At 41.0% G+C, this 144179-nt stretch overlaps 2 protein-coding genes across 2 annotated transcripts in view; both read right to left on the reverse strand.

The window, feature by feature from the left end:
• LOC149302829 (prosaposin receptor GPR37-like) overlaps positions 1-4029 on the reverse strand; it is a 19248-nt gene extending 15219 nt beyond the window's left edge. Inside the window, exon 1 of the mRNA XM_089482004.1 lies at positions 3877-4029. Within this exon, the coding sequence (XP_089338130.1) occupies positions 3877-4029 (153 nt within the window). The remainder of the gene's footprint in view (positions 1-3876) is intronic.
• Positions 4030-18231: 14202 nt separating this feature from the next.
• LOC149302830 (protection of telomeres protein 1-like) lies at positions 18232-93122 on the reverse strand. Its single transcript, XM_089482006.1, has 17 exons — positions 92915-93122; positions 91538-91760; positions 79448-79521; positions 78094-78254; positions 73248-73362; positions 65231-65361; positions 61986-62276; positions 57770-57925; positions 49567-49736; positions 48502-48590; positions 41143-41299; positions 35497-35705; positions 34782-34914; positions 32681-32769; positions 29583-29677; positions 23219-23324; positions 18232-18341 (listed from the first exon to the last, which is right to left on the reverse strand). The coding sequence occupies exons 1-17, from the start codon at positions 93120-93122 to the stop codon at positions 18232-18234; spliced, it is 2517 nt and encodes an 838-aa protein (XP_089338132.1).
• Positions 93123-144179: the final 51057 nt, after the last annotated feature.

Genomic DNA, 144179 nt, shown 5'->3' on the forward strand with positions numbered 1-144179 from the left:
AGTGATTCGGACACAGACAGTGGTACAGCTTGACTCCAACTTAAAAAAAAAATAAGCCAGACATAGTCAGTAGCACAGTATAACTCCCATCACTATATACTGAGCCAGACATTGAAGTTGGTTCAGGATAACTCCCATCATCCATTATATTTGTTTGCATTTCGTTGCTTTTTCATTGCTCTTTCTTCTACTCTCTTTTACACTTTCATTCACTCTTACTCTAGCCGTTTCACACACTCACTATCTCTCCCTACCTTCTCCACCAACCACATCCCTGTCCTCTTTTGAGCAGCTCTGCATCTTCTCTTGACTCTTCTTGTTCTTCTGTCTGTAAATCAGGCCTCCCAGAGCACCTCCACAAAAATAGAGAGCCTCTAGGAACACCCTCTAGAGACTCTGAAAATTAAAACAGGAGGATTTCCTGTGTTGAGATGATGCATTTGACATCACACCCTGTTTCCAGTGTATTCATGCATCACTTCCTTTAACACCTTGACTGCTAACGACGGCATGGTGCCATCGCTAGCAGTCCCAGTCAGGTGCTAACGACGGCACCATGCCGTCGCTAGCACTACCCTACCTTGATGGAGGTCTGTGGACCCCCATCACCACCTACCCCGGCGATCTGCCCCTAATATTGAAGGGCATCACTGGGACCACCCGATCCGGCGCAACTTTATTAATAACTGACAATTGTCAGTTAAAGCGGTATGGGGGCAAGGTATAATGCTTGTGAAAAAAAGAATAAAAAATATTAAGTTAAAAAAATGATATGGGGGTCTCTAAAGGCAGATAAATAAAGATCAAAATTGCCTAGAGACCCCCTAATTAAATTATCTAAACATAAACTAGTTTAACTTTAAAAAAAAATAATAAAGTCTAAGTATTCTAGCTAAATGATCACTGTGGTAGCCAATGCTACCACAGTGATCATATAGCTATGAAAAAGTCTCATTCCCTTTTTAAAAATGGCTGATACTAAATTTTAACCCCATGATACCTTTGATCATGGGGTTAAATTTAGACACTGTTAGAGGAAGGCAATTTTTGAAATCCTGATGAACTGCAAATATTATTAAAATCAGCCATTTAGCCTGTGCGGTACGTGAGTAACCATCTCATCACTGGAGCGCCTTGCATTTTTACTGCAAAACTTATTTTTGCTGTAAAAGGGATTTTTTTTTCTCCCTTTACCATCATTTCTTTGGGATTGTAAGGGGAAAGAATGGTGTGTGCTTCTGTGAGTGAATGTATGGAAAGTATGGTGTGTGCTTCTGCGAGTGAATGCAGATATGAAAGGCGTGTAAATGGTCAGTAATTAGGGTTGAAGCCTTGACGTGGCATTACTGCTCACGTAAGAAGTTAAATTATGGCACAAAAAGTACACATTTGCAAAAACTACACCCCTTGGCGCATCAAATGAGCGGCTGCATGTGTTTCTAGTACAAACCTGGAGTGCGCAAGACACAAATGAACATGTCGCTATGGTTAGAAAGAACATATTTTCTAGCCAAAGCGACATATTCAATCATTATTTGTGCACTCAATTTTTGCCCTAGAAATACATATAACCCCTAATTTGAAGCTCCAAGGGGTGTAGTTTCTTGAAATGTGTACCCTAATTTAACTCCCCAGATGTCTAGACCACTTTAACTTCAGATATGGCAGATTGGAGATTTAGGGGTGATGCCTGCATTTAGACAGCTCTAGACAGCTGGAAAGTTAAATTATGGTACATAAAGTATATATTTTCAGAAACTACACCCCTTGGCGCATCAAATGAGGGGCTGCATGTATTCGTAGCACAAGACTGGAGTGCGCAAGACATAGATGAACTTGTCGCTTTTAATTACTTTTTATTTTTAGAAGTGTGATATTCACTTATTTGTTGTGCACGTCAGATTTGTGATACAAATACAACTAAGACCTCATTTGCTGAAGCTGGGGGTGTAGTTTCTAAAAATATATAATTTTGTTGGCATATTTTAACATCCCGGGCAGCTAGAGCTGTTTAATTGACGCCAGCCATGCATTAAATGTAAAGATGTCTTTTGTGATAGTCTAATAAATTTAACTTTTAGCTATAAAATATTAGAAAAACACAGTCTACTGTTCTCAATTTCTGTTTATTTTATACCGGTTACCTACTACAAATATTTAGAAACAGCTTTTGATATTAGAGTTTAGAAAAATAACATTACAAACTAGTTTTTATTGAGTCGGAAGTGAAAAATTACACTTTTTTCCCATTTTTGGCTTTATTTTGCAAACCTAATGAGACATACACATATAAAAATGGTATATTTGGAGTCTGCTGGGTGTTCTGAAAAAAACAATATATGGTTTGTATAGTTTATTCCCAAGAAATGTACTTCTAAACGCGTTTAAACGTGAGATGCACCAAAATGCCGAAAACCAGCTTAGCACCAGGGTGGGAAATGGCTTAGCAGCCAAAGGGTTAAGCAATGTCTTGAACTGTGGAAGGAAGGATTCTAAGCCCACCCACCTAAACCTGTTTACCTTGTTTATGGAGATCATGAAGACAAGCCATGACAAGTTACCACAAGCAGAAAGCCAAGTTGGCCCTTGTCAGGCTCCACTCAGGCTGCGGAGCTGCTTCTCTCTTGTTCCCCCCATCTCGCTAGTTTCCCCCGTCTCGCTAGAGGTTCCCCTTTGCTGTAATCCATTTTTGGATTTCCATATGCTCTGTTCTGTGCTTCTGATTCCTTGATTCTAGCTCTGCTCTTTGCTTCAGCTCTGTTTCCTTTATAAGGTGTGCCCCACCCATTTGTTATATTTGTCTCAGTCTGCCATCTAAAGGTATGCCATTCTTGATTCTGTGTTTAGGCTCAATGTTTAGTTTTAGCTTATTCTTAATTCAGTAGACAGGGTTTAGTGCTAGAACTAACCGAATATTGGAGTACTTTGGGGTAGTGGTAGGCTAAGCATATTATGGCCATACGATGTGACGGAATCTCCAATTGTTATCACATAGTCCTAGGCTAGTCCTGTTTTTATGTGTGTCTGTCTTTTATGTGCCTTTGCCCTCTTTTGTCTGAATCATCTGAGGATTTTTGGAGAAGCGTCTGAGGATCTCGGCTCCTCACTCCATCCCTTCTATTCCTTGTTCCCTGTCCCTTGTTGAGGCCTGTACCATGTATGTCTTGTCTGCCTGTGTTTCTTGCTCAGTCTCCCTGTTCCTTGTTCTGTCCCCCTTGCTTGCTATGTTTCAGCTGTTACTCTGCTAAGCTTCCCTACTCCCAGCTTGCAGCATCCTGCTTATTTCTCTGTAGAGCTATGTCTCATGCTTGCTCCAGGTTGCATGCAGGATATCACGGTTTTGTTCTGGACAACATGAGCTGCTATGTCAGGGTACTGGTATGTGGCCGCGCAAGCCTAGATGCCCACCCGGGAGAGTGCAGTCGCCTTGCACCAGGCCCTGTCCGACTTGAATTCCATCGATTGGGCGCTCTGGGTCTTTATAGTCGTCTGTATGGACCCAGTCCCTCACAACCCTCCAGTGGTTACAGCAGAACAAGGTGAAGATTCTGGAGTGGCTATCACAGTCTGCAGACCTTAATATCATTGAACATTATGCCATGTTTTGTTCATAACCTACAGTTGAATATGAATCCCATAAAAAAAGAAATATGTTTTGCCTGCTTACTCATGTTTTCTTTAACAATGGTACATATACTCACTGGCCACTTTATTAGGTACACCTTCCTAGTACCGGGTTGGACCCTCTATTGCCTTCAGAACTGCCTTCATTCTTTGTAGCATAATTTCTACAAGGTGCTGGAAACATTCCTCAGAGATTTTGGTCCATATGGGCATGGTGGCATCATGCAGTCACTGCAGATTTGTCAGCCTCACATCCATGATGCGAATCTCCCGTTTCACCACATCCCAAATGTGCGCTATTGGATTAAGATTTGGTGACTGTGGAGGCCTATTGGAGTACAGTGAACTCATTATCATGTTTAAGAAACGAGTTTGAGATGATGTGAGCTTTGTGACATGGTGCATTATCACGATGATTTTACACTGTGGTCATAAAGGGATGGACATGGTCAGCAGCAATACTCAGGTAGGCTGTCGCATTAAACGATGCTCAATTGGTACTAAGAGGCCCAAAGTGTGGCCCCCACACCATTACACCACCACCATCACCAGCCTGAACTGTTGATACAGGGCAGGATGGATCCATGCTTTCGTGTTGTTTACGCCAAAGTCTCACCCTGTCATATGAAAGTTGCAGCTGGAATTGAAACTCATCAGATCAGGCAATGTTCTTCCAGTCTTTCATTGTCCAATTTTGGGGAGCCTGTACAAATCGCAGCCTGCTCTTAGCTGACAGGAGTGGCACCCGGTGTGGTCTTCTGGTGCTGTAGCCCATCTGCCTCAAGGTTCGATGTTTTGTGCACTCAGAGATGGTATTCTGCATACTTTGGTTGTAACATTTGGTTATTTGAGTTACTGTTGCCTTTCTGTCATCTCGAACCAGTCTGCCCATTCTCCTCTGACATGAACAAGGCGTTTTCGTCCACACAACTGCCGCTCACTGGATATTTTTTCTTTTTTGGACCATTCTCTGTAAACTCTAGAGGTGGTTGTGCGTGAAATTCCCAGTAGATCAGCAGTTTCTGAAATACTGAGACCAGCCCGTCTGGCATCAACAACCATGTCACGTTTAAAGTCACTTAAAACCCCTTTCTTTCCCATTCTGATGCTTGGTTTGAACTTCAGCAAGTAGTCTTGATCAGGTCTACATGCCTAAATCCATTCAGTTTCTGACAAGTGATTGGCTGATTAGCTATTTGCGTTAACAAGCAATTAAACAGGTGTAACTAATCAAGTGCCCAGTGAGTGTATATTACCAATTCTTCATGGGTATGCAAACTTTTGAACACAACTGTATGTAGTTGTATATACATGTAGATGTTGCATGTTACCCATGCAAGTGACAGTTCTGAACTTATTGCAGGGTAAGCACTTTTAAGAAGGGGCTAAATTCCATACCTCTGCAAAATAAAGAAAATATAGGTTGTTAATACATTCACTGATCAGTCATAACATGACAACCTTCCTAATATTGTGTAGGTCCCACTTTGTCACCAAAACAGCCCTGACCCGTCAAAGCATGGACTCCACTAGACCTATGAGGGTATGCTGTGGTATCTGGCACCAAGACCTTAGCAGCAGGTTCAGTAAGATGTTAGGTGTGGTCTCCATGGATGCATCCTGGTGCCATGTGTTCTCCAGGTATGCGGTGCAAAACCACCCGTGCGTTGAGTTCTTATGCTCACATGCCCATTGTAGGCTCTTTCAGCAGTGGACAGGGGTCAGCATGGGCACCTTGACTGGCCATCAACTTTGAGGACAAAATGTTCACTTGCTGCCTAATACAGTATCTCACAAAAGTGAGTACACCCTCACATTTTTGTAAATATTGTATTATATCTCTGATACAATGTAAAGTAGTGAGTGTACAGCCTGTATAACAGTGTAAATTTGCTGTTAAAAATAACACAGCCATTACTGTCTAAACCTTGGCAACAAAAGAGGGTACACCCCTAAGTGGAAATGTCAGCAGGCTTACAACTCTGGGGCGACTCACTCATTAGGTCACAGGTTTATATTTTCTCCTCTTCACTCATCTTGTGTCTCTCAGCCTGGGAGCAGGGTCCTCTATCCTCATGTTTTAGTCTAGATATGTTTCTCTAATTTTGTCTGTTACTTCCCTTCTTATGCTCTGCACCAAATTACCTCATCTCAAGATTGTAAGCTTACGAGCAGGGCTCTCTCCACCTAAGATTTGTCTTAGTCTGTCAACTCTCGTCTTGTCATACCCCTTGAATATATGTATTGTATTAAAAGCTGTGTAGATTGTGGCACTTTATGAATAAAAGATAATAATAATCTTATAATTAAGGTAGTCTTTTATTCAGACTTCAGATCTGCGGCACAACTGCACGGTCGACTAAGTCTAGGGCCTTCTCACTCACCAAATAGCCTTAAATAGTGTGACCTGGACTTTACTAGTTGCCTTTTATTGCATATTGCAACCACCATAAAAATACATATGTATTTGTATGTGCTCACACCGTATAAAATCTATTTGGTACTATATGTGTATACTACTACTACTACTGTCTTGTAAAAAAGATTATACATCCCTCTAAGAAATCTATGGTTTTACATACCAGGACACAATAACAACCATTCTTTTCCTTAGCAGGTCTGAAATTTAAGTAAATAAGCCTCAGATCATATTTCATCATGTCATGATTGATTCAACAAAAATAAAGCCAAAATAGAGAAGCCATGTATGAAAAACTAAGAACACCTTATGATTCATGACCTTATGTTTGTGCAAATATACAGTGTTTGGTTTTTGCCAAATGTGGCACTGTAAATTATGGACAAAAGTCTCCACCTTGGTCTTGTCTATCCAAAGGCGTACTTTATTTTTCACACGACTGTATGAGAAACCCAAATTCAATTTCCTGGGTCAGCAAATCCCCCAAAATGGTATTTACTATGATAGCTATGAAACCCTTTCCAGACTGATAGATGTCATGACCTTGTTTATCAACTGTTCTTGAATTTAGATTGCAGTATGACATGCTGCTTTATGAGGCATTTAGCCTACTTCACTTTGCAAGTTTAAAAGTTGGTTAATTGGTTGTTTTTAAGGGGGCAATTACTTTTAACATAGGGCCAGTTAGTTTGATGATCTGAAACATTTATGCAAAAATAGAAGAAATTAGGAAGGTGGCACTGTAGTAAAACAAGTGCATATTGTAGGTATAACATTATTGAAATGTAGCCAAAACCTTGAAACCAGATGAAAACAAAAATAGCACAAATCAGAATTACTTAAGGGATGTATAAAAACAGTTCTTTAATTGCCATTTTATAAACTGTAAACTCTGAAACAGCCAAACATTTGCTGCTCACAATGCCTTCAAAAGATCACCAAGCAAATATGGATTATCTCTTTAATATACTGACTCTTGGTACAAAATAAGTAACTTTGATGTAAGCCCCATGGCAGTTTTATTTTGCAATTTCTTCAGGCTGTAGAGCAAAAGTGACAGATGAGTTCAGAAAGCAGAGTTCCGAGATGATTGAAGTGGACATTGAAGACACCAGATTACGTAGGACGTCTCAGAGAAAAGGATATACACCTACAGCAATAAAGAAAACAGTGAGTGAAACAGAAAGAGATCAAATATGTTTTGCCTAATGCAACCAGTCACAGAGTGAATGCTGTAAGGCTTATAAGATTCATGCATAATAAAAAGGATCATGGGAAATATTCTTAGCTGATGATGGAGAAAGGTGTACGGTAAAAAGAAAAAGACAAAGCAGCATATTTATACACACTTTATGCTTCAGTTAAAATGCTTCTACTGCCTTAAATGTTACAAATGCTTTTTTTTTTTTTTTTAATACAATCATCCACCAGAAATGTTCTATTTCATGTGTTAAAGGAGTGGAAAAGACGATATGTTCTTTTTCCCTATTGTTTGCTTATTATTATTTTCCCTATTATTTCTCATTTTGAGACATTAGTTACAGATTTTAACATTTTTATGACATAAATATCAAGTGTGGATTTTTCCCCATTTGACGTCACCATACAATTGCTGTTCTTTATCTAGGTAAACTTTTGTTATTCCACCAACATAAATTTGGTAATTTTAAAAATAAATTTATATGGCTCATTTCACAAGAGGAAAGTCTGCATATTTCAAACACAATGTTGTTATAGAAAGTAATAGAACAAGCCAAAATTAACCTTATAAAAGCTGGAATGCCCAGTAGACCTTACAGTCAAAGAAGTAATAAGCTATGTGCAGATATGCAGATACAATCCTGTTTACATAATGTATTCTGTAAAGCAATTGTGGCGCCATTATTAAAAAGTGAATTTGTGGATAGTTGCAGATATATACTTTGGATATAGGAAGGCATTTTAGGTTTTAGAGATGTGGGGAGAATGAGTTTTAGAGGTTCTGAAGGAAAGAGTATTCATTGTAGAGGAGAGATATGTCAGGAAGACCATTGAAGTTACAGTAGTCTAGACAGGAAAATATTATTGCATGTATTAGTGTTTTGGTTATTGTCAGAAAGGGTGTGAAGGAAGAAGGGTCATGTTTTAGCTATTTTCTTAATTTGGGTAGTAAAAAGGGAACACAAAAAATCCAGAGGCAAAAAAGCAAAGTGGAGCCATCAGCAGTAAGGTGTTGGGAGAAATATGGGTTGCAAAATAAGTAGCTCAGCCATCTAGAAAAAGACAATCATAAGGTAAGCGTATGCTGATTGGATAAAGTAATGGCCTGGACAGATAGATTTCAGTTACCTTCAGAAAGTAGTTGAAGCCAAATGATTTTAAAAGTTGTCTTAGAAGGAGAACACAATGAGAACAGAACATGGGATAGACCCCTGTGTACTCCTACTGAAAGGAAAATGTAGTTGATACAGAGGACACAGAAAAAGCTTGTGGGAAAAATCAGAAACCATGAATGAGCCGACCGCAAATGCAGAACTTGAAGGAAAAGAAGAACGGTGAGGTAAAGAGTAATTTGAAAATGTAAGATTCTAAAATCGTGAAAAAAATTAAACAAATTAAGGTTAACACTAACGGCAATGAACATTATGTCCTCTGGTATGTTGCATCATGAGAGATCTCTCTGCTGAAGCACTGGAGAACAAGCTATCCAATGTCATTCTGATCTTTCCTTTATCATAAGGAGGATGATGCAAGAAAGTGCTATTAGACTGAAAATATTTTTTTCTTTTAATCTTTCAATTTTTTTTTTTAAAGAGATTTTCCATATCCAGAAGAATCCAGCAAGAATATCAAACACATGGGTCATAAAGCATTACACAAGCTTCAGGTTTTGCAATATAATCTGAAGAGCAAAAGGAGAAGATCATATGCCATAATTGCCAATTATTCTATCCATTATTAGACGGTAAATGAGCAATTAACACTGGAAGAAAATAAAGTGGTTAGCAGATGATTACCCGGAGGTCTGAGAGGGGTTTTAGGTAATACATTACAAACACATTTGTTTAAAGTCCATATAAAGGGTTTACTACAGTTTATTAAATAGAAAGGAAAGAACTTCAAAAACCTCTGGTCAGGTCATTTAAGACCATGTCCCATACCTAATGGAGAAATGCATTATTTAAACCTGACTCCCATTTAAGCATGTTTTGGTGTTTGGTCTGTCGGGCAATTCCAGAAGGTGATTGTAACATATGGATATGGCTCCACACCAAGAGCTTCCAACGCAGTGGATGAGCAGGTCAGGTGACACACTGGCTCAGTGTGATGATAAACTGTGTCATATCCGTAAAACTAAGCTGAGCAGAAAAGATAATAAAATGTAACCTTTATCCTGCCAGACTGGGTCCTAGGAAATTTAGAAATGCATCACATTTTTCCATGCAATGCAGAGATTGAAAATCATTGACACACAACTACATTTGTAATAATGACCTTAGTTAATTACATTTAACCCCTTAACGACCTTTGCCAGTTCAGGACCGTCACGGAAAAACGGTCACCTAACGACCTTTGACGGTCCTGAACAGTCAAAAAATTAAATAAGCTTAGAAAGTGATCAACGATCACTTTCTTAGCTTAAACGGCGTTACTGTAATGCCTCGACGTTGAGGCATTCAGTAAAGCCGAGATCGGCATCAGGGGCCATGTCTGGCCCCTCCCCGGGGCGTCAACATCTGCCATACATTGTATGGCGGCGGACACCCATTTTAAAAGCGTTTAGGAGGCGATCAACGATCACCTCCTAAACTTCAATGGTGTCGCTGGAATGCCTCGGTCAGGAGGCATTCAGCGACACCAGACACTTACCCCCGGACGGGCTGTGACCGCTCCGGAGAGCGGTCACAGCCGCCACTGCCGGTGATCTTCACCATCCGCAAGATGGTGGCCGCCCGGTAAAAAAAATAATAAAGTTGAAAAACTTCGCTAGATGGTCTCCAGACCCTCTAGAGAACTCTGGCTCCACTTGCAGGTTGAATAAAGGTACTGCATTCAACCATGCAAGTCAATGGAGCCCAGCTTTCTAATCACAATGTGATTAGTAAAATATTTAAAAAAATGCTTAAAAAAAAATGCTTAAAAAAAATGTGCTAACATTTAAAAATAATTATGCAGTGATGTCACCAGAGAAACCATCCAGTACCAGCAAAATGTGTAAAAATAAATAAATAAATAAATTTTTTTTTAAAAAAATAAAGTTTTTGCTAAAATTTCTAAAAAAAATCTCAACATACAAAGAGTTAAATTAGACACCCCTTGGTTATTTGAAGTGCTTTTATTTTAATAAAAAATGGCTTAATGGGGTAAACTGGAGTGGCCGGGCTCAAAGATAGGGCATTGGTACAGACTGACCAAAATCGAGAAAAAAGCGCACTTCCCAAATGTGGGATTTTAAATCTCAAACAACCCGACAAACCCATGCATGTGGGGTATCACTGCACTCGGGAGATGTTGCTGAACACACATCGGGGGGTTGTTTGATAGTGACGCATACCAGGAGCTATGAATTCATTCCTAAAGTACAATTTGTGTGGAAAAAAAATACAAAATTAAATTTTGGGAAAGGCAGGTGGTAGAATCTCATGCAAAAAAGGGTTAAAATACCAGCATTTGGAGTCACTGGGGGGTGAAGCGATGACGTAACACGCCACCGTGTCACGCTCGCGGCGATGGAGTTTAGGGCGCAAAAGGCCCTGTAAAACTTAGCGGTGTACCGGTGTACCGGGAGTAAGTCGTACCCGGGAGAGAATCTGTTCACGAAGCCGCAGTCATAACCGCAGCCGCGTAGCTGCAGCCGCGTCTGTACCTATAGGGCAGCTAATATCAAGTCGTAACGGAAAATGCACTTTGATTGCGTAAAAGGCACACGGATATATTTTAAATCGCACTTGGATTGGTAAAGATATGATTAATTGTTGAAGCACCAACCTATTTGTTTACACGAATGTAGGTTTCTTAATCACAGATGATTTTTTTTATTTTACTATGATGGGCTATATGTACTCTACAGGGTAACTAATAATTAATGGAAAATGCATTGATTTTCCTTGAAACACGAAGAAAATTATACATATGAATGTCTATAGTGCATGAAAATAGTTGTAACACGTAAAATAGAACATAATATACATACGCTTAGGCATAGGATTTAAACATATTTATGTTTTTTATGGAACAATACTAATCCGTATGTAGAATTGAATTTTATTAATTTTATAAGCCCTTAATATATAAAATCTACCCTATTTAATTAAGGTATGGTTAATGAAACATTAAGCTGCTTGCTCACATACATGGGAATTTTAATTTTTTTTTTCTTCGCACTGATAATAGGAATTTATTTAACACAAATAAGAATAGTGTCCCTAGACTCCGAACTGCCATCGTGTTGATGGTAATAATTATTCGCGGTGAAAATAGGGGGAGATATTGCGAATACAAGTGGGGGCATCAGGGGATGTCTTTATTTAAGTGTTATATGTTTATTGTGTGGATTCATATTAATGTTTTGGAAGATATTGTCAGTATGGGACTCATTTGGGGTCACTTAAGACCTTAGCGTTTATAGATATGATAAGATTTGCTACTCAAGGCCTTAACTCTGTTCATAAAAAAGCTATAGTCTTGCAGAGACTTTGGAAAGAAAAGATAAACGTCTGTTTTCTCCAGGAAACCCATTGGCGGCTCTTAGATAAAACTGATATTTCTAATCAAAGATTTCCCTTTATTATAAAAGCATCATTGAAAACAAATAAAAAAAGAGGCGTGGCCATTTTATTCTCTAAGAGATTAGACTTGAAACTCAAACATGTAGAAATCGATCCGGAGGGAAGATTCATAATAGCAATAGTAGAAATAAATAATCTGCTTTTTACTCTACTTAATGTATATGCTCCAAATTGTTCTCCAGTTAGGTATCTGACGAAGTTATTAGATAAAGTCCTAAAAGTAAAACAAGTTTTTTTTTATGGATGGGTGATTTTAATTGCGTTTTAGATCCCCACCTAGATAAAATGTCTCCGAAGGGCCTTACTAAAGACCAAAGCCTTCTCTCACAAGCTTTAAGATTACAATCTATACTAAAAAAACATGCTCTATATGATATCTGGCGAATTTTCCACGCGACTGATAGAGATTTCACATGCTTTTCTAAATCACACTGCGCGTACTCCCGTATTGATCTAATAGTGGGGGACAGTAATTTAGCTATTAAAGCAAAAAATATAAAAATCCATGAAATAACGTGGTCAGACCACAATATGGTATCAATGGACCTAGATGAAAGTAGGGAAAAATTTAGAGCAGAATGGAGATTAAACCCTAATCTAATGAAAAAAGAGACCGATACTGATTATATAAAGAAGATAACGGAATATTTTTTCCTGGAAAATGACTTAGAAGGAATATCAGCTCTGAATGTATGGTGCGCTTATAAGGCGGTCATTAGGGGGCATTTCATTAAACTTGGTGCTTATGCAAAAAAAAACCCAGATGTTAAATTATCCGACCTATATATAACTTTGTTTCAGTTAAATACGACAAACAAACAGAACCCTACTAAATATAATGCAGACAGAATTAAAGAAATAAAAGATAAGATAAACTCCCAATTACTATAAAATACTAATAAAGCTCTGATGAGCTTGAATTCAAGGAGATATTACAAAGGGAACAGGGCAGACAAAATGCTGACTAATCAATTAAAGAAATGAAGGGAGGACAAAATGATATCTAAAATTATATTCAAAGGGAACACTTTATTAGCACCTAACGATATAGGACAGGCCTTCAATCAATTCTACACAGATTTATATAATCTACCTAATACAGCTACAGAAATTGAATTAAATAAATACTTTCAGGAAAGATCATTTCCTAAACTCCCCAATCACTCTATAGATAGTCTAAATGGAAGAATCACTTTAGAAGAAGTACAAAGGGAAATTCGAAGATTAAAAGAAAAAAAAGCCCCAGGCCCAGACGGTTTCGATGCCTCTTTCTATAAAGTTTTCATAAAGGAGATTTCTCCACATTTAGTTCAAGCATTCAACGAGGGTATGGAGACAGGGATACTTCCGGAAGAACTATTGCGGGGGAATATTATTCCAATCTTAAAAACTGGGAAGGACCCAGAGAATATAAATAGCTATAGACCCATATCTCTCTTAAATACAGACATAAAAATATATGCAGGAGTCCTAGCCCAAAGATTAAGTGTGGTTTTACCTCAGCTGATCCATAAGGATCAAGTTGGATTTATAAAAGGTAGGCTGGTGGCTAATCATATAAGGGCCCTAGTGGGCATATTTGAAGAAAACGCACGCGATGGAGTTCCCCAGCTGACCCTGTCATTGGACGCTGAGAAAGCTTTTGACAGGGTCAGCTGGAGATTCATTGCTGAGTCTTTGAATGCCTTTGGAATAAAGGGGAAATTTCAGCAAGCCACTATGGCCCTGTATAGTAATCCCACGGGTAGAGTGGTGGGTTCCGGCATAAAATAAAATTGGTTCCCCATTTCAAATGGCACAAGGCAGGGGTGCCCACTTTCTCCCTTGCTTTATGTGCTTTCGCTAGAATCGTTGGCGAGGGACATTAGATCCAATCCAGATATCGTGGGCTGTGGAAAGGGGAAGCAACAAAAAATACAATTATATGCGGATGACGTACTACTTACAGTCAGAGATCCTTTAAATTCTTTAATCAAGACAATGGATTTAATACATCAATATAGTTTGGTCTCTAACTATAAATTAAACTTAAAGAAATCCATTGCGCTCCCTTTTTGCTTATAGGTAAAACAAAAGAAAGATATGGAGAGAATGGGACTAAGTTGGGCTAACCATTCACTTTGCTATTTGGGAGTTAAAATTTCTACCACCCCAAATAATTGGATGGAGATTAATCTCCTATCCTTGATAAAAGAAACTAATCTCTATTTTAAAAAATGGCGTAGTCTGTATATATCTTGGTGGGGGAGGATTAATGTGGTCAAGGCATATATCTTACCAAAATTTTTTTATATTTTTAGAATGATTCCCTTGAGTATACCCTATAGCTGGATGGAGCTAATCCAACAATCCTTTAATAGATTCATTTGGGCAGCTAGAAAACCAAGACTGAAACAGCAATTGATTTCAATGAATAAATCACAAGGAGGTTTAAGCGTGCCACTTATTCAAGATTATTCACAAGCGGCCATATTTTTACAAGCATGTTTAACACAGAGAATTGAAGCAACTCAAGAACCGTGGTATAGATCAGAGATCCCAAGAAACTACCCATATAATAATTTACGAACTCTTTTTTGGTTATCGACCAAAAAAGTCATCCATATAATGGAAACGGCAAATAGTATGGTCCTGAGACAGCTCCTTAAAAATTGGAATTGGGTAAAAAGGCAGGCAGGATTAAAAAATAAGATTATAACGGGACTCCCACTCCATATTTTAGGAAACTGTATGGACAACATAAATTTGAAACCTTGGAGCCAAAGAGGTATACTCTTAATAAAAAAATTGCTATTAAATCTTTTTCGCAACTCCAAACTGAATACCAGCTTCCAACCGAAGAATGTTATAATTATTTAAGAGTAAAAAGTTTCCTACTAAAGTCATTAAAGTGGAACTTGAACCCCAAAATACAGGAACTTTTAGGCCATTTGACTGAAGGAGACACCCAGCGAAAAGCACTTTCAAAAGCGCTTCAACTTATAGCATTATTGAAAAAAGATCATACCCCTTTGGCTCTAAAAAAATGGGAGAAAGATTTGGGAAGTAGAATTACTATAGAAGATTGGAATAAATTGCTGAATCTAACCTATAAAAATATACACTGCTTAAACTTGAATGAGTTACAATATAAATTAATGAATCGTTGGTATTTAGTCCCCACAACTTTAGTAAAAATGTACTCAAATAATATACCGAATTGCTGGAGATGTGGATACTTTAAGGGAGATTTTCTCCACATATGGTGGAATTGTTCCCTATTAAATAGACTGTGGATGAAGGTATCGGAAAAACTTACAGATATATTTGGCTCGCAATGGACATTAACTCCAGATAGAGCGTTATTACATCTGAATTTACCTAAAGCCACAAGTCAAGAAATACAACTATTATTACACCTATTGACAGCTATTAAGATAGTAATAGCTAGAAAGTGGAGATCTCCAGAGCCAATATTATGGATAACAGTAAGATCACAAATCCTACACCAATGCTATATGGAGAAATTGATCCTAACACAAGATAGAGATACTATTAAAAATCAGGAAACATGGGAAAAGTGGATCAATCTCATTTTAGATGGCAAATTAGATTAGAAATAAGACTGATGAAACACTATCTATTTTTCCTTGGTCCTTGATTAAAATATGGGCCAATATTCTTTAACAACGATAATGAAATATACATATATACTATTATGTAAACGCGCAAACCCCAATTGAGTCCATACCTATATATTCAGTATATTTAATACATGAAAGTACGGAATCCACCATAAATGTTGTCTTAGTATTGTCAGCTTTTCTTTGTTTTTTTTTCTTTTCGTATTTTGCCTGTAATTTGTCCAATATTGTATTGTATTTCGTTTTTATGTTGTATTTTATATCTAAAAAAAAATAATTTAAAAAAAAATAAAATAAAAAATACCAGCATTTGAAATACTTTGTGGTGTCTAGTTTTCAAAAATATATGGTTTGATGGGGTAAATTGAAGTAATCGGCTTCAAAGATGTTCCAAAGAGGATATAGAGGCAGAATGACCGAATGACTACCTGAATTACGCATGTCCCAAAAGTTGCCTTTTACCAGCCAAACAATCTGACAAACCTATGCATGTGGGGTATCACCATACTCAGGAGATGTTGCTGAACACATATTGGAGTGTTGTTTGACAGTGACATATACCAGGACCTTTATATTTATAACTAAATTACAATTCGTGTGAAAAAAATAAAATAAAAAAAATTACTATTACAAAGTTTGACAAAGTGTGGTTGTATAATTAGTGCATGGAAAGGGTTAAAATACCAGCATTTGAAATACCCTGGGGTGTCTGTTTTTCAAAAATATATGGTTTGATGGGGATTAATTGAGTTAACCGGCTTCAAAGATGTTCCAAAGGGGAGATGGAGGCAGAATTACCAGATTTGGAAAAAAAGGTTTGGAAATCATAAAACGCTACTTGTACTTATTGCCCAATAACTTAGAAAAAACAGCAAAAAAACATAAAAACATTGAGTATTTCTAAACTCAGGACAAATAGTAGAATCTATTTAGCTAGTTTTTTTACTTCCTTTTGTAGGTGAGTAAAAGATTTTTCAAAGAAAAGTCATAAAAGGTGTTTTTTTTTTCTAATTTTCACCATGTTTTATTTTTATAGTAAATAAGGTGATATGATCAAAACATATGGTATCTGAAGAAAGCCCATCTTGCCCTGAAAAAAAACAATATATAACATGTGTGGGTACACTAAATGGGTGAGGAGAAAATTACAGCTGAACACAAGCACCGCAAAAGTGTTAAAACAGCCTCGGTCCCACAGGGTACAAAAAGAAAAAATGAGCCCGGTCCTTAAGGGGTTAAATGTGAACAAGCACATATACATAAAACAATTCCCTCAACTTGTTTGCTTGGGTTACAGTATTTGAAGCAAAAAGTATACTTCAGCTTATCCAGCAGCCAACAAATATCTTGATAACGGCATTATTGTCTTGTGTTCGGCTACTGACGAAAAGTTTATATGTTTAACTTTGCTAATTTGTTAAAATGTTACACATTTTTGTGTTTACAGTGGCAAGAAAAAAGTAAATGAACCCTTTGGAAGTACCAGCATTTATGTATAAATTTGTCCTAAAACAATCTTTTTTAACTAATTGTATTGGTCTTGTAAATATTTAAAACATACACAGTGTGTGTTGGAAAAAGTATGTGAACCCCTAGGCTAATCACTTCTATAAAAGCTAACTGGAGTAAGGAATATTCAAACCTGGAGTCCAAGCAATGAAACGGGATTGGAAGTGTGTTTACAACCATATGCTATTCCTAAGAGGCATCTGTTGATGTGAATCAAGAATTGTTAATTTGCAAAAAGCTGGAAAGGATTGGCACACTCAGGAAACAAAGTCAGGAAAGTGAGAGGGGAGGAGTGGAGAGAGAGAGCCATCTGGAAGCACCACCATATCTTTCAGTATCAAACAGGGTCAGGGTTGCTGTCCACTAGCTGACACGCAGTAGATGTTATCTAATGCAGCAGGACAATGTGACCCTAAACATCAAAATAACTCTAGTATAGAATGTTTTTTTTTTTTTTAATGAATTTTTTTTTTAAATGGCCCAGTCAGACCCATTAGAGATGCTGTGGAATGACCTCAACATTCACACCCAACATCCTAGAAATAAGCAGTTCTGTAAAGAAGGATGGTCTGAAATTCCTACTAAACATTGAGCAGGTCTCATTAGCAGCTACTAGAAGAGCTTGTTTGAGGTTATTGCTGCCAAAGGTTTGAGTAATTATTAAGTTTAAGGGTTCACTCACTTTTTCCAACATAACTGTTGAATGTTTAATAGGTGTGTTCAATAAAGACACCAACATTATGATTGTGTGTTATTAGCTTAAGCACATTATCCCCTTAAGGACAATGGGCGGTCCCTAAACCGATTGAACACAATGCATTTTGAGCCCGTACATGTACGGGCTTTGTCATTAAGGGGTTATATTTGTCTGTACCTTAAGGACAGAGCTTTTTTTTTTTTTTTTTGTTATATAATTTTGTACCTTTTGGGACCGGGACTGTTTTAACACTTCTGTGGTGTTTACAAATCTGGTCAGCCTGCACCCTTGTCCTATTTGGTACATCTTTAATGCCAGCCATTTCAACCCCTGCCCCCTGCAACCAAGGTACTTCAAATAGTGTTTTTTCTCTAACCATTTTCCATGCTAGGATTTTTGGGAGGATATAGTGCCAACTTTAGGACTTGCTCATAGAAATAACCATTAAAAAAACAAACATTTTTTGGTGTTGCTGAATGCCTCAATATCAAAGAATGGCAACAACTACATTTGAGTGAAGAAAGAGATAGTATATTGGTTTCTACGTTAACGTACCATAATTTTATTTACACACATGACAAATCAACAATTTCAAATCCTTTTGGTGACTATAGTGTCAAATATCTCATAGCACACTTGCTGCTTGCCTTCATTTGTTGCATTGTAGGATCTGATACAACATTCCAACCAAGGATATTCACCTGAAAAAACCAACACTGATTGTTAAAACAATTAGTCTAGGATTACATGTTAATATATACACAATTATTTACATTTTAGGTTTAAAGTGCATAAACTACTCCCACATTGTCTTTGCACCAGAGGATGCCAGTGATTTGATGGAAAAAACTATACTACTAAAATTCAAGGTACACTTTAGTTTTCCATACAGACCAAGCAATGAAAATAATAATGTCTTCATTCTCAAATTTCAACAAAATTAAGGAACTTACTTTAAGTAGAAGCTGCAAGCTCTATAGCTTGTCTGTACACATCTCAAGCAAGCGTAGACGCTAAAGGCAGGGAAGAGGCAAATGTATTGGGGATCCTCCATGGTTTGTACAGGGAATCATATGCATGCAAGTGTATATGACGGCTAGAGTGTCTACTTAAATAAAAATGTTCTGTTAAACCTACTCTGGAAAGCATAACACTTTTAAACTAAATACTCCACTAGAAACATCAAATGGCAGCCCTCATTTGGAGTTGCCAGATAAACTAAGAGAAAATTAACAGTTTGTGTTGTTTTCAGGTGATTAAATCAGTAATAAAATTACAGACCTGGTAAGGTTTTATCCTTACCATGTTTTGTCTTAGTGGAATGGCAATCTTTACTTTGGATAATATAGCATTTAGAATTATTTTTAATAACTTGGCACAACAGCTGAATCTTTTCATAAACTGATGAGTATTTAATCATGTTTCGCAATTAAAGAAAAAGTTGGAAAGCTGCCATGGAGCATTTGCACTATTTAGTCTACCCGTTACAAAGTAAACACACAATTCAAGCTATGGAGTTCTTAGTTGATTTATACTACCTTAGAATAATGGCAAATTAACTACTGGTGCACTAAATTGCAATGCACCTGCACTGACGATTCACGTTTTAGCAACTTAATGCAAGTTAATTACATTGAAATATATTTCTACTTACATTCAATAAAAATTAACACACATTACATTGATACATATATCATAATACAGGGCTTGACAAATTTGTTGTAAATCTAGGCGCCAGCTAAAAAAGTTAGGAGCCAGGATTTTTTTTAAAACTAACAGTTGGTCAGGAGTGATCTGATCATCATCAGCCCACTTACTAAACTCAGCATTTGACCTGGAAGCACCCTGGACTTTCAGGTCAGTGCTGTTTTTTTTTTTTATTATTATTTTTTGGATAATTTTTTTGACTGATATTTAGTCCCCACAAGCAATGCCATGAATGTGTCATACACAATTGTGGCATTGAAGGGGTTAACGCTGCACTGTCGCTCTCATGTGGAGACCGAAGAACCCTCTCCCCCTGTCCCTGAAGTTGCCTCTGGGCTTGTGGGGGCTCGTTTTTGCAGAGCAGAGCCCCGTACAAAACGGGAATTAACCCCTAAAATGACGCGATTGTGGCATTGAAGGGGTTAACGCTGCACTGTCGCTTTCATGGAGCAATCAGGCAGCAGGGGGGTGTTGTGTCAAGTCCCCACACTTGTGTGGGGACCCAATCAACACTCAACCCCCTTCCCTGAAGCTGCCTGTGGCAGCTGAAAACGCGATTGCAGGTTTTCCTGCAATCGCGGTTTCAGCCTACAGAATCACTCCGTGGGAATGATCGCAGGCTCGGAGAGGCTGTGCTGTCTGCCCAGACTCCTGGGCAGACAGCAGCAGCGCCCCCGCGATCATTTTTTAGGGATTTAACAGGCTGACAAACACCTAGGCGCCAGGGCAAAATGCTCAGTCGCCATGGCGCGTGGGATTTGTCGAGCCCTGTCATAATGCACACACAAATAAGTGTATTTAATGTTTTTCTTATTATGCTATATTGGAGTGTATACTTACACATTTCTGCAACATATACCTTATCTGTTCGATTATAAGACGACCCCCCAAAATCTGAATATTAATTTAGGAAAAAAAGAAAAAGCCTGAATATAAGACAACCTTATAGGAAAAAAGTTTTAGTAGTAAATATTAATTAATGTAAACTATTTTTTCATATTTAATAAAAGCTATGTTTGCCAACCTGCCCCCCAGATATGTCTTATACCCCCATATATTCCACTCTGCCTCCCTGATATGCCTTGTACCCTGCTATATCCCACTCTGCCTCCAGACATGCCTTATACCCTCAATATGCCACTGTGCCCCATGATATGCCTTTTAACCCTCTATATGCCACTGTGCCCCATGATATGCCTTTTAACCCCCTATGTACCATTCTGCCCCATGATATGGCTTCTAATCCCCTATGTGCCACTCTGCCTCCAGAAATGCCTTGTAGTGGCATATAGGGGGTTAAAATGCATATAATGGGGCAGAGTGGCATATAGGGGGGGGGTATAAGGCATTTCAGGAGGCAGAGTGGGATATGGAGGGTTAAAAGGCATTCTGGAGGTAGAGTGGCATTAAGCATGTTAAAAGGCATATCATGGGGCACTCTGCCTACAGAAATGCCTTATGCCCCCCATTTAACACCCCCCCAACTTACCAGTGCTTCTGACTCCCTGGTGTCTAGTTGGGACAGCGGGTGGACGTCTCTGCGATTCGCACAGGCAACTTCCGCTGCAGCTTCTATGATCCAGAAGGTCATGTGACACTGGTCCTCTATCACAGAAGCACCGGCGAAAGTGCCGGTAGCAGCTGGAGTTGTCTATACGCATCGTGCAGACCTTCCCCGACTGCCAGAAAGAAGAATTCCCCGCAGCAGCGGAGGTTACCAGACAGGAGGATCCGGGTCCCCTGCAGCGCTGCGGGGGATCTGGATCTTAGTCTCATAGTCAGACCTCTGATTATAAGACGACCTCGATTATAAGTCGAGGGGTATTTTTCAGAGCATTTGCTCTGAAAAAACCTTGTCTTATAATCAAGCAAATACGGTAGATTATAATGTTGGCAATTTGGACCCACATTTAACCAACCAACCAAATATTCCTCCTTTTTTACAGTCGTTATACATATTTAACATGGACTGCCACAAAGGAAAACATGCACATATTGATAAATACCGTATTCTTACTGCAGATGACTGGTAAAAATAAAAAGACCCAACTAAAAAAGAAACCTGTTGAATTCTTGCCCTTTAACTAACCAGAGCTACAGAGGAAGCCACTAGAACACAAATATCTATTAAGAACATTTTGCTTAACCAAGCTCATTTTGTTTTGCAGAAAATAAGGTTCTAATTAGATTTGCAAAGAGATGAATGGTTCAATGCAAATCTGATGCCTGATTATACCCTACATCATAATACAGTTCATAAAATATTATTATGATTGGTATTGATATTCAATATTCTAAGAGAGAACCAGCGGGAGAGGTTGGGGACATAAGCCAAGTTAATACTGGGAGGGTAAAGCTGAAATCTTACTTGCTACTGTTATGGCTGTTTCCAAAACATATACCAGTGTCTTATGAGTACTGCTAGCCCCATGCAAACAATGGTAATTTGGGGGCTCCCAACATACCTCATTACGACTGGGGCATAAAACTATTTCACAAACACCCTGGTAGCTTCTGAATCTATTTCATCATATGTGAACATACCACATATTTGGGGTAATTCTAGTTTGTTGCATTTTGCTTCATAGAACACAGGCAATTGCAATCTTCCACTGATGATGACAGTTGTTTTCCCTCTCTCTCATTTAGAGTAGTCATGAAAATTAAAAATATATACTATAAAATTACATTTAGAAATAATGTTTTTAAAAACCCAACTTGTCCCACCTCCAATGATTACCACTTGGGACAAGTAGGGTGTTTTAAACCATTTTTATAAAATGTATTATTATTAAAAATGTAAGATCATTTATAAAAAAACTCACAAAAAATAATCCTATATCATATTCATTTAATTTTTAGTTTTATATTTTTCAAAGTGTTTTTAAACACCCACTTAACCCAAAACCTAATTCTATATAACTCCCCACCACAATAACTACTCTATTTAAACAAAAAATCAAATCAAATAAAAAAATGTAATTATCTCCCTAGGGTAGTGATAAAAAATAAGGCTTAGGACCCAGGGGAACACTTTTACTTACTGTTCTCTGTCTCTCTCTAGCTCATGACTACAGTGAGAAGGAGAGAGAGGCAGAAATAAAGGCAGTGCTTTCAATCCAGTCAGATTGCATTTGTCATCTGATTGGATCTGTGCATCTGATTAGCTCTATAAGCAAATATGTGCATGGAATTGTGGATGGATCTGCTGTAGACAGCTCGGGTTGTGGAGTTATCAGTAGTAGAGTTGGCCCCTGTGATCTCAAAGAGGTGGGAGCAATTTGAAATATTGATGTACCAGGTACCTGTTTGCCCCAGACCTGCCCCTATGTAGAGATTCCTTCCCTGAAATAATTTGCGTTATCTATGTGAATGCACTTTGATCCCTCTGCTAACAAACTATTTCTCCTCGTCCCTTTTTAGCCATATCTCATCTGGTTAGTGGGGAGAATTCCTTTTCTATTGTGCTTTTACACAATAGGAAACAACGCACATGCCACTTGCTGCACTATTGCAGTGTGCAACCGTGTGTTTCAAGCTTGCAGCTGCACACTAACGGTACTGAAACTGCCACATGAGCAGCAAAAAAAGGTAAGTGGTCATTCTGAGCCTCTCAACAAATAATGTCTCTACTAATAACTTGGGTCTGGGTAATTTAATTCTGGAACACAAAAACCTTACCTAACATCTGTACAAATATGAGCCAGTTTTAGTCACTTGGGTGATACCTTTTTATTTAAATATTCACGTGTCATATAAATACTTTTTAGGAGGTTTTGTTTAATTTAAGTTGCAACGTGTTATGTATTATACTAAATGTCTGTTGTGTTTCTGTTCCTCAAAGACCGACACAATGACAATACAAACTTACTGTGTTGTTTTCTTGGAGGGCACAATGCATTCATAATGCTCTGAAGCTGTTCTTGAAGTTTGTCATCCACAAATATCTCTGAAGCAGGAATTTGAAAAAATTGTTCCTAAATTTGGGAAGAGCAAATAATACACAAGATAAACCTTAAAGGTGTATATATAACGAGTATCAAAAATTGGTTACATTCCATTATCAACTAGCTGTACACAGTTATGCTGTGTAACTTCGCTACATTGTGAAACCTTCGTAAGGGGTAACGTGCAGGTACCCAACAAGCCCACTCCCAGTTGGGTGACCCATGAATCACAACTGAGATACAATTGACTGGTTTATTTTCCTAGTGAATAGTCCAAGTATTAAGAAACAGCATACTCAATGGGGGTGATCTTTCATGGATTCACAAACTTAAACATCCATCAAAGTAAAGGGTGTATTTCTGCTTTCGACTGGTTATAGCAAGAAACAGGTAACCAACACATGCAGCAATTTACTACACCTGTTAAATTTATGTGCATTAAGGTGTTTTAACACAATGCCAAGGAGGAATGACATCAACACTGATCTTAGAGAAGTAATTGTTGCTACCCATCAATCTGGGAAGCGTTAAAACGCAATTTCCAAACAATTTAAAGTCCATCACTCTACAGTGATAAAAATTATTCAAAACAGTTGCCAATCTTCCCAGGAGAGAGTGTCTCTGCAAATTCACACCAAGGTCAGATCGTGCAATGCTCTGAGAAATTGAAAAAACCCAAGAGTTACATTTTAGACACGTTAGATGAGTTTGGTGTGGAAGAACGTGACTAACCCACACAGAGCCCTGATCTCAACCCCATCCAAGACCTTTAGAATGAACCGGAATGGAGATTGCGAGCCAGGCCTTCTTTGTCCTACATCAGTGCATGACCTCACAAATGATCTATTGGATGAATTAATGTCTATGTATTTAGAATGCAATGTCATAAAAGTCCCTGTTGGTGTAACGGTCTGGTGTTCTAATGCTTTTGTCCATATATAGTGTGACAATTATAGCAATTAAAGCAAGCAATATATTAAAGTACCAATAACATAATATTAAAGTAACAAAGATCAATAGCAGTCAAGATTTCATCATGTTGGTAACAACTGATATGCCTGGCACGACATGACTTTAAAAGAGTGTAACGTTGCAGCGGGTGCAACATAGAGGCATTACAGCAACACCGAGATGTCGTCTTTAAAAATAAATAAATAATAAATGGTAACATGTAAAAATAATTCCCCAGTGATGTCACCAACAGGGGAATCATCCAGTTCCAACAAAATGTACAAAAGAAATTTCATTTTTGTGAACAAATCCTAAAATTTTTAAAAATGTACGCATGCAAAGAGTTAAAATACTGGCATTTTAAATGCCCATGGGGTGTCAAGTTATTAAAAATGTATGATTTCATGGGGTAAATCAAATTGGCAGAGTTCAATGCTGTCCCAAAAAAAAGGACATGGGCATAGACCTACTAGATGTCAAAATTCAAAAAAATGCACACCTCGCAAAGCTCCCAAATAACCTGACAAACTCATGCATGGGTGATACTCAGGAGCTTAACACATATTGGGGGGTTGTTTGACACTGACAGATACCAAAAGCAATACATTCATAAGTGAAGTAAAATGTGTGTGTGCGGGGAAAAAAAAAAAAGAATACTACCGCAAAAAAGAATACTACCGCAAACTTTGACAAAGGCTGGTGGTAGAACTAGTGCATGGGAAAAGTTAAAATACTAGCATTTGAAATCCCCTGGGGTGTCTAGTTTTCAAAAATATATGGTTTGATTGAGTAAATTGAACTCACTTCAAAAATAGGACGTGGGGCAGTATGACCTTATTTAGGCGTTGAAATAGGAATATGCTACTTGTACAGCCATTGTCACGAAGGGGGTAATAGCGTGGGACCAGGTGAAAATGAGGAAGTGTCAAAACTTCAAAAGATCCAAGGTATGGTAAAACAAAGACCATAAAGCAGGAGTATACTGTCGCTAAGCAACCAAACTACAGAAAACAAAAGGACTAAGAACACTGGTGTACTGTTGTTAGGCAACCAAATGTCTAAAGCAGCAAGTGAATAGAAAAGTGGCAAAAAAGGTAAAATAGGTTAAAAGATGCTGAATCAAACTCCACAAAAAAAATTTCCTAGTGTATAGGTGAGAAAAATGGGTAGCAGGGATCATGTTGCTACATGCCACACATCCTAAACAATAGAAAATAACAGTAAAAATTGAGAAAAACGACAAAAAGACACTTAGTACAGTAGTTGGTGGATGGTAGCTGTAGATTTATGCTAAAGGGTGTAGCCTAATGTGCCATGTAATTCAAAAACGTGCCATGTAATTCAAAAATTGATGCTATTGAAATCACACTGCATAGTTAGACATACTAATGGAAGAGAAGAGATGGAAGAGAATTAAATGTGTACCAATGTGATCCATCGAAGATGAAGATATTGACACTCAAATCTGAAATAACTTAAAGATAAAGTAACTTGAAAAATATCCAACACAAAATGAATGATTGGACCATTACAGGTGGGATAATTAGAAAGTATATCTTTTAAAGTTTATGCTAGTAAGTCTCCCACAAAAAAGGGGGTGGGTCGCAAATACAAGCAGGTCATGTCATGACAGATTCTTTGAAAACTGATCCAATCAGATCCTAAGCAGTTCAAGTAATTTGCCTTTAGGGAACATATTGGGATGTCCTGATGGAGAATGTACATTTCACAGAATCTCGTATGTAATAATGGACATCTAGGATGTTTCTGATAGAGATACTGGAAGGTGTTATTGGTAATATGAACATGCTCAACAGCTTTAGATAGTTTGTGATGTATATACTAATAAGAAGCAGCTGGATCTGTAAGTAACAAAGTAACGCAGATTTGAGAGTTGCTGACTTATGATGGTAATATTTGTAATTCAACAAAACAATGCTCCCCCTACCTTTGTCAGCAAGGCGGATAACAGGTATAGGGCCAGATGAAAGTCGAATAATGGCTTTCCTCTCATCAGGTTGAAATATTAGACACCTGATAAGGTCTTACTTTTTGATAAGACTTTTTAGACTCACCTGCAAGAAAACAATTTAATTGTTTGATATGAATGAGGGGATCCAAATTAGCTTTTTTTAAGTCAAAATTTGGGCACACCAGATTTCTATTTAAAAAAATAAATAATTGTGAGGTGCATCCTTCAGTTGAATCTGTAAATTGAATCTCCCAATCAAAATCATTACATTTAACAGATGGAGCAAAGGATAATCCCCTGCTTAAATTTGACTGCTTACAAATTGTGTTGGGATTCAATCTAGGTGGCTTGCCTAGTAGCCCAGTGTAGTTTCCCTTTCCGGGATATTGTTTTGGAAACTATAAATGTCAGGGTACTTCCAGTGCTAGTAATTTAACTCTTTTCATGCACTAATTCTATCACCAGCCTTTTCCAAACTTCGTGGCAGTAACTGTTTTGCGTCCCCCCCAACACACATTGTACTTTAGGTATGAAATTACAGCTCCTTGTATGTGTCACTGCAAAACAACACCCCAATATGTGTTCAGCAACATCTTCCGAGTACAGTGATACCAGCCATGCACGGGTTTGTCAGGTTTGCCACGCGCGTTTGTTGTCGTTAAGGCGATGCATTTCCGTGACGTCCCTGGCACGTCAATTGTCATCAAGGGGTTAAAACACAAGTGATAAACAAAACCATGTACCTATCATATACACAGCATGAATGGGCCAACAAGAAAAAAATCATAGTACTAGAGAAATTATCTTTGGGTGCCACCTGGTATAAGTGAGTATACAAATTAAATTGCCCTGTCATTTGTGCAGTAACATTAGGTTACCTAAAATTAATAGAAACAGAGAAAGCGGCGTCAGATAAGAACCATTCGGCCCATCCTGTCTGCCCAACCTCTGAATACTTCCCTTAGTCCCTGGCCTTATCTTATATCTAGCTTAGTTTTATGCCATGCTTGCTGAAACAAACTCACTGTATTAACATCTACCACTTCGGCTGAAAGGCTATTCCATGCATCCGCTACCTTTTCAGTAAAGTCATATTTCCTGATGTTACTTTGAAACCTTTTCTTCTCTAGCTTAAGACAGGGCTTGACAAATTTGTTGTGAATCTAGGCGCCAGGTAAAAAAGTTAGGAGCAAGGATTTTTTTAAACTAACAGTTGGTCAGGAGTGATCTGATCATCATCAGCCCACTTACTAAAATCACAGCGTTTGACCTGGAAGTCCCTGGACTTTCAGGTCAGTGCTGTTTTGTTTTTTTTTGTTTTGTTTTTAACTCTTTCGATGCTGATGTTCCATTGGAGCACAGCATTGACTGATATTTAGTCCCCACAAGCTTGTGGGGACAAATGTTAACCCCTGCAATGCCACGAATGTGTCATACACAATTGTAGCATTGAAGGGGTTAATGCTGCACTGTCGCTCTCATGGAGCGATCAGGCAGCAGGGGGTTGTTGGGGCTGGTCTCCACACTCATGGGGAGACCAAAGAACCCTCTCCCCTGTCCCTGAAGCTGCCTCTGGCAGCTGGGAAGCAATTGCTGGTCTATAGACCAGCCACTGCAGTGGGGAGTCTCTTTGATGACGACTGTAGGCTTCCATGCCTACAGGAATCATCAAAGGGCTTGTGGGGGCTCGTTTTTGCTGTTGCTGGTCTGCCTGGGCTTCCAGGCAGACCACCAGCAGCAGAGTCCCGTACAAAACGGGAATTAACCCCTAAATGCCGCGATCGCGGCATTGAAGGGGTTAACGCTGCACTGTCGCTCTCATGGAGCGATCAGGCAGCAGGGGGGTGTTGGGTCAGGTCCCCACACTTGTGTGGGGGCCCAATCAACACACAACCCCCTTCCCTGAAGCTGCCTGTGGCAGCTGAAAACACGATTGCTGGTTTTCCAGCAACCGTGTTTCCAGCCTACAGGATCACTCCGTGGGAGTGATCTCAGGCTCGGGGGCGGGCTCTGTGTGGCTGTGCTGTCTGCCCAGACTCCTGGGCAGACAGCAGCAGCGCCCCTGTGTGGTGACTCAGCCTCTTACATCCACAATTTTTTCTGGATCTAAGAGGCTGACAAAACCTAGGCGCCAGGACAAAATTCTCTGTCGCCATGGCGCCTGGGATTTGTCGAGCCCTGGCTTAAGACTATGTCCTCTTGTTGTGGTAGTGTTTGTCCTTTTAAAAAACTATCTTCCTTTATCATGTTGACTCCCCTTAAGTATTTACATGTTTCTATCATATCCCCCCCATCACGTCTTTCTTCCAGGCTATATATGTTAAGATGGTAAATTTTATCCTGTAATCCATGAACCATTTTAGTAGCCCTTCTCTGAACTTTCGCCATTATATCTATATCCTTCTGGAGATACAGTCTCCGGTACTGTACCACAATAGGGAGGTCTTACCAGTGCTCTGTACAACGGCATAAGCACTTCCCTCTTTCTACTGCTAATACCTCTCGCTATACAACCAAGCATTCTGCTGGCATTACCTGCTGCTCTACGGCATTGTCTACCTACCTTTAAATCCTCATACATTGAGGTTAGGACAGTATCAAATATTCTATACTCTGCCCTAGGTGCATTACTTTGCATTTATCCACATTAAATGCCAGTTGCCAAAGCTCTGACTATTTTTCCAGTTTGCCTAAAACACTTGCCATTTGGCTTATCCCTCCAGGAACATCAACTCTGTTGCATTTATATCTATTTTTATCTAAAAAACGTTTTATCTCCCTTTTTTTACTGACTGAGCTATTTTCTCTTCTGTGTGTGATTCGGCTTTGTCTCTTTCTGCCTAATCTTATAGTGTTGTCTATCTTCTGCACTTTGGGTTCTTTTGTATTTACTACATGCTAACACATTTGATGATCACCAGACCCAAACTTTCACCTACAGTAATATCTGTTAACTAATCTCCATTTGTGAACATTAAATGTGAAATGGCCTCCTTACGAGTTGGTTCATAAACTACTTGTTTTAAAGATAATCCCAGTAGTGAGTTTAGAATATCTGCACTCTGGGCACAACCGGCTACTTTGGTTTTCAAGTTCACATTAAGAAGATTAATGACACCCATGATTATAATTGTCATTTTAACTATTTCCTCAATTTGTAGATTATCTAGCTCTTCTACTTGTCCAAGGGGTCTATAAATTACACCTACACGAGTTACTAAATTAAACAGTGATTTAAATTTTTTACTATTCGTTCATTTGTCTTTTTGTTGCTAGCTGCGCCCACTTACATTACACACACCTAGTATAAATTGCAGATCTTATTGTCCTGTTACCACCTACAACATTTGTATGGGGTTACTCACTGAGTAATTCCAGAGGTAGGCATTCAGGAATCCAGTTTCATCCTCTAGTTTAAAACACATAACAAATGTGTGTTTTAGTGGCTCAACACCCAATGCTGTATAAAGAAAGAAAAAAAAAAGTTATATATATATATATATATATATATATATATTTATACTCTTCTGACATACATGATCATCTAAAAGCATTTTATTTTTAGCTACATTTAGAGGTGTTTCTAGGTCTCCAAAAGATCCGGGTCTGGAGCCCACAACACTTTGACAGGAGTGGAGTCTGCTTTGTGAGTGGTCGCTATAAAATTACAGCTCCTCTATAGAGCCCCCAAGGGTATATTAATGTAATCCGATTATGTAATATGTTTTTAATCCAGGAACACTGACAGAGCAGATACCTAGACTTTTAACGTGGCAGAAATTCCTGTCGGAGCAAGACAAAAAAACCTCATGTAGTACAGTCGTGGTCAAAAGTTCATATTTGCAGTGTTGACCCTTCTTTTTTTAGACCTTTGCAATCCGCCCTGGCATGCTATCAATTAACTTTTGGGCCACATAGTGACTGATGGCAGCCCATTCTTGCATAATCAATGCTTAGAGTTTGTCAGAATTTGCAGCTTTTTGTTTGTCCATCCGCCACTTGAGGATTGACCACAAGTTCTTAATGGGATTAAAGGTCTGGGGAGTTTCCTGGCCATGGACCCAACATTTTATTTTGTTCCCCGAGTTTAGTTATCACTTTTGCCTTATGGCAAGGTGCTCTATCATGCTGGAAAAGGCATTGTTTGTCACCCAAATGTTCTTGGATGGTGGAAGAAGTTGATCTTGAAGGATGTGTTGGTACCGTTCTTTATTCATGGCTGTGTTTTTAGGCAAAACTGTGAGTGAGCCCACTCCCTTGGTTGAGAAGCAATCCCACAAATGCTTTACTGTTGGCATGACAAAGGACTGATGGTGGTGCTTCTCTAGATAAGCTTTTTTCCAGATGCCCCAAACAATCAGAAAGGGGATTCATCAGAGAAAATGACTTTACTCCAGTCCTCAGCAGTCCAATCCCTGTACCTTTTGCAGAATATCAGTCTGTCCCTGATGTTTTTCCCAGAGAGGTGGCTTCTTTGCTGCCCTTCTTGATATCAGGCCATCCTCCAAAACCTTCGCCTCACTGTGGTTGCAGATGCACTTACACCTGACATTCCTGAGCAAGCTCTGCACTGGTGGCGCCCCGATCCTGCAGCTGAATCTTTAGGAGACTGTCTTGGCTCTTGCTGGACTTTCTTGGGTGTCCTGATGCATTTTTTTTTTACAACAATTGAACCTCTCTACTTGAGGCACTTGATGATCCAATAAATAGTTGATTTAGGTGCAATCTTACTAGCAGAAAATCCTTGTCTGGGAAGCCCTTTTTGTGCAAAGCAACGATGACAACACCTTGCATGTAACCACGGTTAACAGAGGAAGAACAATGATTTCAAGCACCACTCTCTCCTTTCAAAGCTTCAGTCTGTTATTCTAAGTCAATCAGCATTACAGAGTAATCTCCAGCCTTGTCCACGTCAACACCTGTGTTAACAAGAGAATCACTGACATGATGTCAGCTGGTCCTTTTGGGGGAGGGCTGAAATGCAGTGGAAATGTTTTATTGGGATTAGGTTCCTTCTCATGGCAAAGTGGGACTTTGCAATTGATTGCAATTCATCTGATCACTCTTCGTAACATTCTGTAGTATATACAAATTGCCATCATCTAAACTGAGGCAGCAGACTTTGTGAAAATTTATATTTGCGTAATTCTCAAAACTTTTGGCCATGACTGAACACCAGGACAACAACGGTCTCCAAATCTTACCACACTAAAAGGTCCCATTTAAATGCCTTGTTTTCAACTTCAAAATGTGGCGATCAATTTAGGGGCAGCTATGGTTGATGGGGTCTTTTTAAATTAATTAAATTAACCCTAAAGTTAACTTAAGATGCAGTTAGAGGCAAACTAAGGGGGATCTAAATCCTGGGCGCAGTGAAGATTAACCCTGTATTCATTTCTAAAAGTATTCTGTCAGTGTGCTGTGAGCGAGTATGACTCTATGAGGGCACTATGGGATATCTGGGGGGTACAAGGCATATCAGGGTGCACAGTGGCATATAAGGGGGTATAAGGCATATCTGGGGAGGACGGAGTGGCATATCTGGGGGTATAAGGCATACTGGGGTATAAGGCATATCTGGGGAGGACGGAGTGGCATATCTGGGGTATAAGGCATACTGGGGTATAAGGCATATCAGGGGGCACAGTGGAATATATGGGGGTATAAGGCATATAAGGCATATGTGGGGGAGACAGCGTGGCATGTCTGGGAGGCAGCGTGGCATGTCTGGGAGGCAGCGTGGCATGTCTGGGAGGCAGCGTGGCAAGCCTGGGCTCAAATGTGCATAACTGGGGGGGCAGGTTGGGAACTGAAAGGAAGAAATGCACATTATGTACATTAATTTTTTTATCCGATTAATCGAAAAAATTATCGGCCAACTAATTGATTATGGAAATAATCGTTAGTTGCAGCCCTAATTCAAATATACCAACTCCTGGATAAAGATAGTAGCCAAATCCAGGGTCAGGTTAATTTGGTAAAACGTATCAGATGAACCATCTTAGAAAATCAGTCAACGATAGTATGGTGATATGGCGGTTGGTCAAGCGAACAGGACCAGGATACCAGAGTAGCAGTATGATCAAACAAGCCAACTCAACACACCAGAGCAGCAGCTTGGACAAACAAGCCAGACTAGGATACCAGAATAGCAGTGTGGTCAAAAAAACCCAAAAAAACGGGTAAGGATACTAGATAGAGCTTCAGTTAATTACTGTTTAACAATAAGATAAAATCAAAGAAGGGGGGGGGGAATCAAGGAAGGGTGAAGGCATCAGATAAAAAAAAAACACCACTTTGCATACACGCGCAGCATCATTACAAAGTTTGATGTCACTGTGCAAGTACTCCTACATCTGGTTTTATGATGTAAACAGTGCTCTGTTTACTTGGTTTTCACAATCATTTGCTGTGTGTTATGAATATATAAGACACTGTTTTGGTGTGCTAGAAGAAGCCTTACCTTTTGCTATTGCAGAGACGCTCCAGGAAACATCACTGCATAACGAACTAAGCGCCTCTGGGTTTCTAAGTTTTGAACAGCTGCTGCACCTATTGAAGTATGTACATATAATTAAAAAGACAACATGTTCATGATCCTTTTTAAGCAAGGAAGAAATAACAAATAATAACCTAATATCTATGTTATAATGTACTATATTGTTCAATATTTAAAATGGACACCTTTATCTTGAGGGAATGGTTAGAGATGTGGCTAGGAGGTAGGGCTTTACCAATACATAAATATTTATGTAACCGAGTAGAAGACTAACGTAATTTATTTACACACATTTTCTGCTATTTCTACAAAACATTTTATGACTTATATGGCTGTGATACACTCAACAAATATTTTTAACCCCAAAAAGTTGAGAAGAGGGCATCACAGAAGGAAAGAGGAACTGTTCCACCTCTAGAGGAGCACTTGGAAAATATGCCGTACTAAATTAACTGATCATCAAACAAATACATTTCTGCAATAAGCCTAAACCATCTTAAGATACAGAAATAGCAATGACACCTAGGACAAAAGTCAGAAAGCTCTGCTTTCCTGCTACATACAATATAATCAAACCAAACCATGAGGCAATGGTGAGCCATATTTCTACATCAACATCACTATTTGGTGCTATACTACAGTGTTACATACATTTTGACTTACATGAACTTACAAATAAATAACGTATTTGCTCAATTATAAGACGACCCCCCAAAATCTGAATATTAATTTAGGAAAAAAAGAAAAAGCCTGAACATAAGATGACCCTATAGGAAAAAAGTTTTACCAGTAAATGTTAATTCATGTAAACTATTTTTTTTAATAAAAGCTATGATTGAGAAAAAATATTTTGTTTTTAATTCCTTTTATTTTCCAACCTGCCCCCCAGTTATGCACATCTGCCCACAGGCTTGTCACTCTGCCCCATAAATGCCTTAAACCCCCTATATGCCACTGTGCCCCATGATATGCCTTTTAACCCTCTAAATCCCACTGTGCCCCATGATATGCCTTTTAATCCTCTATATGCCATTGTGCCCCATGATATGCCTTTTGACCCCTATGTGCCATTCTGCCTCCCCCTATATGCCAATCTGGCATTTAGGGGGTTAAAAGGAATATTATGGGGCAGAGTGGCTTATAGGGAGGTATAAGGCATTTCAGGAGGCAGAGTGGCATAAAGATGGTTAAAAGGCATTTCTGGAGGCAGAATGGCATTAAGGGGGTTAAAAGGCATTTCATAGAGCACTCTGCCTACAGAAATGCCCTATGCCGCCCATTTAACCCCCCCCCCCAAAAAAAAACGCACCGGTGCTTCTGACTCCCGGTGTGTTGTCCGGGCAGCGCGTAGACAACTTCCACTGCAGCCGGAAGGGGGTGCGGTTAGCAGCGGGGGTTGTCTGCGTCCATCGCGCAGACCTTCCCCGGCCGTCAGAGAGAATTCCCCGATGAGGGGAACTCTGATCTCTGACAGCAGGGGAAGGACTGCACGATGGACGCAGACAACCCCCGCTGCTAACCGCACCTCCTTCCGTCTACACGCTGCCCTGGCTACACACTGGGGACTCAGAATCAGAAGCACCGGTAAGTTGGGGGGGGCGGGACAGGAGGATCCAGCGTTGCGGAGGATCTGGATCTTAGTCTCATAGTCAGACCTATTTGAGGTCTGATTATAAGACAACCCCGATTATAAGACGAGGGGTATTTTTCAGAGCAAATACGGTAGTCTAAAAGTCTGTATTGGTTAATTTATCATGATGTAAATAATAATATTGTAAAACATTAGAAATAGCTTACTATACATCTGACTGCATATTTGGAGATTATAGTTACTAAAACACTCAGGGGAGCATTAAAGGTATTGATATGTTGGTTAGTAAGTCTGCACCAAAATTATTTAGTTATTTAGTTCCACTGCTAATTACATTATATTTTTCTCGGCAACTTTCTTGAATGTTGAGGGGTTTTTTTTTATAACTGTATTTTAAAATATAAATGCATATAATGTACTATTAAGCAATTACAATTAATGCTAGTAATGAAGAGAAACATGGTCTAAACATACCCATAATGCCATCTGTTGCCTTGGATGAGAAATGGGCCAGAAAGATCTAACTTTAGCTCTCCTTGGTTACATTTTACAGGAATTATGCTGTCAAAATGTCTAGAGAGTCTGAAAATATCCTGGAAGGTTCCACCTAATATGCAAACAGATACCAAAATTAAAGCATTAACGTGTGTTCAAAACAAGTTTTTTCACATTAGTTTTACAAAATTAAATACCTTACAAGAGCAAAAATATTTATGGCAATTCATCCGCAAACCTACCTCTTTTTGTTCTCAGGGCAGTAAGCATTTTTTTTTTTATGGAAAGGTATTACCATATTCCACTTTTGAAACTGTAAACTTAAAGGTTACTAAAAAACAAAACTCAATTAACTACTTCCTCTTCGCAATAAACATTCTGGGAATTGGAGATGCACCCATCACTGACAGGTGTCTATTAATATACTCAATATTTTCAAAGATTTAGAAAAGTAACACAACACAAATAGTTACTACTGTATATTTAAATGAACAAAACACAGCCATAGCATAGGTTTTAACTCACATGCAGTCACACTGACACCAAGTGGTGTTTAATAAGAAGTACATCTTACAATTTATCCATTCAGATACAGAACACGAGAAAAAGATAACCATATAATCAATAAGATAACACAAATTTTGCATTCCAATGAGAACATCAGAACTAAAATACCCTACACTTAATACTTTACCTTCTATCATAATTAATGTGTCTTCTGGATTTTGCTGTATGTCATTTTTTTTTACAAAATGAAGAACAATGTGTGTGTTTTTCTGATTGTTAGTCTCCCAAACCACAGATTGATACCAAGATGTATTCAGGACATTTGGATTTGGACTGGCATTTTGTTCATGGCCTTGAAAAATAATGTTTACTTCATCCTCATCTGGAACGTCTTCCCTATACATAACAAAAAAAGTCAGAGATTATGTCTATTAGTGTAAGGAACTGATAATAAGATGTATGAAAAATAAAAGCATAGTAACAGCAATTCTTATGACACAATATCCGTGAGTTTTGGTCAATTGATAAAATAATCAGGGATACAACTGCAGATGAAACAGGTTGGCAAAAAAGTGTAAATGCATAAAACAAGAATGCATTAAGAAAGCAACTAAAGCCCATGGCTAAGAGGATGTTTAAAGAGGCATCCTGCTGCTAGCTAATGTTTTGTGAGATCAGCTGGATGACATTAGTACCAAAAAAGCCTGATCCCTGCTACCAAGGAGCACCACCACCGAAGCCTCCTTGAAAATAGCTAAAAAGAATTCCCTAAATAAAAAAAAACAGACTTCCATAGACTACAAATCCTATCACCCACACCCAGAATGACACATGACGACTTCAAATGCAGAGGCACTAGAGGTACAAACATTTTTGCATGCTCTCAGATATATGCAAGTTCTATTAAGGGCCTGTGGTGTTTACCATTATAACAGATTTTAACCCCTTCCTTTACTGTATGACCCTGTTAATATAACCTAAATCAAACTATAGCAAAACACCAGAAAATCATTCTCAAAAATGGAAAACCATGCACTGGCACTCAAAAATTTTAATAGGGAACCCCACCAATTTATTTTATTAACCATTTGCATGCATTACAGTGTTATTATCTTAGATAATCTAAGAGAAATTTAATTTTTAAAAGGAATACTCATCATACTGCTTGTAGTAAGAAGTAGAATCACTCAGTGTTAATCACCCAGCTCCACACTTAGACTAACGACAGTCTATGGATTAACCCCTTCGTGACAAAGGCTGATTTTACTTTTTGTACCCTTCGTGACAATGGCCGTTTTAACATTTCTGCGCTGCTCGTGTTTAGTTGTAATTTTCTTCTTTCCCGTTTACTGAACCCACACACATTAGATATTGTTTTTTTCAGGACAAGAAGGGCTTTCTTTAGATGACATTGTTTTGATTGTATCATATTATTTACTATTAAAAAAAGTATAAAATATGGTGAAAAATTTAGAAAAAAATGACTGTTTCTAACGTTTAGTTGAAAAATCTTTTACTCATCTATAAAAGGTAATGAAAAAACCTGCTAAATAGATTCTACTATTTGTCCTGAGTTTAGAAATACCCAATGTTTTTATGTTTTTTTGCTTTTTTCTACACAATATGGGGCAAAAAGTACAGGTAGCGTTTTGCTATTTCAAAGCCATTTTTTCCAAATCTGGTAATTCTTCTCCCCATGTGCCATTTCGGGTATCTTTGAAGCCGGCCAATACAATTTACCCCATCAAGTCATATATTTTTGAAAACTAGACAGCCCAGGGTATTCCAAATGCTAGTATTTTAACCCTTTCCAAGCACTAATTCTACCATCAGCCTTTGTCAAACTTTATGGTAGTAATTTTTTTTGCATTTGTTTTTTCACACACATTTTACTTTAGGTATGAATAAACAGGTTCTGGTATATGTCACTATCATAAAACACCCCAATATGTGTTTAGCAACATATCCTGAGTACAGCGATACCTCACATGAATGATTTTGCCTGGCTGTTTGGGGGCAAAAGGGCCACATTTGGGGCATGCGCATTTTCAATGTTGAACTTTGGCATTTGGGGATCCACTGCCCATGCCCTATTTGGTACATCTTTGAGCCGGGCCATTTCAGTATGCCCAATAAAGCCATATATTTTTGAAAACTAGACACCCCAGGGTATTTCAAATGCTAGTATTTTAACTCTTTCCATGCACCATATCTACCACCAGTCTTTGTCAAACTTTGTGGCAGTCATTTTTTTGCATTTGTTTTGTCACACACATTTTACTTCAGGTATGAATTAAAAAGTTCTCGTATATGTCACTATCACAAAACACCCCAATATGTGTTCAGCAACATCTCCTGAGCGCGGTGATACCCCACATGAATGATTTTGCCTGGCTGTTTGGGGGCAAAAGGGCCACATTTGGGGCATGCATATTTTTCAATGTTGAACTTTGGCATTTGGGGATCCACTGCCCATGCCCTATTTGGTACATCTTTGAGCCGGGCCATTTCAGTGTGCCCAACAAAACCATATATTTTTGAAAACTAGACACCCTAGGGTATTTTAAATGCTGGTATTTTAACTCTTTGCATGCACACATTTTACCACCAGCATTTTTTCAAAGTTTGCAGTAGTATTTTTGTGTGTGTATTTTTCCCACACACACCTACTTTATGTATGAATTTACAGCTCTTGGTATATGCCGCTGTCACACGACACCCCAATATGTGTTCAGCAACATCTCCTGAGTACAGTGATACCCCACATGCATGGGTTTGTCATTTTTTGGGGGAACTAAAAGGCCACATTTGGTACGTGTGCATTTTTCTAATTGGAAATTAGATGTGTGGCCATCCTTCCCCCCCATGTTAATTGGGACACTGTTGAATCCGGCCAATTCAATTTACCCCATCAAATCGTACATTTTTTAAAAGTATACACCCCATGGGCATTTAATATGCCAGTATTTTAACTCTTTCCATGCGAGAATTGTTTTAAGCTAATGTGCTAATTTTAGGACTTGCTCACAAAAATATATTTTTCATATATTAAAATTTTTTTTTGCCTTTTTTAAAACATTTTTAACATTTTTTTTCAACTTGAAGGTTCCCCTGATAGTGACATCAGAGGGAAATTATTTTTACATTTTACTGTTTTTTTACTATTTTTTTTCTAATTATTATTAATTTTATTTTATTTGTAATTTATTTTTTCTAATCACACTGTGATTAGAAAACTGGGCTCCATTGACTTGCATGGTTGAATGCAGTACCTGTATTCAACCTGCAAGTGGAGCCAGAGTTCTCTAGAGGGTCTGGAGACCGTCTAGCGAACCTTTTCATCTTTATTATTTTTTTTCCCGGGCCACCGCCATCTTGCTGATGGCGAAGATCACCGGCAGCTGCGGCTGTGACCGCTCTCCGGAGCGGTCACAGTCCATCAAGAGGTAAGTGTTTGGTTTCGCTGGATGCCTGGATGCTGGATGCCGAGGCATTCTAGCGACACCATTTAAGTTTAGGAGGTGATTGTTGATCGCCTCCTAAACGCTTTTAAAACGGGCGTCCGCCAATGGCGGATGTTGACGCCCGGGGAGGGGCCAGACATGGCCCGATTCCGATCATGGCGTTGCTGAATGCCTCAAGGTCGAGGAATTACAGCAACGCCGTTTGGGTAAAAAAAATCGATCATGGATCGATTTTTTTTACCCGTTTTAACAAATGACGGTCCTGGCACGTCATTTGTCGTTAACGACATGTTTTTCCGTGACGTGCCCGGACCGGCAATTGTCATCAAGGGGTTAATGGACTTTGTTGACATTGTCATTAAGAATCAGCTCACTGTGTTATTTGAGCAGGGAAAGTCAGCCAAAATATGATTTGACTAACATCAATGACAGTCTGCAGAGAAATTACTTTTATTCTGATAAAACTGTTTTTTTTTCTCTCTTCAATATTAATCAACTTTACTGTATTCAAGATTGAATTTCCTGTGCAAATGTTTTAGGCAGGTGTAAAAAATAAAAGTAACACACATGCTTTCAAACACAGACATGTTACTAGTTTATTTTTATAATTTAACAAAATGTAAAGTGGTTGAACAGAAGAAAATCTTAAATCAATATTTAATATGACCACCCTTTGCCTACAAAACAGCACAAATTTGTCTAAGTACACCTGCAAGTCAGGGATTTTCTAGGCAAATAGGTGTACGAATAAACAATTATACCAAACAGGTGCTAATAATCATCAATTTAATATGTAGGTTGAAACACAATCATTAACGGAAAGAGCTGTGTAGGTGGAATAAAGCTAGGTGAGGAACGGCCAAACTCACTAACAAGGTGAGGTTGCTGAAGTCAGTATAACGCAAGGGCACAACAACAAAACAAAAGGTAGGTATACTGCATTAGCAAGGTCTTTCCCATCCAGAAATTTAAAGGCAGACAGGGGTTTCTAAATGTTCAGTCCAAGCTCTTTTGAAGAACAAAGAAGTGGCAATATTGAGAACCATGGACACAGTGGATAGCCAAGAAAACTTAGTGCAGCAGCTAAAAGACACATCATGCTTACTTCCCTTCGCAATCGGAAGATGTCAAGCAAAGTCACATCAGCTTAGCACAAGCAGAAAACAGTGGGACCCTGCTGCATCCATCTACTGTACAAAGAAGTCTGGTAAAAAGTGGTCTTTATGGAGCCATACCTCCTAGGTTATAAAAAAAAAAAAAAAAAAAAAAAAGGCCAAGTAACGCAACTATGCACAAAAACACAGGAACTGGGGTGTGAAAAATGGCAGCAGGTGCTCTAGACTCATGAGTCAAATTTGGAAATATTTGGCTGTAGCAGAAGGCAGTTTGTTTGTAGAAGGACTGGGGAGTGGTACAAGTGTTTGCAGGCAACAGTGAAGCACAAATTTGGGGCTCCATGTCTGGAATTGGTCAGGATTAAGGCTCTCCTCAATGCTGAAAAGTACAGGCAGATACTTATCCTACACTAAATAACCTCAGGGATGCATCTGATTGGCCACAACAATATTTTAACACTCTAAAAACACACTTCCATGTAAACATGATTTAAATTTTTAAGCCATTATTTCACCTGGCTAGCACAAAGTGCTTGACATTTTTATCATATGACAATCATCTAGGTTACCAGACTTGGTGTTATGGGGCACAGATGTCTGCCTTGGCTTTCCTCATCTGCTTTCCCTTAATGCTGTGAGAATGATCGTCAACAGTGCTGGTCATCAAACATTCATACTTACACCAACCCGTTCCCTTGGGTTAATGAACAAGTCTGAGAAAAGGAATAAGCTTCCAACATGCTCCAACATCTTAAACTGACTTAATGTATGCCCCAAATCTTAATTTGTGCTCATCAACAGCTGGAAGCTTTGCTAATTATCCTTCAGTGGTTTTACCACTAACATTGTTAGTTAGTAGCTTGATTTTTATCTTGATACTTGTGTGCAGGTTTTGGCTTGTCAGACTAGATTTGCAGTCTAATATCCTAACTGGCTAGCTGAATACTGACTGCAAACTCTTCTCATCTGACAGTTGGATATATGAATCCCTGCACTGAGCTAACTTTCTCTTCCTTGCTTTCTAGCTGATTTACTTGTTCTCAGTATCTGAAGTAATGCGTATCAACAGTGTTTATAGAGAGACAACTCATTACTGACAAGAAGAGGTTTAACGAGAAAAATGATTTGAAAATTGGACAAACACAAAACAAAATGCGTAACTTGCAATTTCTTAAAAAAAAAAAAAAGGCAATATGTTTATTCCAATATCTTTGAATACTGCAAAGATCTTAATATATGATGAAATATACTTACAATGATTTACATTTAGTGCAGTGAAGCTTAAAAGACTGATAGAGGTTCTGGGGTTCAAAACTTTGCAACTGTGCTCTAACACGATATTTGTTGGGAACTTTGCTTTGAATGACAGTGGTGAGTGGTGTTACCTGCCAATCTCGGTGAGCTGGAAGCACTAAATAAGGAGAAAAAAAGGCACATTAAAATCCAAGATTTAAAGCACATATACACAATATGCTTATTGTACATCTAATTCCCAAACCATGGGCATTAATATGCAGTTGCCCACCACCCTGTGTAGCTTTAACAACCTCCAAACTTCTTGGAAGGCTTCCCAAAATATTTTGGTGTGTCTGTGGGGATTTGTGCCCATTCTAACAATACACCATTTGTGAGGTGTTTGGTACTGTTAAGGCCAAGGTTTGTGTAGGCCCCTCAAAGTTCCTCTGCACCTCTACACAGAGGAACCATCATACTGGAAAAGAAAGGGCATTTCCCAAACTGGCACCACAAAGTAAGAAGCATACAATTGTCTAAAATGTCTTTGTATGTTTTAGCATAAATATTACCCTTCACCGGAACAAACATTATTACTTATCTACCAATTGTTACAGTATGCCCTATACAATATTCCGGTAGTGTCACGTCGTAGGAACCCGTTGCCGGCAGACAGCCATCTGATGGTCCCAAACAACGCAGACTTAACTGGATCTGGTATGGTATGCAGGTAGGCGTGACAGTGATGAGCTGCAGGAGGCGGGCACCATGTACCGACCCCTGGCTTGTATGGCTACCCCCTTTTAATGTACCAAATCTGGCTACCGCTGACCATCCATTTCACATTAACCCCTGGCACTCTGTATCCTCCATCTGTGATTTCAGCCTACAGGTTACTTTTTCCAGTTTTTGGACCTGTCTGTGCATTGCCTATTACACTCAGTACCAAACTTAACCTGCCTACACCTGAGGCTTTTACTGTTAGAGTCCCTATCCACTTAGGTTGGGGTTCCCACTCCTTGCTGGGAGGCTCAGGGCTTGAGAACCTCTGCGGTGAGTGTTCATTCGGTGACAGGTAGGTAGTCTAGTCTTCTCCGGGCATCCGCCAAACTTTGCCCATCAGACTTCCAGATGCAGCCTAATTCATCACTCCTGAGAACACGTTTCCACTGCTCCAGAGTCCAGTTGATCCAAACGAACCCAAAAGGTTCCAAATTTAAATGATTCCCAAGAACACAGGTAAAATCTTCCTGGTTATCTGAATTCTCAATGGACAAACAAGCTATAATTAATCATGTTTTTATTAACATTTATATTCCTGTATATTCTGCTATACTAAAACTCAGCCCAATTTTCACCCCTTAGGGGCCGCACTCTTCTTTTTGTACCCTTCTAGACTAAGGCTGTTTTAAATTTTTGAGGTTAGCTATATTTGTCCTCTCTCATGCACTGTACCCACACAAGCTATATATTGATATTTTCAGGACAGTAAGGGATTTCTTTACATACCATTATTTTGATCATATCATCTAATTTAATATAAAAAATTAAATAAAAATATGATGAAAAATTTTACTCATCTACAAGGAAAACCTGCTAATATTTGTCCTGAGCTTGTTATAGGGCAATAAGTACAAGTAGCGTTTTGTTATTTCAAAACAATTTTTTCCCCCAATTCTGGTCATCCTGCCCCCATGTCCTAGTTGGAAAATCTTTAAACCTGGCCAAACTGTCAAACTGTATGTTTTTGAAAACCAGACACTCAAGGGTATTTCAAATATTGGTATTTTAACACTTTCCATGGACTAATTCTATCACCAGCCTTTGTCAAAGTATATATAGTATCTTTTTGTGTTTTTTTTCCCACACAAATTGTACTTCAGGTATAAATTTACAAAATCGAGTCAGCTTAAAGCTTGCTTAAAGGGCCCTAGCTCTATAGTACATGGCGCACACTGTCGCTCTGGGGATCGGTCACATGCGGCCCCTGCAGCAGCTTTCAGTGTTGCTAATTGCCTCGATATTGAGGCCTTATAGCAACACAGTTTGGGTGAAGAAATCGATTTTTGATCACTTCCTATGCTCATTTAATGCCAGGCCTGGTATGCCATCGGTCCTTAAGGGGTTCAAGTTATCCATTTCATTGCACTACCTCTCTAGGAAGTGAATTCCATGTTCTTATTGTTCTCTTTCTCCTGCTTTAGGTGAAAACTTCTCTCATTAGCTAATAACTTTTTGTCCTTTGCACAATCATGTTAATGAACTAGTGACCATATAACAAACAGCCTGCTTACTACCATCTCAAGCTATGCTCCGGCAAGATAGAAAGGTTTTCCTGAATTATAACAACCTGCTTACTACATCTCAAGCCAAGTTCTTGCAAGATAGAAATGCTTTCCTGCATCATAAAAGCCTGCTTACTACATCCCAAGCCAAGCAAGCTCTTGCAAGATAGAAAAGCTTTTCTGCATTATAAGAAACAGCCCACTTACTACCATTTCATGGCAAGCTCTTGCAAGATAAAAAACTTTCCTGCATCATAACAAACAGCCTGATTATTACCACCTTAACCCCTTCGTGACAAAGGCTGATTTTACTTTTTGTACCCTTCGTGACAATGGCCTTTTTAACATTTCTGCACTGCTCGTGTTTAGCTGTAATTTTCTTCTTTCCCGTTTACTGAACCCACACACATTAGATATTGTTTTTTTCAGGACAAGAAGGGCTTTCTTTAGATGACATTGTTTTGATTGTATCATATTATTTACTACTAAAAAAAGTATAAAATATGGTGAAAAATTTAGAAAAAAATGACTGTTTCTAACTTTTATTGAAAAATCTTTTACTCATCTATAAAAGGTAATGAAAAAACCTGCTAAATGGATTCTACTATTTGTCCTGAGTTTAGAAATACCCAATGTTTTTATGTTTTTTTGCTTTTTTCTACCCATTATGGGGCAATAAGTACAGGTAGCGTTTTGCTATTTCAAAGCCATTTTTTCCAAATCTGGTAATTCTTCCCCCCATGTGCCATTTCGGGTATCTTTGAACCCGGCCAATGCAATTTACCCCATCAAATCATATGTTTTTGAAAACTAGACAGCCCAGGGTATTCCAAATGCTAGTATTTTAACTATTTCCATGCACCATATCTACCACCAGTTTTTGTCAAACTTTGTGGTAGTCATTTTTTTGCATTTGTTTTGTCACACACATTTTACTTCAGGTATGAATTAAAAGGTTCTCGTTTATGTCACTATCACAAAACACCCCAATATGTGTTCAGCAACATCTCCTGAGTACAGCGATACCTCACATGAATGATTTTGCCTGGCTGTTTGGGGGCAAAAGGGCCACATTTGGGGCATGCGCATTTTTCAATGTTGAACTTTGGCATTTGGGGATCCACTGCCTATGCCCTATTTGGTACATCTTTGAGTCGGGCCATTTCAGTGTGCCCAACAAAACCATATATTTTTGAAAACTAGACACCCCAGGGTATTTCAAATGCTAGTATTTTAACTCTTTCCATGCACCATATCTACCACCAGTCTTTGTCAAACTTTGTGGTAGTCATTTTTTTGCATTTGGTTTTCCACACACATTTTACTTCAGGTATGAATTAAAAAGTTCTCGTATATGTCACTATCACAAAACACCCCAATATGTGTTCAGCAACATCTCCTGAGTACAGCGATACCTCACATGAATGATTTTGCCTGGCCGTTTGGGGGCAAAAGGGCCACATTTGGGGCATGCGCATTTTTCAATGTTGAACTTTGGCATTTGGGGATCCACTGCCCATGCCCTATTTGGTACATCTTTGAGCCGGGCCATTTCAGTATGCCCAACAAAACCATATATTTTTCAAAACTAGACACCACAGGGTATTTTAAATGCTGGTATTTTAACTCTTTGCATGCACACATTTTACCACCAGCATGTTTTCAAAGTTTGCAGTAGTATTTTTGTGTGTGTATTTTTCCCACACACACCTACTTTATGTATGAATATACATCTCCTGGTATATGCCGCTGTTACACGACACCCCATAATGTGTTCAGCAACATCTCCTGAGTGCAGTGATACCCCACATGCATGGGTTTGTCATTTTTGTGGGAACTAAAAGGCCACATTTGGTACGTGTGCATTTTTCTAATTGGAAATTAGGTGTGTGGCCATCCTTCCCCCGGTGTTAATTGGGACGTTGTTGAACCTGGCCAATTCAATTTACCCCATCAAATCATACATTTTTTAAAAGTAGACACCCCACGGGCATTTAATATGCCAGTATTTTAACTCTTTCCATGCGAGAATTGTTTTAAGCTAATATGCTAATTTTAGGACTTGCTCACAAAAATATATTTTTTATATATATATATTTTTTTTTGTCTTTTTAAAAAAAAAATGTTAACATTTTTTTTCAACTTGGAGGTTCCCCTGATAGTGACATCAGTGGGAAATGATTTTTACATTTTACTAGTTTTTTACTATTTTTTTTCTAATTATTATTAATTTTATTTTTTAATTTAGTTTTACTAATCACACTGTGATTAGAAAGCTGGGTTCCATTGACTTGCATGGTGAATGCAGTACCTGTATTCAACCTGCAAGTGGAGCCAAAGTTCTCTAGATGGTCTGGACCATCTAGCGAACTTTTAAAATTTGTTGGTTCCTGTTACAGGGCAGCGGCCATCATCGATCGCCTCCTAAACGCTTTTAAAACGGGCGTCCGCCGCCATACAAAGTATGGCGGATGTTGACGCCCCGTGGAGGGGCCAGAGATGGCCCCTTCATTCCGATCTCGGCGTTGCTGAATGCCTCGAGGTCGAGGCATTCAGCAACGTTTTTTGGGTGCAGAAAGCGAAAACAGATCGCTTTCTGCACCTGTTTAAAGACGTGCCGGTCCTGGCACGTCAATTGTCGTAAAGCACACGCTTTTCCGTGTCGTGCCAGGACCGGCAATTGTCGTTAAGGGGTTAAACCAAGCTCTTGCAAGATAGAAAAGAGTTCTTGCGTCATAACAAACAGCCTGCTTACTACCACCTCAACCCCAAGCTCTTACAAGACAGAAAAATCTTTCCTGCACCATAGCAAGAAACCTGCTTATTACTATCTCACACTCTTGCAAGACAGAACAGATTTGGACGACTATGCCAGATTTGCAAGCAAGTTTCCTAATTCTATTTTCCGTATTTGACATACCCATGCATATCAGAGTTGTTTGAGGACAAGGGCCTTCTATGGAAATCATATAAACATACAAAACAAAAATAATTATTAGATGAGTGCAGGAAAGGTTTTTATGAAAAATACGTTTATAATGCAAAGTTAGGGCTAAAGGATATTGGTACACTTTTTTAAAGTTTGTATTTTTTATTAATATATTTTGCACATATCCCAATAGAATGTTATTTTATTTTCTTTCCTTTAAAGTATTTCAATGTATTTTTCAAATGTATTGTAAGCTGCTTTGATTTAATTTGTTTCCAAGATCACCAAGGGGAAAGCTAGAGGCCTAATTAGGAATGGTCCAGTGAGAACACCTGCCAGAGGACCTAGAGTACATCACTAGAGCTATTACTCCCCAAATTTCTTACTTACCACAGTTCAGGAAAGGATCTCCTCAAAAGATTTCAGCGTTATTTAACAAATCCAGTCATGGGTGATTTTTCAGCCTCTTAACTACGCAATAGGAAGGATGACCCTGACAAGATTCTCATGCAAGAGTCATGGTAATGTAAAATTACAGAGCTGAGCTTTCTGACAAAGTAAGAACACTGACGGCACTATACCAGATGCAGATTTAATGAGAACAGAATGAATCTTGGTGGACCTTTGTAATAATGTTTTGTGGAGACACACAAGAGGGGGAAAGCCTGTTATCCTAGGGGAATTTGTTTCAAGTCCTGTGGCATCCATTGCATCCAATTCCTCAGAAAGCATCTGGCCAGACATTAGTGGCCACGCCAATCTAAAGAAACTGGTTCTGAATTTCCCTCAAATATGATTGTAAAATTGTATCTACAACTCAAACTCTGTTTTGCAAACATTCTCCCTGGCATGCAAATTAGGAAGGGCCCTATGTAATCATTGACACATTGGGCACACCAATTTTACAAGTTTGGAGGTCTAACCGCAAAAAGCTAGAAGGCAGCATGGATAGTTTGGTAACAGAATATACTGACATATTAATTTGTATGTGTATTGTTTGTTTGTTTAGCTTCTGAATAAATATTGTTACATTGCCGAAAACAAGGTGTATGGACTTTACACAATGTAGTCAATGGTTATTAGTAGCATAACAACTTGCAATGCAATATATAGCTTTAAAAATAAAATCATGTGCAAAATGTTACAGCAAGTGTGCCACCTTCCAAAAGATTACCTGAGTAAGTCTTAAATGTATTAATCATGGTATTATAAATAACCTTTATAAGAAGCACAGCGAAAATGCCACCATTTTGCCAGAAGCCTGCACTTTGTTTCCTTATCATTAAAGCACACTGATTAGCACCTGATAAAAGGACACATTCAATTTCAACAAACTACTGTAACTTCAGGATTGTAACATGACATTCATGCAGAGAGCCACTTGCTACAAAACAATGTTATCTTATCTTGTAAAACACATTCGGTTTGTTTGATTTTTCTGTCTAATCAAGTATGGACATGAAAAGATTTTATTTGCTTTAACATCCTGCGCACAAAAGGTTATTTGACGCCAACAAAATGTTTAATTGAATGTTCACATTTAATGTGCAGTGAAAATAATTATGGTGGTCCAAAAGAAAAACCACAACTTAATGTTTTAATCTATGCTTTAATAGTAACTAAATGAACATTAGAAAACTATCAGCAATCACTATAGAACAATCGGTACCTAATACCCTCACATTGTTTCTTGTAAGCTGCACTAGAAAAATGGTGTTAGCCACCGATCGCTAAAGTAGTTCTAGTATCTAAGGGGAACTGTCTTATTTAGTGTTATGCTATATGATGCTATAGCATGAGAGGTACCATAAATAACAAAACATTATGGGTTTAATCGCTGTATTCAATTAGGGTTTTATTTCAGTCACCAGATCACAAATCCCAAGAGTAAAGTAGTCATCTTTAAATCAAAACATCTTAATACTACACTGAATGAAAATAGAGAATGCACAGTGTAACTAGTTTTAATAAATGGATTTAATGAATGATAGCTGATGATAAGATAAAAATAACTTGCACTACGTATATCTTAATGCAACTTACAAGTATTTTGTCAAAGTTGAATGATGTGCCTCTTTATTATCCAGCACTCCTGGCAAAGAGAGCAAAAGAAACAACATCTATTCATATATTCTAAAGATTTTTTTTTTTAAATAATTTGATTACCTAATGGTGTTTTGAACAGGTCTGCCGATTCACAAGATGACATATCTTCCAAATTTTGAAAGTCCTTCTTATCCACAGACTCTAGAAATCTTTACATAAAACACAGTTAAATTTAAAAACAAATCTCAAGTTTTTGCTTCTTTCTAAATACATTTTCCATATCTATTTTTGTGTATGTATTGTTTGGATTTCTTCTTTTTACTTGTGCCTGCTTGTATGGGCTGGGATTCTTTAAGATTTGGGGCAAAGTACATGCAAGGTATTAGTACCCCACACTAAACGCTAGCACTAAAAATAATTTATACAATGGCCAACAGGAGGATACTGGGCAACCACCGAAGAAGATGGTTACTCATTGCTTTACAATTAACAATACGAGGATTGACACACCAGCACTTTAAAAGTGAAAATCACAGTATAACAGTTATGAACGTTATTATGTTTAAATTAGATCTCAGGACAGCAGGAAAAAGAAAGATATGGGAATTCAGACATATTGACTTGTTTGACACACTAAACACAGGCCTAAATCTGAGATTGTTGTCATATGTCCCATTATGATACAAATTGTGTGACACTGTCTTACACATAAAAAAAACCTCTTAAACTCATCTTAGCACATTGAGTAAATTAAAATGTAATTTCTCAACTGGTCTTGATGCAATATCCCTAAAATAATCTGATAAATGAAGTTAGAGACAAACTTCAGCTTAAGTTTTTTTTGTGGACATCAGCAAGCCTTCCTGATGACTGAGCGGAAATTAAGAAATTATTCTCCTAGTATTGCTTTGGTATTTCTCAGGCATCCTGCCTGGAAATGTAAAGATACAATTCACATAATGTGGAAAATGCTATTGTAAGACCAGGACATACTACAAAATGTGGATGAAAAAAATAAACTTTTTTATTCATACATACACATCTTCAATGAATGCAAAATATTACTTTTGTTCAAGTAATTAAATGTGATGCGTTTTAAAGAAATAAAAAAAAAGTTTCCTATGAAATTGTCTTAAAAATTGGGTTAACAGCTAGAACAACAAAATCTAATTCAGGACCACTTACTTCTGTAGTGTTTGGGCATCATAATTATTTTCTGGAAGAACAGTAATACCTCGACCATAAGAAGTACCCCCATGCAGATAAAATTCCAGATATGATCCATTTGGTTGATTTCCACTGTTGACTGTATGAAGCTTCGTATGAACACTATGAATTACAATGTAGCTTCCAATCTAAACAAGGGAAATAGAATATATATTTAAAATGTTACCATTTTTGTAGTATGGCAAACAAAACTGTGCAAAAGAAACTTCTCAAGTCAACATATATAAAAATGTATTTATAGAGATGTACTATATTTGATTAAAACAGTAAACCTAGAGAATCAAGTAATATAGAAAATAGTGTATGGAACAAATGGCATTTCAAAACATATACCAAATAATTTTAAACTGGTAGTCAGATAAATAGAAAGATATTCTACATTTTTACATCACTGATATATACACACAACAATGTTACAGGATTCTACAGCAGACATCTGTTTTTATTTTTTTATACCACAAAGGGGCAGCATCGTCTCACTTCAAATCCTTATAATTATTCAATTAAACTACACAAAGAATTTTTTTTTTTATAAAGTTGTGAAAATGCATTTCCTGTCTTGACAGAGCAAAGAGAAAAGATGTCCTTTATTTACCATAATGTATACATGTGTTAATTTATGTTATCTCCCTTCTCAACACCCCACCCTTATAACAGCTGCCTGAACCAAACAGAAAACTAAGCAGGCAAACTCCCAAATAGGGGTTTCATATAAAAATCATGTTTTTATTTAATGCGTAGACACTATTAATTAGACTAAAATTGTAGGATTCAGGGAAGTATCCTGTCCTATAATAGATAACCTATATGTTTGCTAAAATATATTTTTATAACTTTGTTGTACAGTGCTGTGGAATCTAAACAAGCAACAACTGCTACAAATCATGGGATTTGGGATGTGGTGGAAACGCGAGATTTGTATCATGGATGTGCAGCCGACAAACCTGCAGCAACCACGTGATGCCATCACATCCATATGGACCAAAATCTCTGAGGAATTTATGCCACAAAGAATGAAGGCAGTTCTGAAAGCAGAAGGGGGTCCAACTGGTACTAGCAAGGTGTACCTAATAAAAGGGGCCAGTGTGTGTGTATAAAAGTGAGTACACCCCTCACATTTTTGTAAATATTTTATTATATCTTTTCATGTGGCAACACTGAAGAAATGCTACAATGTAAAGTAGTGAGTGTACAGCCTGTATAACGGTCTAAATTTGCTGTCCCCTCAAAATAACTCAACACACAGCCATTAATGTCTAAACCTTGGCAACAAAAGTGAATACACCCCTAAGTGGAAATGTCTAAATTGTGCCAAATTAGCCATTTCCCCTCCCCGGTGTCATGTGACTCGTTAGTGTTACAAGGTTTCAGGTGTGAACGGGGAGCAGGTGTTAAATTTGGTGTTATCGCACTCACACCATCTCATACTGGTCACTGGAAGTTCAACATGGCACCTCATGGCAAAGAACTCTCTGAGGATCTGAAAAAAAGATTGTTGCTCTACATAAAGATGGCCTGGGCTATAAGAAGATTGCCAAGACCCTAAAACCGAGCTGCAGCACGGTGAGCAAGACCTTACAGCGGTTTGCTTAGGACAGGTTCCACTCTGAACAGGCCTCGCCATGGTCGGCCAAAGAAGTGGAGTGCACGTGCTCAGCGTCATATCCAGAGATTGTCTTTGGGAAATAGACGTATGAGTGCTGCAGCCTGTCAGTGCTCAGACCATACAATGCAGACTGCATCAAACTGCAACCAGAAGGAAGCCTCTTGTAAAGATGATGCACAAGGAAGCCCACAGTTTGCTGAAGATAAGCAGACTAAGGACATGGATTACTGGAACCATGTCCTGTGGTCCGATGAGACCAAGGTCTCTAACATCCACCAGCTCCGTGATGTCGTCATGGAGGAGTGGAAGAGGACACCAGTGGCAACCTGTGAAGCAACAGTGTATCTTCTCTTGCTCCGCCCAGGTGATGTCACTTCCCGTGACTCCGCTGCGTTCCTGGGAAGAGACGCTGTGAGGGAGCAACTCGAATTGCGGGACTGCGCAAGAAATCTGCAGTTCAGGGAAGGAGGTGGGCGTGATTTGTGGCGGGAGTGGGATTGACCACAAATGTGGCGGGATTGGGCACACCATTTGCGGGAGCGGAACACGCACATTGCGGGAGCGGAACACGCACATTGCGGGAGCGGAACATGCACATTGCGGGAGCGGGCGGGATTGGACAAAAAATCAGCGGGAGCGGAATTAAAAAAGCAGTCCCGCGCAGGGCTCTAGAGTATACTTACTTTTGTGATATATATCTATATATGTATCTATATGGGATAGTTACCAGCACTCTATGTCTTTTTCCAATAAATACAAATTCCTCTTTTGCAGGTCATTGTTTCAGTCTTTATTTCACTTTCATCAGGGGTCTTGTTGCCTTGTTACCTAGCACCAGACTACAACAGAATTGGTTTGGAGTGCAATAGCATATTATTGTTTTTTTATATATATATCTATATATACACACCTTTGTATGCAAGTTCTAATACACTGCTTAAGTGACGGAGCCACAAAAAATAAATGGGTGCCAGACTATTTACAATTAGATGTTACAATTTGGCCCATATAGGAGCTCAATATGAGTAGTAGCTCCATAACCTTTTTGTGAACTATACAGACATAGTTAGATTTATAGAAATTATCACTTTTTCTGCATTGGTTTCTTGCACCATGGAGAACCAGAGGTCCTGTTCATGGTCATCTGTACAAATTCCAAAAAGAAAAGACGTTATCAGACTCATGAATGAACCTTTGATTTTGCAACATACTTTATTTTGCTAGTAACAAATAGAGAAGCTGAGCCCGCATAGCAAAAGTTCTAACTCTTTACAATCTGAGGCACGGAAAATTATAACAAGAAGAGTCTGAAAATACTTAAAGTCATATATACCGTATTTGCTCGATTATAAGACGAGGTTTTTTTCAGAGCAAATGCTCTGAAAAATACCCCTCGTCTTATAATCGAGGTCGTCTTCTAATCAGACCTCCGCTGGGGCCAGGCTCCTTACCGGTGCTTTGGTCGCGAGCAGCTTCTCTTCTACCAGCGGCAGGAGAACAGGAAGCTAGAAGAGTGTCACATAACTCTGCCTCCCCCCTCCTTCCTGTGGGGGCGGGGCCAGAGAAGTTGCTCGCACAGCCGGGCCCCTGCAGAAGTCTTAGAGTGAGAGATCTGCAGTTCAGGTAAGGGGGTGGGGGGGGGGGGGTTGAGCAAGTATGTGTGATAAATGGAATGAATGAGTATTTAAATGTTTGTGAATGAGTGTGTGATAGCATGGATGTGAAAGGGGGGTGGTGGTGGTAGCATGGCATAGGGAGGCTGTACTCACACTCCTATCATCCCCAGGTTCCAGCATGTACTGGCTGCCTTGGCTTGATAGGAGTGCGATTGCTGTTAGCAGTTATATATATATATATATATATATATATACCTCCAGAAATGCCTTTTAACCCCCTATATGCCACTCTGCCCCATGATATGCCTTTTAACCCCCTATATGCCACTCTGGCATATAGGGGGTTAAAAGGCATATCATGGGGCAGCGTGGCATATAGGAGGGTATAAGACATTTCTGGAGGCAGAGTGGCATATAGAGGGTGAAAAGGCACATCATGGGGCAGACTGGCAAATAGGGGGTATAAGGCATTTCTGGGGGCAGAGTGGCAACCCTGGGGGGAGATGTGCATAACTGGGGGGTTGGCAAATAAAATAAAAAAATATATTTTTTTCTCAATCATAGCTTTTATTAAATATGAAAAAATTGTTTACATGAATTAATATTTACTAGTAAAACTTTTTTTCCTATAGGGTAGTCTTATATTCAGGCTTTTTGTTTTTTTCCTAAATTAATATTTAGATTTTGGGGGGTTGTCTTATAATCAGGGTCGTCTTATAATCGAGCAAATACGGTATATATATAAAACATTATCACTTCAAAAAATATTTGGCTGTTCCAAAACGGTTGTGATTGGGTTGCACATTGTACTGCTTTATCCAATATGTATTAATAACCTTTTTAAAGTACATTATGTACCCTAAATTCACAGACAGACCCTCACAATCTACAAGGCACTGTGGTTTATGTACTTATAGATGTACAATAGATGCATTGCATTACTTGTCAATAATGGACAGACCAACATGCTAAATGTCAGATGACATCCACAGCAATAAAAAATATCAACAGGAACTATTGAGAAGCAATGCACGTGCTGTGGTTGATGTTGGTTTGAAGTACACTTGGTTTATAAAGCTTTACGTAATATGCATAGATACACAATATAGCATCTTCATAGTGCTACATTTCAGTGTTGGCATCTCGATTTGCATTGTTGCCCTCTGTGGGCACAAACCCATTGGCTGATATTTTGACTTCAAGTAAGTTTGCCTCCTAACTTTCCATGGTTTGCTGATTGACTATATGAACATGAGTTTAGACACGCTCCCCAACATGGTAATCACTACATGTTAATAGCCTTGCACAAAGAATCAATACCAACTAGTAATATACTTGCAGGGCAAAGTGCGAGTGCAGGGCAGGGCAAAGTGCGAGTGCAGGGCAGGGCAGGGCAAAGTGCGAGTGCAGGGCAGGGCAAAGTGCGAGTGCAGGGCAGGGCAAAGTGCGAGTGCAGGGCAGGGCAAAGTGCGAGTGCAGGGCAGGGCAAAGTGCGAGTGCAGGGCAGGGCAAAGTGCGAGTGCAGGGCAGGGCAAAGTGCGAGTGCAGGGCAGGGCAAAGTGCGAGTGCAGGGCAGGGCAGGGCAAAGTGCGAGTGCAGGGCAGGGCAGGGCAAAGTGCGAGTGCAGGGCAGGGCAGGGCAAAGTGCGAGTGCAGGGCAGGGCAGGGCAAAGTGCGAGTGCAGGGCAGGGCAAAGTGCGAGTGCAGGGCAGGGCAGGGCAAAGTGCGAGTGCAGGGCAGGGCAAAGTGCGAGTGCAGGGCAGGGCAAAGTGCGAGTGCAGGGCAGGGCAAAGTGCGAGTGCAGGGCAGGGCAAAGTGCGAGTGCAGGGCAGGGCAAAGTGCGAGTGCAGGGCAGGGCAAAGTGCGAGTGCAGGGCAGGGCAAAGTGCGAGTGCAGGGCAGGGCAAAGTGCGAGTGCAGGGCAGGGCAAAGTGCGAGTGCAGGGCAGGGCAAAGTGCGAGTGCAGGGCAGGGCAAAGTGCGAGTGCAGGGCAAAGTGCGAGTGCAGGGCAAAGTGCGAGTGCAGGGCAAAGTGCGAGTGCAGGGCAAAGTGCGAGTGCAGGGCAAAGTGCGAGTGCAGGGCAAAGTGCGAGTGCAGGGCAAAAAAAAAAATCCTGGCTCCTAACTTTTTAGCTGGCTCCTAGATTCAAAACAAATTTGTCAAGCCCTGCCTTACACGTTCCTTTACAGAACAACTTTCATACCATGTGATAAACAGGTGGAAAAGGCTCTATTCACAATCAATTCTCAGACCAAGCTAAAAAGAACCCTCTTTCTACCACAACGTGTTTCACCTCCTAAGTGTATCAGATAATAAGCCTGGCACGTCATGGCATTAAGCCCTGAACAATTAACGTGCCAGGAACGTCATGAAAAAAGAGTCAGTTAACGACAATTGACTTGTAAGACACCTCAGAACTTTCAACGGTGTTGCAGTAATGCCTCGATGTCTGGGAGAGGGGCTACACAGGTAAATTGAATTGGCCGGCTTCAAAGTCGTCTCAAATAGGACATGGGGCAGAATTTTCAACATGTCAAAATTATACGTTGAAAAACGGAATTGTGCATGCCCCAAACGTGGCCCATTCCCCTCCAAATAAACTGACAAACCTATGCCTAGAGGAGTAAAATAATTTTCAAACAAATGTGAGAAAAGGTGCCTTTTTTTCCTCAATTTTTCATATTTTATATTCTTATAGTAAATTATACGATAGAATCAAAATAACGACATCTAAAGAAAGCCCTTCTTGTCCTGAAAAAAAACCAACAATATATAACATGCGTGGGTACACTAAATGGGAGAGAAGAAAATTACAGCTAAATACGCTTACTGCAAAAGTGTGAAAACAGCCTTGGTCACGAAGGGTACAAAAAGAAAAAAAACAAAAACAAACAAACAATAAAACACAACAAACAGCTTGGTGCCCCTTCAATCCCAGGAGTTTTTTTTTTTTACATTTTCCCTCTGAATCCTCATAAAATTAGGTAAAGTGATGGAAAATCCCCTCCAAGTTTATCAATTCAGGTGTTCCTAATTTATATAGATTCTGCAGTTTCCCAGCACTTATAGGGAACATACTATAAGGTGTAAATTTTTTGTAGAATTTTTATGCTTATGGCTTAACGGGTTTGGGGGTTGTGAACGGGGGCAGGAGGGTTATACTGGGTAGATGTTGTGCTAGGGCAATGGGATGTAAGGGTTTTAAAAAAAAATTATCTTTTTTTATATATTTTTTATTAATTTTTTTTGTATTTTTTATATATATATATATTTTTTTTTTTTAAACGGTTAGAGGTCCTCTTAGGGCGATGCCGGCTTCTGCTGTCAGGGGGAGTCCAGGCAGTCAAACGACAGCCTGATCTCCTGCGCAGCGGCAGGTATGCGTTTTTTGGACATACCAGTACGTCCATAGGGGACTGAAGGGGTTAAAGGGTTTAACCCTTCTTTCTGGTTCCAGTGCGGTCATGAGATGATGACATCATATCTGCTTCCTATGTTGTTTCTTGCTGACTGAAGGCATGTCTCCATTTTCTCCCTCTGCCACCATCACACTGCTGTTCAGAATATCTCAAAGAGACAGGTATCTTTTTGATAGTGTTGTCTATTATATAATTTATATCCTACACACAATCACAGTGAAAAGCATTACGTCCGATTTATAAGAAGCTATTTCATTATTGCAGCACAGGAGGGAGTTCTATGATATTTAGTATACAATATATTTTAACCAGTTATTTTTTTATTTTTTTTTGGGTGAAATCTTTTTTTACTATACTCTATTATTATGGAGGGATATAACTCAAAAACTCTCACAAGTGAAAACAGAGCAATACCATTATAATATATTACTTTCTTAAAATTAAGCACAAATTCCAACAAGAACTGTTATGCCCTTCTTAAATCAGAAACTGAAGCATTCTTGTTCCCTAAGGGGGTACACACCTGGCTTTAACACTTCCCTAATGTAGAACCAAATGATATTGCCTAAGCTATGGCGAAGGTCTGTAGGATCTTACTCTATGCATCATATTATGAAATGCACCTTAAGATAGGACATTATGCCTATTATTCGCCAGTACGTCTGATGCGTATGGGTCTACAAGACACCGCAGGCTGCTCCAAATGCCATAGTGGGGACGCTGATCTATATCATTCTATGTGGAAATGCCCCGTCATTCAAAACTTTTGGGAGGCTGTGAAGAGGTTTGGTTTAAGTTTAAAATGTCCCTTGACTACGCTCTCCCCACAATTGCCGGTCCTTGCTGTTACACAGGCCCTTTCCCAATACGTAGCAAGTTATCCTAGGAGCAGCTAGAAAACCCATTCTCCACCAGTGATACATTCAGATCCCCCATCTCTAGCACTGCTCAAAGTTATACTACCTCTTTCGTATGAACTGCTTGGATACCCTTACTTGACAAAAAGAAAAACATCTCGGAAATTCTGAGGTGTGGAAAAGTCATTGCAACATTAGACATTGACATACAACATAAAATTAAAAGCATATAGAATTGACATATTGGTACTGTAGACAAATACTGGCGGTGAAACCTCCAATATCTCTGCCTGGACATTCCTGATATCGTAGACATGGATGACTGGACTTATAGCTATGTTTAGGAGTTGATGATAACAGACCTCATGACATAAACAATACCTTTGGGGGGTATAGTAATGTTGTTTGGTTTAAGTAAATGGAACATGTGAAAATGTCCCATTCTTCAATGTTACTTCTTTCAGATGGTGACAGCTGTTAATTAATCTCTGTAATATTCTCTATTTTCGTTTACTGTCAAGGGAAGCTGGACGACAAAGTGAGCTGTTTGTGCTGTCCTATCTAGTGGTGGACACATCTATGTGATTAACACTCTGAAAACAGCATTAGCAATACTGGCACAAACAAAAAAAAGACTTACTTAAAGTATTACCATGAGATATTACCTTTATGGATTTTGCAGTTTCCACATGATTATCATAAACCAAAATATCCACTGTCAGATTTTGCAGCTGGCGGATGAAATCCCTGTCGCCTTCAATGGCCTCTTCTTCAACACAAACCTTCCAGGTAGGGGACACACACTTGGTACCATCCCACACCTACAAATAAAAAAACAAAACAAAAAAAATATATATGTAGGTTTCAGGCATGAGGGTTTGTTATACAGAACATGACAAATGTGTCAGGAGCGACAGGTGAGGAGCAGAGACCAGTATGCAGGAATAATAACCAGGCGAGGTACTAGTAGATCAGTCCCAAATAGGGTAATCGAGAGCAAATAGGGACACAGTGATCAATATATGATTCAGTCATTACGTGCACAATAATTTTACCTTTCTCTGAATATACACCATTAACTACAACCCATTCAACTACTTTAAAATCCAAACTCCAATATATTGAGTCTTACTGAAATCTCAAAAAGCTATACATACTCCTTCTCCCTGGTCTATCATTCTAATTACAGAGTCAAAATCATAAACGAGGTTATTTTGAGAAGCTCTCCCTGCAGTAAACCCATGATCTACCTATTTGATCACTCTTTCTCCTATTTAGAGACAGAATCTGAGCTTTAAGGGTACTGAGAGTGTTTGGACATCCCAGTGTCAAACTCCCTTGTCAAATCTATTATCTTGTACTGAGCACATAGCATTTTATTTTAAATCCGTTATTGTGAGAAAGCAAGGGGATTCAGGTTTGTGAACCTGTTAAATGACACCTTCATGTCACAACTGGTACAAGCACCAACTAGAAAGGATTCTTGTCTGGATCTGGTGATAACAAACAATGTTGATCTTTTGTCTAACATTCAAGTGGGGGAGCACTTGAGAAATAGTGATCATAATATGGTGTCTTTTGAAATAAACAAAAAAGAAATTGCCCATGAGGAATACTAAAACGTATAATTTTAAGAAGGCCAATAAGGGCAGCTTTACAACTTATTGACTGGCATAAACTCTTCAGGGATAAAAATACTGAGGAAAAATTGAGTATTTTCAAACAAATATTAGCAGGGTACACTTCTCAGTATGTACCACCAGGAAATAAATATAAAAGAAACAAATTGAAACCAATGTGGCTTAGTGGGGACGTTAAGCAGAAAATAAAAAATAAGAAAATGGCTTTTACAGCATTTAAATCAGACGAATCAGAGGCATCCTATATAAGATATAAGGAAGCCAATAAAGCATGCAAAAAGGTGATTAGATGGGCTAAACTAGAAAATGAGAAAGTGATTGCCAAAGAGAGCAAAACTAACCCCAAAAAATTCTAAAAAAAACGTAGGTTCAATAAAAACAGAGATGGGAGTGTTGGTTAAGGAGGACCAGGAAAAAGCAGAAACTTTAAATAACAATTTTTCCTCAGTATATATTAAGGAGGAACCTATGGCAATGGATATACATAGGACTACTGGAAAAGATTTGCAATCAAACTGTGATTGGATGGCTCAGGACAAGGTGCTGCAGCAACTAAAGAAAGTTAACAAAGCTCCGGGGCCTGACGGTATTCACCCACGAGTACTTAAGGAGCGGAGTCGGGAAATAAGTGAACCTCTGTTTCTAATCTTTCGGGATTCTTTTTTTTCAGGAATTGTACCAGAGGATTGGAGGAAGCCAGATGTGGTTCCTATATTTAAAAAGGGTTCAAACTCTGTGCCCTGAAATTATAGACCTGTGAGCTTAATTTCTGTGGTTGGGAAAGTATTTGAAGGGCTGTTTAGGGATAATATTCAAGAATTCATTGGGAAGAACAGTATTATTAGCAAAAATCAGCATGGTTTTATGAAACATAGGTCCTGTCAAACTAATTTAATTGCATTCTATGAAGAAGTAAGTAGAAGTGTCGATCAGGGTGTTGCAGTGGATGTAATCTACTTGGATTTTGCCAAGGTGTTTGACACCGTTCCACACAACAGGTTTGTATTCAAACTGAAGGAAATTGGTCTAGATGCAAATTCTTGTTCTTGGGTAGAACATTGGCTTAGAGATAGAGAACAGAGAGTTGTTATAAATGGTAAATTTTCAAGCTGGTCAAAAGTGGTAAGTGGTGTCCCTCAGGGTTCTGTTCTGGGACCAATTTTATTCAACATATTTATAAATGACCTGGTAGTAGGCGTTGTAAGAAATGAAGGGTGCCTTTAAAATGGGACATTACATTTACTGCATAATGTTTTGGGGACGATTTGGGTTTCTATAAGGTGAGATATCTGGTTTTACAATTTAAGGTAACTTGCATAGTAATGCATTACAAAGGGTTTGGAACAAAGGCTCCAACAGAGGTGGGATACCCCACAGGGGGTCAGACAACTGAAGCCGATGTATATTAACATAACTGTGTGCATGTTTGCATAGACTACCTGTCTCCCCCATAATTAGGTCATACAGGAAATCTCTGGAAAGAGGGGTTGGGTGAACCACTTTCTGGGAGGTACAAGGAATTCTGGGTTGACTAGTTAGGGGCTGCAATAGTCAGAAGAGTAAGAGAGAAAGGAGAGTAAAAGAGAAAGAAGAGTCAGAGAAAGAAGAGTCGGAGAAAGAAGATTCGGAGAAAGAGGAGTCTGAGAAAGGAGAGCGCAGCGAACAGAAGTGTCCTGGGTCAGGAGACTCAGAACGAAGCTGCGCAAGATGGCGTTCGGGAGAAGCTTGTGAGCTGAGAGAGGTTTCCCAAGAATGTGCTTAAGTATCCCTTTTGTTTTGTGTTATTGGCAAATGTATTCTGTTATATGTTTTATAACCTGTAACAGTGACCTAATTCAATATCAATATACATTTTTCTATACGCTTGTATTTGTGCTTTATTCGTCACACATTCCCTAAAAGAATATCCCTGTAAGAGGGGCATAATTTCTTACAGCGTTGAAAGTCATGTTTCTGTGTTTGCAGATGACACTAAACTAGGTAAAGTAATACAGTGCGAGCAGGATATTACTTTGCTGCAGAGGGATCTAGATAGACTGGGGGACTGGGCACACAAATGGCAGATGAAATTCAATGTAGATAAATGTAAAGTTATGCACTTAGGGGTAGGGGTTGCACAAGCAACCCTAAACTGTAGTGAATTAGGGGTAACGACAAATGAGAAGGATTTGGGAATTGTTATAGACAACAAACTAGGCAACAATGTGCAATGCCAGTCAGCAGTTGCTAAGGCCAGTAAGGTATATTGTCATGTATAAAAAGGGGCATCAATTTGCGGGATAAAAATATAATTTTGCCTCTGTATAAATCAATGGTAAGGCCACACCTTGAATATGCTGTGCAATTTTGGGCACCTATTCTAAAGAAGGATATCATAGCAGTAGAAAGGGTGCAGAGGCGAGCTACAAAATGAATAAAAGGAATGGAGCACTATAGTTATGAAGAAAGGTTAACACATTTAAATCTGTGTAGTTTAGAAAAACAGCGCCTCAGAGGGGATATGATAACATTATATAAATATATTCGGGGCCAATACAAACCATTGTGTGAAAATCTGTTCATAAACAGGACTATGCACAGGACACGTGGTCATGCATTTAGACTCTAAGAAAGGAGATTTCATCTAAAGCAAAAGAAACTGGAAGCAAATGGACGCGTGTCTTTTTTCAACCTATATAACTATGTAACTATAACTACAATTTCAGACCCCTAGCACAAAAATAAAGAAAAAGGGATGATGAGTGCTTGAGACAAGGGTGGGTATGTATATATATATATATATATATTATTTATTTTATTTTTTACACACAGGCACACACATTTGGGTGGAAAAAAAGCTATGAAAACTACCAATGAAATTGCACATAAAGAAATCTATTTGATTTCAAACATATTGTCTTTCCTAAATTACTAAAGTATTAGATCATTTAATTTATAAATATGTCATGCTTCTAAAGTTTTATTTTTATTACAGTGGTTACAGTAGCTAGTAAATTACTAGCTAAACAAGACTAGAGAGGAAAAAGTCATGTTTTATTATATAACTGTTAGAGCTACACTTAGGTTTGGTAAACTTGATAAATTGTGAATATGAAATCACTGGAGCTCATCAGTAAGATTTCAACCTTTCCGTTCTTTGATTTAAAAGCAGGGGATAATGGATCCTGCAACGTGTGTGGATGCTTGGTGGAAAACAGCATGTTAAAAACCAATATGTACATAAACAGATGCTTTATCTTACCTTTAGAAGATATGATGCTTTATCCATCTCTGCTTTTCCAATAAGCTGGCAGATTAAATCAAAAAACTGTACTGGTTGAATATCTGAAAGTCTTACACGTGATCCTGGAAATTTAAGGTTATTTGCTGCCCAGTCACGTAAAAGTTCCACCTTTTTTTGATCGTCGCTATTAAAGCTGTAGGACTTACTGGATGTTCTGGGAATTAATGGTGCTCCAACTGTACCATCAAATACTAAGGCTGAAAAACCACTAGTATTAATGCCTTGTATGTCGTCATTAAATTTCTGGATCTGCAAATTGATCAGATAATTTACAGGTACTGTACATCTGCGCTTATGAAGAGAACATGCAAGAAAGATAAACGTAGTAAATAATAAGTAGTACAAAATAAGTCCACTGAACATTTACATTGCGACTATCATCTATTTGCAGTTAATTTACAGAATATGTAATTTTAATAAGTGATTTAAAGCAAACGTTTACATTATTTGAAATGCATTGATATCAGCATGAAACAGATTATATAAATATATATATATATATATATATACACACACACACACGCATCAGCATCAATGTCTTCATTCTTCATTTATAATAACACGTTTACAAACGTATTCAAAGTAATCTGATAATGCAAAAAGGTAATTAAAAGTAACAGTTTCTGGTTTAGGTTTAGTATAACATGATTCAGAAAATCAATTAGTAATGTAGGAAGGCAAAGAATGCTTCTACCAGCAAGATTTAAGAGACTGTACGTGGTACAGTATGATGCAAGTGTCTGTTTTGCCTTGGACATCTGGTGCATATCCACAGTAAAGCTTTAATTATCGCTTTTGAAAACTGGCCCAGCATGATCAGATTCAAAAGTGAGACTTTAAATGGCAGTGAAGTGTCTAGGAAACTTTTAGCTAAACCCCTGAAAAATGAATTTCAACTTAAATGAAACTAGTTATATGTTATAATGAATGTTGTAGGAAACTATTACAAAGCAGTAGGTACTTCTTATGATGCATTTACTTTGGATGTAACTTATTTAGAGAGTTCAAATGTGAATCACAGAAACTAATGGTTTTGTCTATGCTTTCAGAACAAATTAAGAATGCCATGCTAGTACTACATTAGAAAATATGACAATATTCTATTGTATGTGGGTCATTATTATAACGGTTTGTCATATTTAAAACAACCCAGACAAAGACACTTGTTTTTGTTTATTTACTCTGCGATACTATTTGGTTAACCAGTATATGATGAAACATTTATGATTTGTTCTAAAGTTTATTTTTTTTAATCCTTTTAATTACTAAGCTAATTCAGGTGTGGAGAAATTACATTTAGGACTACCAAAGTAACAAGTAGACTATGCAAAACCCTGCAAGTCTTCTATGAAACTGCACTACCCACTGACTAAAATCAATAGAACACATTAGGAATAAAGAACGTATTTTGCTTAACTAAAAAGAACTCCATGAATATTTATGAAAGCAACATAACCACACACTGTTGCAACAGCAATAGTTATTTGCTGAAACGACTAGGTTGTACATCAGGTCCACATAGTCAGACTATGAACCATTTTTAATGCTTCCGTCATATTCTCGCGTTGTATATAAAAATGGGGAGGACTGCAATGAGACAAGCCTACTCTTCCATTGAAATTCTAGAAAAAATTAAAAAGGGAAGCACCTGTGAGAAGGATAGTAGGATAATGCCATAGAAGATAGGAATGATAATGTCTAGATCAGGCATGTCCAAACTTATTTCGAAGAGTGCCAGAAGTGAACATGTGCGAGGGCCGACCATTTTGCTTGACATTCTTTGAACCATTAAAATTAAATGCAAATTAACTATTTTATGCAAAGTTTATTGAAAACGGCATACTTTTCATTTTGTGACTTGGATGACAAATCTAAACAGGTATTAACCCCTTCGTTCCCCTATAGACGTACCAGGACATCCAAAAAACGCCCACAAAGAAACCCCTATGGACGTCCCGGTACGTCCAACCCTTCGTGCAGCGTCAGGGACACATCTGCACGAAGATCCCCACTGACTTTGCCTGCTTTCTGCTGTCCGATCACCTGTAACAGCTTCCGGCATGAAAGCCGGTAAGCTGTTACACTGTAAACTGCCCGATCGCGCAGTTGCAAACGCGCGATCGGGCATTCCCTTCCGGGTTGCGTCACTGCTGACGATGAGGCACAGAGACGCTACGATCTCTATGCAGGTCTGTGAGGACCTGCTTGGTGATCACAGTGTGATCGGTGCAGGGAGATCGCGGGGAGGGGAGTGAGAAACCATGTCTCTCACTCCCCCTCCCGTCCTGTAACAGAAAAGCTGGGAAAAAAAAAACGGTTCGTGATTTAAAAATAATATTAAATAAATCATTAAAATAATAATATAAATAATACTAAAAAAAATTATAATGTGAGCTGTGAGGACCTCTTACCATTACTGTATAAAAAAAAAAATATATATAAAAAATACAAAAAAATTAAAATAAAAAAATTTATAAAAAAATATAATAACAAAAATTCTTAAAAAAACCTTACATCCCATTGCCCTAGCATAACATCTAGCCAGTATAACCCTCCTGCCCCCGTTCACAACCCCCAAACCCGTTAAGCCATAGGCATAAAAATTATACAAAATTGTACACCTAATAGTATGCTCCCTGGTGCTGGGAAAGTCTGGAAAATCTATATAAATTAGGTATTTCTGAAATCAGGACACCTGAATTGATAAATTTGGAGGGGATTTTCCATCACTTTACCTAATTTTGTGAGGATTCAGAGGGAAAATGTAAAAAAAAATTAGTTTATTTTTCTAATCTTCGCTAGTTTTTACTAAATTTCTCATTCTAAATTTTCAGCTAATCATCCAACTATGGTATCAAACGAAAGCTCTATCTCTCCTTGAAAAAACAATATATAGTTTACATGGGTACACTATTCACAGGAACAGAGAATAATCGCTAAACCGACATACCCCAAAAATGGCAAAATTGCTCTGGGCTTTGAGGTACCAAAAACCCCTGGGATTGAAGGGGTTATATCACTCTGACTTTAATATAAAAAAAAACAGATCTATATTTGGGCAATTTATCTGTGGGGCCTTATCAGTCCGGAACGTGGTCCCGCAATTGGCCCTCGGGCGGGACTTTGGACACGCCTGGTCTAGATTAACTGATGCAATCAACTTTACTTTTATGAAAATACATAATTTAAAATTAAATGCATACCTTTACTCTATGGAATCTTACAATATCTCCTGCATTGTAAACTTTAGGCAATGTGTCTGGATTACCACTAAAGAGCATACACTTTATTTTGACATCTGTTTTATCCACAACTGTGACAATTGAACAATAATCTGTAAGAAAAAACACAAAACACAAAAGAGGATTACTGGGACATTCACATTGTATGCCAAAAGCTATAATACACAATAAACTGGTAATTAAGAGATTGTTTTGCTGCATGGCCATATGGACGATTACTGTATTTGCTCGAATATAAGACCTCAAATAGAGGTCTGACTATAAGACTAAGATCCAGATCCCCCAAAGCGATGCAGAGGACCTGGATCCTCCTCTCTGGCAGCCGCTGGGCTTCTATGCAATGCGTGCAGACAATCTCGGCTGCTACCCAGTACTTCCGCACCCGCATTACATGCCCTTCCAGCACTCCGTCATAGAAGCCCTGGTGGAAGCGCGGGGCAGCAGCAGAGGTTTTCTACGTGAATCACGCAGACGTCCACTGGCTGCCCCCACTAGACACCAGGGAGTCTGGAGCAAGGGGGGGGGGCAAGTCTGGGGATGCATTGGTAAGTCTGGGGGGGCACAGTGGCATATAGGGGGGTATAAGGCATATCTGGGGGGCAGAGTGGCAAGCCTGGGGGCAGATGTGCATAGCTGGGGTCAGATATGGATAACTGGGGGGCAGGTTGGCAAACAAAAGGAAATAAAAACAAGAAATGCATTTTTCACAAGCATAGTTTTTATTAACTATGTTACTGTGTTACATGTGTGAATTAATATTTACTAGTAAAAGTTTTTTTTCTATAGGGTAATTTTATTCAGGCTTTTTTTTTCCTAAATTAATATTTACATTTAGGGGTTCATCAAATAATCAGGGTTGTCTTATAATCGAGCAAATACGGTAGATTAAACAACCTTCGGATTGTATGGTAGGATGATAATTTGCTCACCATAACTATGGCTAAATAAGGTTCTAACTAAATGAATACATTAAAACATTAGCTTGCGATATTACATCTAAGGATGGCACTTCCAACAGTTATTCACCTAAAGGAGGAGTCGGACTTCCGTGTTCATTCTGAAAGCCCAACACAGATCTGCAGATCTGTCCAGCAGGAAAGGTCGACCTGGCCCAGCATAGCACACAATTCAATATTTTAGGAGACTTTTTTTTTTTACAATGTGTTTAACTATGCATTAGATAGGGCTAGCCAAGATCTTCCTGCAGCATAAGCTCACTGCGGTAGGACTTTCTTAATCTATGGTGAAGTGAAGGAGTTCAACTCTCAAGTACCTCCTTAGAGAACAGATCCAACTGTTATGAACAAAGAAACATAAAATATTAAAATTACTGATCAAACTGATGAAATTAGTAGCTAGAAAACTAACTCATATCTAATGGTAAAATTGGAGTTTGTAACTACATTTGTGGTGGTATTTTTTGTGGGTTTTTCCCCACACATGTAATTCAGGTATGAATTTACAGCCCCTGGTATATGTCACTGTCAAACAACACCCCAATATGTGTTCAGCAACATCCACTGAGTACAGTGATAACACCTATGCATGGGTTTTTTGAGTTATTTGGGAGGTGTGCTTTTTTAGAATTTGGTCAGTCTGTGCCCATGTCCTTGGGGTACTCTGCCAATTCGATTTACCCATCAAATCATAAATTTTTTAAAACTAGGAGCCCCATTGGCATTTAACATGCCAGTATTTTAACAGGAAGGTTTCCCTGGTGGTGACTATTTTCATTAAATTTATGTTACTAATTACATTGTGATTAAAAAGCTTGGCTCCATTGACTTGCATGGTTGAATCCAGTACCTATATTCCAACTGCAGCTCTGGAGAGATCCTCTTGGAAACTTGATTTAATTTTTTTAAAGGACACCGCCATCTCGCAAGAGAGAGAAATCTCTCACAGCGGCGATTGTGGTCGCTTTCCGGAGCATGTCCCACAATGCCACCTTTGCCCTCCAAACAGCTTGTCTGTGCCATCCTTGCAAGCAAACAACTCATCAGGGCATCCAAATAGCCGACCTGTGTCACCATTGCCCCAAACAGCCTGCCTTGCCATCTTTGCCTCCAAAGAGTCTGACTGAGCCAGCTATGCCCCAACAGCATGCCTGTGCTATCAGTGTCACCAAACCGCATTCTTGTGCTATCATTACCCACAAATAGCTTGTCAGTGCCATTTTTCCACAAAACAGCCTGTCGTGCCATTTTTCCACAAAACAGCCTGTCGGCGCCATTTTTCCCACAAAACAGCCTGTCGGCGCCATTTTTCCCACAAAACAGCCTGTTGGCGCCATTTTTCCCACAAAACAGCCTGTCGGCGCCATTTTTCCCACAAAACAGCCTGTCGGTGCCTCCAAACAGCAGTTGGGTAGTTACACCACTATCTTACATTATATCAGGGCAGGGAATTTATGTGATAACGATAGTCACGCTGTGTCAAATATCTCAGCTTCCTCAAGGTTCATTTTTAAAGTATCCACAACTACATTGATTGACAAATAATGTAAATTACATGCAGCTTCAATAAATTAATTTGGTTATAGAAAAAGCTATGTTAGTTTTCTTTTTATATAAAATCATTTTTATCATTCTCATAGAATACAATGCAAGAATAATGTGAAAAGGAAAGTGGAGTTTACTAAATGTTATAATATTCTATATAAAAAAACTAGTCAATCTGTAAAAATATATATTTTACTTTCATTTGTTTGATTCTAGCCCAATGGAGTGCATGAGTCATCCTAGCGAATTGTAAATTTAATATAATAGGTGGCATGTAATAGGATACAGCAGTTTAAATTAGTTCTAATATGAACATTTAAGACTTAAGAAAATGATTCTTCTTCATGTGAACCTTCTGGGGATGGAGAAAAAGAATCTCAAAAGTAAAGAAATAAGATCAATTTTAATCATTTCTATGAGTACAATAATAGAGAAATACTAGAAAAGTGATCTTGAGGACTCTTTATAGACTATGAAAAAGATTACTGATGGAAGCAATTTCCAAAGCAATTACTTAAAAAATAGGTAATCTGCATCTTTACATGTCAAATAAGACTAACTAGCAACAAAAATCCAAGTTGAAAAGAGGCACTGTCACCACCCTGGTGGGAGTAGACATCACTAGATGTTAATCCATATCGATAGTATAACATTGATGTCCATATACAAAACTGGCCACTTTATTAAGTACACCTGTTCAATTGCTTGTTAACAAGGAAGAGGGATTTAAGTGACTTTGAACATGGCATGGTTGTTGGTGCCAGACGGGCTGGTCTGAGTATTTCAGAAGCTGCTCATCTACTGGGATTTTCATGCACAACCATCTCTAGGGTTTACAGACAAAAAAGAAGAAATATCCAGTGAGCCGCAGTTGTATTTTTGAAGAAAGTGCCTTGTTGATGTCAGAGGAGAATGGGCAGACTGATTCTAGATGACAGAAAGGCAACAGTAACTCAAATAACCACTCATCACTCATTGTGAACACACAACACATCAAACCTTGAAGCAGATGGGCTACAGCAGCAGAAGACCACACTGGGTGCCACTCCTGTTAGCTAAGAACAGGAAACTGAGGTTACAACTCGCACAGGCAATGAAAATTGGACAATGAAGACTGGAAGAACGTTGCCTGGTCCCAAATCCAGCTACGACGTTTAGATGGCACGGCCAGACTTTGGCGTACACATGAAAGCATGGATCCATCCTGCATTGTATAAACGGCTCAGGCTGGTGGTGGTGTAATGTAATTTTTGCACATGTTCTGAGCAGTCCTAGGTGTGCTAAGATAACTACAAAGCAGGAAATGTCTGCAGGTCCTAATTTCTAAGATCTTTCTTCCTCCTACAGGCATTAATCATCCAGCTAATACTTTCTTATTATATATTATTATATCACTTGAATAGCCTAGTTTGTGCTTCAGTGTTTATTTCTGGAATTCTGTGCCTGCTCCTACCCATTTTGGAATCATGTTTCCTGCAGCCACTGTTGCCAACAGTCATAGCTAATTCACAAGTCCCTTAGTGCCTCATGTTGCAACAAATTACTACCTTACAATCCTGCCATTACTTTATACACATTCCTCTAGGCACTATATAAAAGGTACTGAATTTCAGTTCCTGTACAGTTCAGTTCCTGTACTCCATCCTGGACTATATTTATTAAAGGAAAGAATGAAGACCAGAATATCTTTGGTTTGCTCTCCATCAGGTGAAGATGACGCGTGTACTTAGCGTCACAGTCCCGGCCAGCACAGGCAAGCTGTTGTCCGTGCGCTGCGAACATCGGGATCCTGGGCTGTCGACTCGGGTCCCGGCAGACACAGGCAGGCTGATGCCTACGTACGACAGGCTCCAGGGTCGGGGACATCCGTGTTGGATGTCGGCGAGCGGGTGCCCGATTGCCGGCATCGGATGCGCAGGGCTTTCTCCGGGGGTCATTCTACCACGCTGCAGCAGCCTGCCCGCCGCGGTAGAGACCCCCAGAGACAGAGACTTACCCGATCCCGGATCCTTCATACTCCTCGCGGCGCTGATGGGGGCATTTCGTTGCCACGCAACTGGAGGCGTGGTCTGGACGGCCGGCTGGAGCTTCAGCGGTGACATCATCCTGGGGCGGGGTTTGGTTCTGGCGCCGGATTAAAAAATCCGGAAATGCTTGGAATGCCAGTTATCCTGTTGTGGTCTATCCGTTCTGAAGTGTTCCAAGTTGTTTCCAGTTATTTTGACCCTTTGCTTGCCTGACATCTCTTTGCCTGACGATTTTGTACTGTTGTTTTGCTGATCCTGTTGCCGAATTTTGCTTGTCTGACTACCCTCTCTGGATTTTGACCACGGCTTGCGTGACTACCCTCTCTGGATTTTGACCACGGCTTGTATGACTACCTGTGTCTGTGTTCTGACTCGGCTATCCTGACTTCGCTCTGCCTTACACCTTGTTCTGCCAACTCTGTTCCTACTACTTATACCTACCTTATCTGGCCTCCTTGCTGTTGGGATCATCTAAATCCTGGGGTGCTGCTGCCAGGGGCTTCTCCTTTGGTTGTAGTATTCCAGGTGGAAAAACTTCCGCGGTAAGTGCCAGTGTAGGGTGGTCATGACACTTAGAAGTTACAATTCACCTACAGGTTTTACAGATAGCAATCACATTGTCTAATACGACAAACACACTTGAATTCAATAAACACAAGTGAATATGTAGCAAACTTTCAGTATATATAATTTTCAACCAATGTAGTGGTCTATAAGTGTACATTCTCCAGTGGCAAATGGACAAGCATAATCCATAATTCCGAGCACTCAAAGTTTTATTAGCTATCTTCATCATCTGTTTAAGTGCTCGATCTTTCTAAAAATCTTTCAAGTTCTGAATATTCCGAAGTATGTTTTAACTATTATTTATTAATGCTCCAGCACAGCTCTCATTATTTTGTACCTTCAAGGGATAGCAAGGTAATTTGGAATATTTAATTAGTTCTACATTATTACTAACCCTTTTATTGAAAAGGTTGCATGAAAAATGCCCAAGTATAATTAAAATACATACACACACACATATATATAGTATGATATGATACTACAAATCTGTAAAGTCTAAACAAATATAAAATACATCAATTTCATAACAGTTTGAAATATGAAGTACACCAGTATGCATAATGAATGTATTTTCCACTATTATACAAGGGCTTTCAACTATGAACACCCATGGAATTGAAATATATTTTTGGAAAGCCACATAATTAGCACATCAACATAGAAAATAAATTGTATTTTTCCTCCTCTTCTTGTCCAGAAAAACAAAGACAACACAGTATGTTTTCATCCTAATGTGTCATTTTAGCAATGCCTTCACTCCACACTAGGGATCCCGGTTTATTACAGTCATCTACATTTCCTGAATCAAGAGGAAATGTGTTGCTTCTTGAAAGAGATGTTTTTTCTGAGAATGACTCTAAATCGTCATGTATTGGAATTTTTAAGGAAATATTTGAAGTGCCATTTTGACAGTACCCAAGTAATTGCTGGATCTGTCCATATTTCTGACTGCACAGCCAGCTTTTCTCAGCTCTGAATCAAATCTGCATTTGAATAATCTCTGTTCTATTACATGAAATTGGCAGGACCACATTAACACTGAGACAGTTTAGAGAGCAGTGAATACGCACTATGCCATGCCCTTTTTTCAACATAAAGTGAAAATTGTTGGTTATTTTAGAAAAAAAAGCAACTGGTTTAGGACCTATTTAACAAATATTATTGTTTATACATCACGCAACAACAAAAGCTTAGTACAGACTTCACAGATTGAGGCATGGGCGTCCAGGATCCATCAGACAATTTTGGTGTCCCAGACCAACATCAAGTAAAATAATATTATAGAAGAATGTGAAAGAACTTAACTAATGATCGACTGTACAGTGTGCCATTGGATGACAAACAAGCAGCATTGATGCATTATGGAATGCCTCATGAATGTTTTTTTATATGTATATTTACTAGGAAGGGAATGTTTAATCTATACTGCTAAAATTGCTTGTTTCTCCAATACACCTGCTAAGGAACAAGACCCAGAAATGAAACTTATTTTATTTACTAGATAATCACACTGTAAAAATCTTATGTATAAAAAGTTTCCTTCTAGAGACTGGGTATGTAACACATCAAATGTTTTACAGTAATCTACTATGTACTAACTGCCATTTTTACTTTACCCAAGTAATTGCTGGATTTGGTGAGGCTACTACACAATCAACCGTGATGATTAATGACGTTGGCACTCTATCACTGCCCGCTTTTGTGTCACATGCCAATTAGTCTTCTCCGTGAAAATAATGAATGAGGTAAAACCTAACCTTTTTATTGTAAATATAATTTTAAGCACTAAAGGGGGTTTGGGCATTCAATAATACAATAAACTAGAAATTATGTTTCTAATGATACATTGTGCACATGGTAAATCCTTACAATTCAGAATCTAATTGCTTGTGCCTCTCCTCTCATTTCTTTATTTTCTATAGACTCAGAATGTGGAAAGGTATGAAAGTATGAGTGTATCACCGTGTCCTAACACCCTAAAATCACAGTAATGTTTATATTAAAAAATGCAAAGCCATATCAAAAGGGCCATCAGAGCAGAAGACTGTTATATCTGTTAGATTCCTACAAAAGTAGACAATCATTTTAAAACACGCTAAATAATTCCCCATTGTGCTCCACAGAACTTGAAGAGTTAACATAATGTGTACAGTACACTGTCTGTGGGGAACAGAATGATTTGGAATCTGACTGCTCCAGAGCAGTAAGTAATCTATATCAAGTAGCTGCAGAACTACTTTACAGCTGATGATTAAGTCACAACTGTGCTGGCATCCCGTTACCCTCTGAAGGTGAAAACTAACTTTTTCTTAGTAAATGTCTAGGTGATTGAATTTATTTAACCTAGTTAAACATTTTTATTTAACTGAAAGTTAAACATTTGTGGCTTGAATGCTAAAATGAACTGTCTTGGTCTTTAATCAACTGTACTTTGTATAGGCCTTAGACCATTGTGGTACAGTGAACAATCTTACTATATAGATAAAATATATTTTATAAAAATCTGAGGGGATGGTACGCATGCCTAGGGTGCCATTTGGTATAGGCCCAACCGTGCATCTAATATAGTTCTTTACACTTTACTAGATAAATCTAATTATGCAAGCACAGTGGAGCCCTTGAATTACAGAGATATTAGTCACATTTGGGATATGATGTATACATTTAGAGAAATCAGTGGACCCTAATGCAGAATAACACTGGTCTGACCTCACAATGTCTTAAACGCCTCACAATGTAGAAATGAAGAGCAAAAGAACATATATACGTATATATATATTACCTGTTTAAAGCTTACAAGGTACTTTGTTGTATCAGAGATCACTATACCAATAATTTGTACATAAAATACCTCAATGATGTAGCATACCAGTACATACATACCAGTGCCTTTACTTCGATATGGTGGCTTGAAAAATTTAACAACTCCAAACAGATGGGCTACCATGCCCTCTTTCAGCTGGTCATGTGGGGTATAGGTATATTTTATTGGAGGGGCCTAAAAAAAAAAAAAAAAAAAAGGGGGGGGGGGGAAATGACACTCAAAACTTTTAAAAATTATACAAAACACTATAGTGAACATTAATATGCATCTCATGTCTGCCACTGTCTAATTTATATATATTTGCAAATTAAGGATACTATAGAAAGCTGTGTATTTAAGTCAATTTGCAAAGGTGACAACCTTTCTAATAGCTGGGTAAGTGCTATAAAACATTGATATGAAGAAAAAAGCTTTTTACAAATTTATTTAAGTTTGACTACATACAAAGGATGTCTGACAATATCTACAGTGCCCTCAACTAATACGGACACCCTTGGTATTTTAAGTATATTCCAATTGATATTTTACATTTTTAGTACACCTGGGTGACTAGAAAAAGGAAACTATTGACCCATGACATCCAGTAAAAAAAAAATAAAAAAAACACGCCTTTCAGTTTGACATTTTCATAGACTATTTTTCTAAGGCCATTTGGCACAGTTTAGCCGCTGTTTGTAAAAATTAGTCACTTTGACACTTCTTTTAAAGTTTATGGTAACTTTAGTATTATTTTTGTAGCATTGTTTATGTTAACAATGCAAATTTATTTTGTATTTCTTTTCCAGAGAATGGAGGGGGCTGCAGAAAAACATATGTCCATCAATATCTCTACTTAACGTTTTAGAAATTTTTTGGTGGGTGAAAGCAAGCTACATTTGATCATTACGATGACATCTATTCTTAGAGCTTAAAAATAGTAATAGCCGAGAATGTGGCCTGCCGATTAATTTTAATAAATCTAAAATAATGCCCTTGGGATATAAATATCTCATGGCAGAATATAGGGCTGAAACAACTAATCGATAAAATCGATAATAATCGATAATTAAAATCATTGACGATTTTCATTATCGATAAGTCGAATCGATTTTTTATAAAAAAAGAGTTTTTTTTCAGAGCAAATGCTCTGGAAAAACTCCTCTCCTTATATAATCCGACCTCAAACAGAGATCGGATTATAACACTAGAATCAAGATCCCCCGCAACGCTGCAGTGGACCTTGATTCCCCTCACTGTCGGCCGGTGGGTGTCCGTGCGATGCGCACAGACAACTTCCGCCTCTTCCCTCCACTTCCATACACCCCTCTGACTCCTCCCCCCTCCCATACACCACTCTGCCTCTCTCCCGACTCCCTGGTGTTTTGTGAACCTCCGTTGCTGACAGGCACTTTCACTGCAGCTTCATAGAAGCCTCAGCGTAAGTGAAGGGCAGACCCCCACCGGCTGACAGAGAATCGAGGTCTCCAGCAGAGGATCATCCTCTCTGTCAGCTGGTGGGGGTCTGCATCGCACAGACAGCCTCCGTTACTGCCCTTCACTTACGCTGAGGCTTCTATGAAGCTGCAGTGTAAGTGCCTGTCAGCAACGGAGGTTCACAAAATACCAGGGAGTCGGGAGAGAGGCAGAGTGGTGTATGGGAGGGGGGAGGAGTCAGAGGGGTGTATGAGAGCCACCCTCCCATACACCACTCTGGCTCCTCCCCCTCCCATACGCGGCGAGTGGCATATTGGAAGTTATAAGGCATATCAGGGGGGCATAAGACATATCTGGGGGAAAAAAGGTATATCAGGGAGCTCAGTTGGATATCACTGGCATATAAGGAGTATAAGGCATATCGGGGGCACAGTGGCATATCAGCAGCACAGTGGAATCTCTGGCATATAAGAGGTATATATATGGGGCAGAGTGGCAAGCTAGGGGTCAGATGTGCATAACTGGGGGCAGTTTGGTAAATAAAAGAAAATATAAACAAGGCTTTTTTCCTCAGTTTTTATTAAATATGAAAAATAGTTAACATATGAATTATTATTTACTAATAACTTTGTACACTGTGTTTGGGTTCTTGTAGCTTTTATTATTATGTCAGTAAAATAAGAAGGTGAATAGAGAGAGAGAGAGACCATTGCAATAAAGAGATGAAAGTGTAAATTGTACGTTTTTTATTACATTATTTTAAATTAATCGATTAATCGAAAAAATAAATCGGCCAACTAATCGATTATTAAAATAATCGTTAGTTGCAGCCCTAGTGTTGGTAAGATGGTGTTTTACTCCAGTTGGACCATATGGATTTTTTTTTTATTTTTTTTTTGTTTTTACACAATACCTTTCACTAGGGTCATTGTTTTCTTATTATTTCACAGTCCATTGTATAACTCAAATTTCTTTGTAGCACAACAGTATTTATCAATGGGATGTACACCAATAAATGAGGACAAAAATGAATTTTAAGTTAATTTACTCACTGGAGATAAAGTTACATGCGGTGCCATGAGTCTCTCTAAATCTGGGTATTACAGGTATCCCCATCTTCAAGGGTAGATAACAATCATGTAGGGCTGCAACTAACGATTATTTTCATAATCGATTAGTTGGCCGATTATTTTTTCGATTAATCGATTAATCGGATAAAAAAAATGAATGTAAATTTTTCATTTATTTAAAATAATGTAATAAACAAATTATATTAAATACAAACAGCATAATAAAAAAACTTTGATAAAATGCATTTCTTGCCTTTATTTCGCAACCAGCCCCCCCAATTTATGCACGTTTGAGCCCAGGCTTGCCACGCTGCCTCCCAGACATGCCACGCTGCCCCCCACATATACCACTCCACGCTGCCTCCCACATATGCCACTCCACTCTGCCTCCCACATATGCCACTCCACGCTGCCTCCCACATATGCCACTCCACGCTGCCTCCCACATATGCCACTCCACGCTGCCTCCCACATATGCCACTCCACGCTGCCTCCCACATATGCCACTCCACTCTACCCCCACATATGCCACTGTGCCTGATACACCTTATACCCCGATACACCACTCCATCCTCCCCAGACATGCCACACTGCCCTCCCCACATATGCCACTCCACTCTACCCCCAGATAAGCCACTCCACTCTACCCCCAGATATGCCACTGTGGAACCAGATCTGCCTTATACACCCTGATACACCACTCTGTCCTCCCCAGACATGCCACACTGCCCTCCCCACATATGCCTTATATACCCTATATGCCTTATACCCCCAGATATGTCACTCCGTCCTCCCCAGACATGCCTTATACCCCCCAGATATCTCATAGTCCCCTCATAGAGTCACAGACCATACTTTTATAAATAAGTACTGGGTTAATCTTCACTGCCCCCAGGATTTAGATTCCCCTTAGTTTGCCCCCCTTTATCTCTAACTGCACCTTAAGTTAACTTTAATAAATAAAATTAACCCTCAGTCCTCATCATTAAATTAACCCTAAACACCCCATTAACCATAACTGCCCCTAAATTAACCCTAAAGACCCCATCAACCACCGCATCCCCTAAATTAACCCTAAAGACCCCATGAACCACAACAGCCCCTAAATTAACCCTAAACGTACCATTAACCAAAACTGCCTCAAATTAACCCCAAACACCCCATTAACCACAGCTGCTCCTAAATTAACCCTAAACACACCATTAACCATAGCTGCCCCTAAATTAACCCTAAACACCCTATTAACCATAGCTGCCCCTAAATTAACCCTAAACACCCTATTAACCATAACTGTCCCTAAATTAACCCTAAACACCCCATTAACCATAACTGCCCCTAAATGAACCCTAAACACCCCATTAACCATAACAGCCCCTAAATTAACTCCCACCTCCCCTAACTTTCAGTAGCCCAAATATTAATTTTATACTTACAGTTAGATGAGTGTCACAGCCATGTGGTTCTGGCCTTCTGGGAGAAGGAAGGGGGCGGGGCCAGTTGTCACAGTGATTACAGGGAGGGACTGGTAAGTAGGAGCTGCTGCTGTGAGTCAGACTAAACGGATTATATAATGAGGGGTATTTTTCAGAGCGTTTGCTCTGAAAAAACCCTCATTTAATAATCGATAAAAATCGATTCAACTAATCGATAATGAAATTCGTTGGCAACGATTTTCATTATCGATTATTATCGATTTTATCGATTAGTTGTTGCAGCCCTACAATCATGCACTTTGGGCACAGGTTCAGTGTGCCTCATTTTACATGGTGGAAGGAGGATAAAATTGTCACTTGAGTTTTAAAATGTTGCTACCCTACATCAATTCCAACTACCTACCCACCAAACTGACTCATGCTTAGCATTCAATCGACTCAAATATTTATTTTTTACATAAAAATATCAAAATGTATGTAAAAAAACCCACAAACTATATCTCAAGGGGACTGAAGCATCTGGGAGAACAGAGAGCTATTTAGGGCATAATCAGGAGTAATCCAGAATGTTTTTAATGTCACAAATGTTACAACTTTTAGAAAACTGCTTCTCTCACAATGACATCAATATCAAATGACTCTCAGCCACCAATTGGTTCTTGATTTGCCTTGGTTGCAAATAAAACTTAATTGCAACAAGTGGGCCGAGTGAATAAAACGTACCCCTTGTCGAACGACATTGCCACAGTCTTCAGCCATGTCTCCAAGTTTACGTTTTTATGGCGTTTTCCACTTGAACGTTCTTCACAATTACCTCCTATACACACAAAAAAAACAATTTTTTCTCAAACAATAATTAATAAGAACTTTCAAATTAATTTTTAAAGGGATTGTCTAATGCCTTGACACAATTTCTAAAGAAAAGCACATATTAAAGTACGCTGTCAGTGATTTCAAACAGATTCTTCAAAATGGAAAAAGGCACTTACCTGACCTAAAAGTTGCAGCCCTGGTGCAGAAGGGTCCAACATCCAAGCAGCCAGTGGCAGGAAGGTGTTCACATTGAAACAAAAAATGGGAACACTTGCCGCACACGAGGACATGAACAGTTCCCCGTCAGCAAGGTTTCCCAAGCCAGTGCTGGAGCTGACTGGGGGTTAGTATATCATGTGCCGAGAAATGTGTTCAGATTGAACACAGCTTCCGCACAGAAAAATAGGTGGGGAGCCAATGAAGGGGCAAATGTACATAGGGGCTTCTGCAGAACCCCTTCATGGATTTGCAAACTTACACAATTAAAGGGGCCAAATAACTATAATTTCATTTTAAGTGCATACGATGGTGGCAGTGTCCCTTTAACTTTGTTAAAAAAAATCAGGAAGGTGTTCTCACCTAAATAATGTAAGTGCCAAATGCACATCCATGCAAGGAGCCTCATTCAATTTGGTAGCACTGACCAAGCCGCTTCGGGTCTAAAATAAGTTATATTTTGTTATGATGTTATTTGGTGAAGATAAGCCTTAAAAGAAAACTTTATCCAACTCAGATAATTTTTTAACGTAATCAAGCTGCCTACCCCCCACAGCATAGAATGTTGTTAGTCCATAGCACACATCATAAAAAATCTGCGAGGAGTTAACCCTTTCCCATAGGAGAGGCTGCCAGTATCCCAGGAAGGAAACCTATATGGGTTTATTTCAGATGGCTAATATTAATAATCTAAATTTGGGATTTCAAATTTTAGAATATGACTTTTTATTTTATAATGTTACTGATGTTGCAGACTCAGAAAAAGAGCCCAGTAAGCTGACCAGTACTTGTGTATACCCACAAACACTGGTCAGTGCTTTGCAAGTGTGAAGGACCCTGATAATTAGTTTTATAAGAACATTTATCATTATTCCAAATAATCGAGAGGTGCTTTACATATATGCACATTCTTCTCTTCGTACTTAAACATCTGCGGTGCTGGTAACACACTTCCGCTAGTCTGTCTGTCTCAGACATCAGTTAGTCGCAAGGCTGGTTTGATCTGAAACAGCTCTCGCACGGCACCCATGTATACAACACAGACTCTAAATACACACCCAGCTGAGTGCCTCCATTTTATTTGCCCAGTCTACTAAGAATTTCATTTAACGCTTTTTAACTTGTATAAACTAAAGTCTCGTTTGGTTTTACCTGCTACGACGTACACTGAACTCACCGCCATCCCACGACGAGTAGCGGCGGGATAAAGACGTCACCGCGCAACCCCGCCTTCAGCTTGCTCTACACTGAGCATTAGGGAAGAGTCGCTGTGGTGTTTCAAAGCATGGAAGAATCATCCGCTCGCTTCTTTACCGTAGTACGGTCGGTCTTGTGCCCAAATGAAGTCTTTAACACGCAAACGAATTTCTACAGCATGGCGTTGTTGCCTGCATTTGCGAAAATCAGCAAAATCAGCTTTGTGTACATCTGGGAGAGAAAACCGCTAGAAGAGGCCACCATTTTCTCTGTTTATTATAAAACTAATAATGGCTTATGGAATCACACTTTTCTCGTCATGTTTACGATATCCTTAACAGGCTGCAGATTATTTTCTAGCTATGGTGGCAGAAGTATCACAAGTATATTGTATATATGCTTTTCCACTTTTACCTGATATCCCCTTAACCCCTTAAGGACCGGGCTCATTTTTCGTTTTGTACCCTGTGGGACCGAGGCTGTTTTAATACTTTTTTGGTGCTTGTGTTCAGCTGTAATTTTCTCCTCACCCATTTAGTGTACCCACATAAGTTATATATTGTTTTTTTCAGGACAAGATGGGCTTTCTTCAGATACCATTATTTTGATCGTATCATCTTATTTACTATAAAAAAAAAAATTGAAAAAAAACACATTTTATTTGAAAAATCTTTTACTCACCTAAAAAAGCAAGTAAAAAAACTAGCTAAATAGATTCTACTACTTGTCCTGAGTTTAGAAATACCCAATGTTTTTATGTTTTTTTGCTGTTTTTTGTAAGTTATAGGGCAATAAGTACAAGCAGCGTTTTATGATTTCCAAATCTTTTTTTAACAAATCTGGTCATTCTGCCTCCATCTCCTCTTTGGAACATCTTTGAAGCCGGTTAACTCAATTTAACCCATTCAAACCATATATTTTTGAAAACTAGACACCCCAGGGTATTCCAAATGCTGTTATTTTAACCCTTTCCATGCACCAATTATACAACTACACTTTGTCAAACTTTGTAATAGTAATTTTTTTTATTTTTTTTTCACACAAATTGTACTTTAGTTATAGATATACAGGTCCTGGTATATGCCACTGTCAAAAAACACGCCAATGTGTGTTCAGGAACATCTCCTGAGTGCAGTGATACCCGACATGCATGGGTTTGTCGGGTTGTTTCAGATTTAAAATGCCACATTTGGGAAGTGCGCTTTTTTTTCTCCATTTTGGTCAGTCTGTACCTATGCCCTATCTTTGAGGTAGGCCACTCCAATTTACCCCATCAGCCATTTTTTTATATATTAGACACCCCTTGGGTATTTGAAGTGCTTTTATTTTAACTCTTTGTTGAGATTTTTGAGAAATTTTAGCACTTGCTCAAAATAATAAACTTTATTTTTTAATTTAATTTTATTTTTTTAATACTTTTTTTATATTTTTTTTTACACATTTTGCTGGTACTGGATGGTTCATCTAGTGACATCACTGCATAATTATTTTTAAATGTTAGCACATTTTTTTAAAAAATTTTTTTCCATTTTTTATTTATTTTTATTTTTTTTGAATATTTTACTAATCACATAGTGATTAGAAAGCTGGGCTCCATTGACTTGCATGGTTGAATGCAGTACCTGTATTCAACCAGCAAGTGGAGCCAGTTCTCTAGAGGGTCTGGAGACCCTCTAGCGAACTTTTTCGTCTTTATTGTTTTATTTCCCGGGCCGCCGCCATCTTGCTTGATGGCGAAGATCACCGGCAGCGGCGGCTGTGACCGCTCTCCGGAGCGGTCACAGCTCACCCAGAGGTAAGTGTTTGGTGTCGCTGGATGCCTCCTGATCGAGGCATTCCAGCGACACCATTTAAGTTTAGGAGGCGATCGTTGATCGCCTCCTAAACGCTTTTAAAACGGGCGTCCGCCGCCATACAATGTATGGCGGCTGTTGACGCCCCGGGGAGGGGCCAGACATGGCCCCCGATGCCGATCTCGGCCTTGCTGAATGCCTCGACATCGAGGCATTGCAGCAAGGCCGTTTAAGCGAAGAAAGTGATCCTTGATCACTTTCTAAGCTTATTTAATTTTTTGACGGTTCAGGACCGTCAAAGGTCATTTAGTGACCTTCTTGTTATGACGGTCCTGAACCGGCAAAGGTCGCGAAGGGGTTAAATTTACCCCATCAAACTATATACTTTTGAAAACTAGACACCACAAAGTATTTCAAATGCTGGTATTTTAACCCTTTTATGCATGAGATTCTACCACCTGCCTTTGTCAAAATTAAATTTTGTATTTGTTTCCACACAAATTGTGCTTCAGGAATGAATTCATAGCTCCTGGTATGCGTCACTATCAAACAACATCCCAATGTGTGTTCAGCATGTCATGTTGTTTGAGATTTAAAATGCCACATTTGGGAAGTGCGCTTTTTTTCCTCCATTTTGGTCAGTCTGTACCTATGCCCTATCTTTGAGCCCGGCCACTCCAATTTACCCCATCAAGCCATTTCTTTTATTAAATTAGACACCCCTTGGGTATTTGAAGTGTTTTTATTTTAACTCTTTCTATCTTGAGATTTTTGAGAAATTTTAGCACTTGATCAATTTCATAGGATTGGAAGCTGGCAATTGCGGTACCGCTTGGGAACTTGAACAGACATTGAGTGAGCTGATCTTCATTTGTCCAATCAGCTCCCTCCTGTCACATCATGCTGAGGGCTGGTCCAATGGCTGTGCTGCATCTTGTTTCCATGGCAACTTGAACGAATGGGATTTCCGAAAACGAAAAAATGTTGGCCGAATTTCGTCTGAACCGAAGAAGGAGACGGATGAATGTTGTTGAATACGAAGAAAATGTTGACCCTAAAACAAATTTTCCACCTGTCCCCAAGTCTAGTTTGCAGGATACAACTTATCAGGAAACACTAAGGCAACTCTATGTGCAGCTTTGAGGAAAGGAGAGTAATAGAAAAAAACTAACTACTTAAACAGATATAACAAAAGTACAGGAGGGATGTATACTTCAAAGGATGGGACATGCTAGAAAAAGAGGTCATAGTCTAAAAGGGTGGTAGATAAATGGAACAGCCTACCATCAAAAGTGATAGGGACTAATACAGTAAGGGAATTTAAACATGCATGGGATAGGCATGAAGCTATCCTTTATCTAAGACAAGATCAAGGACTGATGAATATCCAAGTCTTACATCAGGAAAAATGGGTAGACTAGATGGGCAAAATGGTTCATTTACGCTGTGAATTTCTATGTTTCCATCTGCACAATTTCCCCTCTTCTGGGGATGCACTCCCCACATCAGGATATGCAGTCCCCTTCTTTCTAGTCCAAAGACAAAGAAGAGGGGGGGCTTCTAGGGCACAGCTACATTTCCAGTGCCAACAACATAACCATCCAAGAGAAAATTACACGTGAAGAAAGACATGCCTGAAGTATGTGCCAGTGTTGTGCCATTTAATCCACCAGCCTATGGCTGCTGCCATAAACCCATAAAAATGTTCCTTTTACCCATCAGAGGAAAACATTTTTTTAAAGTACATGAGGGGTCCAAATAGGCCGACTACTATTTCGGATTTTTCGTTACAGATATGGTGTATTTATGGGGAGTAAAAAAAAAGTGAAAAATACCTTTCACCATACAGAGTAAAGCAAGCAAAATTAATTTATGCCAATATGGGCACGTCTAAAAATAATCCTGCTCTAAATCACAAATCTGCAAAATTTTAAAATACTCTAGAAGATATGTAAATAAGGACACAAGGTAGGTGCCTTTTTTTTATTCCTTTTCCACTGTTACACATATTTGCATATACTTTGCATCCTTGGCAACATGTCCTTATTGAGAATTACTAAAGTGCCCTTTCACGAATTCAGAGCAGGTTGTTTTAGACATACGTTGCCAGATATATATTTTTTTGCTGTTTTTGGGACAAGCAGGGCTTTGTTTCGATCTCGTTATTTTTTATCATATCTAATTAATAGTGATTTTTTTTTTCTTACTTTTATTAGTTTTTGCAGTAAAATACTATTCTAACAAAAAAACCTGCTAAATAGATTCTAATATTTGTCCTGAGTTTAGAAATACCCAATGTTTTATGTTTTGTTTGCTTTTTTGCATGTTATAGGGCAATAACTACGAGTAGCCTTTTGCGATTTCAAAACTTTTTTTCCCAAATACTGTATGGTCATACTGTCTCCATCTTCTATTTGGGACATCTTTGAAGCTGGCCACTTCAATTTACCCAGTCAAACAATATATGTTTGAAAACTAGACTCTTCAGGGTATTTCAAATACAAGTATTTTAACTTTTTTCATGCACTAATTCTACTACCAGCCTTTGCCAAACTTTATGGTAGTAAATCTTTGTTTTGTTCACACATATTTTAATTTAGGTATGTATGAACTTACCACTCCTGGTATATGTCACTGTCAAACAACATCTTTGTAAGGTTTATGGGGTTGGAGCACAGCGCAGAAAGACACCAGGTGAAGCAGCAGACACAAAACCAGTAGATAATGCAACAGCAATGATTTATTTACTGAAGCAAAAAGGAATAGGCAAAAAGCAGTACCGTTAAGCAATCCGCAGTCAGGGGTAGAGAGAATCAGCAAAGTCTGTATAATCAAGCCAAGGTCAAAGTCCGTAGAATCCAATAAACAAGTGTCCAGCAATAAGGGAGAGGGCTATAGCAGGTAACCAGAACAATCAAGTAATGAATGTACAGGGCTGCAGGTTTAAATAGCCCACTAAAGACTGACTCCTCCCATAAGCCCTCCTTCCCCAATATACCATATTAATGGTGACTGTCCGTCACCTCTTTGTCCCGCCTCTCTGCCTGCCCACCTGCGTCACTGGACCGCAGGACACGCCTCCCCGCTGTCAATCTCCTTCTGGCGTGCGCCGTAGGAGAGGTCGGGGATGCGGCCTATCCTCCATGGATGCGGTCCGCAGCCGCGTGGTATGCGACCGCGTGGGCCGCGGACGAAGACACCGGAGTCCAGCGATGTCCCCGCCGGGCGAGGACACACGCGGACGAAGATGCCGACGGCCAACGAGGTCCCCGCCAGGCGAGGAAACACGCGGACGGCGGGGGTGAATGGTAAGTTCCTGACAATCTTAATATGTGTTTAGCAACATCTGAGCACAGTGATACCCCACATGCATGGGTTTGTTGAGGCATAATAGTCCACATTTCAAACATTCACATTTTTCAAATTGGAATTTTGACATGTTGAAAATTCTGCCTCCATGTCCTATTTGGGAGATCTTTGAAGCTGACCAATTTCAATGTATCCAATCAAATCATATATTTTTGAAAAATAGATACCCCCAGGTATTTCAAATGCGCTGTCCACATACATTCTACTTAAGGTATGAATTTACCGCTCCTGGTATATGCCACTGTCAAACACCCTAATATGTGTTCAGCAACATCTCCTAAGTATAGCGACACCCCACCTGCATGTGTTCCGTCGGGTAAAATGCCTCCTTTGTGAGGTGTGCATTTTTTGGAATTTGGATATCTGGTCAGTCTGTGCCCATGTCCTATTTTTGTGACATCTTTGAAGCCGACCAATTCAATTTACCCCATCCAATCATAAATTTTTTAAAACTAGGCACCCTGTGGGCATTTAAAATGCCAATATTTTAACTCTTTCCATGTGTCAATTTTTGTGGAGATATAGCTCCAATTTTAGGACTAGCTCATAAAAAAACTACATACCGTATTGGCTCGAATATAGGCCGCACCCTTAAAGTTTGGTGCTATTTTAAAGAAAAAATACACATTAGTGGAATGTTAAAACAGTATTTTATCTAATGAACAGGCATACATGTATTTTAACATTTTTGGTATCTATTATACAGTTTGTCAGCATATGTTATATACAAACAGATAACCAATAGACATTTTAAGGTCCCCCCTTTAATTCCTAATGCACCTTACTTATAGATATGCCCCTCTGACCCCCGATATGCCACTCTGTGCTTTATAACCCCTGATATGCCACTCTGTCCCACCCAGATATGCCACTCTGCGGTATATACATTGTACAGTGCTACGGAATTTGATGGCGCTATATAAAACAATAAATAATAATATACATATATAGAATTGGACATCAGTATGGAATTATTTTTACATGTTACCACATTTTTAGTTATTGTTTTATTTTATTTTACTAATCACATTGTTATTAGTGAGATGGGCTCCTTTAACTTGCATGGTCATTGGTGTGTTAATTGGCGCCGCCATCTTGTAAGTGGCAGCAATGTGGTTGCTCTTCGGAGCAATCACATGGCGATCATGGTATGGGGCATGTCAGCAACACCAATTACGCTTAGGAAGCGATTGCTGATCTTTGTTGATCGATTCGGCAGCAGCCATTGTTTTGGGGGGAGAGCTTTCCTCTCAAGATCAATGGCTTGCCTCACTTGTACATGTAAGGGCGTTGTTATGAATGCATTGCATCGTGAGCCCGTACATGTACGAGCTTTGTCGTGAAGGGCTTAAGGCTTAAATATTGGGGATTCTGTCACACTATGTGGCTATATATTGCTTAGCCCACCACTATGTAAAAGAACCCCAAGTTTGGTGAGTCCTATCTAATTTTTCATGGCTGTATTGCTTACCAAGAAGCGGAATCAGTGGGACTGCAATGCGTTTTAACCCAACGAGGCTCTCATGTAATTTTAAGCCTTCTCTGGACACTTTTAATAAGACACCTGTGTAGCAGGTGGGGCTGGGTAACTCTAAGGTTTGACCAGAACATGCAAATATTCACACCACAAAATAAACAGAAAGGGGAGTGCATAACTTAAAAAGCATACACAAAAGCTTTTATGCTTTTTCTTAATTGAACAATACTTGTGATGAATGAATGTATTTTTATTATAATACCGATATATACATCTCTAAAACCGAACTCATGGTAATCTCGCCATCTGCTCTGTCCATTTTTCCTGACATCTCTATTACTGTTGACAACTCCACTATCCAACCAACAGACCAGGTTCGCTGCCTTGGTGTCAGCCTTGACTTTGCTCTCTTCTTCATCCCTCACATCCAGTCCCTCACCAAATCCTGCCACCTCCACCTGTAAAACATCTCCCGAATCCACCCTTTCCTCACACAAGACACCACCAAGTTACTAATCCACTCCCTTGTGATATCCTGCCTGGATTATTGCAACTCCCTGCTAACCGCTCTCCCCCACTCCCGCCTTTCACCTTTTCAATCCATCCTCAACACTGCAGCTAGATTAATTTTTCTCTGCTGCCGCTCCTCATTCGCTGTTCCACTATGCCAATCATTCCATTGGCTCCCCATACCAATTTAAACGTCTGACCCTGACCTATAGACCTTACATCTCCTATCCAAATACACCCCTACCTGCCCGCTTCGCTCCTCTCACGACCTGCGGCTTTCTTCTACTGTTGTTAAAGCTTCCCGTATTCAAGATTTCACCTGTGCCACTGTGGAATTCCCTTCCCCGTTCCGTCAGACTCTCTGCCTCGTACGCGACATTCAAAACCTCTCTGAAAACCCACTTGTTCAGGGAAGAGTACAACATTCCTTCACAGTGCTCCCAACCATCATCCTAATCAAAGCCAGCTGAACAAACAGCTTCAACACATCTTCACAACCCGATCAACTCATCCCCATCCAAGCAGTCCTCTCCTATTGTCTCACTCCCCTCAACCACTGACTAGATTGAAAGCTCGCAAGAGCAGGGTCCTCTTCTCCTTTGCACCAGTTTGTCATTGTATGTGTTTATAAATTGTTTCAATGAATGTAACAGCGCTGCAGAATAGGCCGGCGCTTTATAAATATAATGTAATGTAAAATTATCTTGCTATAAATAAATAAGCAAAACAAAAATCATGCTGGCCTCATCTTTGTATTCGACTTTGATTTTTTATTGGGAAGGAATTTTTATTAGCCCTCTTTTCCACTAAAAACCAAGCAACATAGTAGGGTTTGTTGTGTTGATATGAGGAGCTGCCTAGGACTGATTTTTCATCTCTGACAATGTGAAGCCTCAGTTTTTGCTGTGAGCAATAAAATTAATACTTATGTTCTATCTCAGCTTTAGCAATGCAACTGATGTTTGCTAATCAATGACACCAGAATACCGTGCAATCATATAAATTACTATAGCCCTAATGTTAGGAGTAAGTGGTTTAAAAGAAAAATAAATTTGCATTTTTGGCAACTTGTATCCCTCACTATGCATGCTGACCATGGTACATTTCCTGTACTTTTCCTTAACATTTAAAGCAATTGTTATTTTCTTTCTGTCTTGTAGTTAGGAATCTATCTGCAGAAATCTGTTTTTACCCTTGTGTAGTGTTGAATTTTCAACTATGGAATTGACTGGGAATTGTAAATTAATCCCAGAAGGAAGTTTTTTTTTATATGTATTTACTTTGTTTTGTAAGAGTTGGTAGACACACTATAAGTAGCATCCCATGTGGTGTGGATGTAACTGATTATGTTCATCTAAACATTGACTGTCCTAGTGTGATATAAGATCATCTGCGTTATGAAACAATATTTGTTAAAATATGTAGGGACCGATTTAGCTGTCAGGGCACAGAGTTAAGTAACACACACTAGCCATTTTGCATGTACAAATTTAGTGCTACAGCCACATTAAATTAGATACTCAACCCATGGTGTGCTACAATTTATAAAATGTTTCACTTGATGTTTTAGTTACAGTAGAAGTAAAGTGTGTTCTTTTTCTATCTAATTTACTGCAGGCCTTGTGTCTACCAGGTTTATAAAAGTCTAGGGGCGTGGACTCTAACCAGTTGTTATGCTTCCCCAAATGATCACTCAAAATACTTGGGGCTACCTATATTTCTAGCTTTTTTAAGACGACTTTAGCTTTTCTGTTATTACCCCACCAAGGAATGGGTCTTGAAACAAGTATTTGTTTTTAACTTCTTAACGACCAATCGACTAATTCTTAGCTTAATCTGTTTTTCTGCAATCCCTCAATGTCAAGGTATCCTATCCAGCAACACTGAAAACTGCAGCAGGAGCCCTATGTGGCTCCAGAGAACGGTCACAAGTGTCGTGTTAATGGTGGCCATTAACAAATAAACACATTTCCAAGAGGGTCTCTTCAGACCCTTCATCTCCAGGTTGAATACTACTGCATTCAACCATGCAAGTCAATGGAGCCCAGCTTTCTAATAAAAATGTGATTAGTAAAATACTTACGCATGGATGGTATCATTGTACTGAGGGGATGTTGCTGAACACATATTGGGGTGGTGTTAGACAGTGACACATACCAAGGGCTGTAAATTCATACCTAAAATACAATGTGTGTGGAAAAAGCACACACAAAATTAATACCACAATCTAAAGGCTGGTGTTAGAATTACTGCATGGAAAGAGTAAAAATGCCACCAACTGAAATACCCAATGGGTTGATGGAGGAAATTGAATTGGCTGGGTTCAAAAATGTTCCAAATAGCACATGAGGGGGCAGGATGCCCAGATGGTAAAATTCTAAATTGAAAACTGCACACCTCCCAAGTGTAGCCTTTTAGCCTCTCAAACAACTTGACAACCCAATGCATGGGTGGTATCACTGTACTTGGATGATGTTTCTTAACACATAGTGTGGTGGTGTTTTACAGTGACAAATAGCAGGAGCCACCAGACAAAAAAAAAAACACTTATGGGTATACCAAATGAGAGAGAAGAAAATTGGGGATTACTCTACCCTTGGTGTAGAGTTAATCTAAATTTTATTAAAGACAGGAGGCAAATATCTGCATTACTTTTTTATTACAAAACATCCAGCAGCAAAGAAATGGTTATCAGAAAAAACAATCAATCAGGAACAGAAAAGAGTCCATAAGTAACTCCTCAGAACCTCCAACTTTCTCTTCTTTGATGTGCTGAACAGGTAGCACAAACAGCAACATTAGTCAAACTTGAAAGAAATTCCCGCTGGAATCAAGCTGTGTGTGAAAACAAAAACATTGTGAAAGTAAACTGTATACATACAAGTGTAACTTAAGCACAAAGAACCCATCAGTAGAAAGATCCACACACACACATATATATATATAATGTTGCAGTAAGGTACCTGCGGGGAAAGTAGGAGACCCAATATGTTTCCAGGCTTTTATTGCACCAAATTAAACAAACACAAGAACTGGCCAGCTAAGCTGGTTTCCAGTATAAGATAAAACAGAATAGACGTCTAACAGATTCTCAAAAGTCATCTCTCTTACTAGCCCTACTTGTAGCACACTGGAACTCAGGTACACCTCCTGTTCCTTCCAAGATGTAGACAAAAAATATAGTGGGCTGTTCTCCACAGTGCATTTATCTCACAGTACAGATTTAAACCTGGGGCACCTGTGTTAATGGAACCTGCCGTTAACCCATTAGTCACTGGGTGTCAGGCTCCATCCAGGCTGCGGAGCTGTATATCTCTGATCCCCCCAGTGTCGCTAGAGTTCCCCCAGTCATTGCTGTAATCCGTTCCTGGATTTCCATATGCGTTGTTCTGTGCTTCTGATTCCTTGATTCCAGTTCTGCTCTTTGCTTCAGCTCTGTTTCCTTTATAAGGCGTGCCGCACACGTTTGTTAAGTTTGTCTCAGTCTGCAGTCTAAAGGTATGTCCTTCTGTGTTTAGGTTCAATGTTTAGTTTCAGTTTATTAATAATTTAGTAGGCAGGGTTTAGTGCTAGGACCCTCCGAATATTGGCGTAGTGGTGGGGTAAGCATACTATGGCCATATGATGAGACGGAATCTCCAATTGTTATATTATAGTCCTAGGCTAGTTCTGTTTGGTCCTGTGGTTTCTGTGTAGTCTTGTCCAGTGTAGCCTGGTTGTCCTGTTGCCCCAGTAGAGGGGTGTCTTGTCCTGTATCCCCGGCGGAGAGGTGTCCTGTGCCCCAGTAGAGGGGTGTCCTGTCCTTTGTTGTGTCCTGTACCTTGTATGTCTTGTCTGGTTATTTTTCTTGCTTGGTCTCCCTGTCCCTTGCTCACTCTGTTCCCCTTGCTTGCTATGTTCTGCTGTTACTCTGCTTAGCTTTCATACTCCCAGCCTGCATTATCCTGCACATGATTCTAGTGCTATGTCTCATGTCTGCTCCAGGGTGCCTGCAGGATATCACTTTGTTTTGTTCTGGACAACATCCGCTGCTATGTCAGGGTGCTGGTATGTGGCTGCACAACCCTAGGTGCTCAACACCCGGGTGAGTGCAGTCCCCCTGCAGAAGGTCCTGTGGCTCCCCTTCTGCATGCTGAATTCCTGCATTCCAGCATCATTGGGCGCTCTGGGTCATTACAGTTGTCTGTATGGACCCAGTTCCTGACACTGGGATAAACATCTTTCACCTTGTCACAATATATATTTATATAATCTCATAGTGAAACATACAGATTATGAAAAAAAATAGCAGACTAAGGGAGGGAGAAAACAGGGAGGGAAATATTTGCCTTCTGTCTTTAATAAAATATAGATTAACTCTACACCAAGGGTAGAGTAATCCCCAATTTTAGGGCAAGACAGGAGGCTTCATATTTGCAGTTTTAAACCAGGGCGTTCCACCTGCGCCCCTCCAGCTGCTGCAGGACTACATCTCCCGTAATGCTCTTTCAGCTAAGGGGCTGGCTAAGGAGGATGGAAGATGTCCTGCAGCAGCTGAAGGGCCGCAGGTTGGATACCCCTGCCATAAACGCCAAAGAAGCATGCGTGCAAGGACGGTAATAAAACGTACAAAAGGTCGATTCCCTGGACCAATCTGCTGCGGAAAGGATATCCAATAGGGAGTCGCCCAAGTCAAAAGCCGCCGCAGCCACCGCACCCTTTACCGAGTGCACCCCGAAGGATCCATCCATGCCAGCCATACACGGGATCCCCTTAATCCACCTTGCAGCCGTAGGAGTTGACACAGGTTTGAAGGGAGAAATCTAAGAAGTCAGCAAAGGGCTCAGAGACACCGACTGCAGATTCACCATGGCAGAAAAATATGCACAAACACACCGCGTCATACACAGTCTAGGGCATTCAGGGAAATAGGGATACGACAGTCGAAGAAACCGATACCGTATCGGGGAAAAGGTAAAGGAATCCATACCTCGAAGAAGGAGTTCTAGAAACCCAGATCTCCCTAAGGAGACAACAGTCGGATCTTTCCCGACACTAATTCTCATGACCGGAACATACGTAGCTGAAATATCTAACCGGGCTACGTTGATGGTACGATATGGTGCCGTAAGGAGATCAACGTGTTGTTCCAAATACCAGCTATTCCAGTATGCCCATGCCTGAAGGTAAGATCTTCTAGTTCCCGGTGCCCAAGAATTCCAAAAGAGGTCTCTAGCCTCAATGATAACTGACTGAGGAGCACCAGCGGGTAAGGATTGCCCTCCGGATCCAGAAGGAGATCCTGAGATGGAGGGAGTAACAGCGGGTCAGCACATGACAGTTCCAGCAGCACAGGAAACCAGGGCTGCATCTTCCAGAACGGAGTGACCAACAGCAATGTGACCCGCTATCTGCTCATCTGGTGGAGGATCATCAAGAATTTAGGAAAAGCATACGCCCCCGAGGTTGGCCACACCTGGAGAAACGCGTCCACTGCAAGAGACAGTGGATCCGGTAGCCAATTGAAGAAATTTAGCGTCTGCCAATTCGTCCGGTGCCAGTGACTACACCCCCCAGGCTTGATCCAGAGTTCTGAAGACATGGCGTTGTAAGCGTCAATCGCTGGCATCTCTGTAGTGTCTGGAGACACCAGTCCGCCACCAGGTTCTCCTTCCCCAGAATGTACTCCTCTCTGATGGAGAGACTGTTGTCCAGGCAGTATTGAGACAGGTCCACGGTCAGATCTGACATGAGCTTTGATCTCGAGCCACCCAGATGGTTGATGTATCTGACGGCCGACACATTGTACCTGTGTCAGGCCCCAGGTCCTTCCCCTCACCCCTTACCTTCGGCGTCCACCGGGCCATCGACCTCCTTTGCGGCATCCGCTGCGCGTCGTCAATCCAACACGGCCGCGGCATCCCGTTGCAGGGTAGGCCGCGTCCCTGGCCTCTAGTTCATTGTGTGCCGCGACCCACACAGAACCCTGTGCTGGGGACAGCAGATGGGGGGGGGTGTCCTGGCCTCCGTGGACCCTATCTCATTGGCAGAGATAGGGGAGGTGGAGAGAGAGAGGCTGGCAATCCCTTAGGGAAATTGCATAGCCCTATAGGACACAGGTGAGGGCCAGAGGGAGGGGCTCTACTTGTGGTTCAGTATAAAAATCCTGCACATCCTTCCATCAGTGCTTAGTTATTGAGCCCTCTTGTTAGCTTTGCTCTGCTCAGACCCAGTACCTTCCGTGTTTAGCCTATGCTACTTGATTGACCTCCGGGCACCCTACTTTGGAATCGTTTTCTGGACTTTGTGTTTGTCTCCTATCCTGGCCTGACTCGTTACCTGTTGTTGCACCATTGCCGCCTGCCCTGATCCTGGTTTGCATCTCGGACTTTGCTTCAGAACCTGGCCTCTTGTTTGACCACCCTGCTCTACACTCCCAACTAGTCCTGCTCATACCCGACAACCTGCAGCCCGCTCCCCAACCCAAGAGACTGACGTCTGACTCAGAGTAAAAATCTGGAGATTGGCCGAAGATAGCATGGCCATTCCAGGCCTCCATGTGATGGAGCCACCAACGCAGTTCTACATGTACCTCCTCGGTTAACTCGATGGGCTGATCGTAGGAGTCTGAGCGATGTAGATAGGACGTTTTGAGGCGATGCATGGCTCGATAGTGAAGGGGTCCTGGAAACTGTATGGATGCAGAGAGTAAGCCTATCACACGTGCCAGGTCCCTTAAAGAGACACTTGTGGACCCCAGAAGATGACTGATTTCTTTCTTGAGGCAATTTCAACACCGAATCCACTAAGACACCAAGGAACTGGACCAATTGAGTTGGGGACAGTTCTGACTTCTCGTGGTTGATTATGAAACCCAACGATTATCTGTGTACAGGGTATCGCGATCCTGTGCCATTAAGAGGAAGTTGTCCCGGTAAACAATGGACCTCACCCCGCGTTCATGCAAGAACTTCATGACTGGTTTTAGGAGCTTGGTGAAACACCATGGGGCAGAGTTGAGACCAAAGGGAAGGCAGGTGGACTGCCAAAGGTCATCTTGTAACCAAAACAGATGAAAACGCCTCGTGAATTGGGACAGTAAGGTACACGTCTTTTAGAAATCAGTCCTCCTCCCTCAGCAGGTCTTGCGATTAGTGTGCGTAGATTGATTACTGGGCAGAACTCACCGGTCTTCTTCCTCACGAGAAAGATATTGCTAACAAAGGCGGGCGTGCCCGGAGCCTGTTCGATCACACGCTTGTCCCGAAGGTGGAGGAAGGGATTGGTAAAGATGGGAAAGGAAGTCTATCCGAAAACCCTTTTTATGCATTGAAGGACCCAAGGGGGAGCGGGAGTGCCTGGGTAAGGACTGCGCGTTCTAATGAGGCCAGATTGGTCGGGAGGGACTCGACCAATGCAGCCATGCCTGGAGGGCAGCGGGCATACCGTTATCAGACATTTGTCAAACGTATCTGCAAAACATGTACAGAAAATTTTTTATTTCTGATCACAAAACGGGGGTCACCTGATGGCACCAAGGAGGATCACTCAGAGAGCCCGGACTAATGGCCAGAGGCCAGTCCCAAGTACTCAGGAGGCGCAAGAGCTCCTGAAATGTGTCATCTAGTCAAATTTACAATAGTCAAAAGACAGAAATGTATAGGCCAACCCACTAGCACGGGGTTATATACATGGGCCTAATAAGATAATGTAATTCTACAGTGGTTAGAGTTAAGATAGATCTGAGACAACTTCAATTCCTCAGGGGTGCCCTGCCAAAAAATATCATCTATGAAATAGCCAGAGGACCAGGCTTGCCCCAAATGGGTCAGAGTCAGCTCAAACTTTGGGATTCCCAGTGGCCCATAGAGATATAAGCATAACTAAGTTCAGGCAAACTTCGTCCCCATGGCTGCTTAAATGTGCAAACAAGCTCCCTAAAAAAAATAGTTGTATGATAGTACACACTCCATCTACAATAAACTTCAATTTGTCTGGAGATACCATTGGATCAGCTAATAAAGTCTTCAGTAATTTCTGATGATCCTAAATCATATTGTATAATAGTGGTGTAATGTCATATCAGCTGTGATCAAATATACTTAGATAACTCTTGTAATAGACATAGAATATATGTTCAGGTATGTTTGTAGTATTAAATCTAAATAACGAGACAAATTATATGTGAGGGAGGTAATCCCTGAAACTATAGACCGACCTGGAGTTTTCAATGGATCTTTGTGGATTTTTGGAAGGTAGTAGAAAGCAGCAATTACTGGATTGTAGTTGAAAATATATTGAGATTCTTGAGTGTTTAAAATGCCAGTTGTCTTACAAGAATTGATGAACCATTCAAGCGCTGTTAAAAAATCTATTGGTGGGACCTGATATGTATTACTAAAAGTCTGAGAGATTCCTCCAAGGAGGATACCTGTCCAGTACCACCAGGCCCGGACTGGGACAAAAAATAGGCCCGGGCATTTAAGCCTGAGCAGCCCATATTTATTTATTTATTGTTAAAGCCCACCCTTCATGTACCATCTTTGCATTTAATCATTCACACAAATCATTAACACATTCATTAATGCAGTCTCACAAATCATTCAAGCAATTCATCCACACATGAATTCATTAATTGTCATACGCATTCACACAATTCATCCACACATTTATTCATTCATTCTCATACGCATTCACACTACCCCCTCTCATCATCTTATCTGCCCCTTCTCACTATGTTCCCCCTTTTCACTATGTAACCCCCTTCCCCACTTCTCAATATGTACCGCCTCTATCTATCCCCTCTCCCCCTTTCTCACTACCTAACCCCCCTCTGCCCCTTCTCACTGCAGCCCCTTCCCTCACCCTATTTACCTTGTTGCCAGAGCAAGCAGCAACTGCGACCGCGCCTGTGGCAGGGCAGGATTGACTTAGGGGCTGATGGAGCTGCAGCTCCAGGCTCCTACCTTAAAATAGGCCCAGTCAGGACCGGACTGACTGGGCCTATATGGCCGCATTAAGGCAGAGCCCCTTAAGCCCGCCGCAACTGCAACCGGGTCCGCCACTCTAAGGCAGAGCCTGCCTTAGGTGTTCTGGCGCCCTGTGCGGACTACTCCTCTGGTGCCCCCCCATCCCAAAAAAAGAAAGGAATAAAAACTTGTAACAAAACTCCCCTTTCTCACTATCTATCCCCCTGTATCACTATCTACCACCTCTGCCTCTTCTCACTGTTATCATTATATACTGAGGCAGAAATTGACGGTGGTACAGCATAACACCTATCACTATATACTGAGGCACACATTGACAGTGGTACAGCGTAATCCCTATCACTATACATTGAGCCAGACATTGACAATAGTGCAGCATAACCCCAATCACTATATACTATGCCAAACATTGTTGTGGTGTAGGCCTACCACTTCATTGTCTGGCTTAGTAGTAGGGATGCACCGAAACGAATTCTGGACTGAAACCGAAAATGCAGCATTTACCTGTCCGAAACCGAATATGACCTCCCCACACCATAAAAAAAACCCTTTTATTTAAAGTAAGTAACACACCAAAATAGGACAAAACAATTAAAAAACAATATTATATGTATATATATATGATTGTTAACAGCAATCACATTCCTATCATGCCCAGGCATACCCAGATTCCAGGATGTACTCGCAGACTTGGCATGATAGGAGTATGATTGCCCTATCTATCCCTTCTGCCCCATCTACCCCTTCTCACTCCCTTCTCCCCTATCTACCCCCTTTCCCCCGTCTCACGCCCTTCTCCCTATCTACCCCCTCCTAACTATCTACCCTCTCCCTCTTTGAAGTTCACTTACCTTTCAGGAGTCCTGCGGTGAGGGTGCAAGGCCTCTGCCTCCCAGCTCTGCCACTGTATGGAACAGTATAGAGTGATGGGAGTTATGATGTACTAGAGCATAATTATATAATGAAAAATACATTGGAAATGGTACAGCATAACACCCATCACTCTCTCACACTTACCAATCCACACATATATACCAATCCACACATATATACCAATCCACACCTATACCAATCCACACCTATATACCAATCCACACCTATATACCAATCCACACGTATATACCAATCCACACGTATATACCAATCCACACGTATATACCAATCCACACGTATACCAATCCACACATGTATACCAATCCACACATATATACCAATCCACACATATATACCAATCCACACATATACACCAATCCACACATATATACCAATCCACACATATATACTAATCCACTCTCACTGAATATTTTCCTACCTTTCCTCTTTTCTCCTTACAGCTCCTTTTCCTCCTCTTCGCTCCTCTTCAGTTCTTCTGTCTTCTCTGTCTTCTTCCGGTTCAGAGGGCACGGACAGCGGTGGGCGCGGCTTCAGTGTTTTGCGCCGGGATCTAACAGCAAACCCCGGCGCACAGCAGCTGTTGCCGCGCGGATCACAAGGGAGCGGTATCGGAGGTCTTTAGCAGACCTCCGGCTCCCTTGAACCCGGCTTAAAATCACTCAAGGGAACCGGAGGTCTGTTAAAGACCTCCGATACCGCTCCCTTGCGAGCCTGCTCCTCCAGCGGCGGACATTACTGTCCGTCTCTGGAGGGGTGCCGGGTGCCGCAAGTTGGCACCCGCTGATGAGCGGCACCCGGTGCGGACCGCCCCCTAGAGTGTGACGCCCTGTGCGGTCGCACACCCCAAAGGCCGGTCCTGCTCTAAGGGGCCGGGAAGCCCCCACCAGGGCCGGCCTTAGGGGTTTGCGGCCGCACAGGGTTTAAATTAAAACATTGGGGGTTTTTTTCAACTTTATTTAACATCCTCCATGTTAAATAAAGTTAAAAAAAACTTTATTTAACATGGAGGACGTTAAATAAAGTTAAAAAAACCCCGATGTTTTAATTTAAACCCTGTGCGGCCGCAGACCCGTAAGGCCAGCCTTGGTGGGGACTTCCTGGCCCCTTAGAGTGGCGGACCCGGTCGCAGTTGCGGCGGGCTTAAGGGGCAGGTGCCCGTTATGCCCTGCATTAATGTGGCCGTAGGTAGGATAGGGGCCTGGAGCTGCAGCTCCATCAGCCCCTAAGTCAATGCGGCCCTGAGTACCACTACCCCTCCCCTTTTATCTGTTTGTTTAATTACAATTTTAGGTTGTGTGAGATTCAAAGTCTTATCTATACATTGTTTACCCTTCTGTGTATTACTAAGGAAAAAAAATATCGGTTTCTCACAAATTGGCTGGTAAAAAGCTGAAATGGGTTTGCTCTGCAAATGTAAGTCTCTTCTCTAGGACTTTCTGCTCATCTAACGATAGAATCTGGCTACTTAAATTGAAGATTTAGCCAAAATTCCTGTGTGTTATTTTCGTATAGGACTAGGTTTATTTTTTTACTCCTAGGTCCTCTCATTCTTTTAGAATTTCACTCCTCCTTTGAGGATATATTGGCATATAGGCATACCTGGGAACTCTCTTAATAGCCAATGCACCCACCTGGTGATAGTGGGGGGGGGTAGAAACAGGTCGAAATAGAGGAGCATAGGACAACAGACGGGATCCTGATGAACGATGACCAGCCGTAGCTGAGAGATATTGCTGGGTACAACGAGCTACACACAGAAAAGGGTGAGAGGGAAAGTTTTACTAAACCTCTCACTTTTAATTCCCTTGTCGTTCTACCAATATACTGAGTACCGCATCCACATTCAAGCATATATATCACATTTTTGGACCTACAATGGATAAAATGTTTTATTGTGTATTCTTTCTTGGTGTTTGTACACCTAAATTTAGTGTTTTTTTTGCTTTGTTGATGACATGTTGTGCAAAGTTTGCACTTTCCACAGCGAAAAAAACCAGGGTTTTTCTTGAAGAGAAAATTTTCCTCCTCTTTTGTCTCTTTTAATTCTGGCAAGACACTGGGGGCCAGTATTAATTTCAGATTTTCAGATTTTTTATATATGACACTAGGCTTTCTCCAGCACTTTCTATTAACTTTTGCACTTTAGACATAATAAATTATGTATAAAAGTATATTTGATAAATATTGATAAAGCACTTTTCTATATATATGATTTTTCTATTTATATGATAACCCCTATATTTTACATATTACACCCAATGATCTAAGGGTAATGAAATATGATAAAAATTATAGCACTTCAAATTGGCACTTTATCAATATTTGTACTTTATTTAAATAGTAATTTTATTTAAATAGTGATATTTGTAATGTTTTCCTTTTTTAATGAATTTCTTAATAATGCATTTATTGATTCTATCCTTTAAATATTCTTCTCTAAAAAATCATGGCCGTAGATTTAATATATTTAAAACAATCTCTTTGATAAAATTGATTACAAAATAATCCTTTATAAAAATTTATTTAATTTTTTATATATAATCTTATATACAATTTATATATATGTCTTAATGTTAGTTTCCTCTTTTATCAAATTTTAATATAAATATCTTATAAAATAAAAATCAATGTTTTATGTATAATCTTAAAAAAGACAGATGATTTTCTGATTTAAAGATTTTATTGAAGAATATTCGAAAATGGTATATAGAGTGACAATAAGACATTGTTCTGCTTTTATACTTTATATATATATTTTTTGCCGCGATCATCTCCGCGATTCGAATCCGTTTTTCGTAAGTGCGAGTGTGCTAGTCCACATCCGACAGAGGCAGAGAGCGGACGCACCAGGAGCCGGAGAACGTTATACGCGATCATGTAATCGCGTACACGATGTCAATGACGCGAGGACAGACAAATAGCCGGATTGGATGCGTGATGACGCAAGACGCTCGCAACCCGGAAATAAATGTATTTATTTCAGACACGGACTCGAAGCACTTTACTTTTTCATTTGTTGGACTACAAATTCACGCTAAAACCGAATTTTCTCCTGAGGAAGCCAGTAGAGTACTGGCGAAACGCGTTGAGAGATATTATCCTGAGAGAGTATCCCACACAGTGGATCCGGGACTTTGGTTCACCTGCGCTTTTGCACACTATGATTTAGTTGTGCCTGTAATAACTGTAAGTGTATCCAGACCTCCCTCTCCTCGGATTAGTTAAGATATTGCACCATTTGTGGTCTTTTTCTATTTTTATAGATTTTAGAAGATATTAAATTCTGCTATTACCGAACCTTGATGAGCCTGATTTATTCAGCAAGTTTGTGAGTGGATCTTACACCCCTTTTTTTATTTTTAATTTTGCATACATATTGCACTATTGGTGTTGTTTTTGTTTTCTCCCCATGTATATGCGCTCCTTGGTCGTCATATTGAAAGGCGTCCACTGCCTGGAACCCAGCTGAAGAAGCTCGTCAGTTGAGGGTTCAGTCTGGAGGCAAACAGGTCTACCGTGATCGGGCCCCTTCGGACGAACAGACGTTGAAACACCCCTCTGTCCAACTTCCAGTGGCTGACGTCTCTCCAGTGATGGGCGAACTAGTCCGCTACTGTGTTGTCCGTGTCTGGAAGGTACTCTGCCTTGAGGGTGATGTGGTTGGCTAAGCAATAGTCGTAGAGGTCCTTGGTAAGGTCTGTGAGTATGCGAGAGTGAGTGCCTGCAGGTTGATTGATATACAGCAACCACCAAGATGTCAATCCAAAGTAGGAGAGAGCGATTGGAATGACCTGTGGCCAAACTTCTGATGGCGAAAGAACCCGCTATGAGCTCCAGACAATTGGTATGTAATTGGCATGTAACGGCCTCTCCTCCTCCTCCCCCCCGTCGCTCCCGTAAGTCCGGCTGCTCCCCAACCGAGAGTGCTGGCATCGGATTCCAGTACTAGGTCTGGTAAGGAACCAAAGATAGCTCGACCATTGCAGGCTTCTATCACCACGCCGGGAGCCAGCAGCTCCACCTCCATTCCGCTCACGCATCGGCTCCGCCTCTGCCACCGCCGCTACCACTCACAGGGCTTTGGGTCCTACCTCCTCCAGCGCGCACGCCTGCCCGCCCACGCCGCGGGCACATTGCCGCGTCCTCCACGCACGCGCGTCGGGACCACGGCGGTGACGCACGCAACGCACACAACGGCGCGGCCTATGACGTGAGTGCCTTTTTCCCTATTTAAACCCCATTTGTTTTCCATGTCTTTGCCCGTTCTAAGTGTTATTTAGCTGTGGGTGTGCTATTTCTCGTTCTGCTTTATCTCTGCCTTGTGTACCGACCTCTTGCCTGTTTAAACGACCACGAATCTTCTCTGCCTGCCTACTGACCCGGACCTGTTTACCGTTTATGCACCTGATCTTCCTGCCCTGACCTCGGATTGTTTTTGACCTTGCTGCCTGCTGTTGCCCTTGACCTCGGACTGTGTACTGGACTTTCTCTAAGCTGTGCTTACCTGCATTGTTGGATCCACCTCGTGTACCTGACCGTAACAAGTTAGAACGGGCCATACATGGATCCCGCGGATATGGCACGGCTGCAAGCACGGCAGGACCTCCAGGACCAGCGTCTTGCCGCGCAGGCTACACAACTCCAAACGCTGGAACAAAAGGTCAACGCCATGACGGATCTCCTGCGTTCCCTGACCTCCCTCCCGTCGGTGGGACCGTCACATCATAGAGAGGCCACCCACGAGGGCATGGGGGCTGTTGCTAAGTTCCCGCTACCCGAGAAAATTCCGGGGACCCGAAGGAATGTCGCGGTTTCCTCAACCAATACATGCTCCACTTCCGTAACCATCCCCAGGCGTTCCAAACATCATCCAAAAGGGTATCATTTATCATATCCCTACTTAAGGGTGATGCACTGCTGTGGGCCTCGCCTCTGGTGGAACAAGAATCCTATCTCCTAGAGGATTGTCCCGCTTTTATGGAATCCATACGAACCGTCTTTGATGCTCCAGGTCGTAAGGAGACCACTGAGTCCTCCTTGCTTGAACTCCAGCAAGGCCGTAAAACCTTGGTCCAGTACACCGTGGAGTTTCGCACCTTAGCCCATGAGACCAACTGGGAAGAAGGACTTAACGAAAGTCTTAACGAAAAGGACTTAACGAAAAAAATCAAAGACGCCCTCGTGTACCACGACACACCCGTGGAACTCGAGGAGTACATAGCGCTCTGTCTCAGGGTGGACAAACGGATCCAAGAACGGATATCAGAACATAACAGAGGAAAGAGACCTGGGTCCTATGCTCCGGGACCCACAAGACCTTCTTCATCTTCTTCTCCATCCGCTTTGGAGGAGCCCATGGAAATAGGGACCGTCCGTAGACTCACCGAGGCCGAGAAAAGACACAGAAGAACACAAGGACTCTGTCTCTATTGTGGTCAAGCCCACCATCAGTTGCCTACCTGTCCCATCAGGCCGGTAAAAGAGAACGCTTAGGGACCACAGGAGGAAGCTCCCTAAGCGCATGTCGTTTCCCTACTCCTCCCAACACACGCATGACAGTACCCATAACACTACGTTGGGAGAACCACTCCGTGGACACTCGGGCCTTCCTCGATTCCGGAGCTGCTGGCGTTTTCATGGACCAGCAATGGGCACTGGCATATCACATACCACTCCGCACCAAGGAAGCACCCTCTCTGGTGGCTTCTGTCGACAGCTCTCTTTTGGGAACAGGGATCGTCACACAAGAAACCGACCCACTGACCCTACTAGTAGGGGTAACCCACCAGGAACAGCTCACGTTTGAACTGATCAAGTCTCCTCATGCCTCTCTTATCCTGGGATATCCCTAGTTCCGTCGACACAACCCCATCATAGACTGGCAAAAAGGCGATATCCTATCGTGGAGCCACCATTGTCACGAGTACTGTATCGTACCCTGTCGACGCCTCAACCTCATCCTCGAGATCGCTCCCACAGACCCCAGGACTCTTGTGCCTAGACATTACGGGGACTATTTGGATGTGTTTTCAAAAAAAGACGCGGAGAAACTACCTCCACATCGGGCCCACGATTGCGCCATCGACCTGTTGCCGGGCTCCAATCCACCACGGGGCCGCACCTATCCGCTGTCCGAACCCGAGAACATGGCGTTGGAAAGATACATCAAAGAAAGCCTGGAAAAAGGCTTTATTCGTCCGTCCTCCTCCCCTGCTGGTGCCGGTTTTTTCTTCGTGGCCAAAAAAGAGGGTTCATTGCAGCCATGCATCGACTACAGGGGATTGAATCGCATCACAATAAAAAAATCGCTACCCGCTTCCCCTCATTACGGAGATCAATGACCTGAAAGGAGCGAAGGTTTTTACCAAGTTAGATCGCAGGGGTTCTTACAATTTGATCCGTGTCAAGTCCGGGGGTTAATGGAAGACGGCCTTCAACACCAGATTCGGGCATTACGAGTACAACGTTATGCCCTTCGGGTTATGTAACTCCCCTGCAGTGTTTCAGGCCTTCGTCAATGATGTCTTCAGGGATATGCTCCTGTCCCACGTCATAGTGTACTTGGATGACATCCTCGTGTATTCTCCTACGCTTGAGTCTCATCGACACCGTCTGAGGGCCATACTACAGAGACTACGAGAGAACGGCCTGTATGCCAAGGCCGAGAAATGTGCCTTCGAAAAAAACAGTTTGCCCTTCCTTGGATATATCGTCTCCTCCGACGGTCTCCATATGGATCCGGCTAAACTCGAGGCCATAACTGCGTGGCCTCTCCCTCAGACGCTCAAAGCCATCCAACGATTCCTTGGCTTTGCCAATTACTACCGGCGCTTCATCAGGAACTACTCCACCATAGCAGCTTCCATTACCGCTATGACGAAGAAGGGGGTTGATCCTACCCTATGGACCCAAGAAGCCAGAAAGGCGTTGAACAACCTAAAACAAGCCTTCGTCTCGGCTCCCATTCTTCTACGCCCGGATCCAACAAAACAATACCTCCTGGAGGTCGATGCCTCTGAAACCGGTGCCGGGGCTGTATTGTCACAACGCAAAGAACAAACCACGAAATACCATCCCTGTGCCTTCTTTTCTAAGCGCTTTTCCGCAGCCAAACAGAATTATGACGTCTGCAATCATGAGCTCCTGGCCATCAAAATGGCGTTCGAGGAATGGCGTCACCTACTGGAAGGCACCAAACAACCCGTGGTCGTTGTGACAGACCACAAAAACCTTGCTTACATCAAAGGTGCCAAACGGTTATCTCCTCGTCAGGCGCGGTGGTCGCTCTTTTTTACCCGCTTCAACTATTACATCACCTACAGGCCAGGCACCAAGAACATCAAGGCTGACGCCCTATCCCGTCAATTCGACTACCAACGAGATTGACGCTGCGACGAGCCCATTATACCCTCAACACGGCTTCTCGCCAGCTTGTCTACCTATACGATGAGCAGAATCCGTATGTCCCAAAGGACCATTCCGTCCACTGAACGTCCTCCTCCGGGCCGTCTCCACGTTCCTCCCAAGTATCGCACGGACGTCCTTCGCTGGGGTCACGATTCCCTTCTTGTGGGTCACTCTGGCTTTCGGAAGACGATGTTCCTCATCGCTAATAATCACTGATAATGCGAGAGGTAGGGAGGACAGGGACGTCATAATCTAATTTGGAGTCATGTGAGTCTCCTTGACATTCATCCGCTAGGACATAGAAGGAGCCAGCAGCCTCGTCATTCTCAGATGAGGAACCTTAATTAACCCCACTGGGCTCTGGGGTGGAGCCAACGGGGACCCTTACAGTGCGATGTTTCCACTTACTGTTGCCAAACACGACTCCTTTACGAGGACACTTGTGAGTGGAGCCTTCAGAATCGGGATCTTATTGAATAGTGTCCTCTCTGCGGCGTACCCCAGAGGAAGAATCCTAAGACATAGCAGGAGTCTGAGGGATGGAGGCTAGAGTTTGTTGGAGGGCTGTGTCGAAGGAGGCTCTGGCTGCAGACTGCCAAGAAGCAAAATCTGGATGGGTATCATCTGCCAAATTGTTTAGCAGTGCATCTGTCTCACAAATGTAAGAGAGCAGAGGTATGATTGATGGCACCAGATATGAGGTGGTAAATCATAAATGTGCAGAGCACAAAGACAGAAACCACAAGGTGGCTGTAGAGGCCGAGGTCAGTTAAGGACAAACTGACTGACCCAGTATGCACTTGATAAATTACCCAGATGGGGACATGGGCTAATAGTATATAGAGACTAAATGTATGAATGTCTCGTTTAGTTAGGAATCACCCTGCTGAGGTAATGTGGAGCAGGGGACAAAGCTTATTCATTAAACATAAAAGCAAAGTAGGCTGAATAACATTGGTAATAAATAAAAACAAAAATGGAATAATGAAATGAAGTAATATAATTAAATATTGAAAAATTAAATAAAATAATTATTTAATTTAGTTAAGAATGTAAATAAATAAATAACAAAGAGACCATTACAAGAAATTGAATAAAATATCCTGGAACGGCTGCAGCAACAGTATGAACTGCCAGAGAGAACTCTGGCCGCCCAAGAGAGAGCGCACTAAATAAATAAATAATTATGGAGGTGGGACTGCACGGAGAAGACTATGGGAGGAGAGAAGAAGCACAGATAAGGACGCAGAGGAGGGGAGGAAAGGCCGACCGGAGGGGCCGGTATACTAGGGAAAAACGAAGAAAAAAGTTTGTAGGTAAAACGGGGGAGGAAGGAAGGGAGGGCCGCGTATGCGGCCTATAAGAGGGAGCAGTACAGCGGGTAAGACAAGCAGGCAAAACTTATCGGGGAACAAATAAGGTAAAACTAATTTTTTGATATATACGCAATAAATATATAATAGAAAAACAATAATTATATATACAATGATAAATAATAATTAATAAGAATATAAGTTAAGTATAATATGAGAAAGTTGACCTGACCTTGCTGGTGGTAGCAACAAAGGAGAGAGGAAGAGTGACAGTGGGGACATTATATACTTTATGTTGATCATTCATTGGCTATGTTCTTCTGTTGTTTTGAGGTTTTTTTTTGCTGCTATTGGTGGTACAGTAAAGAAGGTTTATGCAAATTATGAAGCGTTCCTGTCTTGAGGTCGGTTGAAAATTAACGGTTGAACATAACCGTATTAAACTGAAAGAAGTTGGATGGATGGATGGTGCGCCGTCCAGACCGGACGCGAAAAAGGCTTGGTAGTACATGAAAAAAAAAGAAATGTAAACCCAAAACCGATAGTATGTGTGTAGAGAGGTGAGCGGAGGTCGAAAATCTAGGGATCTAATACTAGGTTGGGAAGGGGTCCAGCATAGTCACCTAGGACAGTATGAAAAGAGGGAGATATCAGGAATTCCTTCCATGGCAACCATTTCAATCCATTTTTGTACCCGAGGCCCCTGGAGGACATTACCAAATCTTCCATCTGACAAATAAAGTTGACCTTACAGAGCCAGGCTGAGATAGGGGGGGACAAAGCTTGTTTTCGGAAACGCGGAATAACCGCTTTGGCTGCATTGATTAAATTAATTGAAAGTGACCCCTTATATGAACACGTACTGGAGTCAGTGTGGTGTAGTAACATCGTCTCTGGGGAGGCCTGGAAGTCAGGTTCGTCAATTGCCTGAATAACCACGGCCACAGTCGACCACAGGGGTTGTATGAGGGGGCAATCCCACCAGAGATGGATGTAAGTGCCCGTACCGGCTCTGCATCTCTAGCATTGAGGGGAAACATGCCGAATATAGTGGTGGAGGTCTGCAGGTACCCTGTACCATCTCGTCAGCAACTTGTATGCAGATTCCTGCCGTCTGCTCGATGTGGCTCCCTTGTGTATGAGCGAGACCATCTTATCCCAGTCAGTTGGTTCAAATGTGCGGTTTAGGTCCCTTTCCCATAGGCCAAAAAAATATGGTTTAGTAAGAGAGCATTGGGCTAGGAGAAGTTTATACAAGGTGGAGAGAAGGTGTGAGTGTCTGGAAGTGTCAGTGCACAGTAATTCAAATGTCTGAGCGGTCTGCTCAGGTTGGATGCGGGGGACAGGGAGGCAAGGAAATGTTTGATTTGATGATATACAAATTGCACCTTAAAGGGTATTGGGGTAGTAGGTACCAAGTCTGTTATAGGGCGCAAGGAATCCCCTGCATAGAAGTGGGATACACGTAAAACCCTTTCCCTCTTTGGCATTAGGTGTAGTACAGTATTGCGGTCCATACCAGGGGGGAAGGCAGGGTTGGACGAGACGGGTGACATTGGGCCGGGGTAGCTTGTCAGAGTAAATTTAACTAGAGTCTTGGTAATAACACGTAGCATGGGAGTGATAGTCGGGTGTTTAGGAATGGCGTGTCTGCGATGCTGGTCCATTAACCATGGGACTGCAGCAATATCAGAGGAAAATAAAGAGTTTTCAGTGATACGTGGGTTTGCCCTTATAGCGTTAGCCAAAGGTTCAAGAATCAGGAGGAAGAGTAGAGGGGATAACGGGCAGCCTTGTCTTGTGCCATTGGCCAGGGTGATTCTGTCAGAGAGGGTACCACTGACCCACATGTAAGCAGAGGGAAAAGAATATAGAGCCCTAATTTGTTGTATAAATCTGGGGCCGATAGCCAGCCTTTTCAAGACCTTGAACAAAAATGCCCATGAGACCCTGTCGAAGGCCTTTTCAGCGTCCATTGACACCAGAAGAAAATTAGTCTGACTGGATTGGGCTATCAAATTGATTACCTTAAGAGTATTGTCCCTGGCCTCCCTTCCTGGTACAAAACCCACCTGATCACTGTGAAGTATTCTCGGGAGGAGGGGGTTAAGCCTGGAAGCCAAAATTTTCACCAATATTTTGAGGTCGGTGTTGATGAGCGAAATTGGGCAGTAATTGCAAATCTCGGCAGCCTTCCCTGGCTTGGGGATTACTGTGATGTGGGCAGTGTTGGATTGGGGATCCAAATGTTCCCGTAGCCAGGGAGTTAAAAAGATTCACCATATGGGGGCCCAGAGTTGGCAAAAATATACTATAGTATAGAGATGTAAAGCCATCAGGGCCAGTGCTCTTCCCCTTTGGCAGGGATTTGAGCGCCCTCTCTATTTCTTCTAAGCTAATGGGAGAGTTGAGGCTCGCCCTGTCCCCTTCGGGCATTCTAGTTTTGAGATACTTATTCAGATAATTATCTATACGGGAAAGCGTTGACTCATCAGGAGCTTCACCCCTGTTTAAGTTGTAAATGCTTTTATAGTAAGTATAGAAACAGTGGGCTATGTCCTTTGTAAGGTAATGCAGCTTACCCTTGGCATCTCTGATCTGAGGGATGTAGGTGGTCATTCTCTTTGCCCTAAGCGCCCGCGCAAGGAGCTTTCCTGGCTTGTCGCCGCGTTCGTAAAAGTGTCGTTTGGTGAGAAGAAAGTTCCTTTAAACCCTGGAGTCTAGCAGAGAGGATAAACGGGCACGTAGAGCGGTAAGTTGTTCAAGGATACTATTGGACAGGGAGAATTTGTGTTGTAGTTCTAGATCGGCTATCTGGCGAGTCAGGAGACGATGGACAGGTGGTCGAGGCATTTGAGTTTAGCCCCAAGTTGGATAAGGTGGCCTCTAATGACCGCTTTGTGGGCCTCCCAGACTGTCGAGATTGGGGTATCTGGAGTGGAGTTTTCGTCAAAGTAATGCTAAAGATGGGACATAAGCTGTGGTATAAACGTTGAGGTTTCAATCAGATTTTCATTCAGGCACCAGCACCAGACTCTAGGAGGGGTTAGAGGTAGGCGCAAGGTCAGGTGGATAGGGGCATGGTCGCTAAAAGTCTGGCAGCCTATTTCTGAAGAGTAGAGGTATGTAAGGTGGTGGTGGGATAAAAATAGAGCATCTATGCTCGTGTAGCGGTTGTGAGGAGAGGAGTAGAATGTGTAGTCCAATGTGGAAGGATGTTGGGCTCTCCAAGCATCAACCAATTGGTTAAGCAAAACCATACGCTTTACCTTTTTAATTTTTACATAGGGGATGTTTGATGTCCCTGTTGAGCAGTCGAGTCTGGGGTCGAGGGCCATGTTAAGGTCGCCTCCGAAAATTGTTAAACCCTCTTGAAAATCTGCTAATTTAGACAGGAATTTTACCAAGAAAGATGTCTGGTCCTTGTTGGGGGCGTATACAGTTGCTAGTGTAACCTTGTGTAAACCCAAAAAGCCCTTAACTAGTAAGCTCCTGCCGTCTGGATCCTTCCATATATCGAGCAGTTTAAAGGGCAAGTTTTTATGAAGTAGTATGGCGACCCCCTTGGTCTTGGGTGTAGGAGAGCTAGCGAAATAGGCCGTTTGGAAATGTCTGTCGGTCAGTTTGAATTCTCTAGTGTGAATAAAGTGGGTTTCCTGGAGGAATGCAATATGAATTTTAAAAGCGCGCAAAAGATAAAGCAGTTTAGACCTCTGCTGGGGTTTATTCAAGCCCCTGACATTCTGAGATGTGCACTTAAGGTAGGTAGAAGACATTGGACCAGAGGACTAGAAATCGAACATTTAGCGGTGGGGGCGCACCAAACCATCCATCAGAACAAAAAGTAAAAACAACAACACAAATAGTCATGTGTATGAAAGCAAAAACATAACCGAACAGGGAAGGTAACTGCCCGACGCACAGACGTCGAATAATGAGCCTTTTGACCATGCTAGTGGTCAGTGACCGTGTACCCTGACCCTTGGGACAGGTAGGCGTGCTTTGGCGGGGGAAACGTGTAGTGTAGAAGCTGATGTGTGAACGTAAGATGAAGGTAGTGGCGAAAGAGGGACAAGGAGAGAGGTTGTGATGGTACTGGACCCTCTCCGTGTTTAGAGTTGAGTGTATATGTAGAGGAAGCGTGTGTATATGGGGGGGATGATCTCGTGGCTTAGGAGTAGGTACAGCCATAAGGACAATCACGTGTATGATGTGTGCAGTATATACATATAGGAGCAACCAACGTGTGGAAACAAGACATGTGGTGTTGCGGCACAACACGAGCCGACATATGAGGTGGAGTCATCGGCGTCGGCTGGAGGGTCGTCTCGTAGATGATGGCGACAGGCTGGTTGGTCTGTTGACATTGAAGCGCTTGGCGAGGAAGGTGTATAGGTGTATGTACTTGTGTGTTCGAAGAGAGTCCAAGGAGCCGAAGAGATCATGAAGAGTGGGGATGAAGAGCTGTAACAAAATGTGCTTAAGGCTCAGGTAGTCGGAAGCTTGGGGCGTTTGTTCCTCCGTGGTATGGGCGACCATTTTTTAGTAGGATCCCGCAGTTGAGTTGTGGTAATGAGGGTCGTTTCCCAGTCGGGTTGTCGAGCAAAGACGGGACATCGGAGGCTTGGCGGACAACGAAGGTTTTGTTGTCCCTGCGGACATTCAGTGAGAATGGGAACCCCCATTGATAGGGGATTGATGTATCCCGGAGAGCTGCTGTTAAAGGCTTCAGAATTGGTCGTGCCTGGAGAGTGGTGGGTGATAAATCCGGAAAAATGGCGATGGTGTGGTCATTCCAGGTAATGTCTCCCTGCGTTCTGCAGGCCCACAAGATATTCTCCTTCACAGGGTAATCATGCAATCTGCAGACAATATCCCTTGGAGGATTTGTGGTGTCTCCCCGCGGCTTTAGAGCTCTGTGGGCGCTATCAAATTTAATTGGCGTTTCCATGGGGTGCCGTAGTAGGCCGTTAAAGATGGTCTGCAGGGTGGATGTAATATCAGTCGGCATGACGTCTTCGGGTATTCCGCGGATTCTCAGGTTATTCCGTCTACCCCTATTGTCTAAGTCCTCCAATTTCCGAGCCATTAGACGCAAGATGTCTGTTACCTTAGCGTTGTCTGCTTCAACAGAAGCCACGCAGTCTCCAAGCTGTTGAACATCGGCCCTGATTTCAGATAAGGTGTCGCAAATCCCTTGAGTAGCTTTTTCGATTAAAGGGATCATCTCGTCCTTCGTAGGTAGTAGCCGAAGGGTGTCTTGTAGCGAAGGATGATCCCTGGGATCAGTATACGACACCTCGGGGCAGTCACTGCTCGAGCCGGCGGGATAAGGTGTCATTTTGTGGAAGGAGTCCCTGGAGTCTTGATCCAGATTTCCTTGGAAATAAGATCGGACTGAGGTAAGTGAAGATTTCTCCTTACTCCCTGACGGTTTAGGGGTGCCAGGAGCCCTGTTTGTCTTGCCCATCTTGAGGAAAAAGACGTTTTTTGTAAAAAAACATGGAGAGGGTCTATGGAGCTAAAAGCCTAAGCTGCCATCTTCCTCTGCTGCCAGCCACGCTCCCTTTAACATTGTTTTTAACCCACCTAAAATAACAGGTGACAGACCACAGGGTTTCATTTTGAAGTGACAGTTTCTTGCATTTAACTCTGGCCAAGCCTGTACATTACCCTACTGCAAGTACCTGTGCCATCAGCTAGATCGTAGGTAGATCTAAAATGAGCTAAATATGTGGGTATTTAACATTTAAGACTGGATAAGACCATCAAAATAAAGAAATGAGGGGTATCTGTTTTCCTCATTTTAATTCACATTACATTTTATAACAAAGTTGCAGTCCTCTAGAAAATAAGAAATAGTAAAACAATAGAACCAATTAATGATTCCTTTTATTGCCAAGTTGCCTATGCTGTCCTGAATCCTCTTTGTTTCTGTCAAGCATCTCTGTTCTATAGTAGAGAGATATGATATCTATTAGAAATAGAGCTTTTCTTTAATGATAGAAGCTATTATGTTTAATAGTCTTGACCCTGGCTCTCAAAGGGTTAAAAGCCCATACTTTGTAGATGTATGAGTATGATAATACATAGTAAGTAATTAGCTTTCCATAAACGATGTTCACTAAAAATCGGAATCTTTTTTAATGGCATTTCATAATCTTACCTTAGCCTTTATGGCACTCATGATTTGGATCATTTCCCTCTTTATAGTGCTTTCTGTACATTGTTAATGCTTAGAACTTACCCTTGAAAGGGTGAGCACATGGCTCGGTAACACATACTTAAATGCAAAATTGTTGTAACATCCATTCATACTAACACTATACCCTCCATATATATACACACGCATCCCTCCTTGTTCTCCGCCACAATACTAGAACCTGTGCTAACCCCTGATACTCTAGTACCATGTGCTGACATAAAAACATTTTAACACAAGATACATAACTGGAAACTCTCCAGGTTTCACCTGGAGACAACGGTTGAGGCAACACTTCTCACTATGGGGAAACTACAGGTGGTGGGAGCAGCATTGTGATGCACCTCACTTCCAGTCAGACTCAGGACTGGTGAGAATTACATGCATCAAAACTCAATATGCAGGTTAACACTTTAAGCCATAGGCTACAAACAAGGTCTCTGAGTTCTTGGTCAATGCATTGTTTAAGCACCCAGGGCCTTTAGCTTTAACTTGGCTGTTTTAACTTTGCCTTTTCCCCCCACAAGGTAAGCTCTAATGGCTTACCTCTTATAATTGTGTGCATGGGGTCATGGGTATGATTCCCATTACCTTCTGAGATTGTCCATATCTCACTCTTGATGGGATTTTTCTTTTTAAATCAAAATAGAACGCTGCAAATCACCCTTTTTGTTTTGCAATACATGTGCTCTACTGCTGTTCTTGTGCCAAGGGTCTGTAGGCTCAACTTGGTTGTTTCAAGTAATGTTGTCTCTTGGAAGCAGAAGAAAATGGAGAAAGCAGAAATTGGAAGAAGAGGAAAAACTTTATAGGTGGGAGATGAGTCTGTTGACCAATAAAGGGGCTGCCCACCTTAGGATGAAGATTTTATATGCATAAAGTGGAGGAAGAGGAAAAACAGATTGTTATGCTTCTTTAGACTTACCACATCCCCTGAGAATTATAGCCCACCTTTTCCTCATGACCCCTTATGACCACACTCCCCTATTGTGACTCCACCCTGTCACAATGTCTCTAGGGGCTCTAAGCCTTAGTGCTCACCTTCTCCCTCAAGAATCCACCCCTCTAACTCAGTCTCAACCTTTTCCCTCATGACCCCCCAACATTGTGACACCACCCTTTTACAAATCCTCTTTTTTTATCTTACCCCAACACTTCCATCCCACTCTGCCCTACTGTGGGTCCACAGTAGACTCACCACATCCCCTGTGAATTATAGACCACCTTTTCCTCATGACCCCTTATGACCGCACACTCCCCTATTGTGACTCCACCCTTTCACAATGTCTATGGGCTCTAAGACTTATTGCTCACCTTTTCCCTCAACCCTCAAGAATCCACACCCCTTCAACTCAGTCTCAACCCTCTGCCTTACTGTGGGCCCACCCCTTTCCCATGTCTCTAGCTCAACCTTCTTCTTTATGACTCTTTCTCTTTGTGATGCTTGCTTTTAGATGAAAAAGTTACATTTTATTCATTGGAACAAAACCGTGATCACATTATTCTTCACGATATTCTTCTAAGAAACTTTTATTTCTTTATTAATTCATGTAAACAATTTTTTCATATTTAAGAAAAGCTGTCATTGAGAAAAAAATTTTTTTTTTGTTTTTATTTCCTTTTTTTTTTGCCAACCTGCCCCCCAGTTATGCACATCTGCCCCCAGGCTTGCCACTCTGCCTCTGTCACGGATCCGGCTCCCGGCGTTGGCGGGCGGACTGCCGCTCGCAGATGTCGGGTGCTCGATACTCCGGCACCGGCGGGCGGATCGCCGCTCGTGGGCGCCGGGTTCCCGACTCCTCGGTTCCCGGTACCGGAGGACGGACTGCCGTCCGCGGTAGCCGGGAGCTCAAGATCCTTTCCCGGGGCTCCGTTGCCGGCGGTCAAAGTATCCGCCGCCGGCACGGGACTCAAAGAATTGAGTCTGAGGATTTCCCGGCCGCCATACTTACCTCCTCTTCTGGCGGCGACTGCAGGAACTCTGGGGGCGCGGCTAAGCCGCGTGGCTGGTATCAGGGCGGTGATGGACGGCTGAGAGCTCGGCCGTGATGTCATCTTGGAGGCGGGGTTTCTGATTGGCGCCGGCTTTAAAAAGCCGGAAATCCGTTTCTCTGCACCCTGTTGTGGTCCTTTACCTCGTTTATTGCTGAACTCCTGATCTTTGTTATTTTTGACCCATGGCCTGCCTGACTACTCTTTGGATTGTGATTCTGTACCTCTGCCCGTTGATTCGTGTACCAGTTTGGCTCGTCTGACTACCCGCTCCGTGTCTCGACCCTCTGGCTTGTTCCACTATCCTTGGTCCCATTCCATCAGTGGGATTAGTCTGGAGATTCCTTCACCTGTCTATTCAGTACCAATATCTACCTGCCCCCACTTGGCCTCCTTACTGTTGGAATCCTCTAAGTCCTGTTCCTCTGTTACTAGGGGCCTCTCCCTTTGTACCAGCGGATTGGGCAGAATAACTCCTGCGGTAAGTGCCATTGTGCGGGTAGTCCTGACAGCCTCCCTGATATGCCTTATACCCTCCTGTGACGGGACCATCCTGTACCCCGACTGGGTACTCCATTGCTTCCTCCTGCTGGGACACCAACAATTAACCAATTCAGTTCCAGGCAGAACCAGTGTTGTAGATAGAAGGGGGAAGTTGCTGCACCAAAGCTGTGTTGGTACTGTGGCTATCCGAAGATTAGCTACACAGCGTGGCAATTGTCCTGAAAAGGACAATAAAGATCATAGCAGCCCACCCCAAGCATCAGGCAACACTCATGTTGAGGCGAAAACAGGACTCTTTTATTTAAACCAAATACAGAGCTATATATACAAGTAAGAAAAGGGGCAAGACAAATATCACAGGATCTAATTACCATGTCAGGAAGGAAGAACCGTATTTGCTCGATTATAAGACGAAAAATTCTCTGAAAAATACCCCTCGTCTTATAATCTGGGTCGTCTTATAATCAGACCTCAAATAGGTCTGACTATGAGACTAAGATCAAGATCACCCGCAACGCTGCAGAGGACCTGGATCCTCCTGCCCCCCCCCCAACTTACCGTGCTTCTGAGTCCCCGGTGTAGCTGGGGCAGCGTGTAGACGTCTACGTGATTTGCGAGTTCCCCTCACCGGGAATTCTCTCTGACAGCCAGGGAAGGTCTGTGCGATGGACGCAGACAACTCCCTCTGCTAAATGCACCTGCTTCGGGCTGCCGCGGAAGTTGCCTAAGACGTCTACACGCTGCCCGAACAACACACCGGGAGTCAGAAGCACCGGTAAGTTTTTTTTTTGGGGGGGGGTAGTTAAATGGGGGGGGCATAAGGCATTTCTGTAGGCAGAGTGCTCTATGAAATGCCTTTTAACCCCCTTAACGCCACTCTGCCTCCAGAAATGCCTTATACCTCCCTATATGCCACTCTGCCCCATAATATGCCTTTTAACCCCTAAACGCCAGAGTGGCATATAGGGGTATAAGGCATTTCTGGAGGCAGAGTGGCACATAGGGGGTCAAAAGGCATATCATGGGGCACAGTGGCATATAGAGGGTTAAAAGGCATACCATGGAGCACAGTGGCATTTAGAGGGTTAAAAGGCATATCATGGGGCACAGTGGCATATAGGGAGTTTAAGGCATTTATGGGGCAGAGTGAGAAGCCTGGGGGCAGATGTGCATAACTGGGGGGCAGGTTGGAAAATAAAAGGAATTAAAAACAACATATTTTTCTCAATCATAGCTTTTATTAAAAAAAAATAGTTTACATGAATTAACGTTTACTGGTAAAACTTTTTTCTTATAGGGTCATCTTATATTTAGGCTTTTTCTTTTTTTCCTAGATTAATATTCAGATTTTGGGGGGGTCATCTTATAATGGAGCAAATACGGTAATTAGATCAAATCCTGCAACACAATCTGTGGGAAGGACAGAATGACATGAGACACAAATAATTACATTAGCTGTGGACGTAGACATGGAATGATGATAGACATATAATTGGCTTGAGGCAGACAATGGCTAGGACACAGAGATAACAGGAGCTCACAGGATTAACAGCTACCTGTTGTGTAATTGATAATTAGGTATGCAGCAGTGACACCTAGTCATACCTACAAGGGGTCTTAAGACAAGGGCTAACTCACACAATAACAGGGGAAACACTTCACACCTATAAAATCAACAATGCACCCAATGAAAAGACAATCAGCTATTACGTTTGAACAGGTGAGGAAACCAGGATGCAGGGAATGAGGTATCAGTCTCTTTAGTGTGCTCAAAAAGTATGGACGACTCCTTGGTAGGAGCAGAGTAGACGGCACAGTGCAACAGATAGTATTGTCCGGGTATCAGGCAGAGAATGGTCAGGTAATCCGGGTCAGGAGCAGAGAGGTTACGAGGTCAAAATACAAGCAAGGGTCGGTACCGGGTATCAGGCAGAGAATAGTCAGGCAATCCGGCTCAGGAGCAGAGAGGTCAACGAGGTCTAAATACAAGCAAGGGTCGGTACCGGGTATCAGGGAGAGAATGGTCAGGCAATTTGGGTCAGAAGCAGAGAGGTCAACAAGGTCAGAATACATGCAATGGTCGGTAACAGAAATCCAGCAGAGAACACCGTTAAGCAGGTAAGTATACAGCGCAGTCGTTAGAACAACTGAGCACTGAACAGGTATTAAATCAGCCACCCTTCTAGATCCCGCCCTCAACAGTGATGTCGTCCAATGGATGTTTCGTCTCCTCCATGGGGGTGTGGGAGAGGAAGGGGGCGTGGCGTGCAGCTATGAACCGCTGTGTATGAGGATGCAGCGATGCTGCAAGGGCTCTGGTGAGGTAAGTGCCGAGTACCCGCTACCCGCTGGTACTTGGGTGACGAACTCTGAACGGGAGTGCGGCGCCGCAAGTACTCGGGCGACGCGCCCTGGACGAGACCGTCAGGCTGCGGGTACTCGGGCGACGTGTCCCGGACGGGAGAGCAATGCCACGGGCTCCGGCTGGGGCCTGTTTTACTGGGATGGCCAGAGTGAAAAGCACATATCAGGTCCTCAGCGTGTAGTTCCCGGTCATCTTCCCACGAATTGTCTCTAATGTCGTATCTCTTCCACTGAATAAGATATTGAAGGCATCCTCTGTATCGTCTGGAATCCATTATACGTGCTATTTCATATTCCTCCATATGGTCTAGGGTAACTGGAGCAGGAGGATCAGGACGTTGTCCCGGGAAAGGGTTATCGTGCCAGGGTTTCAGTAACGATACATGAAAGATGTGATGGATCTTCATCGTTGGATGAAGGGTGTACGTGTCACAGCGTACGGGCCTATGTATTGGGGTCCCAATTTCTTCGTGGGACATCTTGGTTGACAGCCACACCTTGTCTCCTGGTTTGTAGACGGGGGCATGGGAACAACGTGCTTTGTATCGTTCTTGTGCCCTAGTGAGGGTGTTGCGTAACATCTTGTGCATCTCCATTATAGGCGTTATCCGTTCCGTCATTGAAGGAACGACACTGGGGATCCGGGAAACCAGGGAGCATGGATGGATGCAATCCATATGTGGGAAAGAAGGGGGACAGACATGTGGAGGAGTGGATATGATTGTTGTACGCAAATTCGGCGATGGGTAGCAATTGATACCAGTCATCCTGGAGATGGGTGGTGAAGCAACGGAGGTATTGTTCCAGCGTCTGATTGGTACACTCGGTTTGGCCGTTGCTTTGTGGATGGAACAACATGGACAAAGAGCGGTGGATGTGTAGTATATCACAAAAGGCCTTCCACACTCGCAACGTAAACTGAGTCCACCTATCGGACATGGTAATCTATGTAAACGAAAAATATTGTGAATAAAAAGAGTGGCTGGAATAAAGTGGGCCATCTTCGTGAACCTGTGAACCACCACCATAAGAGTGGTGTGGTGATGCGATACCGGCAAGTCAGTGATGAAATCCATGGACAGATCCGTCCAGGGCATCGCGGGTACTGGGAGTGGGCACAGAAGACCAGCCAGCTTGTTTCGGGTGCTTTTTGCTTGGGCACAAACAGTACAGGAACAAATGAACCGAAGGACGTTGTTACGTAGAGTGGGCCATCAAAACAATGTTTTTATCAGGTCTATGGTTTGGGTAACACCTCCATGTCCTGCTGCTGGTGTGTCATGGCAGTGTTAGTGTTGTAGAACTCGGAGACGAGCTGCGGGAGGCACGTAGGTCCCCAATGAAGTAGTACCTGTCGTTCTTGTGAAGTTGGTGGTTCTCTGGGGGAACGTGGCCAGACGCTTGGGGATGAAACAAGTCCCAGAAAGAACAGGTACAAGCCAAGAAATGCCCGGGTCATAATACGTCGCACATTCGGGATAGTGAGTCCGCTTTGGTGTTCCGTGCACCTGGTCTGTAGGTAATGTGGAGTCGAAACCTGGTGAAGAACAAGGACCATCTTGTGAATCTGGGTTGTAACTGTTTGGTGGTCCTGTAATACTCTGTTTTTGTGATCCGTGAAAACCGTAATGGGGTGGAGTGTCCCCTCCAGCAGATGTCTCCACTCCTCAAGTGCCAATTTCATGGCTAATATTTCTTTTTCTCTGACCCCATAATTCTGTTCTGCGGGAGTCATGGTTCGTGAGTAGAAGGGAACCGGGTGGAGCTGGTTGTCGGTATCAGCCCTTTGCGAGAGAACAGCACCAACCGCGGTGTCGGAGGCATCAACTTCCAGCGTATAAGGTCTTTGGTGTACCGGATGGATCAATATGGGGGCTGATGTGAACCGCTCCTTCAGGAAAAGGAAAGCTCTTTGAGCATCCTCGGTCCAGCAGAACTTTTGTTTGACAGAAGTTAGAGCGGTGATCAGTTGTATGACTTTGGAAAAGTTCCGGATAAACTTCCGATAAAAGTTTGTAAAACCGACGAACCTCTGAACACCCTTCCTGTCTGTCGGGGAAGGCCACTGAAAGATGGCGTTAACCTTTTTTGGATCCTTCTCCACCTGTGTAGAGGTTAATATTAAGCCCAAAAACTCTACTGACTGTGTTTCAAACACGCACCTCTCGGGTTTAGCGTATAGTTTGTTATCTCTGAGGCGTTTCAGTACCCTGGACACGTTTCCTCTGTGTTCTAACAGTGACAGAGAGTAGATCAGTATGTCATCCAGATAAACAACAACGAACTGATCCAACATGTCTCGGAACACATCATTCATGAGATGTTGGAATGTGGCTGGGGCGTTGCACAGACAGTAAGGCATAACTAGGTACTTGAAATGTCCGTAACGGGATCTGAAAGCTGTCCTCCATTCATGACCCTCTTTTATCCTCACCAGATTGTATGCTCCTCTCAGGTCTATTTTGGTGAAGAAGGAGGCGGTGCCATGAGTTCTGGGATCAACGGTAGAGGGTATTTATTTTTTTACCGTCACGTTATTTAGCTCCCTGTAGTCAACGCAAGGATGTAACTCGCCATCCTTCTTGGGAATGAAGAATATCCCTGCTCCAGCAGGGGAGGTGGAAGGTCTGATGAAGCCTTTGGCTAGGTTCTCGTCGTCGTAGTCCTTGTTGGTGTAGTGGCCCTTAGTGCCACAATAGAGACAGAGATCAAGAGAACGATGTCGTTCCTTTTCGGCACCAGACAAGGGACCTCGGATGAGTCCTATCTGCATAGGTTCCTCTGTGGTTTCTTTGGGTGTAGTTTTGGTTTGTGGACTTGTGGTGGACCAAGCATGGGAAGGAGACGACAGTCGTTTGGCCTTTCTCTCCTGTAACCTCCTGTCGATCTGTATGCGAAGTCCTCCAAGGAGGACGGGATAGCAGAGCGGGCAAGTTCATCACGTATCGAATACGACAGACCCAACTGGAACTGGTCATGCAGTGCTGATTCGTTCCATGTTGTCTCTAGGGAGACACGCCTTGACGAAGGGTCCTGAAAGATTCATCGTATAGGGCATCCATGGCCTGTCGGAATGAAGTCCACGTTTCCAGTACAGGGCTGTTGCTGTGGAGCAGGTGATGGGCCCAGAGTTGTGGTTCCTCTGACAATAGCGAGATGATGATCTTGATATAATCTGTGGTATAGGTTCCGGGTTTGAGGCCGAACAAGATCTGACACGAGGTTATGAAAGTCTTGTATTTCGTGCGATCTCCGGTGTATCGTTCTGGCAAGGGAACCTGCGGTTCTGGTGCGGTCGCTTCTTGTAGTACCAGTGGTTCTGGCACCCCAGGGGGTATCGGAGGAGGTTCACCAGGAAAGTTGAGAGCACCTTGCATTTGTACTATCTGTTGTTGCAGTTGATTCGGTCCTGTTTGGACTTCATGTAAGGACTGAGTGAATGTCACCATCTGCTGGGCGAGAGCAGTCACAGCTTCAGCTAACCCCGCGGTTTCCATAAAGGCTCAGTTGTTATATTACGTTTGAACAGTTGAGGAAAACAGGATGCAGGGAATGAGGTATCAGTCTCTTGATTGTGCTCAAAAGGTATGGACGACTCCTGGGTAGGAGCGGAGTAGACACCACAGTGCAACAGATAGTATTATCCGGGTATCAGGCAGAGAATGGTCAGGCAATCCGGGTCAGGAGCAGAGAGGTCAACGAGGTCAAGTCTGCCATGCAGTAGTCTGGCAATGGTGCCTGGCAATAAGCCCCACAGCCCATTTCACACTGTAAAATAATATACAGCTTTCAGTAACCTTATGCATGGTGGGACATACGCATAATCCTGTTAATTTGTATGCATGTATTTTGATTTGATATTACACCATATGTATTAATTCATCCCCTGGGTGAAAATGTTATTCCCCTGGCATGGAGCATTTTAACCTCTGTTAGTCCAAGCAGGGGTGTGCAGCTTTGAGTTAATACAGTTTGACCATTAAATACATGACTGTATACTGTAATAAAGATTCAAGAAAAAAAATTGTGTATTTTTTGTATTTTGTTCCAATAAGCTTCCTTTAAATTTGTCATTGTAGGTTGCCTTGTGATACTTTGGATGCTGAAGCACCAAACTGACCATATGGTTCATGGCAATGCTAATGAGGGTTAAAAACAATTTTAGAGTCAAAAGCTTAGATGTAATGTAATGAAGTTTAACTTTACCGAGAGGGTTGTAGATAAATTGAAAAGCCTCCCATTAGAAGTAGCAGAGGCAGTAGCGTACCTAGGGGGGGGCGGTCCGCACCGGGTGCCGCTCATCAGGGGGGTGCCAACTTGCCGGCACCCGGCACCCCCCCAGAGACGGACAGCAATGTCCGCCGCTGGAGGAGCAGGCTCGCAAGGGAGCGGTATCGGAGGTCTTTAGCAGACCTCCGGCTCCCTTGAGTGATTTTAAGCCGGGTTCAACCCTGTTAAAGACCTCCGATATCGCTCCCTTGCGATCCGCGCGGCAACAGCTGCTGTGCGCCGGGATTTGTTGTCAGATCCCGGCGCACAACACTGAAGCCACGCCCACTGCCGTCCGTGCCCTCTGACCCGGAAGAAGACAGAACAACTGAAGAAGAGGAGCGAAGAGGAGGAAAAGAACCTGTAAGGAGAAAAGAGGAAAGGTAGGAAAGCATTCAGTGAGTGAGAGTTGATTGGTATGTGTGGATTAGTATATGTGTGGATTGGTATGTGTGGATTGGTATATGTGTGGATTGGTATATGTGTGGATTGGTATATGTGTCGATTGGTATATGTGTCGATTGGTATGTGTGTGGATTGGTATGTGTGTGGGTTGGTATGCGTGTGGGTTGGTATGCGTGTGGGTTGGTATGCGTGTGGATTGGTATATGTGTGGATTGGTATGTGTGGATTGGTTTATGTGTGGATTGGTGTGTGTGTGGATTGGTGTGTGTATGGATTGGTGTGTGTATGGATTGGTATGTGTGTGGATTGGTATATGTACGGATTGGTAAGTGTGTGAGAGTGATGGGTGTTATGCTGTACCATTTCCAATGTATTTTTCATTATATTATTATGCTCTAGTACATCATAACTCCCATCACTCTATACTGTTCCATACAGTGGCAGAGCTGGGAGACAGAGGCCTTGCACCCCCACCGCAGGACTCCTGAAAGGTAAGTGAACTTCAAAGTGGGAGAGGGTAGATAGGGAGAAGGGAGTGAGACGGAGGGATAGGGGCTAGATAGGGAGAAGGGAGTGAGAAGGGGTAGGTAGGACAAAAGGGAGTGAGAAGGGGTAGATAGGGCAATCATACTCCTATCATGCCAAGTCTGCGAGTACATCCTGGAATCTGGGTATGCCTGGGCATGATAGAAATGTGATTGCTGTTAACAATCATATATATATATATATATGTGTGTGTATATATATATATATATATATATATATATATATATATATATATATATATATATTGTTATTTAATTGTTTTGTCCTATTTTGGTGTGTTACTTACTTGAAATAAAAGTGTTAGATTTTTTTTTATGGTGTGGGGGGGCCCATATTCGGTTTCGGCCAGGTAAATGCTGCATTTTCGGTTTCAGTCCAGAATTAGTTTCGGTGCATCCCTACTACTAATGAAGTGGTAGGCCTACACCACATCAATGTTTGGCTTAGTATATAGTGATAGGAGTTATGCTGCACTATTGTCAATGTCTGGCTCAATGTATAGTGATAGGGATTACGCTGTACCACCGTCAATGTGTGCCTCAGTATATAGTGATAGGTGTTATGTTGTACCACCGTCATTGTCTGCCTCAGTATATAGTGGTAGGTGTTATGCTGTACAACCGTCAATGTCTGCCTCAGTATATAGTGATAGGTGTTATGCTGTACCACCGTCAATTTCTGCCTCAGTATATAGTGATAAGTGTTATGCTGTACCACCGTCAATGTCTGCCTCAGTAGATAATGATAACAGTAAGTGTTATGCTGTACCACCTTCAGTGTCTGCGCCGGTATATAACGGTAGAAGCTATGCAGTTTTAAAGTGTGTGTGGGGGGGGTGCCACATACAGGATCCGCCCCAGGTGCCAAATACTCTAGGTACGCCCCTGGGCAGAGGTTAACAAAGTAAGGGATTTTAAAGCGCATTAGATAGCCTACCCTGAATCTAAGAAAAGGCCAAGGACTGATTAAGGTTTTATTCTTTAAAGCAGGAAAAAAATAACAGACAAAATGGGCCAGATGCCAGCCAGCGGCCACATGATGATGTAAGTGCGGCTGACGGTTGGGTATGCCCAATTGCACGCGTTTACCCAGTATATTTGATGGCCAGTCTAGTCCTGGCCAAACACTTCTTACCCACTCTCCAATTTTATGTTTCTAAATAGAGTTTAATATACAATGATTATCATTAAAGAAAATTGGGGTTTGTTACATTTTGTTCCAATAAGCTTAATTTATCTGCAGAAATGCCATTGTAGGCAATTTTGTGATATTTTAGTTTATTTAGCACCACACAGGGCTTATACTTTATTCCAATGCTAATAAGGTCTTGCTTATCTTATTAAGTAATTTCTTCCACAGATTTTCTGAAGTCATTATTCATGTTATTCACATTCATGGTTACCACTAGTCAGTTTGACACATATGCCACAGTCTAGAAATATTATATTAAAATGAGTATTGTTTTAGTTATGTTTTTGATGTAGTAATAGAAATATCACCTTGAAAATGTGAGTAAAGCCAATAAATGCTTATATGTTTCAAGACAATAGTGATCTTGATCAGAGGTGAAGTTAGCTTCCAGGCCTCTGAATAAAAAGCATAGATTGTTTGCATGTCAAGCAAATGATTATGTAATATGAAATAATGTTTAAGGCAAATATGCAAGAGTAAAATTGTTGCTGTTAAAATTATTGCTGAGAGCCATGCTAGTTTTCTAAAATGCGTAAGATAAATAAAAGATAGCAGATAACGGGAGAACACATCATTGTTTCATTCATTTGGGTTACTTGTATTCATTTGCATGCAGAAAAAAAAACAGCTTGTAAAAATGAAAAGACTATTAGTAAAATCACATGAAAAATTATATATATAAATAAAATATATTTATGTTGGAACAGGCTTAAATTGTAGACATCTCTTTATTTTACCACATATAGCTTATTCTACTCATCTCATCCTTAAAACAACATTTTCAGGCTTTTTTCAAGCCTTCTGTCTTCGAGCTTAAAACATTTCCATGAGATGACCTAAAATACCGTATTTGCTCTGAAAAGTACCCCTCGTCTTGTAATCGGGGTCGTCTTCTAATCAGACCTCAAATGAGGTCTGACTATTAGACTAAGATCCAGATCCCCTGCATCGCCGCAAGGGACCTGGATCCTCCTGTATGGTAACCTCAGCTGCTGCCGGCGTCTATCACCGAGCGCCAGCGAAAGTGCCGGCAGCAGCCGAGGTTGCATACGCGCGTACCTTCCTACTGCCGGGATAGCCTGCCCACTGCGGGGAAGCAGAGCCGGTTGGGGAGATTGCTCCAGAAGCAGGACTGGGACCCGGCGGCACTGTACCGCCCCAGAGCAGATCTAGTAGATCTCTTCAATTTTCTGGAGGAAAAACCCCTAGCGGGGTCACACAGCGTCATGCCGTAATCCCGTGGGAGCTGCAGCAAGCGTCTGCTGAGGCATCGTGGTGAGTGAAGTGCTTGAGTGGGTATATTAGTGTCTGGGTATCTAAGTGTCAGAGTGGGTAGGTAAGTGTCTGGGTGGGTAGGTAAGTGTCTCGTGGGTAGGTAAGTGTCTCAGTGGGTAGGTAAGTGTCTAGGTATGTAAGTGTCCCCTTATATGCCACTCGGTCCCATTATATGCCTTTTAACCCCCTATATGCCAGAGTGGCATATAGGGGGTTAAAAGGCATAACATGGGGCAGAGTGGCATATAGGAGGGTATAAGGCATGCCGTGGGGCAGATGTGCATAACTGGGAGCAGATGAGCATAACTGGGAGCAGGTTGGTAAATAAAAGGAGATTAAAAACAAAAAAATAGTTTACATGAATTAATATTTACTAGTAAAACTTTTTTCCTATAGGGTCGTCTTATAATCAGGCTTTTTTATTTTTTTTTTCCTAAATTAATATTCAGATTTTGGGGGGTCGTCTTATAATCAGGGTCGTCTTATAATCGAGCAAATATGGTATATGATGTAACTTTAAGAATTTATTCAGAATTCAAACACATAAGATAATTTAAAAAATAGAAGAGTTCATTTAGTGTAGATATTGGTGTTGGGAGGTCTTGGCCTCTGTTAAGTGTTAGTGCATCTGTAAATACACTTACACATACATTCTAACACCTAAGTGAATGTAGTGTTAGAAACTGGATTTGGACAGGTGTGTCTGAAATCCCATACCTTACCTTTTTACGCATATTATCTGGGCTTCACCCAGAGCATATACATCCAGTTCTAGTGCTAATCCTATAAAACAGTCAAACATTCAGTGCTACTTTCACAAACTAGATTTGGAGGCACAGCGGTGATGATAAGTTAGTTCAAACTTGGCTGATACAACTTTTTTAGTTGTGTCCACGGATACTGCCAGTCTTTAACCTGGCTTGGACTGTAAATATGCTCCAGTTATATGAACTCTCTGTAAGTAAAACATAGCATAATTTTAAACAGAGAAAGTATCGTTTGACCAGTAAGCACATGAATGTCACAACCTACAAATGTCAGTCCAAGAATAAAAACTGTGCTTTTTTATAACCAACTTTAGCCATAGAGAAAATGTAACTGGGCATCTGTGTTGGACTGCTTTGATGCAGACCATTACTACACTCAGATGCAATCCAGCTTGACATCTTCGAGAGCTCCTATGGCTTTATAGGTGTAGTTTATGGCAAGCACTTTTTCAATAAAATGCACATATAATTATAGAAATATAATCATTCAAAAAAGTCAGATATTAAAAAATATACCGAATGTATAGTCAATTAACTTAGTGAAGGCAGGTGCATTATGGAGAGTATTCAGTGATGGGAAAAGAGCTAAAGATAAAAATAATGTTATTCCACAAACCAGGATTGTCACATCAATTGATAGGAGTTAGTGTTGTGCAACATATATGTTATAATAGACCAGCTAATACCGTAAAGTTAACATTTCTTGCAAAATAGCAATACTATAGTATTATTCATTATTATTGACATATTAATAATGAATCTCCATAAAATATGGAAATACAATAGGGATATTGGTTCTGTTTTAAAGAGCTGTTCCTGATTTTTCCCAGTTGTCAGTTTGTTTTGCAGAACCTGACAAAATGTATGTATTTTCTCATTAGCCTTTTCAGTAAGTGCTATACTATTTAATTTATAAATTAGATGCCCAGAAGATCATCTTTTACGGTACACAAATAAAATGAAGAGAAGCAGACCTTTAAAAACTAATTGACAAAATAGACTGTCAGCAAACATTAGACTCAGAAGTGAGAAGTTATAAAAGGTTATGTCACTTCACAATACACAAAACATCTATTATGTATCTTTCAGAGGAAAAAGTTTACAAAGCTTTCATAATCATAAATCACTACATTTTCAAAATATTAATGTAATGACTGTTCTCGTGTCAAATGAAAGTCTGTTATTGTAAGCAAACATTTTCCACAAAAAATTAGTTTTTTAGATAAGTAAAGGATTTTTCAAATAAAAGTGAGTATTTCAATTTTTCATCATATTTCATTATATTTTGTAGGAACTTAAATGATATGATCAAGAAAGCCCTTCTTGTCCTTAAAAAACAATATATAAATTGTGTGGGTTCACTAAATGGGATAAGAGAAAATTACAGCTAAACACAAGCAAAGTGTTAAAACAGCCTTAGTCACAAAGGGTACAAAAAATAAAAATAAGCCTGGTCCTTAACCCCCTCATTCCCCTATAGACGTACTGGGACGTTCAAAAAAACGCCCACAAAGAAACCCCTATGGACGTCCTGGTACGTCCAGCCCTTCGTGCAGCGTCAGGGACACATCCCTGCCGCTGCACGGGAGACCAGGCTGTCGTTTGACAGCCTGGACTCCCCCCTGGCAGCAGAAGCCGCCATCGCTGGCTTTCTGCTGCCCGATCTCCGGCATGAAAGCCGGTAAGCTGTTACAGTTGAAAGTGCCCAATCGCGCAGTTGCAAACACGGGTTTGGGCTGCGGGGATATCCTGCCCTCCGATGAGGCACAGAGACACTGCGATCTCTATGCAGGTCTGTGAGGACCTGCATAGAGATCACAGTGTGATCGGTGCAGGGGGATCGCGGGGAGGGGAGTGAGAAACCATCTCTCTCACCCCCCCTCCCGTCCTGAAAGAGAAAAGCAGAAAAAAAAAGTTAATTCATTTAAAAAATAATATGAAATAAATCATTAAAATAATAATATATATAATAAAAAAAAAAATATAATGTGAGCTGTGATGTCATTGTGACATCACTGGCATGTTCAGGAGGTCCCTAGGAGGACCTCTAACCATTTCTGTGTAAAAATAATATATAAAAAATAAAAAAAATGTAAAAAAATGAAAATTAAAAAAAATATATAAAAAAAGATAATAAAAAAATTATTAAAAAACCTTACTTCCCATTGCCCTAGCATAACATCTAGCCAGTATAACCCTTCTGCCCCCGTTCACAACCCCCAAACCCGTTAAGCCATAGGCATAAAAATTATACAAAATTGTACACCTTATAGTATGCTCCCTGGTGCTGGGAAAGTCTGGAAAATCTATATAAATTAGGTATTTCTGAAATCAGGACACCTGAATTAATAAACTTGGAGGGGATTTTCCATCACTTTACCTAATTTTGTGAGGATTCAGAGGGAAAATGTAAAAAAAAATTAGTTTATTTTTCTAATCTTCGCTAGTTTTTACTAAATTTCTCATTCTAAATTTTCAGCTAATTATCCAACTATGGTATCAAACGAAAGCTCTATCTCTCCTTGAAAAAACAATATATAGTTTATATGGGTACACTATTCACAGGAAAAGAGAATCATCGCTAAACCGACATACCCCAAAAATGGCAAAATTGCTCTGGGCTTTGAGGTACCAAAAACCCCTGGGATTGAAGGGGTTAAGGGGTTAATGTTGTTGCTGTGTATTGTATTTATTTATTAAGTGTCCTGCCTTAGAAGCCTATCTATGTAGGAAGCCTGTCAGAACAGAGTTACATAGATAAGAGGCAAAATAAAGGGAGAATGCAGGAGTCTTGAGGTTTTAACTCTCCTACTTAACTATTCATTATTGAGGGCAAATACTAGTGAAGAAAGCTTTATGTCTGTCCCATGCCCATTTAAATTCCCTCACTGTATGCTGGGAGACTGTTCCATTTAGCCACTACCCTCTGAGTAAAGTAGAACTTCCTTACGTTACATGTAAGCCTTTGACCCTCTAGTTTTATACCGTGACAGCTTGTTCTAACATTGCTAACATTTTTACGTCTCAAGTGCATTATTTTACATTTATCAATATTCAACTGCAGCTGCGACGCTCTCGACCATTCTTCTTCAAAGCAGGATAAAACAGGCAGACCAAATGGTTCTTAGGTGAAATCAATTCTATGTGTCTATGTTTTAAAACATGATCTTTTGTGAAAGACCTAATAATATTTAAGCAACCAAAATCATCAATCAAAAAGTGCAAAACTGTTTCAGTTTTATTTACATTGAGATGTTTCTGTGGTCACATCTAGATCTGATCAGTGGAATGTCAAACAGTTTTTTCCCTCAAAAAGCTTCATATTAATATATAGTTTTTGGCTAACAATATGTTTCCCCAGCTTCTTTATAGCTGATTCTCATAGATATGAGCAGTGGCAGAACATCCAGGGTCGCAGGGGTAGCGACTGCGACCGGGCCCTGGAGTTCTGCCAGTCAGGGGGGGGCCAAGGGGTGACGAGAGGTCGTTTTCAGTAACCACCGGGAGTCCTTCTGTCTCCTTTGCTCCCTGCCGCCACCTGCCTCAGCGCTGCCCCGCCTGCGAGGCGTCTGTCTCGTCATATGCCGACACTCAGCAGTGAAACCGCACGCATCTCGGCAAAGCAGCGAGACAGGGGCCTCCACTTCCCACCACAGGACTGCACGGTAAGTGACCTACAAAAGGGGGTAGGGAGAGGTGGTAGATAGTGTGAGAAGGGGGAGATGGGTAGATAGTGTGAGAAGAGGGGTAGATAGTGAGAAGGGTGAGAGGTGGTAGATAGTGTGAGAAGGAGGGAAAGGGGTAGATAGTGTGAGAAGAGGGGGAGAGGGGTAGATAGTGTGAGAAGGGCCCTCAACAGATTCTTGCACCGGGTGCCCTGAGGCTTCTAGTTACGCCCCGGTGAGACAAAAAAGAGCTTTGCTACTGAAAATTTACCAGTTTGTGCTCAAAATATATATATATATCAATATATACATAAAATAATAACTGGGTTGGAAACACTTTTGCTTACTCTTATATATTGTGGCAAGGTAACACAGTCTGTGTATATCAGTAGCAGGTTGGAACGCTCATTATTCCCAGAATGAGGGGATTAATTGCTGGGAGGTCAGCAGGTGGAACCAATTAACCCTTCACTGAGGTGTTTAAAGGGCGGTCGTTAGAGGCATTCATTGTCTGGAAACAGGGAGAGAAGCAGTCAAGCCAGAGGCCCTCAGACTTTATAAAAACGTACGGTCCAAAAATACTGTGTTGTGCTGCTATTACTTTTATGACTGGGACTGGGACTGGGACTGGGACTGGATCTGGATTAGCTGGCCGGTTAGTTAGTGAGGTAAGAACCTTGTATAGTTAGTCTCCAAGATGGAGTAGGATTTGTTTTTTGTTTTGGTTTATTTATACTGTGAAGTGCAACACTGTGGACCATACAAAGCTGCAATAAACCACATTTTGCTTTTATTCTGTTGGTGTTTGGAGTTTCTTGTTTTGAACGGGCCATCCTGCCACAATATATATTGGAGAGTCACTTCAAACACGGTGCTGAGCTTGTGATTTAGATGCAGTTTATTGTGAACAGCAACAGAAAAAAATATTTGCCCTTTTAAGGGTATGCTTCCAGTGGCGTCAGCAGGGGGGGGCCAGAGGGGGCCATGGCCCCCCCTACATTATGCTGTGCCCCCCAGTGTGCCCCCCAATTGAAACGATATATTACCATGACCCGGCCCACCTCCGGGAAACCGGGACATTTCCCGGTGTGCCGGCACATTGAGCTGAAAATGCAGCCGATGCGGCTGACAGTTTCAAAGCGGCTGTAAAACCGAAGCAGTTTTACAGCCGCTTTGAAACTGTCAGCCGCCGGCCGCTTAATGGCTTGCCGGCATGCCGATCACTGAGGCTCTTCGTCCCGCCCCTTTGAAGATGCACCGTGACGCTCAAGGGGGCGGGCACTTACGGAACAGATGCTCTGTGACAGGGAGCACGCGGTAGAAGAGCAAAAGCAGCGGTGTTAAGGCGGAAAAACGAAGACCTTCAAAAAAGTAATTATTTCATTTTAAAAAAATAGTTGAGTTGATAAGCAGATAGAGGGACATTAACAAGAGGGGGCTGCCTTGGGGAAATTAAATACAAAAAGATGGTGGCTGGCAGGCTGGGGACATAATTACACATCAGGGGGGGTTAATACTGGGGGCCATTATAATAACCATTACAAGGGGCTGGTGCATCAATACACAAGGGAGGGGGGCATGCTGGGGGCATCAAATAAATCAATACACAAGGGAGGGCGGCTGGCTGGGGGCATCAAATAAATCAATACACAAGGGAGGGGGCCTGGCTGGGGGCATCAAATACATCAATACACAAGGGTGTATAGCAAAAATGCACAAAGGAGGGTGGCTGGGGGGGCACAAATACACAAGGGGCAATACACACAAACAACAGAGCAATGTGGAAAGCATTTTTTATACTAGTAGTAGTAGTATAATATAATAATAATATTAGTTGGTTATCCCATCCTGATGTGGGGGTCCATGTGGCAGCAGAGCCTGCCCTGGGGTATGTATTTGGGTGTCAGTGTGGGAGACCCTGTCCTGATATGAGTTTGGTCATCTGTTTCCTGGCACTTTACTTGCTGTAGGGTTAAATAGAACTTTGTAATTTTTATTTATCCAGACTTTGTGGTCACTTCAGAGGACAAAACTTTCTAGGCCTAGAAATCAGTGAGAGGAAAAGTAAAGGTTTTGTGTTATTTACTCTTATTTCAATCTGAATATATTATTAAAAAGGAAACGTAGATGTTGGTTCAGAGTTTGTGAAACTCAATTCTTGATTACAGTATACAGGACGCTTTTCCCCTTTGGTTTCACAGGCCTTCACAGACCAAGTGCTATTCAGCTTAGTTATATGCAACTGTATGCATTTTGTTATCTGTGATGAGGTGTTCATTTGGTGATGCAGTGCTAAAATGGTTGTGTTGCATTAATTGCTAAAATATTTCGTTTTCAAGAATATTGTTAAGAATAATGCTATCACTGTTTTGTTGCGCTGAATAAAACTGGACTTTTTCATCTAAAAATTTTTGCAGTAGCAAATGTTTGATTCCATTATGTCTAATCTTAATTTATTTGGGCCTTTTAACTTTTTTGATTTCTGGGATTTTAATAATGTGATAAAAAAGAATGATTTATAGTTGTTTGGATGTCAAATAGTGTGTAAAATTCTGTTGATCTGTATCGGCTAAGTTTCCATACATTATTTATGTATACCTGCAAATACAGGTTTTTTTTTTTGTCTAATTCAGTTGCATGTGCTGTTTCCATGTGTTGTTTATTTGATCTATACCTGAACTACAGGGTGTAAGTAAAAGAGCGGTATGGTTTAGTGAATGAGGACAAAGGGACTCTGTGGATGATTACAGGGGAAAGGACTTCTCAATGTCACGGTGCAGTCAGAAGGAAGGAAGACTGTACTGACTCTCACTGTCTTCCCCTGATCTGCAGTCAGTGTGGCAAATATATTTTTTTCGGCGTGGTAGCGGAGGGAGTGATTGCATGCAAGGGAGCGTTGAGCAGGGCCCAAGGAAATGCTTGGGTAGGGTCCAGTTTTTTCACTATAAAATATATTGGCAGCAGGGGCAAATATCTATATATGTCTTGGCAGCAGGGGCTAATATTTATTTATATATGGGCAGCAGGGTCTAATATTTATATATTGACAGCAGGGTTTAATATTTATATATATTTGCGGCAGGGTCTAATATTAATATATATTGGCTGCAGGGGCTAATATTAATATATATCGGAAGCCGGGACTAATAATATATACCGGCAGCAGGGTCTAATATTAATATATATCAGCAGCAGGAGCTAATATTAATATATATCGGAAGCAGGGGCTAATATTTATATATATATATATATATATATATATATATATATATTGGCAGCAGGAGCTAATATTAACATATATTGGCAGCAGGAGCTAATATTAATATTTATTGGCAGCAGGGTCTAGTATTTATAGTCATATTGGCAGCAGGGTCTAATATTTATATATATTGGCTGCAGGGCCTATTATCAATAAATATTGGCTGCAGGGGCTAATATTTATATATTGGCTGCAGGGACTAATAATATATATCGGAAGTAGGGGCTAATATTAATATATGTTGGCAGCAGGGTATAATTTTTATGTATATCGGCAGCAGGGTATAATATAAGTATGTATCCGCAGCAGGGGCTAATATTAATATATATCCACAGCAGGGGTTAATATTAATATATATCGGAAGCAGGGTGTAATATTTATATATATTGTCAGCAGGGGCTAATATTAAAGAATGAAAAACACTTTAGCTGTTATTTTGAAATCATATTTCAATCACGGTCTTTACTTCAAAGAGATAAGTGCATATTATGTAGTTAAAAATGCACGTCTAACGTGTATATATATATATATTGTATATGTACCGTTTTATAATTGGCCCCCCTACTTTGGTCCCTGGCCCCCCATGTGCCCCCCCTAAATATGAAAGCTGGAGACGCCACTGTATGCTTCCCCTTATAACAAACCGGTTTTGGACACCAAATAATAGAAAACACACAAACAGGGCTACTCCTGTTAGGAGGCTACCTCACGGTAGTTCCGTTACTACCAGGCGCTGAACCAGCTACTCTGGGTTTCAGTACTAAATTAAGACACACAAGAATGCAGTCTTTTTTGTATTACAAATGCCTCTCATCACTCGTTGGTTTGTAGAGGCAGACTGGGTCTTCAAACACTCTATCCCAGTGCAGCTTCTCCCCCTGCTCCCGTCAGGCATGGCAAACACAGTTTTCTCTCTGGTGTGCTCACATAACGGTATCTGCCAATAACCTTTTGTCAGATCTAGCACAGAGAGCAATCTAGAATCTGCTAGTCTCTCTATTAGCTCGTCAACATGGGGCATGGCGGACAAGAGGAACAATTTGGGCCATACGCTCCTGTATTTGTTCCACATGTTTTACCATATTAATCCTCTGGACTCCCTGTTCCTCCCAAGTTTCTCCTCCCCTGGGGTGCCTACCATACAAAAGCACAAATGGGGAGAAGCCTGAGGAGCTTTGGGGATTTCCCCAGATCACGAACAATAAATAGGGAAACAGTGAGTTCTGATCTTTTCCAACCCTACTAACCACTTTTCTCAACATTCCTTTTAAGGTGCGATAAAATCTCTCTACCAACCTGTCCTTTTGGGGGTGGCATACAGAAGTTTAAACAGCTGACATAACTCATTCATGATACGGGAAACAAAAGGGGTACCCTGATCCTTAAGTATTTTTTTTGGTATGCCAACCTGTGAAAATACAAGGACTAATTCCTTTGCAGTATTTTTCGTATTAACCTTGCTCAGGGGAATGCCTCAGGATATCAAACTACATAATCAAGTATCACTAAAATATACTGGTAACCACAAGCAGATTTCTCCAATGGACCTACAATGTTCATGCCTTCCTTTCAAACTTTCAAAGGGTACATCAATTATTGGGAGAGATATGAGTGGGGTCCTTAACCTGGGTTTTGGGGAACACAGTTGGTATTATGGGCAAGACGCACAATACCTTTTAACCTCCTCATATAACCCTGTCTAAAAGAACCTTCTAAGCACTCGTTCTTGAGTTTTTCAAATTTCCCCCCTAAGAGATGAGAATGGAAGAAACGTTGGGTTTCTCTCCAACGAGAATAGGAGCAATAATTCCTGCCCACTGTTCTGGAGGCCAGGCTTCAAACGCCAGCTAATAAGTCTACACATCATCATCCAGAGTAATTTTCTGCAGGCAACTTGCCCGTATCTTGCTGACACCCGTGCCTGTGCCTGTACCTATGCAGACACTCCCTATGTACAAAGACATCCCAGGACATCCTTTAGCATATATATATATATATATATATATAATGTAAAAGGGTGAAGCCGTATTAGTCCAGTAGACACGATGTAAAAAAATAGAGTATTGCAGAGTATGCGGTGATACCTTTTTTACCTGTACCTGTCTGTACCCACAGACAGGTACAGCTACCTTCACAATTCAAGCTTTCATCCCAAACACACTAAACAAGGTGTCATTTACAGCCAAGCCATCAGATACCACCGTATCTGCTCTGACACTCAGGACAGAGACAAACACCTGGGCGCGCTGGCAGAGTCATTTCAGAAGAAGGGCTACAAGGAAAAAACTATATCCAAAAAAATTAAATCTGCTGTAAGGACACCACGGGAAAGGCTTCTAGAATACAAAAAAAAGGATAACACAAGCAGGATCCCTCTGGTAGTTACCTACAACCCAACTCTTGAGGAAATCCGCAAAATTATCAAAGACCTACAGCCGATATTCTCAGAAGACCCCATACTGAAAAAAATATTCCCTCAGCCCCCAATACTGGCATTCAAACAACCACCAAACCTGAGGAAAAGATTAGTGCGCAGCAAACTGGCCCCAGAACAGGAGCATACACAGAATGGCACTGTACCATGCAACAAATCCCGCTGCAAACTTTGCCAACATATATGTGACAGTAACACAGCCAGTCACAACAACAAAACATACAGCATCAAAGACTCTTACTCATGTACATCGGCAAACGTGGTATACATGATACAATGTGACAAAGGGTGCTACATTGGAGAAACTGGGCTTAAGCTGCACCTTAGAATGAACCTGCACCGAAGCTCCATCAAAAACCATGAGGAAGAAAAATATTGCACCCCGGTAGGACATCATTTCACACAGAACAATCACTCCATCCAAAACCTAAAAATTAAAGTACTCAAAGGAAATTTCAGAGACTCTCAGGAAAGAAAAACATTTGAGATGAAAATGATTACACATTTTAACACCATAAAAGAGGGACTTAATGTGGATTCTGGTTTCCTTACACACTACCAGAACTTTATATGAACTTCATCTAGTCATCCAATGTCTAATTGCTGTTATCTTTGATGTTTTACTGTGGCTATTGGTTTCCCTAAGTTTATTTGTTCTGTCCCTGGGTTATCTCTCTACCTCTCTGCATTTCTTACCTCCAGACCTATTATTTACGACACCCCACTCAACCCCCCCCCTTCTCTTATACAATCTCTTGTTTTAAGTTGTAACCTCTATCATGTTGATTAGTATTGCTTCAGACCTGATGAAGGGAGGATAACTCTCGAAAGCTTGTCTTTTTAATATTATATTAGTCCAATAAAAAAGGTATCACCGCATACTCTGCAATACTCTATTTTTTGACATCGTATATATATATATATATATATATATATATATACGGTATATTGTTTAATAGGGTGTTCTATTGATTATATTATAACAAACAGAAGTACAACATATAGTAAAGTAAAACAAGGATAAAAACAGCTTTTAACATAAATTTTATAACAGCAAAATATTTTGTGAACTCCTTATAGATAATGAACTGATGGATTGTATTTAGTGTTCAGTAAAACAGATGGGAATAGAGTAAAAAGATACACTTTAATTCTTTGTGGCTGAATAGTTTTGTCTTTAATAACAGTTGGTGCTGTGTTTACAGCTGATAATGTTTAAAAGAAAACAGTTTTACATATGGTCTAACACGCAGGTGCTCTATAGGTTTTCTCTGGTAGTCTGCCAGGTTAATGTCGTTTTCAAATACAGCTATTTTATGGTCCTAATTACTGTTCTATTTATGCTTAGTGGTGTGTAGCATTTCCACAGTTAACATGCTAATGAACACATATATATTCAACAATGAAAATGAGTAGTTTTATACACAATTTTACATCCTACTACTTAATGCATAAAATATGTTTACAATTAATAAATAGCAATAAAATTACCTATTGGTTTGATAATAGTTTAATGATCATATATTGTTTGAATGCTGCATTACTTTGGCAGATACTGAATATAGCCACATAAAGAAGCAAAGGTATTGCTTCAGACCTGATAAAGAGAGAAAACCTCTCAAAAGTTTTTCTTTATAGTCTACAAATAAGTGCAAAGACAGAGCGACAAGGTCTTGTGGTGCCTGGTTGTTGTGAGCAGATCTGTAGCTAGCTCCTTTTGCTGCCAAGGCAACAATGGAAAAATGGAGGTTATTTTATTGACACTGCCCTTACACACACCTGCCCATGAACACACATACACTGCCCCTACACATGACTGCCCGCACACACTGCCTTTACACACACATATACACATACACTGCCTTTACACCTAACTGCCCATACACACACCAGCTAACAAACACACATATACCTACACTGCTCTTACACACACCTGCCCATACACACACACTACCCTTAACAAAGCAGCTTACAAACACACACATATACACATGCATTGTCCTATCATACCTCTTTCTCCCCACCTCTTACCTTTCTCCTCTTCCATATTCTATCTTCCAGACCAGCGCTCATGGTGCCTGGGTGCTCATTACCCACGTTGGCACCCGATCAGCAGGGCTGGTTGGGGAGATCACAACCTTAAACTCAGCGCGGCCCTGAAGACTGGCCCCCTACCTATAGATGTGTTACTGTTTTAGGGGCTCCATGGTAAATCACATTGCTGATAGCAATGTGATTAACCACAGTGCCCCTAGAATGCGGGGCCCTGGGAAACTGCCCAGTATGCCTATGCAATTAGATGCCAATTGGTCCTGCAGCTGGTTAGATGAAGGACAAAAGAGAGGACAAGAAATAACCTATGGTGGGCAATCGCCCCTGTGGTTCCTATTAGATGCTGGTTATAGCTATTACTCTGCTGTGGAGGGTGACCTGTGCCGTGCGTGTGCTACTTGCTAGTGGTGCACGTACACATCGCTCATATGCACTTGACAGAAGAGGACACCTGCAAGCAGGCCTAAAGGATAAGCCCCAAGTTCAACAGATCGCTGGAGGTAAGGTGCAGTGGAGGTCATGACAATATTAGTGTGAGAGTGTGTTAGTATAATTGGATGTGTTAGAGGGAGTGTGTGTTAGTGTGGATGTGTATGTGCCAGCTTGTGTTAGTTTGTGTGTTAGCGGTGTAGGGGACAGCTCACACATGGGGCGGCAATTACAGTATTCACACAGGTTCCTAAGGTCTGGCACAAACCAAAGTAACAGGTTGTCCATAGGTAAAGCTTCATACCTGGTGGGCTGCAGCGCTGGCTGTAGCTGCTCCTTGCCTCAGTCTCTCCTAACAGCCCTCTCTTTTAAGGCTTCCTCCCCAGTAATGAGCATAGGAAGCCTCACCTGAGGGCTCCTGGGTGTAAGGAAAAATCCGTAGTGGACTAGGGGTGTGGACTGGAGCTCTCCCACTTATCCAAGTAATCCATGTACCTTTAAACAAAAGATCCCTAGCAGACTACGCCCTGCTAAAGCAGCATGTATCCTCCTGGGTGTCTGCTACCGTGCCTGGCTGAGAAAACCAGGTGAGATATACACCCCATCCACCATTTTCCCATACACTTTACCACAGTGGGTATGTGTAAAAATGTGTGCCAGTTCCTGTTTAGGAGGGTAAGGGGCCAATGGGCCATTTGGATTTACCTGCTCCTCTGGCCAGAAAGTTCCAGCCTTCCCCTGACTGAAACTATACCCAACACCATATCAAGTATGGTAGTATTCAAATGTTTCTCAATTTTGACAAGTGAGTTGGACACAGAAAGACTATATAATAAACAATAAACTATGACACAGATAAAGAAAACCAAAGCATGTAAATATCTAATGTTACATTTTTATCACATGGTATTATCTGTCGCCTCTCCACTTCTTCAGTGGAGTGTTTTAGTTAGGGACTGCCCTTTGCCTGACCCAGGGCAGGGACCCCAAGTGTCTATTGGTATTATGTGTTGCCCCTCCACTTCTTCAGTGGAGTATTTTAGTTAGGGGCTGCACTTTGCCTGACCCAGGGCAGGGACCCCAAGTGCCCCTAACCATTTTACTACTATGACCATCACCCATTCTGGTGAGCACCAGGAATGACATTATATTATTGTGAGCTTTTTCAGGGAGATGTGCTATGCCAGATAAGGTTATGGTAAAGGCACAGAACTCTTTGGGATGTCTCTGTTGCCGTTGAGTACTAATACACCAGCAAGCCTTATTGCTGAATAGAAAGAGGTAGATTAATAATGAACAAAAGGGGCACATGCCTTTTGATGTCTGATAAAATGCCTATGTTTAAGGGTTAACAAGGCATCTTACCATGAATCCTACCAAGAATGCTATCTGAAATCTTGGCCAGACCCACCCATAAAATCAGTGGAACATGAAGAGCACCCAAACAGGGCATCTTTAAAACATGGCTGATGTTCTGTCCTGGGTGCCATAAAATCTTACAGCGAACCAGGCACTTGGGTCACTACTTGGTCATTATTAATCAGAGAAGATAATATAGAGCTCAATCAGAATGCTAATAACTTGGCGTATAATTTAGTATTAGTATTTAAAAGGAAAATTGGATGATAATTAGCACAGTTTGTTGGAGATTTGCCGGGCTTGTGAATATTCACTATGTATGCCTCTGACATGTCTTGGGGCATCATAAGATGTGAAAATAAAGCTTGTGGGGAATCAGAAAATTTAAAAAAAAATTAAATGTCCACTATGGAGACAATCTGGTCCAGGGGCTTTGTGTAGTTTGGACATCTTTATTGATCGTGACAATTTGTCTGCCGTGAGAGGCTTAGTGAGCTGAGTCCAGTGTTCCTGGCAGTGTTTAGGTATGCATAAAGAGTGCAAAAATGTATCTATCATCTTTCTTAGGGTGCACAAGATGAGGATCACGGTGAAGGTTGTAGAACGATTTATAGTAGTCAGCAAGCATGTTACATATGTCTTTGGGATCTAAAGCTTTGTATCCTGTTGGATGATGTAAGTAGTGCGTAGATAATTGTGCAGTTGGAGCTACATTTTGTTTTTACGTGTCTCATGAAGAAGAAGTCTCTTTTTGTAAGAGGCATTGAAACCTTCAGCATTTACCGATAATATAATGATCTGCGTAATAACAAAATTCAGAAACAAAATGCTTGGTCTGTTTAATATATTTAAAGCACATACCATAAAAAGTATTCTCAGAGACACTGAGCTGGTCCCCAGGTTGCGACGGGGGGGGGGGGGGGGGGGTAGAAAGAGAGAAGTTGAGAATACACAGAAGAACAGGAAGAAAGAGGAACTCTGTGTATAATGTGTGGTACATGAAGAAGTAAACAAGCAGAAAGCTCAAACTGCACAACAGCTTTATAAAGCTGGTAGTATGTGTGCGTGGGGCTGGAAATTAATGCCAACACTGATCAGTAATCATGGTGTCAAGAAGTGTGTAGGACTCTGTATTAAGCCAAGTCAGATTGATAGCCACTGTAATGGAGGTTATGGCAAAGGAATTTGTACCACCAATCTAGGCACTATGTCATCCACAATGGAGCGGGCGTGCTTTTTCAAAATGTGACAACCAAATTCAAATGTCTTATGATCCATGTGTCATAGAACATTGCTATGTTGTGTTTACTATATCATCCAATAATAGAGTATATGTTAGGTTTTGTTGGATAACCTGTGAGCCCAGCGTGTTAATGATGTGCAAAGCATTCTATATTAGGGCTAGGAGGGAAAAAGGTCCAATCCTATATATCCGTATAGTCTTAGTGGGGAGTCAATTGTAGGACACTTGGTTCTAAAAGAGAAAAAGAAACACGTGTAACGAGAACTATTCCAAAAAAAAGAATAACGTTTAGCAAGTGAACGATAAAAAATTATTTTAATAGCGAGGGCAAGTCTCACAGGTAGTAAGTGAAGTAAAGAGTGTGCTGTTTAACGAAGTATACAGTATACTCATCTGTTTTCAAGGTGGGCTCTGAGGTGCCGATGGCGATCAGGTGGATGTCTGTGGAGGTGATCTCATGCCCTCGTGGTTTCTTGGAGACTCACTCGGTGATGGTGTCTTCGACCTCTTGCAATGTACTGTATGCCATTTTGCCGGGATCCTTGTAGACTTGGAAGAGGTGGAGTAGTCCCCATCTCGTGGTTCTCAGATGAGGCCTCATGCGGTGAGTGTCTTCAGAGCTTCTCGTCTATATAGGATCCTGTTTTGCCAAAGTGCCAATGTAATAGGGGCATATGCCCATCATTTTGAAAGTGTGGCAGCAAAGAGATCTGTATATAGATATAGTTGTTTATATGGAGCATGTAGTAATTTGAATTGGTGGGCTGCTTGCATAATCACCACTTTGGAGCAGAAATAATGCAGCCTTACAATAACATCCCTTGGTTTGTTGCTGGGTAGCGATCAGGGTTTTGGCACTTTGTGTGCCCGACCAAGAAGCAACTCCGCAGCGGGAAGTTGACACAACAGATATTAGAGGCTGTACAAAGTTTCATGACATCGAAACTTAAAGATCTTTTTTTCTGAAACCCGTCAGAATATGTCACAGCTAGGCTGGTCATCTCAAACACAAGTTCAAAGATTTTGCTTCAGTCTTTAATGAACTCGTGGACTGACATCTTGCATTAGAAGAACAGTATGAGATATTGGCATCAAAACATCTTATCTTGTGGACAGATCTCTCTGTAGCAATTTTCGGATCAGAGACATATCTGAAGACATTTTACAAACTGCTCTTGATGACTACATTCAAGCCTTTTTATAGATTTAGTGTACTTTACAGAGAGGGTGGTAGATAAATGAAGCCTCCCATCAGAGGGGGTAGAGGCTAATACAGTGAGGGTATTTAAACATATTTGGCATAAGCCTATGGCTATCCTGCGTCTAAGACAAGACCAAAGACTGATTGAGGTTTGAGACTTCACATCAGGCAATAGGTAGTCTAGATGGACTGAATGGTTCTTATGTGCCTTTAAATTTCTATGATCTATAGTGGACATTTCAGAATTTATTAACAATTGCAAAGTGACACTGTGCATCATTATTGTTACATTATTTTTCCTATTTGCCTTAGCTAAATATTATACTTTAAAATTGAGTTGTAAACATTGTTCTTCAGATTCTTGTTGTTATGTTACTCATGTAAATTAAATATCATATCTTGTGCCTAACATTTGTCAGTTTGCAAGTGAAATAGAAAAAGTATCAGTCAAATTACTTTACTTTGTACTCTGCTTTGGAAAGCATAGGATATTGAACATTATATTCTTAGCTGTGCAGTGTGTAATAAAGTTTGATTTAAAAGTTTGAAGTATAGAACTTGAGTAAAATTGCAAAACATTATAGCACATATTCCTTTTCATTATTATGCAATCTTGTTCTTGTTAGGCTGTACGGTAACTTAACCATACATCACCGTAGAAGAGTTGGTAGTTTTGAAGTGAGATCTAGACCTGCATCTTTGCTATGTTACTTGATATATATATAGTTGAAATATGTACTAGGAAAATAATTATTATGCTCAACTGATCTTTTCAATTTCATGCCCTCTCCTGATCCTCCAAACGGGGGAGAGGATAACACCACAAGCGCTGTCATTTTACCCTCTTGTGAACTGAGGGCAATATGGCGGCGCTTGCAGTGATGTCCTCTGTCCCGATTGGCGGATCAGGAGAAGGCGTGAATTTGAATGCACAAGTCTAAAAATAAATACACACCATTAATTAGGGAATATCATCATACATCTCCTCGTAGTCTCATAATTAAATAAGCAGGGGAAGGCTGGCCTGCTGTGTCTAAGACACTTTAAACATGGCTAACTTGGACCACCAAACATGCGTAGGGGGGAACACGCAATGTTATGTGACCCTGCGGTAATAATGTGGCCACTCGCACAATGTGTACCTGGGCTTGTAAGGGTGTGATGGTGTGATTTGGTGCGACATAGTGAGTGATTGTGTCAGGACTGCGAGTACTGGGTCTGGTAGGAGTCTCTGTGCAGGGACAGGTTCAGCATCCGGATCCTGTGTGGGGCAGGCAGGTGGAGATTCACCTGGTTGCTGACTGCTGTGTGCTGCAGCTTTAGGCTTCTTCCCTGGTGCCATCTACAGGGTCAGGCAAGCCAAGGTCATACACGAGTGGGAAAAAGTACACAGTCCAAGGAAAAAGTCGAAATCCACATAATCAGGCGAGGTAGAAAGTGCAAAAACAGAGCCGTAATCAGATTCCAATGCCAGGGATCAAAACCAGAATTCACACATCAAAAACACACACAACTGCAGGGCCAGGAAGTAAAATGCTCCAGTTAGGGAGCCTGGGAGCACCCCTGGTATATAAAGGCCCTTGATTACCTAACGGCCACAGGTATGACAGGAATCTAAAACACACTTGACAGAGACGTGGAGGAAACAGAAGTCCCAGTGACTACCAAGTATCCTGGTGGAGAAACCAGTAGGTGCATGGTCTGCCATGCTCAGGGTCACCAGTTTGTCATAAGTGTTGTGGTTCCTGACAAAGTGTTAGAATGTAAGTGTGTGTCAGGAACCATGAGCCTTGAACCAGAGCATTGCTGACTGTTCACCTACGGTTATCATCACTAGGATGCTCTGTGTTGCCGGGATTATTGTCTTACCCATGTCCCCATCTAATATGTCTAAATATCTTGTTGCAGTGTATTTACAGTTCCCCAGTCTGTCTGCTGCCATCTGCCAGTTCCCTAGTCTGTCTGCTGCGTGCCAGTTCCCAAGTCCATCTGCTGCTGTCTGTCTCTAAGCCTGAACGTGTCCCTGCATAGAGACTCCTACCTGGCTCAGTACCCACAGTTGTGGCAGTGTGTGTTAGCATGTGAATGTAAGTGTGTTTGTGTTAGCATGTGTCTGTATGGTGGTGTGTAATATCTGTTAGCATGATTGTGTATGTATACATGTTTGTATGAGTGTTAGCATGGGTGTGTACATGTGTGTTTCTGTTAGCATGAATGTGTATGTGTTAATGTGTATGTGTGCTAGCATGAGTATGTATGGATAAGTGTGTGTGTTTATGTGTACTATTGTGTATGTTACTAATAAGTATTGAGTAGACGAGAAGGCAGATGCACTGTAAGTTATGGGAGGAACAAAGTTTCCAGCTACAATAATAAATCATAAATATACATTTGTTCATCGCATTTGAGCAGTTACATACACATTCAAAGATTGATGAAGTTGGTGCTTGCACCTGTATGCAAAGCTAAGCATTAAACCTAAATTAAGCAAGGATTTATGAATGTTCTGGTTAAATAAATATTAATCTGATCTGGAAACATATCTGGAAACTGCAGTGATTTATAGAGCTACATTCATAAAGATTATTTTTACATCAGTACTAGCAAAAGTACTACAACTGTGTGTAAAAAAATTGTTAAATATTTTAATTCATGTTCATAAACAGCACAGATTTACTTAAGGGAAATCTTGTCATGAAACATGTATTGCTTCTTTGACTTGGTAATTAAAAGAATAGTCTAGGGGGGGCAGTTTATTGCTATAGCTTTTCTGGATTTCACCAACACATTTCACATTGTCCTCCGTAGAAGATTTGAAGAAAGGGTTTGTATTGGGATAATAAAATAGATGCATGGCTAAGAAAATGGCTGAATGGCAGACCACAGAGAGGTACAGTTAATGTACATGAATAAAATTTTTTTGCTGTTGACCATCCCAAAATAATAAGAAAATACTGTTGTGTGTAAAGGAGCATTTTTGCCTACCAAAACATAAGTAAACCTATGGATGTAGCACATTACTGTACTTAAGTTTCACTGAACATATTTTTCTTTTCATTTTAGAAGGGACATATCCCATGGAGTCAACCCTAAGCATGTTTTCATCTTTATTTTATAACTATTTTTTAAATGTATTAATATGATTTTGAATGAAAGCTCTACATAAAATATATAATTTCTGTGCGTACACTAAACACAAAAAAGATGACTCATGATTTAAGAACACGGTATAAATGACAAAAAAGATGGTCTTTAGGGTACAAAAACAGAATTAACCATAAACACCCCATCAACCATAACTACCCCTAAATTAACCCTAAACACCCCATCAACCATAACTGCCCCTAAATTCACCCTAAATACCCGATCAACCATAACTGTCCCTAAATTCACCCTAAAAACCCCAGTAACCATAACTGCCCCTAAATTAGCCCTAAACACCCTATGAACCATAACTGCCCCTAAATTAGCCCTAAACACCCTATGAACCATAACTGCCCCTAAATTAGCCCTAACACCCTATGAACCATAACTGCCCCTGAATTAACCATAACTGCCCCTAAATTAACCCTAAACACCCCATCAACCATAACTGCCCCTAAATTAACCCTAAACACCCCATCAACCATAACTGTCCCTAAATTCACCCTAAAAACCCATTAACCATAACTGCCCCTAACTTAGCCCTAAACACCCCATTAACCATAACTGCCCCTAAATAAACCCTAAACACCCCATTAACCATAACTGCCCCTAAATTAGCCCTAAACACCATATGAACCATAACTGCCCCTAAATTAACCCTAAACACCTCATTAACCATGAGTTAATGAACCATGACTGCCCCTAAATTAGCCCTAAACACCCCATTAACCATAACTGCCCCTAAATTAGCCTTAAACACCCTATGAACCATAACTGCCCCTAAATTAGCCCTAAACACCCCATTAACCATAACTG

Source organism: Sceloporus occidentalis, unplaced genomic scaffold, assembly GCF_023333645.1.
Source record: "Sceloporus occidentalis isolate IW3139 unplaced genomic scaffold, rSceOcc1.0.p SCAF_17, whole genome shotgun sequence".
NCBI lineage: Eukaryota > Metazoa > Chordata > Lepidosauria > Squamata > Phrynosomatidae > Sceloporus > Sceloporus occidentalis.

Excerpts from the sequence above, each read along its gene's own strand:
- LOC149302830 (XM_089482006.1), bottom strand. The coding sequence starts at position 93,122 with ATGCATCGCCTCAAAACGTCCTATCTACATCGCTCAGACTCCTACGAT. Across the intron at positions 91,761-92,914 it reads AGCGGGCTGCAGGTTGTCGG|GATCTCCTTCTGGATCCGGA; the intron begins GTATGAGCAGGA and ends CCTCCATCTCAG. Across the intron at positions 62,277-65,230 it reads TAAGATTCCATAGAGTAAAG|ATCCAGAAATTTAATGACGA; the intron begins GTATGCATTTAA and ends ATCAATTTGCAG.